Source organism: Pantherophis guttatus, chromosome 2, assembly GCF_059756535.1.
Source record: "Pantherophis guttatus breed Tessera chromosome 2, ASM5975653v1, whole genome shotgun sequence".
NCBI lineage: Eukaryota > Metazoa > Chordata > Lepidosauria > Squamata > Colubridae > Pantherophis > Pantherophis guttatus.
The window spans coordinates 258,836,889-258,956,014 of record NC_142064.1 but is presented as its reverse complement, the minus strand read 5'-3'; the positions used below and the strand labels follow the sequence as shown (position 1 = coordinate 258,956,014).

The window sequence follows — 119,126 nt, the reverse complement described above, 5'->3', positions numbered from 1 at the left end:
CATTTCAGTTCAATGGTTATCCAATCCCTTCTTGAAAACTCCCAGTGTTGGAGCATTCACAACTTCTGGAGGCAAGTTGTTCCACTGATGAATTGTTTTCACTGTCAGGAAATTTCTCCTTAGTTCTAGGTTGCATCTCTCCTTGCCACCTTGAATGATGACGATATCCTCTCCAGCAGCATCCAGGAAACAAGAGTTGAATCTGTTCTCTGATTCTGAATGTGCCACCAGGCAGTGCACACATGCAAACTGTAAATTCTCAGCACCATCGCAAGGATTTCCACCCCTTCCCTAACCTCTGCTGGGGAGAGGTAATCCATCTGCAGCTGTTACCCAGCTTGTGGATACTAACACATGCTCTTTGGTTAAAGGGCTGGGCAGCACAGCTGTGCTTTGCTTGTTTTTTGGGGCCTTTGAGTCAATCTTGACTCTTGGTGACTTGCCTGGATAAGTCCCTGCGGTTTTCTTGGCATGATTTTGGTAGCAGTTTATTCTTGATTGGCCCAAGGTCGCCCAGCTGGCCGAAGGTTGGACTAGAACTCAGTCCAGTTTCTAGCTACAACACCAAATTGTAACAGCTCTGCCTGGTTTTGGCTTGGCGCCTCACAGGCATCCTGCCATCAAAAGAAGAAGCGGGAAGGATCAAAGGAGGAAGAAAAGGGAAAGGATGAAAGGGCAATAAAGCTTTGTGTGTATGTGATAGGGAATTGGGAGGGGCTGGGGAATGACAGGAGTGAAGGACCAGCATCCCACATCCTGTTTATACCAGCATCCCATAGTGTTCTGCCCCAGCTACGGACCCCAAAGAACGCAGCACGCACAAAGTCTGTACAAACCTTAGTTTACTAAATTAAATCGGTCTTTTTCAAACAAAGGCTGTTTATTAACTTTCTTAACAGCCTACAAGAATCCAAAGAATAAATAATCGTAATCTTAATATGGTTGGCAGAAAGCCCAGAAGCAATTGGCAGAGAACTAAGATCAAGACGCGAAGGAGAGTGAACGAAGTTGTTCCCTGCAAATTGCCTCAGTCGTCGTCCTTCCTGAAATAGGCTAAGGGAGTGGCCAATTAGCCCCAAGCCTTACTCTCGAGGAGACCTCCTCCTGAGGAGCCACTCCTGCCTTTTGGCAGCTCTGCGCGCCCGTGCATCGAGAAGAGGCCTCTCCTCGTCTTCCTCTTCACTTATGGGAGCTTCTGAAGGCCCTGGCTGAATCCCTGCTTCTGGCACCACATCTTCTCCAGCCTCCTCACTGTCCGACTCAAGTGCCAGCTGCACAAGTGCTAGCGCAGCACCATACCAGCCTCCTCGCTGTTGGAATCAGCTACTAGCTGCACAGGCCGCTGACGGGCCACAACACATAGCCAGGCACCGTGAGAAATATGCAGATTACCCACAAACATTTTAAGAGTTCTCAAAACATTTTGGCAATCTCCAGTTGGCTGGAAATGGGACTGGTCACGGGGAGAGGGCGGGCAAAATCTATACCTTATTTTTGTTTCTAGTGAGCGCGGGAGGTTTCAGAGCTGGCTTGACTTTACTGCAACCAACATCCTTAGTAAAAGAATCCTTTGCTTGAACCAAATGGAGTTGAAGGCTTCTCTTTCTTAAGGGATAGGATTGGGGCAGGTCTGACAAATTGTCTCTCTTGTAAACTCCTACCAGGAGTTTAATAGTGGTCCCATTCAGGAAGAACCAGGGGTGAAATGCTATCGGTTCGGACTGCTTCGGCCAAACTGGTAGTGGCAGTGGCGGGTGGTTCGGAGAACCGGTAGTGGCAGCAGCATGAGGCTCCGCCCACCCGCTCAGACGTTGTTACTTCCTGGTTTTAACCAGGAAGTAACCTGTTTTTTACCCTCTGTGCATGCACAGAAAGCTTTGCGCATGCGCAGAGGGTCCAAAATTGCACGTGACGTGCGTGTGGGCGGAGCACGCACTTCCGAACCGGTAGGGAAGGTAAGTAGATTTCACCCCTGGGAAGAACCCTGCAAAGTGAAACTTCTATGTTTCTACCAGTATAGACTTGAGATGGCTTCATTGTGGAGAGCGTACTGATACTAATCATTATAAATATGCCGAGTGAGTAAGGAACTGTCACCAAGCTGTGTTACATCAACTGTGGTGGGAGCTTTGCTAGCCCTGTGGCAGGGTGGGGTCTTCTGGGATTTGCGTGATTCAAAGCAGATGCTTGAGACAGCTGCCTCTTCTCTAAAGGAGAAATATAAAAACATTTTTTTTTATTCACCTGGGCACTTTGGATGGATGGCCAAGGGTTGTTTTCCCACAAATAGGGATGAAGAAGAAGGAGGAGGAGGAGGAGGGGAAGGAGGAGGAGGAGGAAGATGATGAAGAAGAGGAGGAGGAAGGAAGAGGAAGGAGGAGGAAGAAGAAAAGGAGGAAGAAGGAAGAAGAAGAAAGGAAGAGGAGGAGGAAGGAGGAGGAGGAGGAGAAGGATGAAGAGGAAGAGGAGGAAGAAGGAAGAAGAAGAGGAAGAAGGAGGAGGAAGAAGAAGAAGGAAGAGAAGGAGGAGGAAGGAGGAAAAGGAGGATGAAGAAGAGGAAGAAGAGGAAGGAGGAGGAAGAAGAAGAAAAAGAAGAGGAAGAAAGGAGGAAAAGAAGGAGGAGGAAGGAGGAAAAGGAGGAGGAAGAAGAGGAAGGAAGAGGAAGAAGAAGAAGAAGAAGAAAAAGAAGAGGAAGAAAGGAGGAAAAGAAGGAGGAGGAAGAACTAACCTTGATTTAATTTGAAATTTAATTAAATCAAAATTACAGTAAAGCAATTAAATATTACCCACGTATTTAATAATATTTCTGCACACTTTTAGAACCTAAAAAAAAAGTTGGTGTCAGATTTTGGAGGAACAGGTTGGACTGTCCCTTCTGAAACAGCCTAGGTTCCTCCACAATTGCTTGAGTTCCACCCATTAAACATTCGCACGCAAGGCATCTTGATGCTTGGTATCAAAACTCTGATCTTTCTAGCCAATCGATCGGTGCAGATCAATGATGGGTTTCAAATTTTTTAAATATCGGTTCTGTGGGCGTGGCTTGGTGGGCATGGCTTGGTGGGCATGGCAGGGGAAGGATACTGTAAAATCTCCATTCCCACCCCACTCCAGGGGAAGGATACTGTAAAATCTCCATTTCCTCCCGATCAGATGGGACTTGGGAGGCAGAGAATAGATGGGGGTGGAGCCAGTCAGAATTTTTTACTACCGGTTCTCTGAACTACTCAAAATTTCCGCTACCGGTTCTCCAGAACTGGTCAGAACCTGCTGAAACCCACCTCTGGTGCAGATCGATTTATACTACTATCAGATCTGTCAGTACCAACATGCCTATGCTGACATTTGTTTTATCAGGGCTCTGTGGGGGATAGAAGTAGCTTACGTGGTCAGAGTATGTATTCCCATTTAGGTCCTTGGTACTATCTTCTTAGAATTAATAGTATCAAGAACCTAAAAACAAAACCAACCAACCATATTTCAGGATCTACTCATGATTTGGCAGGTCTGCCAGGGGACACAGAAAGAAAGGGACAGAGACATTTCTGCTTGAGAAGACATGCCATTTCCTGACATCCTCAAATCTTGCTCCATTCTGGCAGAGTGCAGAAGGGAGGGATGAGCAAAGAACCTTGGGGGTAGATGACAAGAGTATATATATTCCCTTCAAGGTCACTTAAGGTGTGAAGGTCATTCCAGCTGTCCAGTTAAAGTAAGCAGGCACCTCCAGGTCAGGAGCACTGATTTAAGAAGATGCCGGAGGCAGATGATCATCTGAGCGACAACGACAAAAGTATAATCTCATACGGCACGGGAGGAGGAATGATCAACCGCTCCAGTTATCTACCAAGAAAACCAGATGGATAGACAAGGTGAAGCGATTATTGATGTAGTGCTGGATGATAGTGCTGAAGAAAATCGGAGGATCTCAGAATACCGATGGTGCTCACGACGGATTCAGCCTTCTGGACATCTAGTTGCTGATGCTACTCCATGCAGTAGCCGGAATTCCGAAGTTGCAAAGACAGAATTGCAGTGAAATTGTGGAAGGAAGCATGAAAAAAAAAAAAAAAGTTGATGAAACTTAATATTATATGGAGAAAGCAGTACTAACTCTGATTAGTTTCAGAGTTCTAATTCTATAATTTCAAAGGAGTTTAAGAATAAACCTGTCCGTCCATCCATCCATCTCTCTACAGTATCTACTCTTTCTATCATCGCTCTCTCCTATCTATCTATCTATCTATCTATCTATCTATCTATCCATCCATCCATCCATCCATCCATCCATCTCTCTATCATCTATCTATCTATCTATCTATCTATCTATCTATCTATCTATCTATCTATCTCCTACCTACCCATCTTCTATCTATCTATCTATCTATCTATCTATCTATCTATCTATCTATCTATCCATCCAGCCATCTCTCTATCATCTATCTATCTATCTATCTATCTATCTATCTATCTATCTATCTATCATCTATCTATCTATCTATCTATCTATCTATCTATCTATCTATCTATCTATCTATCTATCATCTATCTATCTCCTACCTACCCATCTTCTATCTATCTATCTATCATCCACCTACCTACCTACTATCTATCTATCTACCTACCTATCATCCATCTATCTATCTATCTATCTATCTATCTATCTATCTATCTATCTATCTATCTATCTATTATCTCCTACCAACCCATCTTCTATCTATCTACCTATCTATCTCTATCATCTCTCTCTCTCTCCATCCATCCATCCATCCATCCTTCCATCCATATATCATCTCTCTCTCTCTCATCTCTCCCTCCCTCCTTCCCTCCCCATTATTGATGAGAAGGTGTTTTGGGAAACAAAAAGACCCCAAAAGGGAAGAAGAAGACTAAAACATCTCCCCACCAACCATCAACACCAGATGTGCATAGATTAACCCCAAGATTTACATCAAATCAACAATCAAAAAGTAAACAATGCCCCAATTAAGAAACTGCTAAACAAACTAACAATAAACAGCCCAACCAAAGAACCTCCAAGACGAATCCCATCAACACTGACAGGACAATATACTAGAATATAAATGTAGAGCAATCCCCACTCCTTACTAGCACTGATGATGTTACCTAGTTTCAGTGGTGGGTTCCTCCCGGTTCGGTCCGGTTCGGCCGAGCCGGTAGCGGTGATGATATGACATCACCGAACCGATTCTCCCCCCCAGCCCTCCCACCCCCCCACATTATTCTTACCTTTTATTTGGTCCCACCCCCAATCTATTGCTGCCTCCTGAGTCCCAGCTGATGACTAGAGGGAAAAAAACTGTTTAAACTCTTGCCGCGGGGCTTCAAAGGGCCGTCCTACAGCTGATCAGTGTTAAAAGCAAACAAATGAGTCGGGTCGTAAGTGTGAGGACTGGTCATAAGTGCGAGGACCTTCCAGAAACGACTCTGACCAGCTAGCCACGCCCACCTAGTCACATGACCTCCAAGACACACCCACAAAATAAGCCACGCCCACAGAACCAGTAGTAAAAAAAATTAGAACCCACCCCTGCCTAGTTTGGGTAGTATTTCTTACATCTGTAAGAAAACAACCAAGCTCAGAGAGCACCAAGGACCCCTCATCCCCCCTCCCTCCCTCCCTCCTGACTTTGGGCGGTTTATAGCATTAAAATATAAAATCATCCATAGACTGGGCAAAATAAGATATAGTTCCCAAATTCCTGAGAGCTAAACCGCCATGCCTGAAATATCCTTTAATCAAAGTTTGGTGTCCTTTTCTCTGAGGTTGATAGGAAAACGCAGCATGAAGGAGATAAAAAGCGTTTCAAAATGCCGAAGAAACTTGACACTGTATATAGGCCAGGTGCAGAGCTTTTACTCAAATCTTAATTTCTCACCCTAATCTGAAACCATGCAGTTAATGTAACAGAGATCACATTTCAGTACAGATGGTTGAAATACCAAGTTATAAATATCCCCAGTATTGACCATATGCTAGTTAATATATTAAGCACTCAGTAATGTACTGCAGATGCAAATGTATCAAAAGAGAATAAGAAAATGAATATCAAGCAGACTGTGATCATCTGAACTAATAAACCCAGTGTGAATACCGCTGTGAGCAATTATGCCAGTGTGGTAAGCCCTCCCCTCCTAGAGAATGAAATATTTTGGGGAATATTAAGAGGCAGAATATTATATTTCCCCAAAGGAGAAATGGAGAAATATGTTCTTAGAGGCAGAAAACAGCCCCCAGTCTTTCTTAATAGCCTCCAGCAGATGCCTGAAGTCTTTAGAGATGCATATTTTGTGCCCATTAAGAAAGACTGGGCACAAACAGAACATCTATTCACAAACAGAACACCTTCAGCTCCAGGTGATGGGATTAAGAAGGACAGGACATGACCTTTTAGGACATAATAGGATTAACCCACTAGCAAGGAACAAGCAACCCACCCACTAATAGGAATAGCAAAAGATACAAAAGCTCCTTCATTGCACAATCCCAAGAACAGTTCAAACTTCAAAGTCACTGAAACCTATAAAGATCCATCCACTCCTTCAACTAAATTGTCAGCTGTCCCAGAACTACATGCTGTGTGTTGGTTCTGCTCATCAGTAAACAGAGTCCTTCTTTCCAATCAGCCTTCATTTTATTTCCAATGCCTTTCTCCCCGGCTTGGAACCAGACCAGATTTTTTTTCCAACACCAGACTCCAATTGAAGCTGGAGAGCAGCAGTCATGGAGGAACAGATCACAATTTGTTAAACAAAGATCTGGATCATGTGACAAGGTGACAAGTCAGCTGATTGTCTGAGGGAGCTCCAGTGACTAAAGCAGGTGAAGCGCGGAAAGGGTAAGAGAAGGCAGCAGCTGTTCTGGACACCTCACGTCGCGTTTTCAGCCTCCAAACGTGTTGCGTTGAAGGGCTCTCAAACGGAGCATTTGGAGGCTGAAAATGCGATGCGTGGAGCCCAAAAACACAAGCCATTGTCGGTGGCAATCTCTGCAGCCAGGAAGTGGATGCACGGAGGCCGAAGGGTGGGGGCTGGTGGGTGGGTGGGGTTACATTTGGAGTATAAGATGCACCCAAATTTTCAGTCTCTTTTAGGAGGGAAAAAAGTGTGTTTTATATTCCGAAAAATACGGTACCTGCACTTTGGAGGGTGCCAGGTGAAGGCTACTTTAAAGAACACCACTTAAGAGCCTTGGTAGTACAGTGGTCTAAGGCACCCTGTTATTAAGCTAGTTATTAAGACCAGCTGCCTGCAATTACTGCAGGTTCAAATCTCGCCAAGGCTCAAGGTTGACTCAGCCTTCCATCCTTTCTAAGGTAGGTAAATTGAGGACCCAGTTGTGGGGGCAATAAACTGACTTTGTATAAATATACAAAAGAATGAAGGCTATTGCTTAGCGCATTGTAAGCCGCCCTGAGTCTCCGGAGAAGGGCGACATATAAATCAAATTAAAAAAAAAAAAATTCAGGGGTCCCCAACCCAGGGGTGAAATCCGGCAGGTTCTGACAGGTTCTGGAAAATCAATAGCGGAAATTTTGAGTAGTTTGGAGAACCCTCAAATACCACCTCTTGCTGGCCCCAGAGTGGAGTGGGAATGGGGATTTTGCAGTATCCTTCCCCTGCTATACCCACCAAGCCACGCCCACCAAGCTATACCCACAGTACCGGCAATAAAAAAATTTGGATTTCACCATTGCCCCCAACCCCTGGTCCATGGACTGGCATCAGTCTGCAGCATGCCAGAAACCAGTCTGTGCAAACAAGAGAAGCCTAATTCACGGGATGCAGGCAGCATGCAAAACCATGCCCTCTCTGGTCTGTGGAAAAAAAACTCTCACCACGGAACCGGTCCCTGGTGCCCAAAAGGTTGCAGGCCGCTGACTTATTTGATTCCAAACAAGGCAGCTTCAAAAATTCAAGTAGGTCAGAACTCACAAGGCTGGTGTGGGAGGCTGTGTGTTGTGATCTACGGTGAAATTGTTCACGTTGCCATTCTCATCACTGATCAGGATTTCTGCTAAAGGAGAACAGCAGCTGGACCTAGAGAGGAGATAAACATAGAAGATGCTAAGCAGGAGATGGTAAATTAACACTCTTTAAGAGCTTTCTGAAAGGCTGGTAGAGTCAGAGGGCAATGACATTCCAAAGATCAGGTGTGCAACCCAAAAAGATACATTTTCTGGGTCCTCCTAGATATGTTTATTGATGGGAACCAGAATGTGTTCCTCCTGTCAGACCTGATGAAGCACATAGAAACAAGTGGAGAAACATGGTCCTTCAGCTATATTGGCCCCATCATACCATGAAGGTAGTAGGTGATAACCAGCACCTTGAATTCCACCCAGAAGCATAAGGAAGCCAGTGAAACATGCATAAAAAAATGTGTAACACAAACATAACGTGATGTGTCCATAACTGCTCATGTCACCAGAATCTGGATCAATTGCAGCTTCCAGATAGTCTTCAAGGGAAGTCCCATGTAATCAGTGGTGGGCTGCCGCCGGTTCAGACCAGTTCTAGAGAACCGGTAGTTCTGACCATCAGCTGGCCCCACTGATCTGCCCCTGCCCTATCCTGTCCTATATTTCCTTCTTTCTAGCTCAGCTGATCCGCGCAGCACAGCTGATTTCTGCACCTCTGCTGTTCTACTGACCGGGCTGCTTTAGAAGGTAAGCAGCTGTAAGATCCGGCCTCTCCTCCTCGTTCAAGAAAGTAAAGACTCTTGAAACTCTTGGCATTTCAAAAGGAACCTTTTATTGAACCGGAGTGATAGCAAGATGAAAGAAAAGCAGACTCTGAATTTCCTCAGGCAATACAGTTAGGATAAAGGAATTAGAAACTCCTCCCTTCACTCCAAAGTGGATTCAGCCAATCCAATATTGTTAGATATAAAGACTTACTAACAGATGAGGGAGAATTGAAAGGGAAACAGGAACTAGAAGGACAGGGGATTGAGACAGACTGGTATATGTATATGCAGATTCAAACAAGATATGAGAAGGATGCTAAATTATATGATTTTTATATGGAAAAAACTGAGTTGGATAGGATACTCATGAGAACAGATGATAATTTAATAAAAAAATTATAATTTTTTGCTTAGTATTGAATTAGAGGAGGAGCAAGTAAAAGAAACAATGATAGCTTGGGGAAGAAACTTTGGTTATTCAATTGATTTGGAAAAATGGCAACAACTATGGGAAAGGAATTATAAATTAATTCCTTTCCTGCACATAAGGAAAATCAAAATAAAATGTTTTATAGATGGCATATGCCACCTGAGAAATTAGCAAAAATGTTTAAAGAAAAATCAGCTAAATGTTGGAAGTGTCATCAACTACCAGGATCATATTATCATATGTGGTGGACATGTCTGGAAGCTAAAAACTATTGGAGTAAATTTAAGACTTGGTTGGAGGAAATGATACATCAACATATTGAATTTAAACCAGAGTTGTTCCTACTGGGTATCCTACCTGAAAAAATTTGCAAGGAAAAAGTTTATCTGATAATACATGTAATAACAGCTGCAAGGATTGTCTATGCACAAAATTGGAAAGAGGAGAAAATACCTTTGGAAGACGAAGTAATAAAAAAAACCTCTTAGATTGTGCAGAAATGAATAGATTAACTTTGATGATTAAAGATAGAGAAGACTCTGAATATTTTAAAATATGGAATGATTTTTATTATTGGTTGGAGAAGAGATATAAATGATTATGTAAAAATATGTGATGAGTTGAATATTATGTTAGTGATGAATTGATATTGTGGACTGGATAAGGATCAAGATAGAAGTAATGACAACTATACAGGAAAACAAAGAACTTTGGAAGACAACACCGAGATGTCACAGGGAAAAGAAAACTGATGTATTAAATGTTTGTTTGTCTAAAAAATAAAAAACTTAAAAAAAAAACACAAAGTGGATTTAGCCAATCCGCAGGTGTGGAGATGTTATTGTAACGGCCTTTTCTCACAGCATGTGAGAAAAAGGGAATTTTCTCACTTGCTGTATTTTGAGTGCGGTGCACTCACATGTTAGGTTGATGTGCACTCATATATATATATGCATATTCTTTCTAGCCAGGTTTTACCTACGTAAGCTAAGATGTTCTATAGCCCTGGTTCTGTGAAATCTCATTCACAAGTTTCTGGGCTTTTTTTCTGCTGACAAACAGCAACTCTGTGCTGCTTTTTCTTGCCTCCCCATTCTAGTGGCTCAGGTGGATGTGATCGGCAAGAGATGGTCCCTCAGATAACATGGTCCCAAGCCATGAAGGGCTTTAAAAGTGACAACCAGCACTTTGAATTTCACCTAGAAGCAAATCGGCAACCAATGCAGCTCCTGCAGTAGAGATGGCAGATATGCACACCGAGGTCTGTACAAAATCATGCAGGCCGCTGCATTTTGGACCAACTGGAGCTTCCGGATGCTTTTCAAGGGCAGCCCCATGTAGAGCAATCGCTCCAGGATTTCCAAAGGTCCAGCTCATTAGGAATTCTGCAAGCTTATCTCCAACACATCCTTAATGACCCAACAATCTGGGTCTTCATTTTATCCACCTTGGAAGGATGGAAAGCTGAGTCAACCTTGAGCCTGGTGAGATTCGAACTGCCAAATCGCAGGCAGCTGGCAGGCAGCAGAAGTAGCTTGCGATACTGCATTCTAACCACTGTGTCACCACACTGCGGGTCTCGTCCCCTAAGGAGTTAGATCTTTTGGGACCCAGAAGAAGGGCCTTCTCTATGGTGGCTCCCTCTCTCTCTGGAACATCATACTTCCAGAAATTAGACTGGGCCCCACTTTGGCAATCTTTCAGAAGGCCCTGAAGATGTGGTTTTGCCAGCAGGCCTGGGGAAGCCAAAGTGTGAGGGAGCCCCTAAAATGGCTTATTTAATCATGTGCTGAGGCAGGAGGTGGGTGGGTGGTGGGTTACTGTTTTTTATCTTTTTTAATCTTTTTTATTTTTATCTCTGCCCCCCCCCCCCCCATTTTGTGATTTTTACTGTTTGTAAGCCGCCTAGTCAGTCCTAGAAGAGATCAGCCCTGACTGCTCTTTAGAAGGCCAGATCCTGAAGATGAAACTCAAATACTTTGGCCACCTAATGAGAAGGAAGGACTCACTGGAGAAGAGTCTAATGCTGGGAACGATTGAGGGCAAAAGAAGAAAGGGACGACAGAGAATAAAGTGGCTGGATGGAGTCACTGAAGCAGTCGACGTGAGCTTAAATGGACTCTGGGGGATGGTAGAGGACAGGAAGGCCTGGAGGAACGTTGTCCATAGGGTCGCGATGGGTCAGACACAACTTCGCAACTTACAACAACAACAAAGCCGCCTAGAGTCGCTGTGAGCGAGTAGGCAGCTATATAAATGTTCTAAATAAATAAATAAAAATTGCTCAGGTACATCTGAGAGCAGCAGGTTGACAACTCTACGTTCTGTAATACAGAAAACAGTTCAGAAAACAGAGGTACGTACTTGAAATCACAGATAAGCTTCTTATTGCTACCCTCCTTTTCTGAGTGACAAGATAAAGCGCTGGGATCTGGGCTGATCTGGACATTAACAGCAGCCTCAGCACCCTCAGCAGAAAATGTCATGTTCCAGGTGTGTTGAGAGCAGTCGGGTCTTTGCTGGCTGTCAGCTCCACAAGGCATATAGAATTGGAGAAGGTGATAGACTGGTGGGTTTTCTTCAGTTTCCTGGAGGAAGAGCACATATCTATTAATCCTCCTTGTGACTAGAGATTTAGATACAGATTAACAGAGTTGGAAGGGATCTTGTAGGTCATCTAGTCCAACCCCCTACCTAAGCAGACCCTACACCATTTTTGACAAATGGCAGTCCAATCTATTCTGGAAAGCTTCCAGTGATGAAGCACCCGCAACTTATGGAGGCAAGCGGTTCCACTGGTTGATTGTTCTCACTGTCAAAAAAATTATCCTTATTTCCAGGTTGAATCTCTCCTTGTTCAGTTTCCATCCATTATTCCTTGTCTGGCCTTTAGGTGCTTTGGAAAATAGCTTGATCCCTTCCTCTCTGTGGCAGCCCCTCAAGTATTGGAGACTGCTATCATGTCTCCCCTGGTCCTTCTCTTCTCTTCACTAGACTAGCCAAGCCCAGTTCCTGTAACCGTTCATCATTATGTTTTAGTCTCCATGCCTTTAATCAATTTAATAGTTGCTCTGCTTTGCACTTCTAGCAAAGTCTCAACATCTTTGAGCCTTCAGGCCCCTAATCATCCTGGGTGCTCTTCTCTGCACTCTCAACATCTTTTTTATAGTGTGGTGACCAGGGGTGAAATGCTGCTGCCTCTATCCGGCTCACGGAAGCCGGTAGCGCCGGCGGTGGGTAGTTCGGAGAGCTGGTAGCGCCAGCGGCTGGAGGCTCCACCCCAGTGGTGGGTTGCCCCCAGTTTGGACCGGTTCGCAAGCACCGGTAGTAAAACCAGCGGGAGGCTCTGCCCACTGACCCGGACGTCATCATAGGTGATCTGCGCATGCGCAGAAAAGTGCGTGCATGCATGAGCGCAATGCAAATCGGTAGTAAAGGTAAGTAGAATCCACCCCTGCTCCACCCCCCCAAACAGGGACATCATCACGTCCCGGTTTTGACCATCTGCACATGCGCAGATGATGGCCTGTGCGTGAAGTGAGCCAGTAGGAGAGGTAAGTACATTTTACCCCTGGTGGTGACCAAAAGTGCAGTACTCTAGGCATGGTCTAACTAAGGCTTTGTAGAGTGGTTAAAATGGTATTTGTGCTTGATTGAACAGTAATCCCATATGTAGCTGATCTCAATAAGCAAAACAGAGATAGATGTGAAGGCAACCAGGTATCTGAGGACTGTGGGTAGACTGGGAAGTTGAAACCCCATCTTGGGAAAGGGTAAGAAGAAAGGCTAGTTAACTTCTGCATGGTTGCCAAGAAAAATTCAATGGAAATGTCCATATTGTCCCTACCAGCCGAGCAAAATTCATGTGACTTTAATCATCTATAAACTTTACCAGCCTCTTTGCTGCCTTCCACTTGATACAGAATCCTAGGCTGTGAGACCTTCGAAAGCCTCAAAGATGTACTGTGACTCAGTGGTGAAATCCAGATTTTTTTACTTCCGCTTCTGTGGGCGTGGCTTGGTGGGTGTGATGTGGCTTGGTTGGCATGGTAGGGGAAGGATACTGCAAAATCTCCATTTCTACCCCACTCCAGGGGAAGGATATTGCAAAATCTCCATTCTCTCCCCACTCCAGGGGGAAGGATACTGCAAAATCCCCATTCCCTCCCCACTCCAGGGGAAGGATATTGCAAAATCTCCATTCCCACCCCACTCCTGGGGGAAGGATACTGCAAAATCCCCATTCCCTCCCCACTCTAGGGGAAGGATATTGCAAAATCTCAATTCCCATTCCACTCTGGGACCAACCAGAGGTGGTATTTGCCGGTTCTCCAAACGGCTCAAAATTTCCGCTACCAGTGCTCCAGAACCTGTCAGAACCTGATTTAAATTTAGCTAATTTAAAACAAAGTGGCTCCATTTTAATCTGTGCTTGTATTTTTCTTGTTTTTTGGAGGAGCAACAGTTGTTTCTCCTAAGGCAGGGGTGTCAAACTGACGGCCCGTAGGTCGGATGCATCACATGGCGCAAGCCACGGCCAGCCCAGCTCCGCGAAGTGGAAAAACATCACGATACGTCAAGTAACGGCAACGTGACACCGTGAGTTTGACACCCGCGTGTCCTAAAATATTGGTCTGGATCGTGACAAGGCAGAGAACCAAAACTGGAGCGGGCAAAATCTAGGGGGAAAAAAACCAAGAATACAGCTCATCTGTCTGGAACCCACACTGTGTATCGGACATTAATACAACTGAGAGAGTCCAGAGTCCAGATTTCACGAGAAGAGTACTCCACTCCTCTGCTCGCAACAGAATACCTTATGCCACCAGGCTTATAATTTTGGGCTTAGACAACTTAGAACTTCACCATCTTCGGTCCGACCTAAGCGTAGTATATAAAATTATCTGCTACAATGTCCTACCTGTCAATGAGTACTGCAGCTTCAACCATAACAATACACGAGCACACAATAGGTACAAACTTAAGGTAAACTGCTCTAAACTTGATTGCAGAAAATACGACTTCAGCAACAGAGTGGTCAATGCCTAGAATGCACTACCTGACTCTGTGGTTTCTTCCCCAAACCCCCAAAACTTTAACATTAGACTTGTCTACTGTTGTCCTTACGCCATTCCTAAGAGGTCTGCAAGGGGCGTGCATAAGAGCACCAGCGTGCCTACTGTCCCTGTCCTAATGTCCCCATTTATTCGTATCCATTTCATGTATTCATAATTATGTTTATACTTATATCTGTTATCTTATACATGCTTGACAAAATAAATAAATAATAAATAGATTATGATGCTCTCCTTGGCTGAGGAATTCTGGGAATTGAAGTTCACGTATCTTGAAGTTGCTAAGGAGAAAAACTGCAATATAGGACACACACAAAGACATTTTCAGAAGTTTGAGAGTAAACCTTGAGAGTAAAGGAGACTCACCAAGGCTGTTTTGGGAATGACAGAGATGAGCAGAGTCATGTAGTTTTGCGATGAACTGGTTTTCGCTGTAAATGTTGCAAGACTGAAAGAAAGATTAGTGGTGATTGTTAATAATGCAGGCATATCTTTGGAAGGTGTCAGAATATATTCATGAACTGGAATAGGGCATAGCAACAGGTCAGCCAATGAGGGTTGTTTGGTAACTGAAACATAGTATTTGTTGTATAAGAGACAGTTTGGAGCCTGGGCGTGGCTTAACTGTTCTGTATATAAGCTTGAGGGCACTAGCTTCTCCTCTCCTCCATTTTGCCTCCTCCATTTTGTGCTGTGTTTGTACTTGCTATTTCTCTTCTCTACAACGTGGAAAAACCTACAAGGGTATTGTATGCCTTATGTGTTGTTATGTATATAAAAACGTTTTGAATCCTGCTTAATAGTCTGCGTGTGTGTGCTGCAACAAACTCTGACAGAAGGGTGATATGAAAAGCCCCCCAACCTTTAGACCAGGGGTCCATGACCCCCAGGCCGTGGCCCAGTACTGGGCTGTGACCTTATTTGGAACTGGGTCACACAAGCTGTGGGCAAGTGCATGGATGCAGCTCCATTTGTGTGAGCGGTGGGCACTTGTGCACGCACATGAAACTCCAGCACAAATGGAGCTTCACGCGTGCATGCGAGTGCCCACTGCTCACGCAAATTGAGCTGTGTGTGCGAGCGTGCATACCTGCCGCTCGCACAGGTCCATTTCCTCTCTCCGGAATGGTTGGGGAACACTGCTTTAGACAACCCAGCACTTACATTGCTATTCTGGGCTGGCTCTGACCCAATTTCAAATTTATAATAATTAAAAGGAGTCAAGAAAGTTACAAAACATGGCTTTCAGACTGTCTCTCTCCAAGATTAAGTACTGGAACTGCAATACCGGCTTCAAGATTCCCTCTAAGGAATCTTTCCTTTTAATCCAAGTCAATAAATAAGATAGTGTTAGATAAATAATAATAGATAAATGTTGGAATAAATGGAAGGTTGCCTAAAGAGGGCATGAATGATTGAGGCAGGAAGTGGTTTTCTAACAACTGGGTTTATATATTGCACGAAACCAATGGTGAAATCCAACCGGATCTATCCGGCTCGTGCAATCCGGTAGGGTCAGTGGTGGGAGGCTCTGCCCACCCACCCGGACGTCATCACGTCCCGTGTGCTGACCCTCTGCGCATGCGCAGAAGATGTGCACACACTCACATTTGCAATCCGGTAGCGAAGGTAAGTGCATTTTACCCCTGCACTAAACCATAATGTAATTGGGTTTTGGCTTAATGTGCTGTCCAAACCCAGCCATTATGGTTTAGAAACTGGATTCAGTAGAAGGAGGGGAAAGCTACTAACCACAATTGAGCCCAACATTTCTGTTGCTAAATGAGAACTGTTAAGTGAATTTTGCCCCATTTTAGGACCTTTCTTGCCACAGCTGTTAAATGCAGTTCTTAAGTTAGCAACACGTTATCAAACCTGCCGCAATTTAGACATTTAGGAAAGAAAGACCCTTGACTCCATTTGATTGAAGTGATAGGTTCTTTTACTAAAGTTAAGTGGTTGCAGAATAGTGGCCAAAATAGTGGAAACCTTTTGGGAAAAGTGTATTTTTAAGGTTTGATGGCTAATAACACCACTTTTTTTTAGAGTTTCAAGATAATCATATCCACTGCTGGATATGATTAGCGACCCAGCAATAAAACCCAGTTAACAGAAGCAATCCTTCAATCTTGGTTTCACAATATAACAGCTGCAGAACTAAAAGACTTGGTTCACTCCATGGGAAGACGTTGTTAGGCTGTAATTCATGCTAAAGGTTACCTAACTAAGTATTAACTAACATGGTGATAATTTTTGTATATCTCATTTTTTCTATGGTGAAAATTTTTGTATATCTCATTTTTTCTATGTGTTTCACTTTTCTTCTTTATACTGTAACTGCTATTCTAATAGCAAATCCTTCATAAAATTCTTGATTATCCTTAATTATCCTTCCCTAATTATCCTTCCATTGATATATAATTTTATGGCACTACTCCAAAAAAAAGGTGGTGTTATTAGCTAGTTTTAGAAAATACACTTTTTCCAAAAGGCTTCCACAATTTTGGCCACTACTGTAAAGCTAGATCTGAACATTCCCATGTAAAGGTTACACTTTCCCCCTCTTTCCCTGGACCTCCCCCCACCCGCCCTTGACCAGTATCCAATAGGATGCCTTGTGGATGTTTTGGGAATGACTCAGAACTTGGCGCCTCTCCCTGCAGTTTTATATTTGGTTCCCAGGCTAGGTGTCCTTGGAAGCTGGTTTATTCCAGTTTGGCACTTCTGATTCTCGTCAACGTGTCATCATCCCTTCCGCTGTTTGTCTTCTCATTCCCAGGCCACGTATTACTGCCCCAAATTCCTCCCCTCACTCCCTTGCAATTTATGGCAGGATGCCAGCAAAGTGAAGAAGCTGAAGATGGCAGACCTGACACACGATTTCTAAAAAGTTGGTATTGCTATCCTACCTTGAGGCAAAGTTGGAGCTCTTGGCAGGGGCCACAAACGTTGCCGTGAGAACGGTGCTCTCTCCTGTCCTCAGGAAACCTTGTACAGGTCTAAAGCTCTGTATGAAGCCCAGGTCATCTCGGACATTAAAGGTGAACGTTGCAGCTGATCCATCATTCACCACCTGTACAGAGAACTCTAGGCTCCCACCAGGCAACAACGTACCTTGGAAATATAATAGGACAGGTGAGTCAAACTCAAGGCCAGTTGGGCTGGATACAGCCTGTGGGGTGCTTACCGGTAGATCTGGCCCGCGGGGCCAGCCTCAGGGGTTCTGTGGGCGTGGCTTGGTGGGTGTGGCAGGGGAAGGATATCCTGACCTTCGCACCTTCCGCCGCGAATTAAAAACATGGCTGTTCACATCGCCCAGCCTGGACTGAGGGTTTTTTTGATTATTTTAATGGGTTTTAATATATGTTTAAATTATATACTTATGCATTTATGTATTTTATGTATGCATATTTATGTATTTTATGTTTTACTGGGTTTGTTTTTATTTGTTGTGAGCTGCCCTGAGTCCTACGGAGATAGGGCGGCATACAAATTATATTAAATGAATAAATAAATAAACATTGCAAAATCTCCATTCCCACCCCACTCTGGGGCCAGCCTGAGGTGGTATTTGCCGGTTCTCTGAACTACTCAAAATTTCCACTATCAGTTCTCCAGAACCTGTTAGAACCTGCTGGATTTCACCCCTGACCGGCCTGGAATTAGCAAAGGACCAGCCCGCGGTGCCTCTGCTAGCGAAAATGGGGCAGGGGGGAGGCGCTTCAAAATTTGCTGTTTGCTGGGAAGGTGTGTAGCTAAAAGTCAGTCTACATTTAGTCTACATCTGATTTTGGGGATATTTCTTCATAAACAAACAAAACTGCATTTTCTGTGCAGTTCACACCCCTAGCTCGCTGGATTAGGCCCACATTTTGTAATTTGTTTTTGTTTTTGTTTGTTTTTTATTGGATTTATATACCGCCCTACTCCCGAAGGACTCAGGGCGGTGAACAACCACAGAATAAAACAATAAATACAAAAATTTAAAATAGAATAAAAACGAATTAAATAATTTGGCTGAGACAAATTTAAAATACCCAATAATTTAAAAACAAATTAAAATTTACATTTAAAAGGGGAAAAGATTTAGGCCAGGCCAGCTTGATGAAATAAGAAAGTCTTGAGCACGCGACGGAAGGTGTGCAGATCCGGGATCCTCCATATCTCCAGGGGGAGCTCGTTCCAGATCGTAGGTGCCCCCACAGAGAAGGCTCTCCCCCTAGGGGCTGCCAGTCGACATTGTTTGGCCGACGGCACCCGGAGGAGCCCCTCTCTATGGGAGCGTACTGGCCAGTGGGAGGTTATTGGTGGTAGCAGGCGGTCCTGTAGATAACCAGGTCCTAAGCCAAATAACCTCTGTGCCCCATTTTGGCTGACAGAGTGATGCAGGAGGCTGAGTGATGTCACACCCCTGGCCACGCCCCCTCCCTCAGCCCTTCGAGGTCAAGCACAACCCTGATGCGGCCCTCAATGAAATTGAGTTTGACACCCCGCAATAGGGCACATTGAAAATGGGGATAACTTGCAATTAAAGGTAATTTTGAGTTGTCATATATTGGTGGTTCTCAACATTTGGTGCAGATGACTCCATTGAACTTCTTGTGGTGGCACGGTGGTTAGAATGCAGTATTGCATGCTAACTCTGTCCAGTGCCAAGAGTTCGATCCTGACCGGCTCACGGTTGACTCAGCCTTCCATCCTTCCGAGGTTGGTAAAATGAGGACCCAGATTGTTGGGGGCAATATGCTTGACTTTGTAAACCCCTTAGAGTGGGTTCTAAAGCACTGTGAAGCGGTATATAAGTTTACTTGCTATTGTCAGTGCTAACCCGTTATAGGTGCTATTCCTCATAGAGGAGGAATAACCTTAGACCCAAATGACTCCTATGGGGCTGAGGGATCATCAGTCACAAAATAACCATTTATTGGCCGGCATTTATCAAATGCCAAATTTATTTATTAGAAGGCAACTTTTTCCAATTTCTTCATCCTTTCAGGATTTTCTCCATTCTCCTGTCCCTTACAGGTAGTCCTTGACATATGACCACAATGGAGTCCCAAATTTCTGTTTTTAAGCGAGACATTTGTTAAGTCAGTTTTGCCCCATTTTACGAACTTTTCATGCCACAGTTGTTAAGTGAATTCCTACAGTTGATACTAACATGGTTGTTAAATGAATCTGGCTTCCCTATTGACTGTGCTTGTCGGAAGGTCGCAGAAGGGGATCACGTGACCTTGGGACACAGCAACCATCATAGATATGAACCAGTTGTCATGCGTCTGAATTTTGATCACATGATCATGGGATGCTGTCAATGTCGTAACTGTGAAAAACGGCCACAAGACACTTTTTTCAGTGCCATTGTAACTTTGAACGGTCACTAAATGAACTGTTGTAAGCCGAGGACTACCTGTAGTCCTCACTTTACGACCTGTGGCTTAGTGACCGTTTGAAGTTACAATGGACCGCCACCGAAGGACTTTTGACTTGATTTCAAATATTAAGATGGCCGCTTCCCCCAGACAGTTACATGATTGCATTATGGATACTTGGTAACCGGCTCACATTTATGGCCATTTGCAGCATCCTGCAGGCACCTGACAGTGTTTTGGGGCAGTTTCAGTGGTGGGATTCAACCGGTTCGCACCACTTCGGCAGAACTGTTTGTTAAATTGCTGGCTGGCCCCACCCCTCCCCTTCCCGCCCCTTCCAGAAGTCACCCCGCGGCTTGTTTTTGCTCCCAGGAGGCTGCAGGGAGGCCTACTAGGCCCAAAACGGGGCACAGGGGGCTGGCGTCCCCCGTGACTTCCTTTTTGCTCCCAGGCGGGTGCAGGAGGCCGAGTGCTGCTTGTCACATCCCCTGGCCATGCCCCACCAGAGCCACACCCACCCAGCCGGTCATTAGGGCAGAGAAACGGTTGTTAAATGATTTGAATCCCACCACTGGGCAGTTTCCAGCATTTCTGGTTTCCAGCAAAAAAAAAAAAAAAAAAAGCCCATTGGAGAAAATGGGTTTGTTCAAAGCTGGCAACGATTGCCAGCTTTGCTTAAAGACCGCCACAAAAAAGGTTGTAAAATGAGGCATAATCACATGGTGATTATGACAGGTTCAATGACAGTCATAAGTTGAGGGCTACCGTGGTTTCGTTTTTCTGAGAAGACAGTCACATTCACTGGGCATCCATAATTTTTATTTTCTAAGGCTGACTTGCAGGTTTCCATGGCGCTGAAATACCGTTGGAAACAAAGCAGATATTAGAGGCTGGGAGCAGGTTTTACAGCATGCCGACTTCTCTTTTCATTCTGTTTCAGTAACTGCTAAGAAAGGAAACGGAAAAAGGAAAGCCAGCTATTTGGTTCCTGAATAGCCAACAGATGTGCTGGTCCTGGGGTTTGCAGGCATTGTATTTATATCAACAGGTTTGCCCGCTTTGAATAGTAAAATGGAGAATGCTCCTGTTTGTTTGTTTTTTTTTGTAAAGACTCCTCCCATTTTTTTTTTCTGGGATGAGAATTAATGGGAACCTTCAGGGAAGCTGGATGGGGAATTTTGGGAGTTGAAGTCCACATGTCTTGAACAGGGGTGAAATCCAGCAGGTTCTGACAGGTTCTGGAGAACCGGTAGCGGAAATTTTGAGAAGTTTGGAGAACCGGCAAATACCACCTCTGGCTGGCCCCAGAGTGGGGTGGGAATGGAGATTTTGCAATATCCTTCCCTCTGGAGTGGGGTGGGAATGGAGATTTTGCACTATCCTTCCTCTGCCATGCCCACCAAGCCACGCCCACCAAGCCACACCAAGCCATGCCCACAGAACCGGTAGTAAAAAAAAATGTATTTCACCACTGGTCTTGAATTTGCCAAGTTTGAAAAATGTCATTGTACACCCTTGGTTGGTTTCAACATTCTTGCCCCAAAGGTGCTTTTTCCAAAAGCGATTGGACTTCGTTTTGCTTGAAGATGTTTCGCTTCTCATCCAAGAAGCTTCTTCGGCTCTGACTGAAGTCAGAACTGATAAACCTCCAAGTAGCTTCAATGACTCTCAGAGAGAGCGCTAACAACCAGATGACTGCAAGGAATATAAATCCGCCCATTCTCCACCATTCAGTCAGAACTGAAGAAGCTTCTTGGATGAGAAGCAAAATGTCTTCAAACAAAACAAAGAAAGTCCATTTGGCTTTTGGAAGAAGCACCTTTGGGACAACCATGACCTGGATGACTGAGAATCTCCATAGATTTACTTCTTAGGTTCTGAAGTGCACCTAAGGTTCTAAGGTTCTGAAGTGAACCTTACGTCTGTGGGTTCTGAAGTAAAGGTAGGTAGATGTAGCACCAATTGAAGAGCATCTATGTAGTTTTGTGGGTTGAACTGTGGAGTCCTTGAGGCTTTCTCTGCCTGGTTGTTTGCTTGCAGATGTTTTGTTGCCTTACTAGGTAAGATCTAATTACTTAGTTGGTAGCATCTGTTATCTAATCGGGGAACAAAATGTCTGCAAACAAACAACCAAGGACTCCATAGGTAGATGTACTTCCACTAGATCTGTCTATGGAGATTCTCCATCAGCCAGGTCATAATTGTCCCAAAGGTGGTTTTTCCAAAAGTCAACTGGACTTTCTTGGGGGGGGGGGTTCTTAACATCTTGCTTCTCATCCAAGACGTTTCTTCAGTTCTGAAGTGAAGAAGAGCTGAAGAAGCGAAATGTTAGACATAAAACCAAGGAAGTCCAATTGCCTTTTGAAAAAAACACCTTTGGGTTCACTAGATCTGGCTTGCAAAAATTCAAATGATCAATAAGTGGCAGCAAATATATATAAAGCCAGATTTGCAAGTCATATATATATATATATATATATATATATATATATATATATATATATATATATATATATATATATATATAGAGAGAGAGAGAGAGAGAGAGAGAGAGAGAGAGAGAGAGAGAGAGAGAGAGAGAGAGAGAGAGAGAGAGAGAGAGAGAGAGAGAGAGGGGTGGGGGTGGGGGGGAGTAAAGGTAAAGGTTCCCCTCGCACATAAGTGCTAGTCGTTCCCGACTCTTTGAAATCTCAATTTCAAAGCCGAAGAGCCAGCGCTGTCCGAAGACGTCTCCATGGTCATGTGGCCGGCATGACTAAATGCCAAAGGCGCACGGAGAGCTGTTATCTTCCCACCAAAGGTGGTCCCTATTTTTCTATTTCCATTTTTAATGTGCTTTCAAACTGCTAGGTTGGCAGAAGCTGGGACAAGTAACAGGAGCTCACCCTGTTACGCAGCACCAGGGATTCGAACTGCTGAACTGCCGACCTTTCGATCGACAAGCTCAGTGTCTTAGCCACTGAGCCACCAGGTCCCTATCATATATCATATATATTCTGTGCCATCTGGTGGACATTTGCTTTTGGCTCACAGCTCTGGTAGTCGACTTAGCTCAGGGGTGTCAAACTCAAGGCCCACAGGCCAGATTTGGTCCACTGGGCTGCCCTGGAAACAGTGAAGGACCGGCCCGGAGTGCCTTTGCCAGTGAAAATGGAGCTTGGGAGGGCTGCGTGCGTTTTCGCTGGCAGAGGGTTGCAGGAGGCCGTCGCAGCCAAAAACGGAGCTCGGGAGTCTGTTTTCGCAGGCAGAGCGCTCGGGCGATCACAGGCTCGCCCGACATGAGTGACGACAAGCTGGGCATGCCCCCTGGCCACGCCCCACCCCCCAGAGATCAAACACAACCCTGATGCGGCCTTCAATGAAATCGAGTTTGACTCCCCTGACTTAGGTGGATCAAAATGGCGAAGGAAATTTTCGTACTGTTGCCAGGGACTTACTTTCTTGGTCTGCCAAGGGTAGAATCCTTATTGACGCCACATGGATAGGATTGATGTTCAGACGTGAGAAGGGCAGGTTGCCGGGAGACAGGCCTTCTACTTTTAGCATCGGAGACTGGAAAGTTAAAAAAAAGGGGGAATTAATGGATTTTACATTGTCTGTCTCTTGCATCTTGAACAGAGAAGAGATTATTCCAATCGTTTCTGCTGTTCCGGGTAAGATAACTGTACTCAGATGCCGAGAAGCTTCTTTTTAAAATAAAGATAAACGAAGTCCTTAAAGGCTTAAGAAATTATAGCTATAGTTATTTTTGCTGTTCGTAATACCGTAGCTGGCTATAGAAGGAAACCTTGACTTAGCTTTTTTCCGCTCTCCTTTCCCCCCCCATTTTATCTTAATCCTTTGTATGAATAGTTTTAATTGGAGCAATCTGAATTTTGTTTTTAATGCTGCTGTTTTACATTATGACTGCATTTCTTTGGTTGATTATTTATTTAATATATTTAACATCCTTGCCCAGGGGAATTTTTGTGTAGGGGGACTATACCCTGTGTTCTGCCCCAGCTATGGACCCCAAAGAACGCAGCACACACAAACTCTATATAAAGCTTATTTACTCAAAATAACTTAGTCTTTATCATTCAAAGGCTGTTAATGAACTCTTAACAGCCTACCAGAATTCTAAGTTAAGGTAATCACAGTCTTACTAGAGTTGGCAGAAATCCCAGAAGCAGTTTTGCAGACACGAAAGAGAGTGAACTAAAGTTGTTCTCTACAGCTTGTTGCAAGCGGCGTTCTTTCTTAAATAGGCTAAGGGAGTGGCCAATTAGCCTCAAGCCTTATTCTCGAGGAGACCTCCTCCTGAGGAGCCACTCCTGCCTTTTGGCAGCTCTGCGCGCTTGTGCATTGAGAAGAGGCTCCTCCTCTTCACTTAAAGGAGCTCCTCCTCTTCACTTAAAGGAGCTTCTGGAGGTTCTGAAGGCCCTGGCTGAATCCCCGCCTCTGGCACCACATCTTCTCCAGCCTCCTCACTGTCCGACTCGAGCGCCAGCTGCATTGGCTGCTGGTGCAGCACCACACCAGTCTCCTCGTCGTCGGAATCGGCTACAATCTGCACAGGCCGCTGACGGGCCACAACAACCTGGGTCCCCCAGTTCCTAGTTGAGCTCCTTCACCACTGCCCCATACTAGCTTATATTCCCATAATAGAGAAGGCATTTATTATTAAATTTATATGCCACCCATCTCGCCAAAATGGCTTACAACCCAGTAAAAACAAGATAACATTAAAACATTAAAATAGTAATCGTTAAGACTGATACGGGTACTAAAAGATAATATGATGATCAGGAATGGCCTCTTATTTATTTTAAAAGTAATTTGGTCCTTCTTGATCCTTTTGGTCCGATTTGATATTTATAAACTTTGTAACTTTGTACAGGGACAGGTAGTCCTCAATGTATGACTGCTATTGAGCGCACAATTTCTGTTGCAAAGCAAGACAGTTGTTAAATGAGTCCCCCCCCCTTTTCAACCATTCTTGCCACAGTTGTTAAGTGTTTCACTGCAGCTGTTAAGTTAGTAGCATGATTGTGAAGTGAATCTGGCTCCCCCATTGACTTTGCTTGTCAGAAGGTCGCAAAAGGGGAATCACATGACCAGGGACACCGCCACTGTCGTAAGTACAAGTCAGTTACGAAGCATCTGAATTTTGATCATGTGACCATGGGGATGTTGCAACGGTTGTTAAGTATGAAAAACGGTCATAAGTCACTGTTTTCAGTTCTGTTGTAACTTTGAATGGGCACAAACCGAATCAAGAACTAACTGTATAGCTTTTTCACGACAAACAACTTTTCACAACTTCTGGAGGCAAGTTGTTCCACTGATTAATTGTTCTACTGTCAGGAAATTTCTCCTTAGTTCTAAGTCGCTTCTCTCCTTGATTAGTTTCCACCCATTGCTTCTTGTCCTGCCCTCAGGTGCTTTGGAGAATAGTTTGACTCTCTCTTCTTTGTGGCAACCTCTGAGATATTGGAACACTGCTATCATGTCTCCCCTAGTCCTTCTCTTCATTAAACTAGCCATGCCCAGTTCCTGCAACTGTTCTTCATATGTTTTAGCCTCCAGTCCCCTAATCATCTTTGTTGCTCTTCTCTGCACTCTTTCTAGAGTTTTGCTGGTTTACCTTTATTGTTAATTATTTACAATTGTTTGTTATTTATGTTAGATAGGTGGATTGAAGAGACTGGAGACAGGCTTCAGACAACAGCTCTTTATTCAACCACTATTTACAATCCAGCAGCCAGCCACTCTAACAGCCAGCCCTTTTATAGGGAGCTGTCAGGGAAACCAGCCAATCATATTCAAGCATTCTTCCCGCCCAAACAGCGGACCAGAGGGAGAACTATCCTGTCAATATCTAACAATTTAGCTTTATTGTACTTTCAATAGAAAGCTGGTAAAGGCCAGTAGAAATTAGGATATAAATAAATATTGGTGCCCCCTTCCTTTGGACGTTGAGAGTCTAGAAAGAGTGCAGAGAAGTCCAACCCCCTATATAGGGTTTCCTGCCTAAGCAGGGGGTTGGATTAGAAGACCTCTAAGGTCCCTTCCAACTCTGTTATTCTATTCTATTCTACTGAAAGAAGAGCAATAAAGATGATTAGGGCACTGGAGGCTAAAACATACGATGAATAGTTGCAGGAATTGGGTATGTATAGCAGTGGTGGGTTCCTCCTGGTTCGGTCCGGTTCTCCCAAGCCGGTAGCAGTGACGATATGACGTCACCAAACCGGTTCTGTCCCCCCGCCCCCCCGCATTATTCTTACCTTTTATTTGGCCCCACCCCCAATCTATTGCTGCCTCCTGAGTTCCAGCTGATGGCTAGAGGGAAAAAAACTGTTTAAACTCTTGCTTGGGGGGGGGGAGCTTCAAAGGGCTGCCCTACAGCTGATCAGTGTTAAAAGAAAACAAATGAGTAGACAAGTGCCTGCAAAAATACATGAGTAGATCAGTGCCTGCAAAAATAAATGGGTAGACCAATGCCTGCAAAAATACATAAGTAGATCAGTGCCTGCAAAAATAAATGGGTAGATCAGTGCCTGCAAAAATACATGAGTAGATCAGTGCCTGCAAAAATAAATGGGTAGACCAGTGCCTGCAAAAATACATGAGTAGATCAGTGCCTGCAAAAATACATGAGTAGATCAGTGCCTGCAAAAATAAATGGGTAGATCAGTGCCTGCAAAAATACATGGGTAGATCAGTGCCTGCAAAAATACATGAGTAGATCAGTGCCTGCAAAAATAAATGGGTAGATCAGTGCCTGCAAAAATAAATGGGTAGATCAGTGCCTGCAAAAATACATGAGTAGATCAGTGCCTGCAAAAATACATGAGTAGATCAGTGCCTGCAAAAATAAATGGGTAGATCAGTGCCTGCAAAAATAAATGGGTAGATCAGTGCCTGCAAAAATAAATGGGTAGATCAGTGCCTGCTAAAATACATGAGTAGATCAGTGCCTGCAAAAAATAAATGGGTAGATCGGTACAGCATTGCAAGCCTGGTAGACCAGTACCTCTGCTAAATCCTAAACAATTGTCACATGACCATCAAGCCATGCCCACAAAATAAGCCACGCCCACAGAACCGATAGTAAAAAATTTTAGAACCCACCCCTGACGTATAGTTTAATGAACAGAAAGACTGGGTTTGGCATGGTAGCAGTCTTCTGATATCTCAGGGGCAACCTATTCTCCAAAGCACCTGAAGGAAGGACAAAGAAGCAAGGGAGGGAAACTAATCAAAGAGAGAAGCAACCTAGAATCAAAGAGAAATTTCCTGAAGTTAGAACAATTAATCAGTGGAACAACATGCCTCCAGAAGTTGTGAATGCTCCAACACTAGAAGTTTTTAAGAAGAGATTGGGCAGCCATTTGTCTGAAATGGTATAGGGCAGGTGTGTCAAACTGAAGGCCCGGGGCCCGGATGTGGCCCGGTGTGTGTGTGTGTGTGCTTAGATCTGGCCCACAGGGCCACCCTGGAAACAATAAAGGACTGACCCGCGGTGCCTCTGCCAGAGAAAACAGAGCTTGGGAGGGCCGCCCGCAGGTCCTCCCGAGCTCCGTTTTTGCTGGCAGGAGGCCGTCGCAGCTGAAAACAGAGCTCAGGAGCCCATTTTCTCTGGCAGAGTGTTCGGGCCACCACAGGCACCCCGACACTATTGACGTCAAACTGGCCACGCTCACCCTGGCCATGCTCACTCCGCCACTCCCCCCCCCCGAGGTCAAACACAACCCAGATGCGGCCCTTAATGAAATTGAGTTTGACACCCCTGGTATAGGGCTTCCTGCCTGAGCAGTGGGTTGGACTAGAAGACCTCCAAGGTCCCTTCCAACTCTGTTACATTCTGTTATTCTGGAATGGCCTTGAGGTCCAGGCCAAAAGGCCTTCCTGCTCTATGGCTGTGAAGAGTGGTTGAGTGACTGAGCAATTAGATCTTCAAAACTAGGATTCCTTTGACTTGATAAAACTAGACAGTGAACGCTGAGCTCCCTTTACGGTTCAGTGGCTATGTTTGGCATTTGTGGAGCAAGCTGTGGCTGTCCAGAATGGTTCCCACTGAGAAGATTTGCAGATTTGATTTGAACTGAATTGAATATCTTATTTGGCCGAGTGTGCTTAGACACACAAAGAATGTGTCTCCGATACATTCAGAAGCATTCAGTGTATATGCAAAGCAACAGAGAGAATAATAATAATAATAATAATACTCATAAAAGGGGAAAATAAAGAATAAGAACGATAAGCAACAATACTACAGCCCAGTGGTGAAATCCAAATTTCTTTACTACTGGTTCTGAGGGCATGGCTTGATGGGCATGGTGTGGCTTGGTGGGCGTGGCAGGGGAAGGATACTGCAAAATCTCCATGCCCACCCCACTCCAGGGGAAGGATACTGCAAAATCCCCCTCCCCTCCCCACTCCTAGGGGAAGGATATTGCAAAATCTCCATTCCCACCCCACTCCAGGAGAAGGACACTGCAAAATCCCCATTCCTACCCCACTCTGGGGCCAGCCAGAGGTGGTGTTTGCTGGTTCTCCAAACTACTCAAAATTTCCGCTACCGGTTCTCCAGAATCTGTCAGAACCTGCTGGATTTCACCACTGCTACGGCCACTCTACAGGTAGTCCTCAATTTACAACAGTTCATTTAGTGACCATCTGAAGTTACAACGGCACTGAAAAAAAGTAACTTAATGACCGTTTTTCATACTTACAACCATTGTAGCATGCCGTTGGTCACATAATCCAAATGCCGATGCTTGACAAGTGACTCACACTCACACGTGATGGCTGCAGTGTCCCGGGGTCCCATGATCACTTTTTGCAATGTTCTGACAAGCAAAGTCTGCTTCACTTAACAACCATGTTACTAACTTAACAATGGTGGCAAGAAAAGTCATAAAACAAGGCAAGACTCACTGAACAATTCTCTCATTTGCAATAGAAATTTTGGGCTCAATTGTGGTCATAAATTGAGGACTACCTGTATATGGATTAATATAACCCAGATATTAGACAGAACATTCTCCTCATGGTTTACCATGGAAGCACTAACCGGTCATGCAACATGGAGTCAAATCAGAAGATGAAGAAATAACCGTGGTTCATACCAATGAATCCAGATGAATCGGAGCAAAGGCCAAGATATTGCCAAGGGCATCAGATGTTTGGTTTAAAACGATGGAGTGAATAGGACCTCCTAGTCCATCAGAAATGACCAGACGCTGCATCTGGGTACCTCTGGCTGCTCCCAGCATCTTTATGGAGATGGTATAGTTTGATCCTGAGAAAAATGCAGAAAGTTAGCAGAGGGTCTATGGAGATTCTCAGTCATCATAGTTGTCCCAAAGGTGTTTTTTTTCAAGAGACAACTGGATTTTCTTGTTTTTCTTTGAAGATGTTTCTCTTCTCATCCAAGAAGCTTCTTCAGCTTTGACTGGATGGTGGGGAATGGAAGGATTTATATTCCTTGCAGATTTATATTCCTTGCAATAACGACCAGCTGTCTGCAAGGAGTATAAATCCTTCCATTCCCCATCATCCAGTCAAAGCTGAAGAAGCTTCTTGGATGAGAAGAGAAACGTCTTCAAAGAAAAACAAGAAAATCCAGTTGTCTCTTGAAAAAAAACACCTTTGGGACCAAAGTTAGCAGAGAATCCTGTCTCTTCCTCAATACTCTCTTCTTCTGAAATGTCCCAAAGGTGCTTTTTTTTTTCAAGAGGTATCTGGACTTTCTCTTTTCTTTGAAGACGTTTCGCTTCTCATCCAAGAAGCTTCTTCAGCTCTGGCTGGACGGTGGGGAATGGAAGGATTTATATTCCTTGCAGACAGCTGGTCATCTTCATCCTTTTAGAGGGTCGTTGAAGCACTTGGAGGTTTATCTGTGTCCTCAGGGTCACCTGAGTAGTGCAAATGGTTCCTGTAGTCTGCAATTTTTTTCCTCCTCTGGAAATCCATTCCTACTCCCACACCATGAGCCGTGGTGGCGCAGTGGTTAGAGTGCAGTACTGCAGGCTACTTCTGCTGATCACCAGCTGCCAGCAGTTTGGCAGATCGAATCTCACCAGGGTCAAGGTTGACTCGGCCTTCCATCCTTCCGAGGTGGGTAAAATGAGGACCCAGATTGTTGGGGGCAATAGGCTGACTCTGTAAACCGCTTAGAGAGGGCTGTAAAAGCATTGTAAAGCGGTATATAAGTCTAAGTGTTATTGCTATTCGAAGGGTGTTCATCCCAAATTGTACAGCTAAAGGTCTATATTATAGAGATTCTCAGTCATCCAGGTCATCCAGACGTTTCGCTTCTCATCCTTCCATCCCCCACCATCCAGTCAGAGCTGAAGAAGCTTCTTGGATGAGAAGTGAAACATCTTCAAAAGAAAAGTCCAGTTGCCTCCTGAAAAAAAAAGCATCTTTAGGACAACCATGACCTGGATGACTGAGAATCTCTATAGACTTTTTCTTCTGAAGTGGATTTCGCTTAGCACCTAAAATGTTTGCCTGACTTTTTTTTTTTAGCATGGATGTTGGTAATGGAGGATTTAAGCTCAGAGTTACAACAGGACGCTCTAGAATAGTGGTCACCAACTGGTGGTCCATGGACCACTGATGGTCCGCGAGAAAATTTTGGTGGTCCGCAGAAAAGTTATTTGCACTTTTAATATTGCACTAAATCAGAGCTCCTCAAACTACGGCCCCTGGGACAGATATGTGCAATGAATGTTTGTGTTCCTGCAGAGAGTCTCCCCCTTCGGGGTCTTTTTCTGCGGGGTGGGGGGGCAGAAATTCCAACTTGGGGTCTGCTTCAGCCTCCTGGTATGGGGCTTTGGGCGAAGGCTGGAGGGAAGTGCCGCTGGTGGCAAAGAGCCGGAAGGCCTTGTTCCAGTGGGACTGCCTCATAGCCTGGAACTGGCTGATCATCTCAGCCCGCTGAGCCTCCAGGTGCCGATACCTGGCCTTGCGCTCCTGTAGATCTTCCCTCTGCTTGGAAAGCCTATGCTCGTAGTCCTGAGTGAGGTGCTTCTTCTGAGCCTCCTTCTCAGTCAGATCCAATTTGAACTGAGCCAGCTGTTTTCCCAACTCTTTCTCATGGTGGCTGCTTAGCTCCAACAACTGCTTCCTGTTGGTGCCCTAAGGAGCCCGGGCGGGCAGGAGAGGAGTGGCTGGGAGGGGAGGGGCGAGTAGAGGCTGGCGAAGCGCCCCTCCATGTGAGTGATGTTGAGTTGACCACACCCACCCAGTCACATGACCACCTAGCCACGCCCACCCAGCTGGTCATTAGGCAGATCATATTAGTGGTCCGCAGGATTTAAAATTATGAATTTACTGGTCCCTGAGATCCGAAAGGGACCAGTAAGTCTAGAAGACTTACCTTTCATAGGCTGTCCTTGAATTGGAAGCATGTAGTCGTTCTGCTTCTGCATTATCCGGTAAGTAAAGTCAAGCAAACTCTTGCCTCTAATCTCCACCTCATAAGAGCCCCTTGGAGTCATAGATACAGTCCACCGGCCTGCCTGAGGGAGAGGAGATACCTTCACGACCTTTTGATTCCTTGTGTCAATCATCATACGAGGTTTTCTGAATGGGTCACCTAGCGTGGAACATCACAAAAAGGAATGAATTGCATTACAGGTGGTCCTCGACTTCCGACCACAATTGAGCCCACATTTTCTGTTGCTAAATGAGACATCTATTGAGTGAGCCGCCGTTGTTAAGCGAATCCCTGCAGTTGGTCAATTAGTCACACGGTTGTTAAGTGAAACTGGTTTCCCCGTTGATTTTGCTTGTCAAGAAGGTCGTAAAAAGGGGATTGCATGATCCCTGGACACTGCGACCATCATAAATTCGAGTCAGTTGTCAAGCGTCTGAATTTTGATTATGTGACCATTGATTATTCCTTAATTAGTGATTAAATTTTAATTAATTAATTTAATTAATCATTAAAATGATTGTGTGACCATTGATTATTAATTAATTAGTGATTAAAATTTAATTAATTAATTTAATTAATCATTAAAATGATTATGTGATCATTGATTATTCAACCCTACATGTGAAAAACGGTCATAAAGTCAGTTTTTTCAGTGACGTTGTAACTTTGAATGGTCACTAAATGAACTCTTTTATGTTGAAGACTGCCAGCAGAGGCTAAAATGGCTGACAATATGGCTTCCTCCAATTCCGGACATCCACGATCGTGCAATTGCCCCCACCCTTTTTTTTACATGTATCCCATGTCAGACAAGGGAAAGTGTTTGCTTGCTCATAGTAGCAGCCTTTTTTTGACCTTCTGTATACTCAATAACCGATTAACAGAGTTGGAAGGGACCTTGTAGGTCATCTAGTCCAACCCACCATCCAAACAGGAGACCCTACACCACGGGTGTCAAACTCAATTTCATTGAGGGTTGCCTCAGGGTTGTGTTTGACCTCGGGGGGCCAGGCTGGCCTTGGCCAGCTTGATGTCACTCGTGTTGGGAGCGCCTGTGGTGGGCCGAGCGCTCTGCCAGAGAAAACGGGCTCCCGAGCTCCATTTATTTATTTATTTATTTATTGGTTCGATTTATATACCACCCTTCTCTGGAGATTCAGGGTGCTTACAATGCGTTAAGCAATAGCCTTCATACTTTTGTATATACCTGCTTAGTAGGGCTTTTGGGCCCCCCTAAGCAGTGTTCTTTTTTTTATACAAAGTCAGCTTATTGCCCCCACAATCCGGGTCCTCATTTTACCTACCTCGGAAGGATGGAAGGCTGAGTCAACCTTGAGCCTGGTGAGATTTGAACTTGCAGTAATTGCAGGCAGCTGGTGCTACTTAACAGCACTTTAGTCTGCTGCGCCACCAAGGCTCTTTTTCGGATGTGACGGCCTCCTACAACCCTCCGCCAGTGAAAATGGAGCTCGGGAGGGCTGCGGGTAGCCCTCCCGAACTCCGCTTTCACTTGCAGAGGTACTATGGGCTGGTCCTTCAATGTTTCCAGGTTGGCCGCGTGGGCCAGATCTAAGCATCCTGCAGGTTAAATCCGGGCCCCTGACCTTGAGTTTGACACCTCTGTCATACACCATTTCTGACAGATGGCAGTCCGTTTTCTTCTTGAAAGCTTCCAGTGATGAAGCTCCCACAACTTCTGAAGGCAAAGCTGTTCCATTGGTTGATTGCTCTCACTGTCTATTTATTTTTATTTCTAGGTTGAATCTCTCCTTGATCAGTTTCCATCCATTTTTACTCAGTTCAATTACCTGAAGGTTGCCAGATATTAAAGTTGAATCTCTCATGCCTTAAAGTCTTGACTGAGATGGATATTTCGGAGAGAGTTTCATCCACGGGGAAGGAGAACTGAGATCCATCCACACGATTATGGGCTATTTTAACAGGAGCGGCATTCATGGACAGCTCCAGTACTCCAAGGGCCTTAGAAAGTTGGCTTTTCTTCGTGTTCAGGTAGTAGCCACCAGAAAAGGATGCTAATTCTTCATAGACATTATCATAAGCTCTCCGAGCAGCTCTAACATTCCTCTTAACAGCTTCTGCAAAAAAATGAAATACACATTTCTTCTTTTAAGTGGCTCCTCCGGAGTTTACCAAAGAAACGAAAATTGTTTTAGAAAAGTGCATTCTATAATTTTTATTACTATTTTCATAAAATTCCCTATTTAGGTATATTAGATTTCTTTGAACCTATTCTGCCTCAATATTTTGCAACTCTTTTCTTTTAGCTGATAGTTCTAGCATAATCCTATTCTCTCTACTTTCTATATATTTACTCTCTAATTCCCTGATTTCCTCCTCCAACCGTTTTATATGTTTCTCTTTTTGTTTTTTTTATATTATAAGAATATTTTATCCCCAAACCTCTCACCACTGCTTTCATTGCATCCAGTGATGAAATCCAATTTTTTTTACTACAGGTTCTGTGGGTGTGGCTTGGTAGGCGTGCTGTGGCTTGGAGGGCGTGGCAGGGAAAGGATACTGCAAAATCCCCATTCCTTCCCCACTCCTGGGAGAAGGATATTGCAAAATCTCCATTCCCACCCCACTCTGGGGCCAGCCAGAGGTGGTATTTGCCGGTTCTCCGAACTACTCAAAATTTCCTGACAGAACTTGCTGGATTTCACTCCTGATTGCATCTCATATTATACCTATATTACTACCTCCCTCTTCATTTATCGTCCATATTTCTTTTAATTCCCTTTCCATTTTTTCTAAAATCTCTTTATTTTAAAAGATCCATTTGATCCATCCTCAAATGCATTCTCCATCTATTTGCTGTAGTTTTCAGTGGTGGGTTGCTACTGGTTCGGTCCGGATCCTGCGAACCGGTAGTAATGGTGGCAGAAGGCTCTGCTCACCCGCCCGGAAGCTTCTGCGCATCTGCGATCACGCGCGCACACGCTCCCGTTGCGAACTGGTAGCGAAGGTAAGTGGAACCCACCCCTGGTAGTTTTCTTCAATAATTAGAGATGCCATTGGTAGCAAGGCCTTTCTTCAGGATGTTTCATCAGTTCACCAGGGTGTCAGCCCTGGAGGCCATCTTTTTCTTCAGGGCTGCCACATTTAGTACTGTGGGAAACTGGGAGGGGGGATTGCATGGAGTCACAGGGGTATCTAGCGATAATAACATTCCTTTCTCAGAGAGTCAAGGACATTCGGCCTGCACCTGGAGTGGTGTGACTGAGAGGCACCTCCAGTTGGGACAGTGCATTGGTTGAACCAGTGGTAGAATTCAATTTTTTTTGCTACCGGTTCTGTGGGTGTGGCTTGGTGGGCGTCGCAGGGGAGGGATACTGCAAAATCTCCATTCCCACCCCACTCTAGAGGAAGGATACTGCAAAATCTCCATTCCCATCTCACTCCAGGGGAAGGATACTGCCAAAATCTCCATTCCCACCCCACTCCAGGAGAAGGATATTGCAAAATCTCCATCCCCACCCTACTCTGGGCCTAGCCAGAGGTGGTATTTGCCAGTTCTCCAAACTAATCAAAATTTCCGCTACGGGTTCTCCAGAACCTGTCAGAACCTGCTGAATAGCAGCCCTGGATTGGACCATGTGATGGACATGTGGATGCAGGGGAAGGGTCTTGGACTTTCTTTTGGGTGGGGAAAACCTGGAAGCTTTCAGATTCGGGTTTTCCCAGATGTGCCAATATGATATTTCTAATAAAATGGAATTTTGAGGAACCGCTGGTCTTGGAGTCCTCTTTCGTGTGTGTGTGTGTGTGTGTGTGTGTGTGTGTGTGTGTGTTTCTTACTTGGAACCCTGACACAGGGATTCTGCCTTACCATCTCGTACAAAAAATTTCTTTGTGGCTTCAGTGGCCATTTCTGCAGCTTCCTTGTGCAAATAGGAATGAGAGGAGAGCAGGGGGTCAGTTGCCTCTTTATGGCTGCTCCCAGGAGAGGACGGGTCTTTGGTGGCAACATTTTTCCCGCCATGTCCACATTTGCCTGCATGGGAAAAAAAAAACATGATAAAAATGCACATTAAAAAAAGGGCAGTGCTTTTCATTGTGTAGTTGTAGCGGCTGTTTTTTTTTTTTTTTTTTAATTACTTAAAACATTTATATAGCTGCCCATCTTACAACTAGCTCTGGGTGGCTCCCAGTCAAAAATTAAAAGTCATTTAGAATTACTTTGAAGAACAATAGAGCTCAACCAGTTAAGACATAAAACATGAAAAAGAACAAAAACCTGGCAACAACGCATGATAACGTGCCATTCTCTAATATTTCGCCCAACACCTGAGGGAAAAGTCAGGTCTTTAAAGCCTTAAAGAAGGTGAAAATGGTGAAGATCTACTAAACTTCAAGGGGCAAAGTGTTAGGATAAGGGACTAGGAGTGTGTCCATCCTATTTGACCTTGTAGGATGAATCAATATTCTTAGGGAAAGGATGTCCTGCAGCTAATCTAGCCCTGTGCCTTTAAAGGTTATGATTTCCACCTTGAATTGTACCTGCAGAGAAACAGGAAGCTAGTGTAGTTCACACAACAGAGGTGTTATCTGGACTGAGCTTTAGTGGTTTGTACGCCTTCCTCAGTAGCAATTCTTAATTATACATCAACATTCTGGGCCACGCTGACTATGGGATCCAGTGGTGGGATTCAAAATTTTCTACTACCGGTTCTGTGGGCGTGGCTTGGTAGATGTGGCTTGGTGGGCATGGCAGGGGAAAGTACCATAAAATCTCCATTCCCACCCCACTCCAGGGGAAGGTTACTGCAAAATCAGTAGTGGGTTGCCCCCGATTCGGACCGGTGCTCAAGAACCGGTAGTAAAACTGGCAGGAGGCCCCGCCCACCACCCCGGATGTTGTCATCAGTGATCTGCATGATCCCGTTGAGAACTGGTAGTAAAGGTAAGTAGAACCCACCCCTGTGCAAAATCCCCATTTCCTCCTGATCAGCTGGGGATCGGGAGGCACAGAATAGATGGGGGCGGGGCCAGTCAGCATTTTTACTACTGGTTCTCCGAACTACTCAAAATTTCTGCTACTGGTTCTCCAGAACTGGTCAGAACCTTCTGAAACCCACCTCTGGTCGTGTCCCAATGTCTGAAGATGTTTAAAGTCTAACTAAAGGGAAAGAAATAGGCTCCGAGTAAAATTGAGTTTTTGTTTCTATATCAAAGTTCTTGTTTGGTCTGGTCTCAAAGGGTTCGCACTTCTTCTTGTAGGAAGTAAAATCCATCTGGTTCAGTTCCAAGCTGGGAGAAAGTCGTTGGAAATAAAATGGAGGCTGATTGGAAAGGAAGTTTATTGAGGAAGCAGAATCACCAACGACATGTGGTTCTGGGGCAGCTGACCAATTGGTTGAATGGGTGGATGGATCTTTCTAGGTTTCTGTGATGCTGCTGGGCGTTGTGCAATGTCTGAAGTGCCCCTAGGGGCACTTGTAGTGCAATGTAGTGAGCGCTGTGTCTTTACCTATTCTAATGGTGGTGGGTTAATCCTGTTGTGTCCTAAAAGGTCATGTCCCCTTCTTAGAATTTGGGTGGAGGAGAATGTAAATTTTAATCCCATTGCTGGAGGTGAAGGTCTTTTGTTTGTGACTAGTCTGGCCCAGGATTTCTTAATGGGCACAAAATAGGCTATTAAGAAGACTGGGGGCTGCTTTCTGCCTCTAAGAACATGTTTCTCCATTTCTCCTTTGGGGAAATATAATATTCTACCTCTTAATATTACCCAAAATACTTCATTCTCTAGGAGGGGGCTTCCCACACACTGAAACAGCAGATCCAATCCTATGCACCCACTTTTTACTGGCACATTGCTGCATTATGGATCAATTAAAAGTACCAGGTGGTCTTCAAAGGCAGCCCCATGCAAATTGCAGTTATTCCCACAGTTGTCCAAGGCACGAGTGACAGTGAGCAAGGCCTCCCAGTCCAGGAAAGGGGCACAATTGACACACCAAGTGAATCTATGCAAAGACTCCCTCTAGCCAGTGCTGCCACCTACTTCTTGAACAGACCTGACTCCAGAAGATCCCCAAACTGAGCACCAACTCAGTCTGGGGAAGTCCTTCTCCACCCAGAGTCCAAAAAAAGGAATCATCTGGGCCTGGGGAGGGGGCAAAATTCCAAGCCACTCCATCTTGCCAGGATCGAATCCGTTAGAAATTCTGTTTATATATAGCAAACAAAAAGTACAGTCACCATGTGCTTTACTGTTCAACTGTTTAATTGTAACAGGAATCAGGAAACTCTCCTTAGAACAAAAGATCATAGAGTATATACACCATAGAGCCAAGCTTCTAAACACTGCCATCTGCTGGCTCAATACTACTGTAGTTGTTGCATAGAAATACATTCCAACAGAATTCAAGCTGATTCTTCCCCATCCAGACCTTATAACCTCCAGGCACTTGGCCATTAAATCACCACATCTCTTCTCTTGACTCTGAACGTCTTGTGAACACTCCTGCTTTTTAAAAAAGTGAAAATGCCATTTTGCCACCTGAACTGGTATTTGGTTGTTGAATTTGGAGCCTCATCAGCTGTTTCCCTAGCTAGAGTCTATTTCTTGAATTAATATGAAGTGAGTAATAGGTCATGTTTTGGGAATAACTGGTTGTTGTTTTTTTAATTTAGCTGCCTTCTCCAAAATCATTACAGATACAAATATCCTCAAGTTAGGACAGCTGCAGAAAAAATGATTTATGGCTTTTCCTTGCACTTATGACCATATAGCATCACTCCTGCAGTCACATAGTTGCAATTACAACTGGTTGCAGCATCCTGTAATCCATTAAATTAAATTCTACAAATTACTTACTTTTCTTATAAATTCTGGACACTTTGATGAGAGCTTAAACTTTTCAAACAGTACAACTATTCTAATTATTTGGATTCTTTTAATTTGGAAACCTATCTCACTTTTCTCTGATAGAGCAACCTTTCTATATAAGAGATATTTCAGTGCTGTAAGCTGGTAGACCAGATCAGGAAATCAATAAAGAGAAAGGCTAAAACTATTTTCTATTGAAATTGACTATAATAACAGTATTTTACAAGTCTAATTGATCACTCTCCTTTCTTATATCCTGTGACTCAGGTATTTATCTAGGTCTCTGCTGAATATTATCTATCTATTGTGGACTTTAGATATTTTCCCCCTCATCTCTTTGATAATGGAGTTTGTGTGTCTTCCCTCAAAACCATCTTTTTTACTCTCTACATCTCTGTTAAAGTTGTCATGAATATAGAAAAAACAAAGAAATAGATCCCTGACATATTTGCTCTTACCATATTTTTTCTTTAATTTTTTAAAAAGTTTCATTTCTTTGTTTGATTGTTGTGAGCTATCAGGAGTTGTTGAGAATCAGGTAGCATGTAAATTAATACATTCTTATTTAATTTTTTTAAAATTCTTAGCCTGGCTGAGATCCCCAGATCAATAGAAAGCATTCAAACATCAGATCATCCTCGTGTTGGTTACAAATAGAAAGGACTACTCTATGATCTCTTGCCAAAATGTACATCAAATGTGTACATCAAATCTCAAAAACCAATGAAAAATTACTGATTTCTTTTTCTAGAAGTGCTGCTCCAGAGAATGTTTGTGAGCAGATGATTGACGTGGAGGAAAAGGGAACAAAAAATGATAGATTAAGTGAATGGTCATAAAGCCCCTATTGTTCCTGGCCAGATATTACAGACAAAAGAACTTCAAATATTGCAGCTGAAATAGCTGTTGCTAAGAGACATTTAAATCCTGGCAACCCAGAAGCTATAGAAAAATCTTAAATCCCTGACCAATAAGTTCAAACCTCATGCTTTCCCTTAACACAAAAGCGTATCGTGAAATCTCAACTCTGAAGCTTCTTCAGCTTCCTCTAAACTAGAGTTTCATAACCTTGGCAATTTTAAGATTTGTGTCTGGGGAATTCTGGGAGTTGAATTCCACCTCTCTTCAATTTAAGAAACATTTAATCTATATTCTGTCACAAGTATAATATATCCAACTCCAGTGGTGAAATGTAAAATTTGTTACTACTGGTTCTGTGGGCGTGGCTTGGTGGGGGGCGGTAATGTGACTGGATGGGTGTGGCCAATTTTTAAAAAAACTTTTAAAAGCATTTTTTGTACAACCTCTTAGAGGGTGTAGAAAAAATGCTTTTAATAGGCTCTGACGATCCCAGCTGAGCCGCGCGATCATCAGAAGCCTTTTTTTTTTTACTTTTAAAAGCATTTGTAGAAAAATGCTTTTAAAAGTTAAAAAAAAGCCTCTGATGATCGCGCGGCTCAGCTGGGCATGGGAGAGGGGTGCAAGGGATTTCTACTACTGGTTCTCCAAACCACCCACCGCCATTGCTACCGGATTGGGTGATCCGGTGTGAACTGGGAGCATTTCACTCCTGTCCAACTCCCCCATCCATCTGTTCCCCGATGTCACTTGATCACAGCTATGGTGGCTAGTGAGAAATGTGGAAAGGAAAGTGCTGAAACTTGAATTCAAATGCATGCTAGCTGTGACATATCTAAACAACTTACCTGAGCTTTTGTTGCTTTCTTGCAGACATTTCATTATCCAGATTAGATTGGGTAATGTGGACTAGTGGATTAGCACTGATGATATTACCTAGTTTGGGTAATGAAGCGTCTGCAAGAAAAAAACCAAGCTCAGAGAGACGATGATTTGCATTGTCAGTCAGTCATAATTGTGGTGACCAATTGGTAATGAAAACATGGTGACATCACCTGAATGTCTACAAAATACTAAATACAATATACCCGTGATGCCTTGTACAGGCTGAATACCTTTCGATTTTGCTTATTTTCTGGAGGAAATATATATATAATAAGAACAATGCCTCTGAAATTTAGTAGTTAAAAATTAGGAAGGGGAAATTTGTACCCCAGAAAAATTGGTTTTAAGTATATGTGACTTGTCTGGCCTGTTGAAATATGACAACTAAGCTATGTCTTATTTGTGTTTTCTAGAATACCTATCTGCTCAGATGCATGGGGGAGATGCAGTGGTGGGATCCTACCAGTTTAACAACTGGTTTGGTGATTGTACGCTTTGCGCGCGCCCACACCAGATGCGCGCTACGCCCATGTGCACAATTGAACAAAAAATCACCCGTGTTAGTGCTAGGGAATTGAGGTGTGCCAAACCGCTCTGCTGCACTAATCAACTGCGAAGATATAGGTAAGTAAAGCTTAGCGGTGGACAGGTGGGCCCAGCTGATTGTTGGAGCGGACTGGTTCACTCCCAGCTGATTGTCAGAGCTGCCGGTTCACCTGAACTGGTCCGAACCGGTAGAATCCCACCCCTGGAGAGATGCTGTTGGTCTGGCCCGGAACTAGAGAGAGAGAAGAGACAAAGTCGTGAGAGAAACGAGGAGAGATAATAAGAACTACAAAGGTTGTTTTAAAAGGGAGTAAGAAGAGAGAAAAGGTGGAGAATACATTTGATATGAGTGTGTGGAGCAGTTGGTTCTCCATTGGAGAAGAAAAATATATGGTGGTTTCTCTGAAGGAAGTTAAAGGGGAATAGTCACTAGGAGAGAGACTGAAGAAGAATACTGAACCTGTTAATATCTATTGTAGAATCGAATCGAATTGAATTGAATTTTAGTTATTTTATTATTTATTAATTTTATTTCTATACTGCCCTTCTCCTGAAGGACTCAGGGCGGTGTACAGCCTAATTAAAAACACAAAGACAGACAATATTTAAAAATAATTAAAATTATTAAATAATAGGCCCAATTTATAAAACCCCAAATTTAAAATCCCATTTAAAACCAATTAAAATCTTTATATTGATAGCCCAGCCTGGCGGAACAATATGGTTTTGAGGGCACAGCGAAATACACGGAGATCAGAGATTCTACAAATTTCTGGGGGGAGTTCATTCCAAAGGGCAGGGGCTCCCCCAGAGAAGGCCCTCCCCCTGGGTGTCGCCAGCCGACATAATTTGGCCGATGGCACCCTGAGGAGGCCCTCTCTGTGGGAGCGGACTGGCCGGTGGGAGGCTACTGGTGGCAGAAGACGGTCTCGAAGGTACCCAGGTCCAATGCCATGGAGCGCTTTAAAGGTGGTAACCAACACCTTGAATCGCATTGAATAGAATAGAATAGAATAGAATAGAATAGAATAGAATAGAATAGAATAGAATAGAATAGAATAGAATAGAATAGAATAGAATAGAATTTTTTATTGGCCAAATGTGATTGGACACACATGGAATTTGTCTTGGTGTATATGCTCTCGGTGGACATAAAAGAAAAGATACATTCATCAAGAATCATAAGGTACAACACTTAATGATATCTATTGTAAATAGTTTTGCTGTACACAGCAAAGAAAGTCCATAAAAGCCTCCACTATCTTGGTTTCTCTGTGTTGGTTACCATCTTGTAATTCTAATTACACGGCCCCAGTCCTAAAGAGAACCCAATCATACCATGGCAGATGGAAATAATGGACCTTCTGATGTCATACCAAGCTTCCTGATTTTTTTTTTTTCAGGATTTCACCATAAGGGAAACGGTGGAGGATCTATTTGAGCCTGGAGGTGAAAGCAGGACACATCCTATGAAGACCTTCCCACCCTCCTATGGGTTACCTTCAAAACAGGTTTGAAATGGTTCTGTTGCATTCTCCTCTTTAAGCGCTCCACCTTTCTTGAGATGTTTTCCAGGCAAAAGGTTTTTCTCCATGACAGCCTGCCTCATCTTCTTTCCTGGGATGTCGGCATCGGTGAAATCAGTTGATGCAATGCCCTCTGATTCACGGTTGGGATAAAACCCGTTCACAAGTCCCACGCAGAGAAGCAAAGGAAGCTCTCTGGCCCAGAGCATAGTTTGTGGCTCGACTTGGGTAGACAGGACAAAAACTTTAAAAAAAGAGAGAGTTTTCCCTCAGGTCTGCCTCACAACCTCTGCCTGCCTGCCTTGGCTGTGGGAGTTTTAATAGCTGAAGTTACACGGGAGGGGGGGAGGATAACGAACAGCTGCCAATTGTTCATCTTTTTTTTTTTCCATATTGAATCTGCCTCTCTAATGAAGTCAGCATCCTACCTTCCAGCTGCAAAGAGGAACATCGCAAATAGAGCTTCTGACCAGTTGCCAGATTGGTGTTTGCTGAAGCGCCATGGGTTGAAGAGGTGGGGGGGTGGGGGTGGAGGGAAAAGTATGTGAGTCCTGTTTGTTTAGATCAGTGTTTCACAACCTTGGCAACTTTAAGGATGTACGTACTTCAACTTTGACATTAAAAACCTTTCACGGTGGATTTGCTTTTGAAAACATTGTGTCTCGGAGATCTTGTCATTTCTAAGGGTTTCCAGCACAAGAGCACAATGCACCCTTCTGATAACAGAATAGTAGAATAACAGAGTTAGAAGGGACCTTGGAGGTCTTCTAGTCCAACCCCCTGTCCGAGCAGGAAACCTTATACCATTTGTCCAAACTCTTCTTAAAAACCTCCACTGTTGGAGCACCCACAATTTCTGGAGGCAAGCCCTTCCACTGCAGTGGTGGGTTGCTACCGGTTTGCCCCAGTGGTGAAATCCAAATTTTTTTACTACCGGTTCTATGGCTTGGTGGGCGTGGTGTGGCTTGGTGGGCGTGGCTTGGTGGGCGTGGCAGAGGAAGGATACTGCAAAATCTCCATTCCCTCCCCATTCCTGGGGGAAGGATATTGCCAAATCTCCATTCCCACACCACTCTGGGGCCAGCCAGGGGTGGTATTTGCTGGTTCTGCGAACTACTCAAAATTTCCGCTACCGGTTCCCCAGAACCTGTCAGAACCTGCTGTATTTCACCCCTGGTGTGCCCCAGTTTGGGGACAATTGGTGGCAAAGGTAAGTGAAACCCACCACTGTTCCACTGGTGAATTGTTCTAACTTTTGGGAAATTTCTCCTTAATTCTAGATTGGTTCTCCCCTTGATTAGTTTCCATCCATTGCTTCTTGCCCTGCCTTCAGATGCCTTGGAGAAGAGGTTGACCTCTTTTGATTCACCCTTTGTGGAGTGTAGAAATCTAGATGGTCATAAGAATGTCACTGGCTCTACAAGTGATGCTGTTGAGGATCTGGAGCCAGGACCTGGAGTCTGTGAGAGTCTGGATGGGAGGCAGCAAGTTACAACTCACCCTGGCAAGATGAAGTAACTCTGGGTCTTTGAGTCCCCTGGTTCTGGTGATTTTCCCCCCCCATCTTTATCTCTTTATGGGATAACATCCCCCAGACCGAGCTGGTGTGCAATTGTGATGACCTGGGACAAGGCACAGAGGCAACACAGCCAGCTGATTGTTCAAACTCCCCTTTATTGCTCCAACTTTCCCCAAAACTAGGGGTGAAATCTATTTACCTTCCCTACTGGTTCGGAAGTGCGCGTGCTTTTTCATGTGCAATTTTTGACCCTCTGCGCATGCGCAAAGCCTTCTGCGCATGCGCAGAGGGCCAAAAACCGGTTACTTCCTGGTTCAAAGCAGGAAGTAACGATGTCTGGGTGGGTAGGCGGAGCCTCACGCTGCTACCGCTACTGATTCACCAAACCACACGCTGCTGCCGCTACCGGTTCGCACAAGCCGGACAGAACCGGTAGGATTTCACCACTGCCCAAAACGCTCCCACGTTTATGGCAAGTCCCAGAGCAAAGCGCTCACTCACACAGCAGCAACTACTGCCAGTAGTCCAGCAAAACACTGTTAGCACAATGGCTTCAAAGCAAGAAGTCCAGTGAGGCAAAGGAACAAAAGATTTTCTGAAGAGAATAAAATAAATAAATAAATAGAGACTCTCAGCAGACACAGGTGCTTCTGAAGTTAGTTTTATTTGGATCCACCAGAGAGATGGGGCAAGGCTACTACCGTTTGGCGATTATCATCTCAGTATAAGGGACATTCAGGGACCAGAAATAAGATCCATTTTGCGTCAGGACATTCCTTCAGGGTAGGTCATCTCTATGGAGTGAAAGTGAACAAAGGAATCGGTGTGAGAAATGTAAGCTTTCTTCTTTTTTTAAAAAAATTGATTTATATGCCGCCTTTCTCCGGAGACTCAGGGCGGCTTACAATGCGTTAAGCAATAGCCTTCATACTTTTGTATGTTTATACAAAGTCAGCTTATTGCCCCCACAAACTGGGTCCTCAATTTACCTACCTTTGAAAGGATGGAAGGCTGAGTCAACCTTGAGCCTGGTGAGATTTGAACTTACAGTAATTGCAGACAGCTGGTGTTAATCACAATGCTATCAGTCTGCTGAGCCACCACACCCCTTGTATTTTTCATCATCTCACTTCCCCAAATCTTATCCATAAGTCTATCAGGAAAATTAGCAGCCCTGGCTTTCTGGCTAATAACTTTTATTGTTTTTTTAAAAAATACAGCATTTATCAACGTTGGCAACTTGAAGACGTGGCCGGCTGGGGAATTCTGGGAGTTGAAGCCCACATGTCTTGAAATTGCTACGGTTGAGAAATGTAAGGCTGAAATTCAGCAGGTGCCGTTTGAATTCTAGTGCCGAGAAGGGCCAATGGGAGAAGATGCACCTGCTGAATTTACATTGGCCACAAGCTGTTCAAGAGAAAATCTATTGCTTTGTGGGTCTTAATCCTTTTTCTTTGACCTTGGTAATTCTCTGCTTGGTGGGCTGGTGTGTCAAGAAACAAAAACTACAATGTGGTTGCAGGTGGCCTTTAAAATGGTGTTGTATTCTCCTTAGGAGAGCTCACAAAGTCTATTCCAGTAGATCTACACTTTTCTGCATGTGATATTGCAAAGTGCATAGAAAATGGGCGGTGCTTGTGTTGTGATGTTGTCACACTGCTTGTGCTATTTTCTCATTATTTTTTTTTATTTTTTTTATTTTATTTTGATTTATATGCTGCCTTTCTCCGAAGACTCAGGGCGGCTTACAATGCGCTAAGCAATAGCCTTCATACTTTTGTATATTTATACAAAGTCAGCTTATTGCCCCCACAATCTGGGTCCTCATTTTACCTACCTTAGAAAGGATGGAAGGCTGAGTCGACCTTGAGCCTGGTGGGATTTGAACTTGCAGTAATTGCAGGCAGTGCTTTACTAACAGTGCTTTAGTCTGCTGCGCTACCAGAGCTCCTTATCCCCCTGGATCCATCTTAACTCTCTTTGGTATAAGCAGGAGGGAAGGAGACATAGAGGGAAAATGCCACCAGCTTTCAAGATTCCTTACTTGCCATGCCCTATATTAGTTTTTTTCCAACCACAGCAACTTTAAGATGAAATCAGAGAATTCTGGGAATTGAAGTCCCCACATCTTAAAGTTGCTGAGGTTGAAAAACACTGCAGTGTATCAATAAAGTGGGCTCTAGGATGTCTGATGCAATCTATTCCTTCACCCGGTCTACCTCAAGGGGCTGATAGATACGTCTTCCAGATTCATATTATTTTTTTTAAAAAAAAATTAATTGCTGTTTTGTTATATACACACAGTGTTCCAAATAGTTCTGACTGGATTCAGTACTTTTGGCTATTAGGTCCTTCCTAAAATCTGGGCCCCCTGATTCCCACAGAGCTGAAATTTGGCAAATTTTATAAAAGCATTTCAGGGCATCAAAATGACCATAAAGCATTTTATGACACAATACAAAATGTCCTTAAAGATTTCCCATGGTCAACTGCTGAGGTTTGACTGTACTATACAAGAGGGGTCCCCACCCCCTGGACCGGAGGCTGGCACCAGTCCTTGGACGGTTAAGAATTGGACTGTGCAAGCGAGCGAAACTTCATCCGTGCATGTGTGAAATCTAGGTAGTGTGTGAAACCACATACACACCACATCATCAGTCCGTGGAAAAATTGTTTTCCACAGAATTGGTCCCTTGTGAGCCGAGCCGAGGTGGCACAGTGGTTAGAGTGCAGTACTGCAGCAGTGGTGGGTTGCCCCCGGTTCGGACCGGTTCGCAAGAACCGGTAGTAAAACCGGTGGGAGGCTCCGCCCACCAACCCAGACGTCGTCAGGAAGCTTCTGCATGCGCGGTCCCGTTGCGAACCGGTAGTAAAGGTAAGTAGAACCCACCCCTGTACTGCATGCTACTTCAGCTGATTGTTAGCTGCAGTTCGGCAGTTCAAATCTCAACGGCTCAAGGTTGACTCAACCTTCCATCCTTCCGAGGTGGGTAAAATGAGGACCCAGATTGTTGGAGGCAATATGCTGACTCTGTAAACTGCTTAGAGAGGGCTGTAAAAGCACTGTGAAGCGGTATATAAGTCTAAGTGCGAAGTGCTATTGTGCCCAAAAGGTTGGGGGCCCACTGTTATACAGTTCAAAACTGGCTGTTTTCAAGACATATACATCCCTAATTTTTAAAGAACATCCGTAGCGAAAGCAGCAGTGCATTCGAAGCTCTGCTGTCAAGCACCAGGAAAATCAGAAAATCCAGCCAGTTCAAATGAGTGTAAAGGTTTATTGCTCGCTACAAGAATCTGAACTACTAACGGTCAAAGCAGATTGGTGGCGATACGAGTCAAAGGAATTCAAGGTGGGCTGGAATTAGATCTCTTGTGGTCGCGAAAGGATTCATGACTGATGACACTTTTGACCCCTCCCTCAGCCTGGTCATCTCCTACGTCTGCCATTGTCTACCATTGTTGATGGCATTGAAGAAGAATCTGGTAAGAAAACATCTCTTATTTATGACCCAGGCTCATGGGTCGTCTAGTTTTGACTATAGAGAAAGATAATGAGTGGGTTGGCAGCTTCAGTTGCTTAACTCACTAGCTTGCAGGAGGCTTAGAGTTTCTGTAGTCCATCGTGAAACTGCTCGTGTTCCCATCCTCATCACTGATTAAAACTTCTGCAAAAGGATTGCAGCAGGTTGACCTACGGAGGAGAGCAAAAATAACAAGGCGGATAAATAACGGGAGAGGGTGAAGGAGGAAGAGTTTGAATAGCTACAAACTATAGCTGGGGGGGACTTTAAACAAGGACGCTAGAACGAAAGAGTTCTATCAGCAGTGAAAGATTTAGAGGACATGGTCAGTTCACCAAGGCAACTCCGCGGTTAACATGTTTCATCAAGGTGTAGTACAGGTTGTCCTTGACTTACAACCATTCATTTAGTGAGTGTTCAAACTTACAACAAAACTATAACTGCAATCGATCAATCCTTGCATTTATGACATTGTAGCATCCCTACAATGATCAATATTCAGAGTCATGGTATGTGGCATGTAGTTACGATGGCTGCAGTGTCCCAGGGCGATGTGATTTCCAATCTTCCCAGCCAAGCTCCCAAAAGCAAAGTCAATGGATGACTGTAATCTGGATGACCGTGTGACTCATTTAACAACAGCAGTGATTCACTTAACAACTGTGGCAAAAAGGTCATATATTTGAGTGCGACTCACTTAAAAACCAACATGCTTTGCTGTAGAAATTTTGAACTCAATTGTGGTTGTAAGTTAAGAATGACCTGTACTTTTATATTTTTAGAATAGAATAGAATGATCTGGAAAGGACCTTGGAGGTCTTCTAGTCCAGCTTCCAGCTCAAGTAGAATAAGCTATACCATTTCAGATAAGTGACTGTCTAGTCCAGTCATGGCTAACCTTTTTACCGTCGCGTGCCAAAAGTGGGGGAGCGCGGAGGGGTCATGTGCACACGTGCCCACACCCATAATTCCATGCGCCCCACCCCTGCACATGCGCATGTGACACCCCTCCCCCCGTGCTCCCCCCGCCTCCGGCATGTGATGGGCTGGTGCTTTTTTTACTCTCCCCAGGCTCCAGAGCCTTTCTTGGAGCCTGGGGAGGACAAAAACGGCCTTCTCCACCCCCCTGGAGGCCGGAAATGGCCCATTTCCCGACTTCCAGTGGGACTGGAAGTCTCATTTTTCTCCCTCCCCAGGCTCCAGAGGCTTTCTAGGAGCCTGGGGAGGGTGAAAACGGCCTTCCCCAACCCCCCTGGAGGCCCTCCGGAGGCCGGAAACAGCCCTAAATTGGCAGGGCTAAAATTGGGGTTTGAACAGGATCCCTCAAAAGCAACATGTCAGGGCATGACAAAAAATGAAATTTTGTTCAGATTACATTTAAATATAGTCAATACATTTTTTGGGTACTAATATATTTAATATTTTTTTCCTTTACGTTCAGAATTTCAGTTTGGTAATTGGGAATTTAGAACGTCCATTTTTCTCAAAAATGGAATTGGATATTATTATTTGGAATTATAGATACATTCTAAAAATGAGAAGATGGAGCATTTTTTTCTAAATAGTGTAGATTTAATAGGTTTAAGGGCCAAATTAATTTCATATATTGTCATTTTTTCATTTTTCTTATTTTTTCTCCCATTATGTTCAGTTTGCTTTAATCCTTGTAATGCATGTAGGATTTCTATTATATAACCACTGATATTTTTGTTATTAATAAAAAAATTAAGTAATTGCATGCTTTGATTTTTTTTTTTTTGCGTTGCACAGAAAATTAAAATAAATTTGTCATAAATTTAAAAACCTGGAGTTTTAAAACAAGAAAAAATAAAATTAAAACATACTTAATATATGCTCTGTCCTAAATACTACCTAATTTTAAACCTGAAATGAGCTAATATTAATAACTGCACATTCTGTCTGCTTTAGCACCAATTTTTTTTGCTACTTCTTACCTAATAAAGATCTGGCTAAAAATCTGTGTGTTTTGTAATTTTGGGGTTTCAAACTAATAAAAGCATCACTCTAATTTTGAATTATTTTCCCCTGGGGAAAAGATATTTCATAGCTGGGGATTAAATGAATAAAAACAACCATCTTTTTGCATCTTTGTTTTCTATTTTTGCCGGAAATTTTGTGAACTCCAGAGGGCACTCTTAGCCTATCTCAGAATAATTAGAAGCCTGCTGATTTTCACAAATACCCAGGAAGAAGCACACAACCAGCGTGCTAACTGTTATAAACGATTAATTATTTGGCTAGTTCTTTACGTATAATAAGAAGCTCAGCCAATAATAAAGACTCTTGGTAGTGTTGAGAGCTATTGTGTGCTCAAAAGTGGATCTTGCACATTCGTAAGGCAGGCAAGGGACGAAACGAGCTTTGTGGGGGGTCACGTTGTAAAAGTCCAGGGCAGAGAAGGAGAAAGCTGAGATTTATTTGCACTTACATTTACAGGTAGTCCTCGACCTACGTCCACAACTGAGACCAAAATTTCAGTTGTTAAGCGAAGTGATTGTTAAATGAGTCATGCCCAATTTTACAATCTTTTCCCACCATGGCTTTTAAGCGAATCATTTCAGTGAATTTGCTTAAGTGAATTCAGATTAAGTGAATCTGAATTTCCTATTGATTTTGTTTGTCGGATGCCTGCTGGGAAGGTTGTAAATGGTTATCACATCACCCCAGGACCTTACAACCATTGTAAAGATATGCTGGGTACCAAGCAATCAATTTCTGATCACGTGATCATGGGGTTGCTTCATCGGTTTGAAGTGTGAGGAAGTTACATTTTTCAGTGCTGTTGCAACTTTGAATAGTCACTAAATGATTGGCTATAAATCGAGGATTAGCTGTATTTATATCTTACCTTTATTAATATTACTTTTATAAATAACTCAAGGCAAAGATACCTAATACTCCTTTCTCCTCCCCTTTTCCCCATAACAACAACCGTATGAGCTGGGTTGGACTGAGAGGGAAGGACTAGCTCAAAGTCATTCAGCTGGCTTTCATGCCTAAGGTGGAGCTAGAACTCACAGTCTCCTTGTCTCTAACTTGGTGCCTTAATGTTAGAAATTCTGTTTATATATAGCACCACAGAGCAAACAAAGAGTACAGTCACCATGTGCTTTACTGCTCAATTGTTTAACTGTAACTGGAAACAGGAAGCTCTAATTAAAACAGAAGAGCATAGAGTATATACCATAGATCCAAACTTGTAAACAGTGCCATCTACTGGCTGAATACTATTGTAGTTGTTGCATAGAAATACATTCCAAAAATGAATTCCAACACTTAGCTACTGATGGCTAACCTTTTTGCTGTCGCATGCCAAAAGCGGGGGTGGGGTGGGGTGTGGGGTGTATGTCACGCGTGCACGTACCCGCATCCATAATTCAATGCGCCCCACCCCCGTGCATGCGTGCAAATCCCCTGCTCCCCCCGCTTTTGGCACGCTATGGCACGATGAGCCCGGTAGGCCCGTTTCTCACCCTCCCCAGGCTCCAGAGGATTTCTAGGAGCCTGGGGAGGGTGAAAATGGCCTTCCCCACCCCTGGAGGCCCTCCGGAGGCTGGAAACAGCCTGTTTCCCAACTTCTGGTGGGCCTGGAAGGCCCAAAAATCAGCTGGCTGGTGCACGCATGCGCGTTGGAGCTGAGCTAGGGCAACGCTTGCGTGCCCACAGATATGGCTCCGTGTGCCACTTGTGGCATGCCATAGTTCGCCATCACGGTTCTAAACCAACTTGGCTCTCAGTTGTTCTCCTTCAGCTCCAGATTAAAGGAACTTTCACAGAAAACAAAAGGAAGGTCAAGTAAAATTGAATTGGAAATATTTAAGTTTCTGTTACGTAGACAAGCATAGGTTTAAAACTGCAGGAAACTTGGTTTTTGTTTTCAGGGTGGGATGCCATCATTTTAATTTTCTCTGCATTATTTTAATTCATTGGCATCCTTCAGTCTCAAAAGACTATGGTACCGTGTTCTGGAACAGCATCTAGTGTGACTAAAAAGGCCAATTTGAGAGTGGCAATCCCTTCCACACTGAGGGCAGATACATTCTGTCCCCTGCCCAGCCCCCAGATTTCGCTGGTTCCGGGACTGCCTCTTTGCCTCAGCCTGCTGAACGAGTGTCTCTTCGAATTGGAGAAGGCCATGCTGCGTCTTTAGCCTCCAAGCTGAACGATTGGAGGTCAAGGTTTCCCAGTTGTTAATGTCCATTCCCAGGGGCTTTAGGTCCTTTAAATTAGTCACTGCTAAAAACTAACGGGAGTGGTGTGATGTCCTAGAGGTGAAGACTTTATATTTCTGGAGGTTCAGCAATTTGCACTGGCATAACTCAGTTTAGGGCTCTTGCATGTAAAAGTTGGACAAGACTGGGCAATTGTCAATGCAAATGGGAAAAAGGTTTTATGATTGATTTTTTTTTTCAGAACAATGGATGTATACCTACCTATATTCACATATTACATTCTTCACATCACCTCCTTTTGGAGTGCAAGTGAGACCAGAAGGATTTGTATTGATTGTGACGGTGACGGCACTTTGGTCATCCACGGCTGTGAATGACATTTGCCAAGTATGACCACGACAGACTGGTTCACTCTGGAAGTTGCCTCTACAAGGCATGTAAAATTCTCTGAGTTTGTACACAGGTGGGATCTCATCGGTCTCCTGTTGAAGAGCAAATGTGTCGGTTAGTAATAAAGCTAATGAGCCATAATACATGAGTACATGAATTTAAAATGCAAATGCAAGTACACATAAAGGTAAAGGTTCCTCTCGCACATATGTGCTAGTCGTTCCCGACTCTAGGGGGTGGTGCTTATCTCCGTTTCAAAGTCGAAGAGCCAGCACTGTCTGAAGACGTCTTCATGGTCATGTGGCCGGCATGACTAAAGGGCAAAGGCGCACGGAACGCTGTTACCTTCCCACCAAAGGTGGTCCCTATTTTTCTACTTGCATTTTTTACATGCTTTCGAACTGCTAGGTTGGCAGAAGCTGGGACAAGTAATGGGAGCTCACCCCATTACGCGGCACTAGGGATTCGAACAGCTGAACTGCCGACCTTTCGATCGACAAGCTCAGCTTATTTTAGCCACTGAGCCACCGCGTCCCTGTTAGGACACATAGATCACCCTTTTCCCAATATAGCAGCCAATATAGATACATAGCTGTCATGTGTGAAAGATCAGGTCCCCAGTGAAGGTCTAATTTTTTTTTTTTAATTTGATTTATATGCCGCCCTTCTCCGAAGACTCAGGGCGGCTTACAATGTGCTCAGCAATAGCCTTCATCCTTTTGTATATTTTATACAAAGTCAGCTTATTGCCCCCACAAACTGGGTCCTCATTTCACCTACCTTAGAAAGGATGGAAGGCTGAGTCAACCTTGAGCCTTGGCGAGATTCGAACCCTGCAGTAATTGCAGGCAGCTGGTCTTAATAAGCTTAATAACAGGGTGCCTTAAACCCCTGTACTACCAAGGCTCTTAATTAAACTGATTTATTGCTAAAATGCCTAAATACACAGGAAACTTCTCAACTAATGGTTCACTTGGTTGGAGTTAAATAAGAGTCAACTGAATTCAGTGGGGAATTGGATTTAGTCCGCTTGTGGCTATGTAGGGATTCTAGGCTGATCCTTCATTTTACTCCACCCCCAGGTTCTGCCATTCCTTCTCCTATACTAGGACTGCAATTCCCAGAATTCTCAGCCAACTTCCTGAGAATCCTGGAAACTGGATTGGTTGGAATGGCACTGAGTTTTCAGTATCTTACATCCTGCTAGCCAGAAGGGATGGTTGTCAGGCCTGGAAGCCATCTTTTGCATTTTTCCCTTCAGGCCTGCCATGTTTGCTACTGTGGGAAACTGGGAGGGGGGATTGTATGGAGAATGGGTGATATATAGTCATAATAACATTCTTTTCTCAGAGAGTCAAGGACATCTTGCCCTGCACCTGGAGGGTTGGAATTGGGAGGACCCTCCAGTTGGGACGGTGTTTTGATTGGGCCATGTGATGGACTTGTGGATGCTGGGCAGGGTCTTCGATTTTCTGTTGGGTGGGGAAAACCTGGAAGCTTTCAGATTTGGGTTTTCCTAGATGTGCCAATATGACATCTTTAATAAAATGGAACTTTGAGGAACTTCAAGCCTCAGAGTCTTCTTTCATTGGGGGTGTTACTTGGAACCCTGACAATGGTGAGTGCAGACATAAAATGCAGAGTTAAATGATTTAAACTAAGTTTGGTCTTGGCCTATCACTCTTCCTACATGATTCTCATTTCCTCATAACAATTTGTTATTTAGAATCATCTAACCATGATACCAAAGGAACAGCCCTCTTTGAGGTAGATGGGCGGTTTAGAAGTGAAATATAAATAAATAAAACAGTAATAACAGCTGGCTGGGTGATGCTCTAAAGCCGTGTTTCTCAACCATGGCAACTTGAAGATGTATGAACTTCAATTCTCAGAGTACCCCAACCAACATGGCTGGCTGGAGAATTCTGGGAGTTGAAGTCCACAAGTCTTCAAAGTGCCAAGGTTGAGAAACACTGGAGATACTATAACTAGCAATGGAGAAATGACTAACATTAGGATACCTCCTTCTACATTTGCACCCTGATGTATACGTGTAGATGGAACACTTGCTTTTTGACTCTCCCCTGTGAAAGATATACATATAGGTAGTCCTTAATTTACAACCATTCCTTTAGTGACTGTTCGAAGTTATAATGGTGCTGAAAAATGACATACAACCGTTTTTCACACTTACGACCATGGCAGCATCCTCATGGTCACATGAGCAAAAATTTGGATGTTTGCCAACTGGCATGTATTTATGATAGTTGCAGTGTCCCGGGGTTATATGATCACCTCTTCTGACCTTCTGACCATCAATGGGGAAGCCAGATTCACTTAACAACCAAATCAACTGCAGTGATTCACTTAAGGAGCCTTGGTAGTACAGTGGTCTAAAGCACCCTGTTATTAAGAACAGCTGCCTGCAATTACTGCAGGTTCGAATCTCGCCAGGCTCAAGGTTAACTCAGCCTTCCATTCTTTCTAAGGTAGGTAAATTGAGGACCCAGTTGTGGGGGCAATAAGCTGACTTTGTATAAATATACAAAAAGGATGAAGGCTATTGCTTAGCACATTGTAAGCCACCCTGAGTCTCCGGAGAAGGGTGGCATATAAATCAAATTAAAAAAAAAAAAGAACTGTAGCAAGGTTATTAAACAGGGCAAAACTCACTTAATAACTGTCTCGCTTAGCAACAGAAATTTTGGGCTCAATTGTGGTTGTAAGTGAAGGACTAGCTGTATAAAAGAGAGGCTTTTATGATTGGCTGTTTGTGGCAACTAATGTTTCATTCCCATTCCTGTGACTCTCTCTATACGCATGTCATGCCCCTGTCAGAGTCTGACCCTGAGATGGAAGATGAACAGCTGACAGAGAGCAGAGAGTTGCTCCGTTGGCTGTGGAGGAAACTGGGGAAGGGCAAACTCAGGCTGGATAGAGCAGGGGAGAGGTAGAATAAGGGAGAGGGAATTCAGATGAAGACCAAGGTCTACCCCCTCCTCATCCTAAGGTGCGCAGGGAAGAATGCAGAAGAGAGCAATGTGGATTGTGTGGTTTACGAGGAAGGAAAGGGCTCCGATTCCCTTCACAAGGCACACCTGGGGATGGAGTTTAAAGGAGAGGCAGTTGGGAGGGATGTTTGTCAGGAACAAACGCTGAATTAATCTGGTGTTGAGAGTTGTGGCCTGCATTCCTGGCATCTTCTCCTGACTGTTTGAATTACTGCCGTGCTACTGTGTGCCTATCTTGTCTTGCTGGAATTATTCTTCCCGTCTGGGACTCATTATCTTGCCCTGCTGGAGTGATTGAGTGCAGTCATTCTGTTTTACAGTGTTTGTGGGAGAACTTTTCACCAATAAAGGGATTCATACCGGTTCTCTGGCTGTGTTACCTTTGTGCCACGCCCTGGGTCATCACAATGCAGTTGTGTTACCTGGATCCCTGGATTAGATATAGATTCTCCTTAGATCATTCTCAATTTGACTTTTATCTCTCTGGACTTGTTTGAAAAAAGGAAGCTCTCGTGCCTCTTTTCTATATAAAATGCTTTGAATTTATGCCATTTTGGTGGGAAAATGACAACCGCTGGCTGTTTTTGTATAATGAATAACATAAAATATAAAGTATTATATTTTATATTAAAATATAAATACTGTATAAAGTACGGGGAAGTCTCCATGGTGGGATAGTTTCTGCTACTCTCCAATGCTGCTAAATGCAAGCATTAAACCTAGCAGAAGAAACAATATTTGTTTATCCTAGGCTGCAGAAATCAGTTTGTGAGTCCTTAGTAATATAGGAAGTCCTCGACTTACGACCACAATTGAGCCCAAAATGTCTGCTGCTAAGTGAAACGTTTGTTAAGTGAGCTTTGCCCCATTTTACGACTTTCCTTGCTACATTTTTTTTTTTTTTTAATTTGATTTATATGCCGCCCTTCTCTGGAGACTCAGGGCAGCTTACAATGCGCTAAGCAATAGCCTTCATCCTTTTGTATATTTATACAAAGTCAGCTTATTGCCCCCACAACTGGGTCCTCAATTTACCTACCTTAGAAAGGATGGAAGGCTGAGTCAACCTTGAGCCTTGGCGGGATTCGAACCTGCAGTAATTGCAGGCAGCTGGTCTTAATAACCAGCTTAATAACAGGGTGCCTTAGACCACTGTACTACCAAGGCTCTTTGTTAAGCGAATCACTGCAGTTGTTTAGTTAGTAACACAATTGTTAAATGAATTTGGTTTCCCCATTGACTTTGCTCGTCAGAAGGTCGCAAAAGGGGATGACATGACTCCAGGACACTGCAACTGTCATAAATATGAATCAGTTGCCAAGTAGCACATTTTTGATCACGTAAGAATGGGGATGAAGAACAGAAGTGTTCCCAGAGGATTAATTTCAGGCTTACCAAAGCTGTTTCAGGAATGACACTGATGGGAAGTTTCAGGTAGTTCTGGGCAGAACCGCTGCTTGCAGTGAATGTCACAACGCTGAAAAAAACATTTGTGAATTCATTAACAACAAACCGTATGTTTTCTCCCTTCTGTAATCCTGCTCCACTCTGCTGCATTATTACACAAAGAAGAGGGAGTCAACCTGTTCTCCAAAGCACCTGAAGGCAGGACAAAAAGCAATGGATGGAAACTAATCAAGGGGAGAAGCAACCCAGAAATAAGGAGAAATTTCCTGACAGTTCAAACAATTAACCAGTGGAACAACTTGCCTCCAGAAGTTGTGAATGCTCCAACACTGGACGTTTTTAAGAAGAGATTGGACAATCATTTGTCTGAAATGGTATAGGCCAGGGTTTCCTGCCTGAGCAGGGGGTTGGACTACAAGACCTCCAAGGTCCCTTCCAACTCTGTTATTCTGTTATTCCTGGTGACTACCTGAACAGGTCCTTGGAGTTTTCTTGGCGATATTTTTCAGAAATGATTTACTTTGCCTTCTTCTTCCTGGGGTTGAGAGAGAGGGATGGGCTCAAAGTCCCCCAGTTAGTTCTGTGCCTAGGGCAAAACTATAATTCAGGTTTCCCCTAGTCCAGGGGTGAAATGCTCCCGGTTCGGAACGGATCGCCCGATCCGGTAGCGATGGAGGCGGGTGGTTCGGAGAACCGGTAGCAAAAATCCCTGCCCCCCCATGCCCAGCTGAGCCGCACAATCATCAGAGGCATTTTTTTCTTTTAAATGGCTCTGACGATCCAAGCTCTGACGATCCCAGCTGAGTTGCCTGATCGGCAATCAGGCAACTCAGCTGGGATCGTCAGAACCATTTAAAAACTTTTTTTCTTTTAAATGCCTCTGACAATTCAAGCTCTGACGATCCCAGCTGAGTTGCCTGATTGACAGAGGCTTTTAAAAAAAAAACAACCTCGCCAAAGAGGTTGTAGAAAAAATGGTTTTAAAGGTAAAAAAAAAAAAAAATTGGCCATGCCCACCCAGTCACATTACCCCCCCCAACCAAGCCACGCCCACAGAACCGGTAGTAACAAATTTTAGATTTCACCACTGCCCTCGTCCAAATGCCTTTAAGCACGACACTGTTATTTAGCTAGATAAGGCATATCTACATTCCCTCTTTATCCAGAAAACATTCCTGCTAGGCATTTTTCATTCATCAAAGGGAACACAAATCTCCAGGATTCTGGATATTCTCTGGAATCTCCATCTTTGAGGATTCTGGATATCTACCACGGCTGTGTTAACCTACCTGGAGGCAAAGCTCTCATTGGCAACGGGTGCAATAAAGGTTGCCGTCAGGGTAATATTTTCTCCTGTGTTCAGGAAACTTCCTTTTGGTTCATAGCTGCTCATGAAACTCCGATCATCCCAAACTTTAAAAGCAAATGTTCTGGCTGCTCCATGGTTGACTACCAGCACAGAGACTTTCAAGGTCCCACCAGGTGCCATGGTGCCTGGGGGTGGGGGTGGGGGAGAAATGGCAATATGCTCACAATATAGGTAAAATATTGTCATAGTACAAGCATAGTACAGTCCTCGACTTACGATTGCAAGTGGCTAAGCAAGATAGTTCTTACGTTTGGAGTTTTGCCCCGTTTTACGACCTTCCTTGCTCCCTGTTGTTAAGTGAATCGCCACAGTTGTTAAATTAGTAATACGGTGGTTAAGCGAATCCGCCTTCCCCATTGACTTTGCTTGTCAGAAAGTCACAAAGGAAAATCACATGACCCCAGGACACTGCAAATGTCATAAAGGTGAGTCAGTTGCCAAATGTCTGAATTTTGATCTGTGACCATGAGGATGCAGCAACCGTTGTAAGAGTGAAAAATGGTCATGTCACTTTTTAGAGTGCCGTTGTAACTTTGAACAGTCACTAAATGAACTGTTGTAAGTCGGGGGCTACCTGTACCTGAAATACCAATTATCTGTGAGATACCATAGGAAAAAACTGTCCCACATAAATCTTCCTTTAATTTCACATATTTCAAAACTGCTGTAAATCAAGGATTACCTGTACATAGGACAGTTGTTTATGAGTCGCTCTTGACAGCAAGATGAGGGGCATATAAATTTAATAAATACAAATAATCCAGCCCGAACATTTGGCTGACTGTGCAACAAACCATAATAATAATGGTTACAGCATCTTGAGGTCACATGATCACCATTTGTGACCTTCCAAGCCAACTTCTAACAAGTAAAGTCAATGGCGGAAACCAGATACTCATATAATATAATATAATATAATATAATATAATATAATATAATATAATATAATATAATATAATATAATATAATATAATATAATATAATATAATATAATATAATATAATATAATATAATATAATATAATATAATATAATATAATATAATATTATATTATATTATATTATATTATATTATATTATATTATATTATCATATATCATATCATATCATATCATATATCATCATATCATATATCATATCATATCTCATATCTATTTCATATACAATACAATATAAATATATCATATCATATCTCATATCTCATATCTCATATCTCATATACAATACAATATAAATATATCATATCATATCTCATATCTCATTTCATTTCATCTCATCTCATCTATTATATACAATGCAATATAATATATCATATCAAATCATATCATATCATATATATCATATACAATACAATATATATGTTGTGGCTCCGTTATCTGAGCCTGTGTCATCGGCAGGAGAGGCCTCCCAGAGTGAAGGAGAGGAGTTGGCAAGGCCTCCCTCTCCAGGACCCTCCTCTCTGGCAATGCCTTCAGTGTCCGCTGAAGGGCAAGAGATAGGGCCGGGGCCAAGCATGTCCACGCAGCCACAGGTGGACAGTGATGAGAGAAATGAGTCTTGGCTGGATCCTCGGCAGCGTCGCAGAGATAAGCGCGCGCAACAGAAGAAAAGGCGTGTCAGAGATTAGGCTGAGTCACTGGACCACACTCCACAGGGTATAAAAGGGGGTGAGGTGGCCATTCAGACTCTGTGACGGACAAAACTAACTACTATCAAGTCACATTGCATCTTTGGAAACCACATTATCGGCCTTGGATTTATTTTACGAACTGGAAAATTCTTAACTGTGTGTATTTTGTTTGTGAGTAAAGTTCTTGGCAAGCAGCTACTGGGTTGCTGCCAAGCTTCTTATCGGAAGAATTGGTTGTCTGCCAGTTTATTTAATCCCCGGCTGTCTGTTTGTGTGCGTGTGTGAGACGGGGACAGAACAATATATATATCATATCACATCTCATATATCATCTCATCTCATCTATCATATACAATACAATATAAATAATATATCATATTATATCATGGTAGTACTCAGTGGAACTACCTTGGATATTCTGCAACATCTCTCATGAGTACAGAGAGGGACTATCTGTCTTCCCTTTCTATTATTGGACCAAGACATAATAGGGCATTAAAATGTTTGATAGCCCAGTCAAAAGCCAGCCAAATACAGGTAGCAAGAAATCCTGGATGAGGGATGCTTGAGATACAGATATTTTGAGATGCAGGTAATCTGCATGCCACCAAACAGCCAGCTAGCACGTTTTCGTGGAATTCTTGATTTAAATCTAGAAAGCAGAAGCTGTTCTGATGATAAATGTGGAGGTAGGAATAAGCTTGAAGAAGCAAGCAACAATTTTGGCGACATTTTAGGAAACAGAAAGAGAACAGGATGCAAAATTAGTTAAAGAAACTTTGTAGGGGACTGTGAGGGGTGAAATGCTAACGGTTCGCTCTGGTTTAGGCAAATCGGTAGTGATAAAAACTACTGGTTTGAGTGAACCGGTAGTAAAAACAAAAAACAAAAAACGGTTCAGTCGAACTGGTAGTTAGCTACCAGTTCAGTCGATATGATCCGACGATCAGCTGTGCCGCGTGGTTTAGTTTTGCTAGAAAGCAGGAAATCCTGCTTTCTAGCGAAGCTAAACCGTGCGGCACAGCTGATCCCTCCCAGCTTTCCTACTTACCTTCCTAAGCCTTCTTGTGGTGTGTACTGTGCATGCGTGCGTGCAGCACACACCAAAAGGAGGCTTGGGAAGGTAAGTAGAACAGCTGGTGGGGATCAGCTGTGCCGCACGGTTTAGCTTTGCTAGAAAGCAAAGGAAATCCTGCTTTCTAGCAAAACTAAACCCCGCGGCAAAGCTGATCGTCGGATTGTAGCTTTTTTTAACTACTGGTCGAACCAGTAGCTTTTTAAACGCGCAGTGTGCGTTTGGTGTGCACTGCACATGCGCTTGCAGCATGCATTTGGCAAGTTGAGCACATGCGCGGCCAGCAAACCGGTAGCAAACTGGTTTCAGATTTCACCACTGGGGACTGGGTGTGTTTGGGGAATGTGGGTTAACGTAGCCACCTATTCATCCATTCTGGAAAAGCATTGAAAATGCATGCGTTGAGAGGAAATACACGTGAAAATTCATAAGTAAACTTTTTTTTTCCTTTTTCTTTTTGACAAGACCTGGACTAAATAAAGAAAAAAAAAATGCTAGAAACTGAACCAAAAGCAAAACTGCTAATCTGGTGTTATTGCTGATATATTCCATCCTGCTAGGAACTTACTGTTCTGCTCAGGCAGAGGCAGAATCTGCACGAATTCGGTGGTGAGGGAATCCCCGCTGATTCTTACGAAAGGAAAATTGCCTGGAGAAAGGCCCTCCACTTTCAGTAAGGTTCTCTGGAAGGAAAAAATGGAGAAATTACTATTAAAAAATCTTCCACATTGTTCCTGTGCCTATTGATGAATTAATTGAGACATATTACAGGTAATCTTTGATTTACCACAGTTCATGTAGTCACCATTCAAAGTTACAATGGCACTGAAAAAAAGCAACATTTTTCACAGTTACAACTTTTGTAACATCCCCATGATGATCACATGATCAAAATTCAATTGCATGGCAACTGATTCATACTTATGACCGTTATGTGTCTCAAGTTCATGCGATCCCCTTTTGCGGCCTTTTGACAAGCAAAGTCAAAGGGGAAGCCAGATTCACTTAACAACCGTGGCAAGAAAGGTCGCAAAATGGGGCAAAACTCGCTTAACAAATGTTTCATTTAACGATGGAAATTTTGGGCTCCATTGTGGTCATAAGTCAAAAACTACCTGACTTGCAAACAATTGGAACCTCCTCTCAAAAATTCAGTAGATCTGTAGTAAGACACCTGCTTTCAGGTTTAAACTCACCTCATCGATCCCAATTTATTGGCTGCGGGTGGAGGGTCTGTGAGGAAGGGAGTGTGTGAAAAAAGTCGAACTGGTAGCCATAACCACATGATCAAAGCATTGGTGGCGCAGTGGTTAGAAATAATGCAGCACTGCAGACTAATTCTGCCGACTGCCATCAGTTCGATACTGACTGGCTCAAGTTTGACTCTGCCTTCCATCCTTCCGAGGTTGGTAAAATGAGGATCCAGATTGTTGGGGGCAATAGGCTGACTCTGTAAACCGGTTAGAGAGGCCTACGAAGCACCGTGAAGCGGTATATAAGTTGAAGTGCTATTGCTGTGACCTTTTTTTTTTTAACATGTGAGGCATTTAAATGGAGGGGTGTGGCTTTAATGGTGACACCCCCCCCATCTTACTTTTTTGCCTCACTATGACATGCCATGAGCGTTGAGTTCTGTGAAAGTTCAGTATGGAGCATCCTGTTGTGGCCTGCCAGCTGCCAGCAGAGCTGGCGGCAGACTCGGACGATGAGGAGATTGGGGAGGAACTTGGGCCAGTTCTGGAGCCTGGGGAAGGCTCTGATGGATGCTCAGCATCGGACACAGAGATAGAGGCAGGGCCGTTCTGGCATTTCCCAGCTAGAGAGGCAGCTGCCTTTGGAGTCAGAGGTGAGTGAGGAAGAGGAACAGCTGGGGCCTGTTCCAGATGCACGTATGCGCAGAGCAGATAGGATAGGTGAACAACAGAGGACAATGAGCTGTCTTGGGAAGCAAACAAATGTGGATACTGCAGGGGTGAAATCTACTTACCTTCCCAATCAGTTTGGAAGTGCACGCGCTTGGACCCTCCGCACATGTGCAAACCCTTCTGCACATGCACAGAGGGTAAAACACAGGTTACTTTCTGGTTAAAACCAGGAAGTAACGACGACCGGGCGGGTGGGCGGAGCCTCGCACCGCCATCGCTACTGGTTCTCCGAACCACCGGCCGCCATCGCTACCGGTTCATCCGAACCGGTCTGAACCAGGAGCATTTCACCCCTGGGACGCTGACTGGCCCCTCCCTGGCTGGCGAATAAATAGGAGGAAAGGGGAGTGGTTTGGTTGTCGCAGAGAACCGTTCGCATTTCTAGAAAGTTTGCTCCTTGTGTGTTTCATGGGACAAAGACTGCCTTGCCAGAACTGAGGTTTGCAGTTAATTCCCAATGTGTAATTAAAGAGGGTTTTTTGTCTTTGCAAGGAATCTGTTTCTTGCTTCTGCGAAACAAACAGAACAGACCTGGCTTTCTAAACAGACCCGGCTTTTGGTGTTTCAGAACAGACTCGGCTTTTGGTGTTTCTAAAATGGAGGATTTCTAACTGACTACTGATCACCCTTTGGGTATGTTAAGGTGCATCTCTCCCATCATTTTTGAATAGTAGCCAAGGGATTTATTTTTTATTTTATTTTATTTCGAATTTATATACCGCACCTTCTCCCAAGGGACTCAGGTAGATAAAAACATACAATACAAACATTAAAAACAATTAAAAGAATATATATTAATTTGGCCCCAGTTTAAAATGACAAACCAATTAAAAATTAAAAATTTAAAAATATGTTAAGCCAGCCCGGCTTGATGAAAAAAGAAAGTTTTAAGGGCACGGCGGAAGGCACGGCGGAAGGCACCAAGGTCTTGGATTCTCCTTATCTCAGGGGGCAGCTGGTTCCATAGGGTAGGTGCCCCCACAGAGAAGGATAGTCAAAGGCAGTGGCTAAATTGTTGGACTGGAGTTGGGCATCCTCAGCTTCAAGTCCCTACTCAATCAAGATGGTCACTAGCTTATATATTAATGTGTAAAAGCAAAAAGTTGAGGTTGGAGTGTGTTTATCGTGTACTGTGCAAAAGAAGAGCTGGAAGTTAATGCCTCCTTTTCCTTCTTTTTTCTCTTTCCTCTTGTATCTTGCATCCCCTTTTCCCTGCTGCCTTTCCTTCCCCTAATTTCCTATTTTTTTTCCTTCTCTTCTTTGTATTTTATATAATTAAAAAATAAAAATATTTGGGGGTGTGGGGGGAAGAGGGTCACTAGCTGACTTGGGACTAAGTAAAAAAGGAGTTGCGTTTTACCAGGTAATTGGTAGGAAAGGATACGTACTGGGCCATGCAAGGAAACAGGTCCAAATGCAAAGGGGTTGCCTAAAGCATCAAAGGACTGGTTCAAAGGTATAGATTCTAGAGGGGTTCCGTCTTCAGAAAGAGGCACCAGGCGCTGGATTTGCATGCCGGCAGCATCTCCCATCATCTTCATGGAGACTGTGTAGTTCAACCCTGAAGGAGATGCAGAAGAGTCAAGATACAATACAACTTCCTTCCTTCCTTCCTTCCTTCCTTCCTTCCTTCCTTCCTTCCTTCCTTCCTTCCTTCCTTCCTTCCTTCCTTCTCCTCCACCTCCTCTCCTCCTTCTCTTTGCCCCTTCCCTCCCTCCCTCCTTCCTTCCTCCTCATCCTCCTCTTTGCCCCTTCCTTCCTTCCTTCCTTTTCCTCTTTGCCCCTTCCTTCCTTCCTTCCTTCTCCTCCACCTCCTCTCCTCCTCTTTGCCCCTTCCCTCCCTCCTTCCTTCCTCCTCCTCCTCTTTGCCCCTTCCTTTCTTCCTTCCTTTTCCTTTTTGCCCCTTCCTTCCTTCCCTTCTTCCTCCCTCCCTCCCTCCCTTCCTCCCTCCCTCCCTCCCTGCCATACATCTCCAAATCTACTAAGGCCCTTTAATTTCCTTCTCATTTATGTAGTTAATCCTCGATTTACGACCACAACTGAGCCCAAAATTTATGTTGTTAAGGGAGACATTTGTTAAGTGAGTTTTGCCCCATTTTACCACTTTTCTTCCCACAGCTGTTAAGTAAATCACTGCAGTTGTTAAGGTAATAACACGGTTGTTAAGTGAATCTGGCGTCCCCGTTGAGACTTTGCTTGTTAGAAAGTCGCAAAAGGGGATCACATGACCCCGGGACACTGGGATCGTCATAAATACGAGTCAGTTGCCAATCATCTGAATTTCGGTCATGTGGCCATGGAGATGCTGCAGTGGTCGTAAGAGTGAAAAAGGGTCATAAGTCACTTTTTTCAGTGCCGTTGTAACTTTGAATGGTCACTAAGCGAACCGTTGTAAGTCGAGGACTCCCTGTATTTTTACAAGCGAAAAGGTACCTTGCACTGGTCGTCCTTGGACCGGAAGCACATAGTCATCCTCCTTCTGCAGAATCTGGTAATGAAAGTCAAGCAAACTTTTGCCTTCAACCAGTATCATATAAGAGTTTATGGGAGCCAAATTCACGGTCCAGGATCCTGGCTCGGGGATAGGCGATATCTTCACGACCTTCTGCTTCTCTGTGTTGATCAACATGCTCAGGGATCCCAACTGAGAACCTGCCATGAGGTGACACATAAACAGACCCAAGAGCAGATGTAAACAAAGTGAGAATTTGAAGAAAGTTCCCCCCTCCCATTAACCGTCTGCAGCCAATCCCGTTATTCTGTCCTGAATGCCTAATTCTAATTGCTAGTGATTTATAACAGGGGTCCCCAACCCCTGTTCCACGGCCCAATTCAGAACCGGGGTGTGGAAATGCTGGGCGAGTGCGTGTGTGCAGCTCCACTTGAATAAGCAGCCGGCGAATTCACACGTCTGAAGGCTCATTTGCACAAGCGTGTGCTCCCGCCACTCATGCAGGAGAACCATCTCCTCTCCCTGCTTCCCACCAGCCCGCAAAGCTGGAATAGTTGGGGGCAGCAGATTTATAAGGTTTTCAAAGCATTATCCAGCTTTCAGTGAAGTGATACAAAGTCTGTCCTCATTTCCTGATGATTGGATGCCTCTAGAAGAGTTTTGTCCTGTTCGTGTTGGAGGCACTGTTCAAGGCACTTCTGGGTTGAAAGGAGTAGAGTAGAGTAGAGTAGGGCAGGGTAGGGTAGGGTAGGGTAGGGTAGGGTAGGGTAGAGTAGAGTAGAGTAGAGTAGAGTAGAATAGAATAGAATAGAGTAACAGAGTTGGAAGGGACCTTGTAGGTCATCTAGTCCAACCTCTGGCTCAAGCAGGAGACCCTATACGCTCCCACAGAGAGGGTCTCCTCAGGGTGCCATCGGCCAAGTTATGTCGGCTGGCGACACCCAGGGGGAGGGCCTTCTCTATGGGAGCCCCAGCCCTGTGGAATGAACTGCCCCCGGAAATACGTAAGATCTCCGACCTCCGGGTATTTCGCTGTGCACTGAAGACCCTGTTGTTCCGCCAGGCCGGGCTATCAACATAATAATTTTAAATTGGGGTATTTTAAATTTCTGGGGTTTTAAATTGAGCCGAATTTATTTAATAATTTTAAATTTTTAATTGATGTCTGTCTTGTGTTTTTAAACAGGCTGTACACCGCCCTGAGTCCTTCGGGAGAAGGGCGGTATAGAAATAAAATTATACTTATACTATACCATTTTTAACAGATGGCTGTTCAGTCTCTTCAGTCTCTCTACTTATGAAGGTAACTGTTCCATTGATTGATTGTTCTCACTGTCAGAAAATTTCTCCTTATTTCTAGTTGAACTTGAATCTCTCCTTGATTATTTCCATCCATTATTCCTTGTCTGGCCTTCAGGCGCTTTGGAAAATAGGTTGAACCTCCTCTTCTCTGTGACAGCCCCTCAAATATTAGAATACCCCTGGTCCTTCTCTTCACTAGACTAGCCGTGCCCAGTTCTTGCACTGGTTCTTCATATGTTTTAGCCTCCAGTCCCCTAATCATCCTGGTTGCTCTTCTCTGTACTCTTTCTAGAGTCTCAACATCTTTTTAATATCGTGGTCACCAAAACTGGATGCAGTACTTTAGATGTATTCTTTCTAAGGGTTTATAGAGTGGTATTAGTACCTCATGTGATCTTGATTGAATCCCTCTATTAATGTAATTTATGATTGCATTGGCTTTTTTGGCTGCCGCCACACACTGCTGGCTCATATTTAATTGGTTGTTCAGTAAGACTCCAAGATCTCTCTTGTAGTTACTGCTATTAGGCCTGGTTTCCCTCAATCTATATGTGTATTTTTGGTTTTTCTGGCCTAAGTATAAGACTTTACTTTTTCTCTACATTGAATTTCATTTCGTTTTGTTTGATCAGCCGGTGCCATCCTTGTTGCTTGGGGAATGGCCATAGAGGCTCCTTTCATGTTCCCGCAAAGAGCTGGAGCGAGTGACGGGAGCTCACCCCAACACACAGCAGCACTCAGGTCTCGAACACAAGCTTGCTAACTTCCAACCAGCGGTGAAATCCGGCCAGATCTATCCGGCTCACACAAACCGGTAGGGCCGTTTTTGACCCTCTGCGCATGTGCAGAAGAGGTGTGTACGCTCACATTTCTGAACCGGTAGCAAAGGTAAGTGCATTTCACCACTGCTTCCAACCCAGCGTTCCAACCATGTGAGCCACCGTTTTCTGTCTAGAAGAATATTTCTCAACCGTAGCAACTTGAAGATGTGTGGCCTTCAACTCATGCTGGCTGGAGGTTTCTAGGGGTTAAGTCCAAACCCGTTCACATCGCCACCATTGAGAAACAGTGCTCTAGAACAGGGGTCCCCAACCTTTCAGACCTCAGGGACCACTAAATTCATAATTTTAAATCCCACGGATCACTAATATGATCTGCCTAATGACCGGCTGGGTGGGTGTGGCTAGGTGGTCATGTGACTGAGTGGGCGTCACCAACTTGATGTCACTCACGTTGAGGGGAACCTTACCTCTACTCGCCCCTCCCCTGCCAGCCCCCTCCTCGCCTCCCCACCCGGGCTCCTTAGGGCCCCAACAGGAAGCAGTTGTTGGAGCTAAGCGGCCACCACGAGAAAGAGTTGGCAAAACAGCTGGCTGAGTTCAAATGGGATCTGGCCGAGAAGGAGGCTCAGCAGAAGCACCCAGGACTAGGAGCATAGGCTTTCCAAGCAGAGGGAAGATCTGCAGGAGTGCAAGGCCAGGTACTGGCGCCTGGAGGCTCAGCGGGCTAAGATGGTCAACCGGTTCCAGGCCTGGAACAAGGCCCTCCGGCTCTTCGCCACCAACGGTGCTTCCCTTCCCTCCAGCCTTCGCCCAAAGCCCTGCATCAGGAGGCTGAAGCAGACCCCAAGTTAGAATTTCTGCCCCCCTCCAACCCGCACAAAAAATCCCTGAAGGGGGAGACTTTCTGCAGTAACACAAGCATTCATTGCATGTATCCAGTCCAGGGGCCATAGTTTGAGGACCCCTGATTTAGTGCAATATAAAAAAATGCAAATGATTTTCCTGTGGACCACCAAAATTTTCTTGTGGACCACCAGTGGTCCACGGACCACCAGTTGGTAACCGCTGCTCTAGAAGATGCTATCGGTAGCTCCTGAGGAAATGCCGCGTGTGACACTGCCCCTTACCTGAAGGTTGGAACACAGTCATGCTGAAGGAAGTTGATGCTTTGACAGAGATGGTCAATTCTTTGAGCGTTTCATCTACAGGGATGGAGAATTGTGAAGTATACATTTGGCCATCAATCAATTTAACAGGAGCAGCATTCAAGGACTTCTCCATTATGCCCAGGACCTGTGAAAGCTGATGTTTTGTAGTGAGCACATAGAATCCGCCAGAATAAACTGCCAGTTCTTCATAGCTGTTCGCAAATGTTTTAGGCCTAACCTCAGGAGCACCTGTGGAGGAGAATTAATAGAATGACAAGAGTTAGAAGGCACCTCAGAGGTCTTCTAGTCCAACCCCCTCCGCAAGCAGGAGACAAATGGTTGTCCAATCTCTTATTGAAAATCTCCGGTTTTAAAGCCGTTCCACTGATTAATTGTTCTAACTGTCAGGAAATTTCTCTATAGGTCTAGGCTAGGGGTGGGTTCTAATTTTTTTTACTACCGGTTCTGTGGGTGTGGCTTATTTTGTGGGCGTGGCTTGGTGATGGGGGTAATGTGACTGGGTGGGCGTGGCCAACTTTTTTTATTTTTACTTTTAAAAGCATTTTTTCTACAACCTTAAGAGGTTGTAGGAAAAAATGCTTTTAGAAGCCTCTGACGATCAGCTGGGATCGTCAGAGGCTTTTAAAGGCATTTTTTTTCCTACAACCTCTTCAGCTGAAAAATGCTTTTAAAAGCCTCTGACGATTCGAGCTGAGCCGCACGATCATCAGAGGCTTTTTTTTTTTTTTACTTTTAAAAGCATTTTTTCGTAATCAAAGTATCTCCCCTGTCAGGTAAGTAAGTCTCCACTTCCTCACCCACTCCACGATGACATCACCGCCGGAAGAATTTTTTTTGACCGAAGAGGTTGTAGAAAAAATGCTTTTAAAAGTAAAAAAAAAAAGCCTCTGATGAGGTGGGCGGGGTAAGCGAGCAGCAACCGGGCCGGGGACCAGTTCGGGGGCGTGACCCGCCAATGTTATTACCAGTTCTCCAAACTACTACAAATTTTTACTACCAATTCTTGCGAACCGGTGCGAACTGGGAGCAACCCACCACTGGCCTAGGCTGCATCTCTCCTTGATTAGTTTCCATCCATTACTTCCTGTTCTGCCTTCGGTGCTTTGGAGTGTAGGAAGCCCCCCCCGATTAAAATATTCTTTATTCTTAATATTAAAAAGAGGCAGAATATTATATTTCCCCAAAGGAGAAATTGAGAAAAATCTTAACAAAGGCAGAAAGCAGCCTCAGTCTTTCTTAATAGCCTCAAGCAGAAGCCTCAAGTCTCTAGAGATGGATATTTTGTACCTCCTTAAGAAAGATTGGGTCAATCTATTCATAAACAAAATGCCTTCAGCTACAGCTGATGGGATTAAGAATTTACACCCCCCCACCCAGGTTCTAAGGACAGGACTGGGCCTTTAGGACATAATAGGATTAACCCACCATGATTAGAATAGCAAAAGACACCAGGCTCATTACATTGTACAACCCCCTGGAGCATCTCAAACAGAAACCCCCAGAACCCTATAAAGATCCATCCACTCACTCAGCCATTTTGTCAGCCACCCCAGAAACATTTGCAGCTGTCAGTGAAGTTTCTGGAACTCGAATAAACCTTCTTTCCTTGCAGTTAGCCTACTTTTTATTTCCAGCGCATTTCTCCTGGCTTGGAATTGGATTGGATTTTTCTTCCCACAGGAGATAAATTGACTCCCTCTTCTTTGTGGCAACCCCTCAAATACTGGAAGATTGCTATCATGTCACCCCTCATCCTACTTTTTTATTAAATTACAGAAATTCCCTTTGAAAGTAGCCTCAGAAGTACAATTGGATAGATAGATAGATAGATAGATAGATAGATAGATAGGTAGGTAGGTAGGTAGGTAGGTAGGTAGGTAGGTAGGTAGGCAGGCAGGCAGGCAGGCAGGCAGGCAGGCAGACAGACAGACAGAATTTGTCTTTGGTACATATGCTCTCAGTGTACATAAAAAGAAAAGATACATTCGTCAAGAATCATAAGGTACAAACAATGATAGTCATAGGGTACACATAAGCAATCAAATCATACTAGGAAGCAATCAATATTGTGGGTGCTTTTTGAGGGGTTTTGGCTTAAGGGGCTTTTATATATTTATATATTTATTTTATTTTTTAGCAAAAGCTTCTCAACCTTTTTACTGTAAATATTTACTAACCCGTGGATGAAAAGCAGGCTCCTTTTTAAGAAACCTTTTGTTTGTTTGTTTTTTTTGGCTCTCCTGGAGGCAGAGAAAACAACTTTTTAAAGCTGGCATCTGATCCATGATGTTGGAATGCCACTGGCCCCCAAAACAATCGCTCTCACACCCCCTGCACCCCCTTCTTCAGAAGCTGTTTCCCTTAGCCGCAAACTGCTGGAGATTTCATCATCATCCCCGCAAGAGTGTTATACGATCCAGCGGCTACATTTGCTTTCAGTTAAATCCAAAAGTAAATCCAAAACTGCCTGCCTGCTTGGAAACTGATCAGCAACATAAGCCAGCTCGGTGTCATGTTTAAATCAAGCCCAGAAAACTTGGCTGCCGTGCCTGATTTTCAAGTTGAGACAGTGCAGAAACTCCGTTCCTTTGTCTGTTATTTCAAGAATGTCGAAAGCTCTGCCATGTGATTCCCTCAGACGATGCAACCGCTCGGAGGGAAACACGGACAGGGCTTCATATAAGCTGTGCTTTTAAGACATCTCTGAAGCAAATAGAAACTAGACACTAACAGGGCCGGCTCAAGATATCCTTCTTGCCCGAAGCAAAAAATCAAGATGAGCCTCCTTGACAGATTTCACAGGCAGAAGCTGATTGGGCTGGTACACAAGAAGTGATGCTAACGCATCTCTTCCAAGGCCAGGAGGTGAGATGGCAAGAGTTTAAGAGCAGGCCTTGTGATAGACACAACTCTTCCTTTCCCTCTTGGCAACCTCTTGCCCTGCCTCTTGGGCTCTGCTGCCCCAGACCGCAGCCCTGTTGCCCTTATGTCAGAGCAGCCCTTGAATGGAACACATTGTCTGCTGGTGTAGGTGATGGGATCGTTTTGTTTCTTCTCTGTTGGTCTACTTGGCCATATTTGAATGGCACAGGAAGGGAAATTGTTCCTGCAGTGTTTTTCCTCCTCAAACAGCTTATGTGTTTAGAAAAATATTACCTCTCCTCCTTCCTTCCTTCCTTCCTTCCTTCCTTCCTTCCTTCCTTCCTTCCTTCCTTCCTTCCTTCCTTCCTCTCTTTTTCCTCCTTGACCCTTCCTTCCTTCCTTCCTTCCTTCCTTCCTTCCTTCCTTCCTTCCTTCCTTCCTTCCTTCCTTCCTTCTTTCCTCCCTCCCTCCCTCCCTCCCTCCCTCCCTTCCTTCCTTCCTTCCTTCCCCTCCTCCTCCTCCTCTTTGCCTATCTAACATACTGTATTTTTTGGAGTATAAGACGCACCTTTCCCGCCCGCCCCCCCAAAAGAGGGTGAAAATCTGGGTGCGTCTTATACTCCGAATGTAGCCCTGCCCAGCTTCTCAAACCGAGGTTTCAGAGGCTGAAAAAAGCATCAGAAACGAAGCTTCAGAAAAGAAGCCCCCAAACAGAGCTTCAGTGGCTTTTTTTCTAAAGCTGTTTTGGAGGCTTTCAGAGGCAGGAAAAAAAGTTTTTTCTGAAACAGAGTTTCAGAAGTTTCAGAGGCAGAAAAAAAAGCAAAAAAAAAGCAAGGCGCAGAGCTCACAACCAAGGAACCTCTTGCTAAAATTCACCTGTGAGGACAGCTGATTGGGGGAATTCCGGGAGGCCGATCCACCTGCCAATCAGCTTTTTTCTTATTTTCCTCCCCAAAAACTAAGGTGCGTCTTATACTCCGAAAAATATGGTACTTTTCACTGAGGAAGCTGGTTTAAAAAAAAAAAGGATGCGGGCTTGTAACATTTATGGGATTATTTACAAGACTTAATACCAGGTAATTTTCTATTCTTTCTGCCTGAGAGAACATCAGAATATTTTCTTTATGGAGATTGACTTACTTCTGCGTTTCCTGCTGGCACAATAGCCTGTGAGGATAGGATTCACTATAGATTTAGTAGAATCAATCAGAATTTCCACTTCTCCCTTCAGATGCTCATCTTTTGCTCCCGCATCAGTGAAGACAAAGATCTTGGATCTGGAGGGACACAAAGGATTTTAGAAAGTTTGTGCTAGGGGGAAAAGTAGCATGAGTGTAGGATTGTCAAGAAGGTACTTTTCTCACAGTTGTTCCCCTATAGAACTGTAGGAGGTTACCACCCACCCCTCTCCTAGGAAAATAAGATATTTTAGGAAATATTAAAAGAGCAGAATATTTTCCCTAAAAGGGAGGCAGAAGCTCAGCCCCCCCCCCACACCTTTGTCAATGGGCCATTAAGGCATGGGCCACTCTATTCTACATAACAAAGATCTACCTCCTTCAAGCAGAGCCATAATAGGAATTGCCCAAAACCCCTTCATTACATCATCACCCAGCAAGGCTCAACCAAGCTTGGGACTCAAGACACAACCTACAGAATTACCTCTGCATGGCCCCATGGGAGTCTGACAACCAATCAGAATACAAGCTCAAATTCAAAGCATAACGGAGAGTTTAAATCTCTTTCTCTCTCTCTCAACCATGTGCTTTTTGCCCAGGACCTCAAACCACGTGGTCCTGTCCACTATTAAAAACCATCTTCCAATCAGCCACCAGTGTCTGATGTTTCCATGTTTCCAGTGTCTTTCTCCCCACTTGGAACTGAACCCAGATGGACATTTCTTCCAACAGAACTGTGGGTTTTTAACTTTCAGAATTTTCTAAACCAGTGACTGCTAGGTATTTTGGAAATGGAAATCCTTCTATCCGAAGAGCATCCAGATTGAGGAACAATGGGTGAAACTGATGGAAAAAGGGAGATGAATATGCTTTGGCTGAAATGCTTTTATAAACAAAGGATATCTAGGAAAGGCATTGAAAGAATTCATCCGGAAGCCCTGGAGAGGCCTTAGATAGGTGAACTATAGACAGTCCTTGACTTACAACCGTTTAGCAACCATTGGAAGTTATGACAGACCGTCAAAAAGTACTTAGGACCCAGATTTGACGTTCTGAGGGTCAGGCCCTCACATGATCGTATTTTGGGTGCTCGGCAACTGGCTCACATTTATAGTTGTTTGTAGTACCCCACTGTTACATAACACAATTTATACTTTTTTTTGGGAAATCAGCATTTACTTGGTTTTTGGCCAATCCCACTGTAGGAAGTTAGCACCCACCCCTTTCCTAGAAGAATGAAATATTTTAGGAAATATTAAAAAGGCAGAATATTATGTTTCCCTGGATGAGAAATGGAGAAGCATGTTTTAAAGACGAAGTAGCTCCCATCTTCCTGCCCCCACCCTTTGTCAATGAGCTAGAGGCAGAAACTCAGTCTTTGTCAATGGGCCATCATCTGCAACACAATAGGACCCATCTAGCAACAGAAACTCACCACATGGCACCTGGGAAGATTACATCAGCCAGCAAAGCTAGCTAAGCCCCCACCCCCCTGGGAGTCTGATCAGGAAACTCTTTCGTGGCCCCAGGAAGTTCAAAGCCAGAGAGGGTATAAAACCCGGGGACTCGCTGCATCTCGCCCCTTTTCTGTTCAGGAACTCGAACCATGTGATCCTGTCCACCATTAAACCATCTTTCCAAACAGTCTCCATGTTTCCAGTGTCTTTTTCCCCACTTGGAGCTGAACCCAGAAGGATATTTCTTCCAACACCGCCTATTGCAGACAATGGTTTTGGTTAACAACTGTGGCGTTCACTCAGTGACTGCATCTTTGCTTAACGACCATGATGATCTGCTTCATGACCTGCACAACTTACAACTGTAATAAGGCTCAATTAAGTTTGACGCTCAAAAGACTATAGGCAATATCTCAGAATCTGGCAACTTTTGAGATTCGAAGGCTGCAAAGATGAAAAAGGATAACTGCAAAGTTTAACTGCAAAGATGAAAAAGGATAATATGGACATAGGGATGTTTTGATTCGTCATCTTCTACACTATTATCCATTCACTCTGATGTTGGCTTAATGATGCCGGTCACAGACTTTGTATTGTGAGATCATGGCACATGCATCCTGTGGAAGTAATTGAACCCAAAGCAGTTAAGTGAGTTTTGCTCCATTTTTATGGCCTTTTTTGTCATAGTTGTTAAGCAAATCACATGGTCGTTAAGCGAATCCGGCTTCCTCATTGACTGTGTCAGATGTAAATGCCTTATTCTCTAATGTGTAAATAATATATGAACGGGGTATCAGGGGTTAACTTATTCTTCACTTCTTAATGTATTCATAATTCACCACTCCCACTTATAGCTCCACCCATTGTATATATAAGGAGCAACCTACACCCTTTTCCTTGCTTCTATCTGTGAATATTCAGTGAATATAGAATGCCTATTGTAAATAAAAGGAAATATATTTAAACCTTTAACTCTTACTAATATTATTGAGTCTGATCCTGAAAATATTGCAACAAGCTGGTAGCAGAGGATGGTTAATTGACTCAATAAAAACTTAAAAATGTCTAAGAAAGATAGGCCCAACACCAGGGCCTACAGCAAAGAAATGGAAACAGAACAAGAAATAATCAACGAATCCACAAACGCAATTTCGAGAGAATCCGAAGAATACACCACTGAAGACGAAGAAATAATAGATGAAAATGATGACCAGGAGGAAATCGAAATAGAGAATAACGAACTCAGGTCAGAGATATTAAAACTATTAAAGAGCCAGAAGAATGATGAAAGCCTCATCGCGAAACTCCAAGATATGCTGAAGAACAGCGGAGCAGCGAGAGAGAAAAACATCACTAATGAAAAGTCTAAAGACCCAAAAATAGTGAGTGATATGACTGCAGAGAAAGTCATTACGAAGAAGAAAAACGGTGATCCCGCGCGAAATTTTGAATGGCAGCCATCTTGGTTTCAACAGGCCTCCAGGGTGAGCGAAGCAGAGCCAATCAAAATGCTCAATTCAAAATTTCTGGCGTGAAAAACGTTATCAAACAACGAAAATGAAAAAGAAGATTCAAACTTCTCAAAAGAATCAGAATCAGAAAGTGAAGATGATTCAACAAACTCCCAAATAAAATCAGCAATGAAAACGCTTTTTGCTGCATTTGGGCCAAAACTAAAAATTAACAAACAGCTACCGAAGAAGCGAGCGAGCAAGCCGATGCCTCAAGACCTGCCCGCTCCCATCCTGACTACGAGAACGCCGACGCCCGAACCCAGAGAGTCCTGCCGGTACCGCCCTACGCCACAGACCGAAGCAAGCACCAATGCCCTCAGGGGAAGAGGAAGAGCAGCCGCCGTCGTCAGGACTCCCAAAATCGAACCAGAGACCGATTCATCTGAAGAGGAGCAGAACGAGCGAGCCGCAATGGGGAGAACCTTCCACGACGACTCCAAAGAAGAAATGGACAACGCGCATGCGCAAAACTACGCAGACGGTCCGGGAAGACATGAACTGGCGAGGAGACCATGCAGACTCGTTGCGAGCATCCCCATGCCGTTTTGCAATTTTCTACACTTGCGAGACCACGGACTACCTCAGGTTGTAAGTAATGGACACAATAATGTCGGAAATTTACCCAGTGACTTCCCAAAGCTAAGGGTTGATGGCGTTAATTTGCAAGAATGGTATCAACAACTCCAGGTTGTCTTTATGAAGGAAAACTTACTATTTTTTATCACTAGTCCCCCAAAAAGACCTTGGACTCTAAAAATAGATTGTTTACACCATAGAGCATTTTTCTTAATAATATCTAGTGTGTCTCCTGCAATATATCATAGCATTAAGCCAAATCTGACTGTTTCAGAAATCATTCAATGCATGTTTAATTTGTTTCACAGTGACAGTGTAGCTACCACCACAAGGATGTCTAAAGATTTCTTTTCATCTAGGGTAAAACCAGGGGTTTCCATAAGTGAGCATTTAATATCTTTAAACAAAATAAGAGCTGAGCTGCATTTGAGGGGGGAGGTGATTTCAGACCAAACAATGAAAAGTGTTATTATCAACTCACTTGATTCATCATGGGACAATTTTATGTCACATTTAGACACTATCAATCTAGGATATTTATCCATAGAAAGTCTATCCAATAAATTGATAGCAGAAGACAATTCAAGAAGGAATCGTTCTAGCAATCACACAGAACACAAACCATATAGGAAAGTAGCTTTCCAAGAAAAATATAATGAAACATTCAAATGCCACAATTGTGGATCCAGGGAACACAATAGAAGAGACTGTCCCAAAATTTCAAAAGAAAGGCATAGGTCAGAATATAGAAACAAATACAATTATAGACAGTCTTCCATAGATAGACATAGATATAGGAGCCCACCAAATTACAAAGAGAATAGAGGGGGCAGAGATAATTCAAAGGATAGAAAATCTGGCTCACTGAACGGGCTAAATAAACAAGACAACACTAACATACAGCAAAATGAGAACAATAATTGGCTTATTGATTCTGGAGCAACTAATCACACCACTAATAACAAAAATATATTGTCTTCATTTGCAGAAGATAAATTTGTAATAAAGGTAGCTAACCAAGAAAAGGTTCAAGTATTAGGTAGAGGGAATGTAACCTTGCCTGGTCTAGGAAAAATAGAGGGGGTATTGCTAATACCTGAAATACCTCATAACATACTAAGTGCTATAAAACTAAGTAGAGATTCTGACATTAACATTGTTTTTTCAAAAGGAAAAGCGATTTTGGAGAAGAATAAAATAAATATAGGCACAGTGATAATTAAAGGAGGCCTACCTTATCTGATAACAAAGGAAAAATGGTTGCATAACATTGACTCAAATATGGAAGATTGTATTGAAGTAGATGATGAAAATATTAGCAATAGTGACAATGATGAGTGTAAAACATCTCATGATCACAAAGATGCACACAATGAAAAAAAACCAAAAATAGGTAAGCCAATTCATGATGAGTGTGCTCACATCTTACATAGGAAGTTAGGACATGCCAGTTTTCCTGTAGTACAAAAAATGACTGAACACGCAGAAGGTGTTAAAATAAAAAATTGTGAAAACTATTTGGAATGCTCAGTATGTAAATCTACAAAACTAAAAACTAGCCCCAGGCCAAGAAAATCTACTAGATCAACTAACAAAATTTTTGATTTAGTACACATGGACTTAGTTGGTCCATTAACTCCATCAATCACTTATAGAAAACGTTACTTCCTGACAATAGTGGACGATTATAGCCGCTATGGGTTTGTTTATACATTAAAACACAAAGATGAAACATTTCAAAAATTTAAAGAATTTTACAAACGCATAGAAACACAACACAACATCAAAATAAAATAAATTATGACAGATAGGGGATGCGAATTCATGTCTAAAGAATTCTCCCAATGGTTAAAAGACAAAGGAATGTTACATTACACATCTAGTCCATTTTCTGCGTTCCAGAACGGGATTGTAGAGAGGAAGAATTCCACATTACAAACCATGATTAGATGCACATTGGAAGATGCTGGCTTAAGCAAACAATTCTGGTCAGAAGCCTTACATTATTCAAATTACACACAAAATAGAACATGGTCCAGCATTGTAAATAAGACACCATATGAAGTGATGTATAATAGAAAACCAAAATTAGCACACATGCATATATTTGGAGTCACTGCAGACGTACACATACCTAAACAATTAAGAAGAAAGGGAGAAAACGTATCCAGAAGACTCAGATTTATGGGATATGAAACCGGTACTAAAGGGTACAGATTCATTGATAACAATAACAAATTTATAGTCTCCAGAACAGCTGTGTTCCATGAACAGGCCAACTGGTCTAAATTACATCTTAATGAAATATTTCCAAATAAATATAAAGGTACAAAATCTCATGAAGAAGGGATCATAGAAAAGCAAAATATCAACAAAAATAAGAACAAAACCAAAATTTGGACAAATAGCCAACACAAAATTAAGACAGACACATTAACAAAAAAGGAAGCAAGATATTTGCATGATAATGATAGTAAACCTGAAAAAACCATTAGAAACACCAGAAATCAAATGCCAAATAAATACAAGGATTATATAATGCATATGGATGGTGAGCCAACAACACCCAATACATATGAGGAAGTGTTAAAACTCCCTCGTGAAGAAAAAGAAAAATGGGAATTAGCGATGAAAAAAGAGATGGAAAGTTTACAAGGATTAAATGTATTTACACCTGCAATTGCACCTAAGGATAAAACAATTATTGGTACCAGGTGGATATATAAAATTAAGAACTTAGAGGGAGGCAATACCCTATACAAAGCTAGACTAGTTGCACAAGGTTATGCACAGAAATATCCGGAGGACTATACTGACACGTATTCCCCCACAGTAAGAACAGAGAGTGTCAAAACAGCTCTAGTGGTAGCATCAGCACTCAACCTTGATGTATTTCAATATGACATACAGACTGCGTATCTACACGCTAAACTAGATAAGGAAATATATGTAAGAGCATCTCACAGTCAATACACAAACAAAAATGAAATTTGGTTGTTAAACAAGAGTTTATACGGGTTAAAACAATCTGGTAAACGATGGTATGATTGTTTAGTGGAAGTACTTAAAACCATGGACTTCAACGCTACTACTGCCGATAACTGCTTTTTTGTCAAAAAGGATGATGATTACATTGAATTTGTATTGATTTATGTGGATGACATTTTATACATAGGAAAACATAAAGAGAGAAGAGAAACTTTTGTAACTAAACTAAATGAACATTTCTCGTTAAAATCTCTAGGTAAAGTAAACAAATATCTTGGTGTCCAAATTAATAAGACTAGAAGGGGATTCAAACTTACTCAGAGAGATAAGATTGTAGAACTTTTAAATAAATGCAATTTAAACAATGCCAAACCTTGTGATACTCCTATGCAAACTGATTTTCTAAGAAATACTGATGAATCTTCCCCCGAATTCAAGGATAACACATTTTATAGGTCAATCATAGGTTCACTTCTTTATATATCTAATTGGACTAGACCAGATATCGCCTTACCACTCAATTTACTATCCAGACATGTCAGCAAACCAACAATGTATCACTGGGAAGCTGTTAAAAGAATTTTAAGATATCTGAAAAGTACACTAGACTTTTGCTTAATATTAGAACCTAAAGACAATAAAGAACCAAAGCTTACATGTTACGCGGATGCGGACTGGGCTGGAGACACCTCATGTAGAAAAAGTACATCTGGTTATATATTTCTCTTAAATGACTGTCCAGTTTACTGGTACACTGGTAAACAAGAACTAGTGGCCACTTCAACGACAGAAGCGGAATATGTTTGTTTATCCAAAGCTGCAAATAACCTTGTATGGTTTAATGATTTAATTTCAGATGTTTGGAAAAAACCTGCTTTGCCTTTTGTTATGCATGAAGACAATAAAGCAGCCATTGAAATATCTAGATCTGATGCCATTGGACAAAGGTCCAGACATATAGATATAAAATTTAAACATGTGAGACAATTATCTCAGGATGGATTTATTAAAGCAGTGCATTGTGATACTTCAGAACAATTAGCTGACATATTGACAAAGCCTTTACCTTCTAAGCAACACAAATATTTAACTTCTAAATTGTATGTATTGTATTGTCCTGAATCTGAATGTAATTGGTGTTGTATAACGAATCGGCATTTAGAGGGGGATTTGTCAGATGTAAATGCCTTATTCTCTAATGTGTAAATAATATATGAACGGGGTATCAGGGGTTAACTTATTCTTCACTTCTTAATGTATTCATAATTCACCACTCCCACTTATAGCTCCACCCATTGTATATATAAGGAGCAACCTACACCCTTTTCCTTGCTTCTATCTGTGAATATTCAGTGAATATAGAATGCCTATTATAAATAAAAGGAAATATATTTAAACCTTTAACTCTTACTAATATTATTGAGTCTGATCCTGAAAATATTGCAACAGACTGTTTGTTGGAGGCTGGCTGGGAAGGTTACAAATGGTGATCATGTGACTCCAGGACAGTGCTCATACATACATGCTAGTTGGCAAGCGGATGAATTTTAATCATGTGACCATGGGGATGCTGCAATGGTCGTAAGTGTGAAACTGGTCATAAGTCACTCTTTCCGGTGTTGTTGAAATTTTGAACTGCCACTAAACAGATGGTTGTAAGCAGAGGTGGGTTTCAGCAATGTTCTGACCAGTTCTGGAGAATCGGTAGTGGAAATTTTGAGTAGTTCGGAGAACCGGTAGTAAAAATTCTGACTGGCCCCGCCCCCATCTATTCTCTGCCTTCCAAGTCCCAACTGATCAGGAGGAAATGGGGATTTTGCAGTATCCTTTCCCTGGAGTGGGAAGGGAATGGAGATTTTACAATATCTTTCCCCTGCCACGCCCACCAAGCCAAGCCAAGCCACGCCATGTCACACCCACCAAGCCACACCTACAGAACCGGTAGTAAAAAATTTGGAACCCACCACTGGTTGTAAGTCGAGGACTACCTGTATGGAATCTGTGAGGTGGTTGTATTGTTTGTAAGCTACTGGTTGGTCTTCTTCCCTATTTTATGGCTTTTAATAGTTTAAACTTGTTTTTAATGTTCTTATTGTTGTTTTTGGCTATTTAATAATATGGATTCTCTTGATTTGTGATTTCTTTTATCTCTGTGAGCCACCCAGAGTCACATATGTGAGATTGTTGGCTGCATAAACAGAGTAAACCAATAAATAAAAATAAGATTTATCCCTTGCTTCTTCTGACACCCCCTGCAGATGCTTGTGCCTACATTAGCAATAGCAATAGCACTTAGACTTATATACCGCTTCACAGTGCTTTTACAGCCCTCTCTTAAGTGGTTTACAGAGTCAGCCTATTGCCCCCAAACAATCTGGGTCCTCATTTCACCAACGTCAGAAGGATGGAAGGCTCAGTCAACTTTGAGCCGGTCAGAATCGAACTGCTGGCAGCTGGTAGTTGGCAAAAGTAGGCTGCAGTATTGTATTTCAACCACTGCATGTGCCACCACGGCTCATTCCCGGATTATACTGTATACTTGATACTTTAGAAATTAAAAAAAAGGGAAATAGACTCCTGCCTTAAAGTTCCATCTGTTTAAACGTAAGCATAGAAAATTAAAAGAACAACAACAACAACAACAAAAGAATACCATATCGGAAATCAATCAATAAGTAAGTAAGTAAGTAAGTAAGTAAGTAAGTAAAGAAAGAAAGAAAGAAAGAAAGAAAGAAAGAAAGGAAGGAAGGAAGGAAGGAAGGAAGGAAGGAAGGAAGGAAGGAAGGAAGGAAGACAATATAGAATTATGATTTCCACCCATCTTTATATCAAGCAATATTCTTTCCCCTTCTTCTTCGACCCTTTTAATACCCATCCAAGACCGAGTGGCTGTGGTTTCCGACGTCCCGATATAGTCAGTTGGTGCCATCACTGACTATTGGGGGCGAGTCGTTGGCCCCCATGGGTCCGCAACTTGGGTGTCCTCCTGGACACACGGCTGTTTTTAGAAGAGCATTTGACGGCTGTGGCCGGGAGGACTGTTTATCAGGTTCGCCTGATCTGCCAGTTGCGTCCCTTTCTAGATCGGGACTCGTTACGTACGGTCACTCATGCCCTCGTCACTTCCCGCCTGGACTACTGTAATGCTCTCTACATGGGGCTCCCCTTGAGGAACACCCGGAGACTCCAGCTGGTCCAGAATGCGGCCGTGCGGGTGGTTATGGGAGCAACATGGCGCTCCCATGTGACTCCCCTCCTGCACGAGCTGCACTGGCTCCCAGTGGTCTTCCGGGTGCGCCTCAAGGTTTTAGTTACCACCTTTAGAGCGCTCCATGGCTTAGGACCGAGGTACCTACGAGACCGCCTTCTGCCACCAGTAGCCTCTCACCGACCAGTACGCTCCCATAGAGAGGGTCTTCTCAGGGTGCCATTGGTCAAACAATGTCGATTGGCGGCCCCCAGGGGGAGAGCCTTCTCTGTGGGGTCACCTGCCATCTGGAACAAGCTCCCCCCGGAGATACGGAGGATCCCGGATTTGCGCACTTTCCGCCGTGCCCTCAAAACATTCTTATTCCAGCAGGCTGGTCTGGCCTAACCTCCCTTTTAATTGCTTTTAAATTTGTTTTATAAATTGGGGTGTTTTAAATTTGTTGGGCCAAAGTATTTAATGTATTTTTAAATGGTTTTTAACCTTTGTACTATGTGTATTTTACCTTTTGGCTGTTCACCGTCCTGAGTCCTTCGGGAGTAGGGCGGTATATAAATTTAATTATAAATAAAATAAATAAATAAATAAATACTCAGATTCTATACATTCTCAATTTAGCCTTTTCTTCTTTCAACACAAAGACCATACAAGTCTCCCAGTCTTTGTTTAAGTCCTTTTTCCTGAGCCCCATCTATCTAACGTTGGACCCTTGAGGCTAGGATGGGAAATGTTGGCTAGACAAAAGAAAAGTACCTCATCAGCCCATTATAGACTTCAGAATGAGGGAAAGCTGACCATTCAGAAGGTGGTTTTTTTTTGCGTGGGATCTGACAAATTTGAGTGGGATAAAGTCACTGATGGTTTCAGGCCATAAAGACTGCCTTGCTCCTTCCTCGAGTCAGAAAGATTAAGCGTTCAAATGCTAAACCGCAAGCTAGAACGTTAAGGCCTGTTCTACTCCGTTAACCTCCTGTGAGAAACAATTTCCTTCTCTCATTAAATCTGCGAAGACATTCCATTTATAAAGCGGCAGAAGAGGAAACAAGGAGACAAATGATTTCAGGAAAGAGTTGTTTAAGGGTGGTGACAGTTGGTTCATAGACCGAGAAGCTCTTGAGAGACCGCATTGTAAATTGCCTGGGCCCTCCCGATGATTATTCACACCCTAGAGTTGCAGAGCCTGGGTTACTGCAATGCACTCTTATTACCTGCCTTTCAAAACAACTTGGAAGCTGCAGCTGGTGCAGAAAAGTAAACACATGTGATTATTGTGCTGCTGCGTGAACTGCACTGGATGCCAGTTAGTTCCCAGGTAGACGTCAAGGTGTGGTTCTTAACTATAGAGCTGCGGTGGGATTCAAATTTGTTTACTACTGGTTCTGTGGGTGTGACTTGGTGGGCGAGGGCATGGCTTGGTGGGCGTGGCTTGATGGGCGTAGAGTGGCTTGGTGGGCGTGGCTTGGTGGGCGTTGTCACTGCGTTATGTGTTTGTTAGCCAAGTGTCCATTCTGAGCTTTATGGTAGCCTGCCAGAGAACTTTATCATGTATCTATAGCAACAGAGATAAGATTAGTCTTGTGAAACTTTGAGCTACTGTCTAAATTCTTTTCTTTTCTAACTTCCTGATTTATACTTCCTTTCTTCGTCTGTGTGATAAGCTGCCGGTAAAGATGTAGTTAGCCAGTTTTTCTATTTTTATAATAAAATCCTTATTAGAAAATATATATTTCGGTTTTTCTTTCTTTAAAGTATACAGCATGGAAAACAAGATCCATCCGTCTCTAATTAAGTGCAATTATCCCAGGAGGAAAACAAGGCTGATTTACGCTTCGACAGGTATGGCAGGGGAAGGATACTGTAAAATCTCCATTCCCCCCCCACTCCAGGGGAAGGTTACTGCAAAATCCCCATTTCCTCCCGATCAGCTGGGACTTGGGAGGCAGAGAATAGATGGGGGCGGGGCCAGTCAGAGGTGATATTTGCCGGTTCTCCGAACTACTCAAAACATCCGTTACCGGTTCTCCAGAACTGGTCAGAACCTGCTGAATACGACCTCTGCTATAGAGCCCTTCATGGGTGTTATGTAAACCTGGCTTCCCCATAGAGTTTGCTTGTCAGAAGGTTGCAAAAGTGAATCGCATGACCCCAGGATACTGCAACCATCATAAATATGAGACAGTTGCCGAGCATCTGATTTTAATATAGGTAATTGTGGGGAAGGTGCAAAAGTTGTAACTGTGAAAAACGATCCTAAGTAAATTTTTTGGGTTGCCGTTGTCCCTCTGAACAATCAGTAAAGCAAAAGCCATAACTGCATAAATGCCCACTTTTGAAACCTTGCGGATGTCAGCTGCATTTACTCTAGTGCTGACAGCGGATGCATGAGACGGATGTTACCGGTGGTCCTCTACTTACGACCACGATTGAGCCCAACATTTCTGTTGTTCAGCGAGACCTTTTGTTTCTCACTTTGTTAAGTGAGTTTTGCCCCATTTTGTGACCTTTCTTGCCACAGTTGTTAAATGAATCACTGCAGTCGATAAGTTAGTAACCAGGTTGTTAAGTGAATCTGGCTTCCCCGTTGACTTTGCTCGTCAGAAGGTCGCAAAAGGGGATCACATGACCTTGGAGCACAGCAACAGTTGTAAGTATGAACCAATTGCCAAGCATCTGAGTTTTGATCATGTGACTGTGAGGAGTCTGCAAAAGTTCGTAACTGTGAAAAATAGTCCTAAATCACTTTTTTCGGTGCCATTGTAACTTTGAATGGTCACTAAATGCACTGTTGTAAGTTGAGGACTACCTATAATTATGTCCCTCATTTAATTCATAAGTATGCACAGGAGCAATGTGGAAGATTTTTAATAGTAATTTCTCCATTTTTTTCCTTCCAGAGAATCTTACTGAAAGTGGAGGGCCTTTCTCCAGGCAACTCCCCCTTCCTACGAATCAGTGAGGAATTCCCTCACACCGAATTGGTGCAGATTCTGCCTCTGTCAGACCAGATCAATAAATCCTTAGCAGGGTGGAATATACACTGTATATTACAGGGGTATCCAACTTTGGCAGCTTTAAGCCTGGTGCACTTCAACTCCCAGCAAAGCTGGCTGCGGAATTCTGGGAGTTATTTATTATTATTATTATTATTATTATTATTATTATTATTATTATTATTATTATTATTATTATTATTATTATTATTATTATTATTATTATTATTATTATTATTATTATTAATTAAATTTGTATACCGCCCTACTCCCAAAGGACTCAGGGCGGTGAACAGCCAAAAGATAAAATACATATAATACAAATGTTAAAAAACCATTAAAATACAATTAAATAATTCGGCCCAGAAAACAAAATGTAAAACACCCCAAATTTATAAGACAAATTTAAAATTTAAAAAATTTAAAAACAGTTTAAAAAAGAGGTTAAGCCAGGCCGGCCTGCTTGAATAGGAATGTTTTGAGGGCACGGCGGAAAGCGTGCAGGTCTGTAATCCTCTGTATCTCTGGGGGGGGGGGAGCTCCGGGGGGGGAGCTCGTTCCAGATGGCAGGTGCTCCCACAACACCTGCCATCTTTAAGCCTGGAGGAGTTGAAGTTCTCCAGGCTTAAAGTTGCCAAGGTTGGAGACCCCTGGCTTAGACAGTATCTTAGGGCAATTTCAAAACATGTAAAATGTATTAGGCTATGGCAGGAGTGAAATGCTACTGGTTCAGGCTGGTTCACCCGAACCGGGAGTAAAAAACCCTACTGGTTTGCCGAACCGGTAGTAAAAAGTGTAAAAAAAAAAAGTTCCGATGATCAGCTGAGTGACACACGATTATCGGAATTTTAAAAAAAAAACTTTTTAAGCATTTTTTTACTACCTATTGGCCAGAACCAATAGTAAAAAAATGCTTTTAAAAGGTTAAAAAAAAGGTTCCGATGATCACGCAGCACAGCTGTGATCGTCGGAGCCTTTTTTTTTTTTTTTACCTTTTAAAAGCATTTTTTTACTACCGGCTCGGGTGAATAAGTAGTAAAAAAATGCTTTAAGAAAGTAAAAAAAAAAAAAGGCTCCGACGATCACAGCTGTGCCACATGATTGTGGGAACCTTTTTTTTTTTTTAAACTTTTTTAAAGCATTTTTTACTACCTATTCGCCCGAGCCGGTAGTAAAAAATGCTTTTAAAAGGTTTTTAAAAAGGTTCCCACGCGCACCACAGCTGATCACCCCTGCGCGCAGTGCATGTTTGGTGCATGCGCGGCTAACGAACTGGTAGTAAACCGGTTCAGATTTCACCACTGGCCTATGGGCTTATCCGCAGGTCCCTCTATAACTGCAGTACGATCATGCTTCAATACCTGTTTTTAAATCCCATGTCTTCAAAACATTGCTTTTCTCTCATTCCCGGCCCAGAGCTGAGGCAGCATAAAATTATCTTTAACTCTTCCAGTTTTGAAACTAATGCTTTCCTTCTTCTCTTGACACATTAGGTTTGACATGATGGAGGACACTTCACTGGTGATGTCATTGATGATGCAATCAGTATCTGGGATATGTTCTGCTCTAGGGGTGGGTTTCAGCAGGTTCTGACCAGTTCTGGAGAACTGGTAGCAGAAATTTTGAGTAGTTCGGAGAACCGGTAGTAAAAATTCTGACTGGCCCCGTCCCCATCTATTCTCTGCCTCCTAAGTCCCAGCTGATCGGGAGGAAATGGGGATTTTGCAGTAACCTTCCCCTGGATTGGGGAAGGAATGGAGATTTTACAGTATCCTTCCCCTGCCACGCCCACCAAGCTATGCCATGCCCACCAAGCCACGCCCACAGTACCGGTAGTAAAAATTTTTGAAACCCACCACTGTTCTGCTCTGACATGCCACTTTTATGTTAGATTAGGTCACAAGCTGGCTGGGGAATTCTCGTGGTTGAAGTCCGCCAGGCTTAAAGTTGCCAAGGTTGGAGACCCCTGGTATATTATACAGGATTACCTGTGATTCGAGGACTATCTGTACAGTATTGAGAGATATGGGCAGAAAGAGAATAGGCCCCTCAACCCGGACGCTTCTCACCTTGGCATGCTCTGTTGCAAAGCCAGTTTCAAGCCAGACATGGACATTTCTGGGCAGTCGCCACCCCCTGTAGCAGTCAGGCGAGAGATTGCGGATTCCAATTCGTCCACACTTTGGGTCTTAATGACGGGTCCAACATCTGCAAAGATAGATCTAGGTGGGAACTAAACCGTGATAGTATGAAGAAGGCCAGCCAGGGGCCACAGTTTCAGACGGCATCTCTGTTGTTGTTTTTTATTATGTTAATTCTGTTTTTTTGCCTTTCCTGAGGCTCTGAGGAGATTTTTCCCAATACCTTCCTTTTAAGTAATTAAGGATGACCACCATTACCTGTTTCTGAAATAATAAGACTAGCACCTGATTTCCACATGTCCCAATTCAGATTGTTTAGTTTATTCAGCAGTAGACAGTCTAACTGCTGAGAGTTTACCACAATATCAGTTCAGATCAGGGGTGAAATCCAGCAGGTTCTGGAGAACCGGTAGCGGAAATTTTGAGCAGTTTGGAGAAGCGGCAAATACCACCTCTGGCTGGCTCCAGAGTGGGGTGGGAATGGAGATTTTGCAATATCTTTTCCCCAGGAGTGGGGAGGGAATGGGGATTTTGCAGTATCCCTCCCCTGCCACGCCCACCAAGCCACGCCCACCAAGCCACACCATGCCCACCAAGCCACGCCCACAGAACCGATAGTAAAAAAAAATGGATTTCACCACTGGTTCAGATGTATAATTCATTTAAGAGAAGCCTCATTAAAAGTTTGATTAGAACAGGGGTATCAAACTCGATTTCATTGATGGACACATCAGGGTTGTGTTTGACCTCAGGGGGCTAGGATGGGCGTGGCCAGGGTGGGCGTGGCTAGCTCGACATCACTCATGTTGGGGAGGCCTGCGGCAGCCCGTGCGCTCTGCCAGTGAAAACGGCCTGAGCTCCGTTTTTGGCTGCGATCGCCTCCTGCAACCCTCTGCCAGCAAAAACGGAAGAGCTCCGTTTTCACTGGCAGCATGGGCCAGTCCTTTGCGCTTTCCAGGGTGGCCCTCTGGGCCAGATCTAAGCACTCCATGAATCCGGAATCCGGCCCGGGGGGGCCTTGAGTTTGACACCCCTGATTTAGAAGTTTCCTCCTTTGACTTCTGGGTCTATAACTGCTTTCTGCACAGGGAGGGCAAGTATCACTGAATCCATCGAATCATAGGGTTGGCGGGGATCTCAGAGGTCAACCAGTCTGACCCCCTTGCTTGGAGCAGCTTAAGCATTGTAGACAGATGGCTCTGCAGTCTCAGTTTGAAGACTTTTTTGTGTTCAGGTGGATTTTCTACACAGCAATAGCAACATTACAAAAGGGCATTTCTACCAAATAGGAACTAGTGTTTACAGCATACCCTCAGAAAGAAGCTAAGTGATTAAAGGACATTTCAAAATAACTGTCAGAACAGGATGCAATTACAGGAGCACGGATCAGGAGGAAAATTCAGCTCCTTTAGCTGTTCCTCAGAAAATGAGGTTTCCAGTCCTTCCACCATCTTGGTATCACATCATTTTCAGATTGTGAACTAGACCCAGTATTCCAAAACACAGGTAGTCCTTGATTTATGACCACAATTTTATCCCAAATTTTCATTTCTAAGCAAGATAGTTGATAAGTGAGTTTTACCCCCATTTTACGACCTTTCTTGCCACAGTCATGAAGTGAATCACTGCAGTTGTTTAGTGAATCACTGCAGTTGTTGAGTGAATCTGGCTTCCCCATTGACTTTGCTTGTCGGAAGGTCGCAAAAGGTGATTACATGGCCCTGCAAACGTCATAAATACATGGCAGTTGCCAAGCATCCAAATTTTGATCACATGACCATGGGAATGCTGCAATGGTTGTAAAAGTGCGAAAATCGCTCTTAAGTCACTGTTTTTCAGTGCCATTGTAACTTCAAATGGTCACTAACTGAATGGTTGTAAATCAAGGACTACCTGTAGCTTGAAGTTAGTTTCATTCATTTTTACTATTTATATATACAGTATCTCTCTCTCTCTCTCTCTCTCTCTCTCTCTCTCTCTCTCTCTCTCTCTCTCTCTCTCTCTCTCTCTCTCTCTCTCTCTCTCTCTCTCTCAATTTGATTTATATGCCGCCCTTCTCCGGAGACTCAGGGTGGCTTACAATGCGTTAAGCAATAGCCTTCATACTTTTGTATATATTTATACAAAGTCAGTTTATTGCCCCCACAATCTGGGTCCTCATTTTACCTACCTTTGAAAGGATGGAAGGCTGAGTCAACCTTGAGCCTGGTGAGATTTGAACTTGCAGTAATTGCAGGCAGCTGATGTTAATAACAGTGCCTTAGTCTGCTGCGCCACCAGGGCTCTCTATCTCTAATCTCTATCTCTATCTCTATCTCTATCTCTAATCTCTAATCTCTAATCTCTAATCTCTATCTCTATCTCTATCTCTATCTCTATCTCTATCTCTAATCTCTATATCTATCTATCTATCATCTATCTATCTATCTATCTATCTATCTATCTATGATTTTATTGATTTTTCAAAATATAAAATACAAAGAAAAATAAAAGTAGTAGTGGAAAACTACTATTTTATATTTTAAAAACCAATAAATGATTCATTTTTACTATTGATTTATAAACCACATGACCTTAATAATTGAAGATGTGCTGTACTCTTTCTCTTTCAGTTGCAAATGCAAACGTTCTCAAAAAGACCAACTATTAACTTCCCCATTTAAGGGAAGAATTCAAGTTTTTAATCCTCCTGCTGATTATTCCTCTCATTTCCCTCCTTCCTCTGCACTAAGTGGCAACAAATAATGAGATACCAGGAGAGTTTTGTGAGATCTTGGTTCACTTTCCACTGAAGGATAATCTGTCACTTTAATACTGGTCAGCCCAGCAGAGATGTAATTGCTCCTGTTCTTATTTAAAAAGAAAAAGAAAAGAAGAAGCTGCATTCCTTATTGTTAAATCACATAATCCCTTCTAGTTGGCCATAACATTGCTTGGATTCTCTGGGGGAAAAAACTGAGCAAAAGGGCAATTCCAGCCTAGAAGAGATAATAAATCAGAAGGAATCACAGTCTTCTACGCCTCCTTACCGGGGTCATTAAAGGGCACAAGAATGTAATTAAAAGGTTTATCCGGAGAGCCAGAATACGATCGGAGGAGTTCGATGCATTTGATTTTGACTTGATTGATGTCGTCTGACATGCTGCCGGTCGTGTCCACCGCAAAGGTGAGGGAATAACCATCCAGGTTGAAAAACTTCTTAAAAGTATCGTCTCCCACTTTACTTAAGAGGCCGAAACCTGAACAAATAAAAGAACGGAACAGAATAACAGAGTTGGAAGGGACCTTGGAGTTGGACCTTCTAGTCTGGAGTTCCCCAACCTTTTTTGGCTTTGCTGACTGGCTGGGGTCAGGGGTGAAATGCTACCGGTTCACTCCGGTTCAGACAAACCGGTAGTGATAAAAACTACCAGTTTGGACGAATCAGTAGTAAAAAAAAGCTACCAGTTCGGGTGAATTGGTAGTTAAAAAAAACTACGATCCAACGATCAGCTGTGCCGCATGGTTTAGCTTTGCTAGAAAGCAGGATTTCCTGCTTTTTAGCTAAGCTAAACTGCACGGCACAGCTGATCTCCCCCCTCGCTGCATATGCAGTACAGACCAAAAGGAGACATGGGAAGGTAAGTAGAACAGCATGTTTGGTGCGCATACATGCACACACGCAGCACGATTTTGATCTGCATGTGCGAGAGCAGCGTACACTTGGCTCGCAGCGTGCATGCGCGGCCAGCAAACCAGTAGCAAACCGGTTCAGATTTCACCACTGGCTGGGGGGTGGGGGCAGGGGAAGAGTGGTGGGCGAGCACGCGTGGGGATATGTACGTGTGGTCGCCAGCCACTTCTGCCGCCTGATTCTGAATGGCTCAAGGCCCGGAGGTAGGCTGTTGGGGACCCTTGCTGTAATCCAACCCCCTACTCAAACAAGAGAGCCCAAAATTTCAGTTGCTAAGTGAGGCATTTGTTAAGTGAGTTTTGTCCCATTTTACGACTTTTCTTGCCACAGTTGTCAAGTGAATTACTGCAGGTGAGTCAAACGGTTGCTAAGTGAATCTGGCTTCCCCGTTGACTTTGTTTGTCTCAAAGAGATCACATGACCCCGGAACCCATCATAAATATGAGTCAGTTGTCAAGCATCTGAGTTTTGATCATATGACCATGGGGATGCTGCGATGGACAGAAGTGTGTAGGTCACTTTTTTCAGTGCCATTGTAACTTTGAATGGTCACTAAATGAACTATTGTAAGTCAAGGACTACCTGTACTAAAATTCTCAGTCGATTGAGTCTGACACCTGTAAATGGCACCAGGTTGAGGAATAACCAGGTTATCCTAAGAGGTATGCCTAGCCTTTTTATGCTGGACAGAACAGGGTTAGGAGACATTTTCTAGCACATCACAGCTGGGATGGGGTGATTTACAAATGTGATAAATAACTAAATAAAAATAAATAAACCTAGGACACAGCCTTACCATCTCCAACAAAAAAGCTCTTAGTGGCTTCGATGGCTAATTCTGCTGCTTTCTGATGCAGGCGATAGTGTGGCGAAAAGTCCCGGTTAGACGTCTCCTTGTTGATGCCACCAGTGGGAGAGGAATTTTGAGTCCCATCAAATTTCCCACCATGCCCACATTTGCCTATAATACAGAAAAAAGAAGGAAAAGGCACTTGGCTTATTACCTTGGTTTATCAAAGGCAAATATATAGTCTGTGATAATGCTTACATTGGAGCGTGTTAGCTGCATTGGAGGTTAGCAATTCAATGTTCAAAACCTGAGAGCTGCTACGTATTGGGGTGAGCTCCTGTCATTTGCTCCAGCTCCTTGCAAGAATATGATACGAGCTCCCAAGGGTATCCCCCAAGCCATGGTGATGTCACCAGCTAATCCTTTCAACCTGGGAGCTCCTTAAACAGTGTCTCCTACACAGTGGTGGGTTGCTACCGGTTTACCCCGGATCGGGTGAAAAAGTAGCAGTGGTGGCAGGAGACTCCGCCTACCCACCCGGATTTCTCTGTGCACTCGCGCGCCCACGAGCAACACGGTAGTGACTGAATTTGAAACCCACCGCTGCTCCTACATGAATGGGATGGGACTCCTACATTTTACTGTCATGTATGGACAGTATGTTACCAGATACACCTTATCGACTTGAAGATGTATGGACTTCAACTCCCAGAATTCTCCAACCAGCATGCTGGGTGGAGAATTCTGGAGTTGAAGTCCACACATTTTCAAGTTGGTGAGATTGAGAAACAGTGAGATAGACCTTTAGGTTAGCACTGTGATGGCAAACCTATGGCATGCGTACCACAGAGCCCTCTCTACAGGTATGCCAGCCGTTGCCCCAGCCCAGCTCACCATGTATGCATGCATGCCTCCCGCCAGCCAGCTGGTCTTCGGGTCTATCCCGAGCATACATGGGGAGGTGGGGCCTTCCCTGATCTCTGCAGTTTCCCCCCTGGGGGGAACCTGTGGAGATCGGGGAAGTCAAAATGGGGCATGGGGGACAGGTGTGTGTGGGGGGTGCATGCGCGTGAGGAACTCGCATTGCATTTTTGGAATTGGGGCATGCACACGTGTATTAGCGCGTGCAAGCTTTGGGCACTTGGCACCAAAAAGGTTAACCATCACTGGGTTAAGATATTGCTAAGACTGTTGTTAAAAGCTTAGTTCAAAATAATTTGAAAGGACTTCATTGCCAATTTATATTGTAGGTATTAGGGCCAGCTAAGCATATAGAAATTATTAGTTCCCTTCTGTTTCTTTGGAACACAGAAGAAGAACTGATGAAAATATTTAGCAAGCATAGATGATTTTTACCTGTTGGCTTCTTTCTACAGGACTCTGGTACTTTATATCCACTTGTAAGCATGTCTTGCACCAGGATATTGTTTTCACACTCGTACAGGTTGCTGTTAAACGAAAAATTTGGTATGTGGGATTTGTGAACTTAAATTTGACCTTAATCAGAAATCTATCCTGAACTGCATTTAATAAATTGCATTTCGTGCTGAAAATAACAGCAACCATTAATTTTAGATGTGCAGTATGGGTGGTTGTAGGCAACATAACTGAACTGTTCTGTGCCAATCACTAGAGCTGTGCAAATCTTTCAGACGAGATGTGTCAGAGAAGGGTGCGCAGGTAGTCCTTACTTAACCATGGGGGCTGGCGACTCTGTCACTAAGCAATGTGATTGTAAAGAGCGATGTCACATGACTCTGCTAATTTATGATGGTAATTGTGGCCATCCACAACTTATCATTCTTAGAAGAATCTTATGCAGTTGCAACAGCCCGCAGATATGCGATCGTCATTTGTGACTTCCCACAGGCTTCCCCATTGTCTCTGCTTATTGGAAGCTGGCAGGGGAGGTTGCAAATGTGTCGGCGGGATGCTGTGACATCATTATTGTGAGCCAGTTGCCAGGCACCCAAATTATGTTCCTTTCTTTTTTTAAAAAAAAAAAACTACAACCACCTTGCATGTGAAAATGAGAATTTTGGAGAGAAAAATAAGTGAAGCCTCGTTCCCTAAATGTAATGGTTTCCCACAGTAACAAAAAAAATTAATAGGAAAACCCATTCAGATAAGCCATACAGGTAGTCCTTGACTTCCAGCCATTCATTTAGTGACTGTTTAAAGTTATAACGGTGCTGATAAGAGTGACCGATGATCGTTTTTCATATTTATGAATGATGCAGCATTCCCATGGTGACGTGATCAAAATTTGGATGTGATGTAAATGTGAAAAACGGTCATCACTTGTATCAGTGAGGTTGTAACTTTGAATGGTCACTAAACAAATGTTGCAAGTCAAGGACTATCCATAGTTTCTTGTTTAGCAACAGGCTTGTTTAGCCAGCTGCAGTTAGGAAAGTGAAGAAAAGCTAACTTTGCGACTAGTTCTTGCATTTATGCAGGTCTGCAAAGCAAATTAAAGCTGAAGTAAGATCATAGGTGTGGTCTCTCTTTTGGTTAGCAACTGCTTTGTTTAACAATTAAGTTGCCAGCCCTAACTGTGGTTGCTAAGCGTGAACTACTTGTACTTGATTTATTTACTTGATTTATTTACAGATGAAGATCAACTTTACAATCCATTGTGATAAAATAAGCCTTTAAACTCATTGATAGCCTCACACTGCAATGAACAAGGACACAGGTTCAATTTTGCAGCTACTAAGATTGTTGGATGAGCACGCACAAAAACAGCCAGGGAAGTGATGGAAGCCTGGGAAACAGGCCCCTCGTCAGTCAACAGGAGTGCTGATTTACCACCAGTCTATCAAGTACTTAGAAGGAGAGGGCTGGGCAGCACGAACAAATGACAGCTAATGACCTAAAAGCCAGCCATCAACACAACCCAATCAACATCCGTCGGTGAAACGTCTGAGGTGGCTCGGGAGTTCATGGCTTCCATGACGGCCATGGACCTGACCCAGTTAGTTCATGGCCCTACTCACAGGGGAGGTCACACTCTGGATCTGATTTTTGTCTCTGGCCAGTGGTTGAGTGGTCTTGTTATAGGGGATATAGACATGGAACCCTTGTCATGGTCTGACCACTCACTCCTTCGCCTAGATCTTCGAACCGCGACCCCTCGCCGCAGGGAGGCGGATCCAATTAGATGGATCCGCCCCAGGCGCCTGATGGATCCTGATAGGTTCCAGACGGAGCTTGGGCCATTTCCTGAGGATCTAGCACATGACTCGGCCGAGGACCTGGTAGCCGCCTGGGATCGGGTGGCTGGTGGGGCCTTGGACCGAGTTGTGCCTTTGCGGCCTCTGACCCGATGCCGATCCCGTGCGGCTCCTTGGTTTACTGAGGAGCTGAGGGAAATGAAGCGCCGGAAAAGACGCCTGGAGAGCGGTTGGAGGGCCAGTCTCGCTGAATCTGATCGAACACTGGTAAGGTCGCATATTAAGGCCTACCTAGTGGCGATAGAGACGGCAAAGTCTAACTACTTTTCCGCCTCTATTGCGTCATCAGGGAATCGTCCGGCCGCCCTGTTTAGGGTGACCCGCGCCCTGCTCCATCCGGGAGTGCGGGAGGATCCCTTAGAAGGCAGGGCGGAGGATTTCGGACAATACCTGTATGACAAAATCGCCCAGATCCGGGGGGATTTGGACTCTGACTGGGTAGATCAGGGCAGGGTGACGAGGAATAGTCTTGAGAATGTTATCTGGGAGGAGTTTGATGCTGTGACTCCTGATGATGTGGACAGGATTTTGGGGAGACTTAGTGCGGCCACATGTTTACTGGACCCGTGTCCCTCCTGGTTGGTACTGGCTTCCCGGGAGGTTACACGAGGCTGGCTCCAGGGTGTTATCAACGCTTCGTTGAGTGAGGGTTACTTCCCCACCGCCTTGAAAGAGGCGGTGGTGAGGCCTCTCCTCAAGAAGCCGTCCCTGGATCCGGCAATATTGGCCAACTATCGTCCTGTCTCCAACCTTCGCTTTATGGCGAAGGTTGTTGAGAGTGTGGTCGCACGACAGTTTCCGCAATTCCTGGAGGAAACATCTTATCTAGATCCGTTCCAGTCGGGTTTCAGGTCTGGGCACAGCACAGAAACGGCATTGGTCGCGTTGGTTGATGATCTCTGGAGGGCTCGGGACAGGGGTTGTTCCTCTGTTCTGGTCCTGTTAGACCTCTCAGCGGCTTTTGATACCATCGACCATGGTATCATGCTGCACCGGCTGGAAGAGTTGGGGGTGGGAGGCACCGTGTTGCGGTGGTTCTCCTCCTTTCTCTCCGACCGGTCGCAGTTTGTGTTGGCAGGGGGGCAGAGGTCGACCTCGAGGCCTCTCATTTGTGGAGTGCCGCAGGGATCGGTCCTCTCGCCCCTTCTGTTCAACATTTATGTGAAGCCGCTGGGTGAGATCATCCGTGGCTTTGGGGTGAGATACCACCAGTACGCTGATGACACCCAGCTGTACATCTCCACCCCAGGCCACCCCAACGATGCCCTTGAAGTGATGTCCCAGTGCCTGGAGGCTGTACGGGTCTGGATGGGGAGGAACAGGCTCAAGCTCAACCCTTCCAAGACTGAGTGGCTGTGGCTCCCGGCATCCCGATATAGTCAGTTGACTCCATCACTGACTATTGGGGGCGAGTCATTGGCCCCCACAGAGAGGGCTCGCAATCTGGGAGTCCTTCTGGATATGCAGCTGTCCTTGGAGGAACATCTGACGGCTGTAACCAGGGGGACCTTTTGTCAGGTTCGCCTGATTCGCCAGTTGCGGCCCTTTCTTGATCGGGATTCCCTGTGCACAGTCACTCACGCCCTCGTCACCTCTCGCCTTGACTATTGCAACGCTCTCTACATGGGGCTCCCCTTGAGGAGCACCCGGAGGCTCCAGCTGGTCCAGAACGCAGCAGCGCGGGTAGTGACGGGAGCAGCATGGCGCTCCCATGTAACACCGCTCCTGCGCGAGCTGCACTGGCTCCCAGTTGTCTTCCGGGTGCGCTTCAAGGTGTTGGTTATCATCTTTAAAGCGCTCCATGGCATAGGGCCTAGCTATCTTCGAGACCGCCTGCTGCTACCAACGACCTCCCATCGACCCGTGCGCTCCCACAGAGAGGGCCTCCTCGGGGTGCCATCAGCCAGACAATGTAGGCTGGTGACCCCCAGGGGGAGAGCCTTCTCTGTGGGGGCACCTACCCTCTGGAATCAGCTCCCCCCAGAGATAAGGAGAATCCAAGACCTCAGTGCCTTCCGTCGCGCCCTTAAAACCCATTTATTTAAACAAGCCGGGCTGGCTTAAGATGAAATTTTTAACTGTTTTTAAATGTTTTAAACGTTTTTAATTGGTAAATGAGTTTTAATTGGGCCAAATTTATATATCTTTTAATTGTTTTTAATATTTGTTCTGCATGTTTTTTAATCTGGCTGTACACCGCCCTGAGTCCTCAGGGAGAAGGGCGGTATAGAAATCCAATATAAAATAAAAAATAAAATAAAACATCTAAAAAGCCACTTACAACAGGCACTATAAATACCACACACAGAACACCACACACTCTGCTAGAGAGACGTTCCTTGAAGATGGGCTCCAGCACGAGTGTGAAAGTTCAGAATAGAATACAAAACCTCTGGTCCCAGTGACTGACCCAGATTGGATTCTGCAACATTATTCTGGGACACATACATTTGCCTTCGTTTGTGAAAGTAAGCCTTTGTTTTTTTAGATGAATTCATTTGTGGATTTACCTTCCTATTCTTGTACAGTCAGCACATGTCTTCTTAGAATCTGGTGCAGTAGGAATGACAGGACTACTTGGATTTACTGAGGGAAACATAAAAAGAAGAAAGATTCTCTTTAGAATGATGTAGCTGAACTTTTCTAAAATCTGAAATTGCTCAATCCCACTTTCAGAATTTTAATGGTATTGTGAAGGTTCTCACCAAACAGTGCTGATTGGATGGCTGGCCATAAAACACACAAATATTAGAAGGCAAACTGGGGAAGCTGACATTAATTGGGCCAAGAACAAGGCAGAAGGAAGGTTGGAGCCTCTGAAGCCAGGTCACAAAATACAAGGAGGTCTTTATTTCACAAAACTACTGATGATGCTCAAAAGTGCATGCACACACACATCCTTTCAAGTGCAGGACTCAGCTGGAGAAACTGCTATTTTTAGATTTTGCCAGGTTTGCAAGACAGATCAGACTATGAGATTAATGCTAAAGGTAAAGGTTCCCCTCGCACATATGTGCTAGTTGTTCCTGACTCTAGGGGGCAGTGCTCATCTCCGTTTCAAAGCTGAAGAGACAGCGCTGTCTGAAGACGTCTCCGTGGTCATGTGGCCGGCATGACTCAACACCAAAGGCGCACGGAACGCTGTTACCTTCCCACCAAAGGTGGTCCCTATTTTTCTACTTGCATTTTTTACGTGCTTTCGAACTGCTAGGTTGGCAAAAGCTGGGACAAGTAACAGGTGCTTACCCCGTTACGCGACACTAGGGATTCGAACCGCTGAACTGCCGACCTTTCGACCGACAAGCTCAGTGTCTTAGCCACTGAGCCACTGCGGTTATTTTTAATTAATTAATTAATTAATAATTTTTAATTAATTAATTAATTTAATTTAATTAATTAAGATTAATACTATAAAGATCAATACTACTTTTCCTGTAAAGCTATGATAACTGAATTTTGAAAGTCTGAATGTGCTTTCCTTTCCCTCCCTTTATTACCTTGTCCGAGATGTTTACCCATATTACATTCTTGGTCTAGGCTCAAGTCCCTCTTATCTGACTATTGCCTTGGTAGCGGCTTGTTCCTTTTGTCCTTCAAGGTCATTCCCTCTGCCCTGTACAAATCTATATCCCCACTATTGTACAACCTGAGGAGAAATCCATCACTCCCTACTATTTTCCCCAGCACAGCAACTCACCTCACAGAGTTGCTCTGCTGGGGAAAATAGTAGGGAGTGATGGATTTCTCCTCAGGTTGTACCTTAGGTCCTAAGGGAGGATGAAAACTCATGGACTCCTGCTTTCCAGTCTAGCACTTTAACCACTATACCAAAGTAGGTTTCTAATTTCAATTGGCCCCTGAGGTATTCTTTGAAATAAAATTGATGCAGGAGTCCAGTGACCCCCTGGTTTAATGCACACAAGCGCACACACACACACACACACACACAAAACATCTGATTGGAACTCTCCTTCCAAATGAGCTCAACTCCCATTGGCTTTGTAGAGTTATTACTGCATTTGTTTTGGCAACACAAGAAATAGTCTTTTTCCAAGACCTGCTTTGTTTTCCTAAGCAAGTGTATGTGTGTGGGTGTGTGTTTGTTTCTGTGGGTGTGTGGGTGTAAACATGCATAGGTACAAACATGCAAGAAGGTGTGTGAATGTGTGTGAAAAATGGTCATAAGTCAAGCTCGGTGACCAGGAAAGTTCATCTGGCATTAACATAGGTATGTATGAAGACATCAACACCCAGAAACTTTTCATTGGATACTTCAACCAGAAGTTGACCTAATAAAAAAAATTGAAACATGGACTAAATATTTCAATAATAAATAAATTAAAATAGAACCAGAGCTTTCTGCAATTTGGTGGGAGGGGAATTGATACGTATGTATGGTATTTTTTCCAATAGCAATAGGAAAAGCATTTAGACTTATATACCGCTTCACCGTGCTTTACAGCACTCTCTGGGTGGTTTACAATGTCAGCATATGGTCCCCCAGCAATCTGGATCCTCGTTTTACCGACCTCGGAAGGATGGAAGGCTGAGTCAACCTTGAGCCCATCAATTGAACTCCAGGCAGTGGGCAGAATCAACCTACAATACTGTACCGCACTCTTAACTGCTACGCCACCTGGTGTCTTCCATGTCCCTGAGACCATCCTTTGCCCTTCATAGCTGGCTGTGAAAATCTGAACTGGTCTCCAAGACATCAGCAAAATGGCAGATTGGGAACCCAGAACATATTCATTGGACCAAAGTTAGAAAACGCTCTGCGGTATTTACAAACCATTATGAATTTTTGAAACCCATGTTCTTTTCACAAAGCTCAATGTGAAATCTGACATCTTTTGTAGCCTTCTATACAGTCATAATGACAAAGGGACAACTTTGTCATTATGACTGTATAGAAAAGTAGAGAAAACTCTACCGCAAATAGGGCAGTACTGGGGTTATTTGCAGTGTGTGTGTGTGTGTGTGTGTGTGTGTGTGTTTGTGTGTGTGTATTTATAAAAACGTATCAAAATGACAGTCATTACCGCCTTATTGTTCCCACCATCTTGACTTTTTCAGTCCCCTCCCTTTATGGTCGGCTCTAGGCAGCATCCAGTTCTTTGCTTTCATATTCGTTGTGACTTACACAAGTATTCGTAAGAGCCGTTCTTTTGCATTTCGACCCAGTTGGTGTTGCTGTAGAATTTCTGAACCACGTGAAGGGCTCTTCCAGCACTGAGGCGAGCTGTTCCCAAACCAGAGGAGTTCACCTCCCCTTTCAGACTGGAAAGCATGGAGTCGGCCTGAATTCGAATTTGGTTAATACCTGGGAAAAGATAGCATGAAAATTCTGAAGAGCTGAATGTGAACTTAGTCAACTAGTCCTACAAACTCTCCAGAACAAATATTGGTTACAACAGATCCCCCCCAGAAGGCCATCTTGCTTCTGGACCTCTCGGTCGGTTGGTCTGTCTGTCTGTCTGTCTATCTATCTATCTATCTATCTATCTATCTATCTATCTATCTATCTATCTATCTATCTTATATCTATCTACCTACATCTATACATCTACATCTATATCTATGTATCTATCTACATCTATACATCTACATCTATATCTATGTATCTATATCTGTAGCTATAGCTATCTAATTTATACCTACATCTATCTAATCTATATAGTTCTATCTCTCTCTATCTCTATCTACTATCTATTTTATATCTATCTACATATCTATCTATCTATCTATCTATCTATCTATCTATCTATCTATCTATCTATCATCTATCTATCTATCACCACCATCATCTAATCTATCTATCGATCTATCTATCTATCATCTATCTATCTATCTATCATCTATCTATCTACATCTATATCTATGTATCTATAACTGTAGCTATAGTTATCTAATCTATACCTAGATCTATCTAATCGATATAGTTCTATCTCTATCTCTATCTATCTCTATCATCTATTTTATATCTATCTACATCTATCTAATCTATATAGCTCTATCTCTATCTATATTTTATATCTATCTACATCTACATCTATCTATCTCTATCTATCTATCTATCTATCTACATCTATAGCTATATATATATATATTTCACAGAACCTAGGGCTGTAGAACAACTAAGTTTACGTAGGTAAAACCTGGCTAGAAAGAATATGCATATATATATATATATATATATATAGCTATAGCTATCTAATCTATACCTACTATCTAATCTATACAGCTCTATAACTCTATCTCTATCATCTATCTATTTTATATCTATCTACATCTATATCTATCTATCTATCTGTCTATCTGTTTATCTATCTATCTATCTATCTATCTATCTATCTATCTATCTATCTATCTATCTATCATCTATCAAAACTATAATAGAACAGAGAAAACAAAAAAAGAGAAATAAAAGAAAAAGAAAAAAGGTAGACAAAACTAGAAAATGAGAGAAAGATGGCTACTGATATTCTTCTCAACAGCTACATGCCCAATTACAGGTAGTCCTCCACTTACAACAGTTCCTTTAGTGACCGTTCAAAGTTACAATGACCATTTTTTCACGCTTACGACCCTTGCAGCATCCCCATGGTCAGATTATCAAAATTCAGACTCTTAGCAACTGTCTCATATTTATGACGGTTACAGTATCCTAAGGTCATGTGATCACCTTTTGCAACCTTCTGACAAGCAAAGTCAATTGGGAAGCCCGGTTCACTTAACAACCGTGTTACTAACTTAACAACTGCAGTGTTTCACTTAACAGCTGTGACAAGAAAGGTTGTAAAACGGGGAAAATTCACTTAACAAATGCCTCGTTTAGCAACAGAAATTTTAGGCTCAGTTGTGGTCATAAGTCAAGGACTACCCGTGTACTTTAACCATTCTCTCTAAGGTTACATCAGGAAACTGCTATCTCCTGAAACACAATTTTTACTGCAGGATTTTTTTTTCCTCATATGCAATCAAAATCGGCGGTGAAATGCTCCCGGTTCAGACCGGATCGCCTGATCCGGTAGCGATGGAGGCGGGTGGTTCGGAGAACCGATAGCAAAAATCCCTCCCCCCCCCGCCCAGCTGAGCCGCACAATCATCAGAGGCTTTTTTAAAAAACTTTTAAGAGCATTTTTTCTACAACCACTTCGGCCAAAAAATGCTTTTAAAAGTAAAAAAAAAAGCCTCTGATGATCGCGCGGCTCAGCTGGGATCATCAAAGGCTTTTAAAAGAAAAAAACCCTTTTTTTTCTTTTAAATGCCTCTGACGAACCAAGCTGAGTTGCCTGATCGACAGAGGCTTTTTAAAAAAAAACAACCTCGCCGAAGAGGTTGTAGAAAAAATGGTTTTAAAAGTAAAAAAATGAAAATGGCCACGCCCACCCAGTCACATTACCACCACCCCCATCAAGCCATGCCCAGAGAACCGGTAGTAACAAATTTCAGATTTCACCGCTGATCAAAATCTACTTCCTTGTAATTTCAACCCTCTCTTTCTTTGTCCTATATTTTGGAAGGATAGTGAGCAATTCTATCCTACTTTCTAGATTACAGCCCTTCAATACTTGGGGACAAGAGTTCATATATCTCTTTGTACTCCCTTCTCCAGAATGAGACAACTCGCTGTGGACTAACTCACCATGGCCAACTTGCTGAGGCACAATTCAACAGTTCAATATAATTATTTAAAATCATGAAAAAAATATTTTAATTTTTGTCATTCATTTTGTCCCTCCTTTTGCATTCTTTCTTTAATGATTCTATTCTACCACTTGTCTGATATTAGTGTAACTCTTGTCTTGAAGTGAGTTGTCCCGCAGCGAGTTGGCTGCGGTGAGTTGGCTTCAGGAAGTTGGCCATGGCAAGTTGTCCTAGACTCTTCTTCTCCAGGGTAAATTCACCCATGGCTTCCAACCACAATCCTTGTTAGCTTGATTGCTGTCCTTTGGATATGTTCAGTTTGTCAGCCTATTTCCTAAAATTCTTGAGTGTTTATATAAGTGCTATTAGGCCAGGTGATACTAATTTAAACTTTGAGTCATGTCCCTTTCCATGGAATATCTTGAACACCAGAAGTGTTAGGATCAGAGGTGGGTTTCAGCAGGTTCTGATCAGTTCTGGAGAACCAGTAGCAGAAATTTTGAGTAGTTCAAAGAGCCGATAAATACCACCTCTGACTGGCCCCGCCCCAATCTGCCTCCCGAGTCCCAGCTGATCGGGAAGAAATGTGGATTTTGCAATATCCTTCCCCTGGAATGGGGTGGGAATGGAGATTTTACAATATCCTTCCCCTGCCATGCCCACCAAGCCATGCCCACCAAGCCACACCCACAGAACCAGTAGTAAAAAAATTTGAAACCCACCACTGGTTAGGATGGATTAAATTTAGGCCTGATTCAGCCATCTTTCCATTTTATGCTTCATGGGAGGACCAGCTCTGCAAATATGCCCTTGGCTGGTATTGATCAAAGAACGTTTTCTGTGTGCCAGTCCAGAAGGATGGTACCAGTTAGGCATTGATCAAACTCAGGATACCGGTAGAATCAAGGAAGCCTAAGGAATCAATGCTGGTTTTTTGCTTGGGTGTGACTTCAAAATACGTTTCCAACTGGCTTTTGAAACCTTTTCGATACCTTCGACTTTAATCACTGATACCTATACTCAGTGGTGAAATCTAAAATTTGTTACTACTGGTTCTGTGGGCGTGGCTTGGTGGGGGGGGTAATGTGACTCGGTGGGTGTGGCCAATTTTTTTTTTTACTTTTAAAACCATTTTTTCTACAACCTCTTCGGTGAAGAGGTTGCAAAAAAATGCTTTCAAAAGACTCTGACAATCCCAGCTGAGTTGCCTGATCGGCAGAGGCTTTTTTTCTTTTAAATGCCTCTGACGATCAGGCAACTCAGCTTGGATCATCAGAGGCATTTAAAAGAAAAAAAGGGTTTCTTTCTTTTAAAAGCCTTTGATGATCCCAGCTGAGCCGTGCGATCATCTGAGGCTTTTTTTTTTTACTTTTAAAAGCATTTTTTCGGCCGAAGAGGTTGTAGAAAAAATGCTTTTAAAAGTAAAAAAAAAAAAAAGCCTCTGATGATTGTGCGGCTCAGCTGGGCATTGTGGGGGGAGGGATTTTTGCTACCGGTTCTCCGAACCACCTGCCTCCATTGCTACCGGATCGGGTGATCCGGTCCGAACCGGGATCATTTCACCCCTGCCTCACAGGGTTGTTGTTGTTGTTGTGGGGAAAAAATGTGGAGTAAGGAGTATTAAGTATGTTCCCTGGCTTGTTTATAAAAAAAGGCAAGATAAAAATAAAAAAAAAATACGTACTCTTGTTCATGAAATCAAAAGTCTCTGCTATATGTAAACAAACTTACCCTCTGCAAATATTGACTTTTATTATTTGTCCAAAGCTCTTTCTTTGAACAGAACCTGGAGGTCAGTGACAGATGTACACAATAGGAAAGCCACTCCATCCTTTATATAACAGACAAGCATTAAACCACAAACGTGCTGACAGCAGGAAAGGGAGTGTTGGACAAATAACGTCAACTTTATCCACTGTGGCTAAATTAAAGCCGAGCAATTTTCAGTTTTGAACAAAGGCACCAACTCTAGCCCTTTAAACAGAATTCAAATTTAACCAATAGTGAGGCATGTTGGGAACTTTAGTTCAGCAATATCTGAAATTTCACAGGTTCCCCACCATTGCTGCAGAGATTGTAGTGAATTCATCGGCGGGATAAATGATTTCTGGTGAATGAATAATGGAATTGGCCAAAACTATACTTACTAATGAACCAAACATGGTCAACCGTAACTCAACTGGAAACATGGCATAATTATCACATTTTATATTTTGTTTTCCTTTAATCCACTGGTTGCAATCTCTCTCTATCCCAAGTCCATAACCTGGACTTGGGTGCACATCTTTTTGGCTGGAGATTTTTTACTGGATTGGGCTAGAATGACTGCCTCTGTTAGACTCTTGACCTGTTTCCAGTCAAAGCTGAGTTTCTTCTAGTTCCTAATTCCACCCTCCCTACCACTGAACATACCCCTCCTTCTAAGCAGCAACAACCATAAATCCCATCTTACTTTTGCCGATCTGTTCACAGTAGAAGTAGTAGTCGTTGTTGCCTCTAGACGATTCCACAAGATTATTTCCAGTGATAATTTCCTGGAGGGCTTTTATGAATCGGCTGGGAGAGACATCAGCTGTGTAAAAAAAAAAAAACTGGATCAGTTAAAATTATTGTCCTCAGTAGTAGTAGTAGTAACAATAGTAGTATTCTTCTTGATCTTTCAATCTATCTGGCATATACAATATGCATTCTTTGAAAATCTGTCATTGTCTGTCTGTCTGTCCCTCCCTCCCTCTTTCTTTCTTTCTTTCTTTCTTTCTTTCTTTCTTTCTTTCTTTCTTTCTTTCTTTCTTTCTTTCTTTCTTTCTTCCTTTCTTTCCCTCTCTCTCTCTCTCTTTCTTTCCATCTGCCCATCTGTCCCTCCCTTTCTTTTTTATCTATCTATCTATCTATCTATCCATTCATCCATCCCTACCTACCTATCTACCTACCTACCCATCCTTCCCTCCCTCCCTTTCTTTCTTTCTTTTTTCCATCCATCTCTTTCTTTCCGTCCATCTGTCCATCTGTCCCTCTCTCTTTCTTTTTTATCTATCTATCCATCCATCCATCCATCTATCCATCCACCCATCCCTATCTATCTATCCATCCATCCATCCTTCTTTCCCTCCCTCCCTCCCTCTTTCTTTCTTTCTTTCTTTCTTTCTTTCTTTCTTTCTTTCTTTCTTTCTTTCTTCTTTCTTTCTTTCTTTCTTTCTTTCTTTCTTTCTTTCTTTCTTTCTTCTTTCTTTCTTTCTTTCTTTCTTTCCATCCATCTCTCTCTCTCTCTATCCTTCCCTCCATCCCTCCTTCCCTCCCTCCCTCATCTCTCTCTCTCTCTCGTTGGCCCCCAAATTTCCTTTGCTGAGCAAGGCAGTTGTTAAGTGAGTTTTGCTCCATTTTACAACCTTTCTTACCACAGTTGTTAAGTGAATCATGTGGTTGTTAACTGAATCTGGTTCCCCCCCCCCCACTGACTTCGCTTGTTGGAAGCTTGGGAAGGTTACAAATGGTGATCGCGAGACAGTGCAACTTTCAGAAATATATGCTAGTTGCATATCACTAGTCTTGATCACATGACTGCGAGGATGCTGCAATAGTCATAAGTGTGAAAACTGGTCATAAATCACTTTTTTTTTGGTGCTGAGGGACATGATGACTGTCTCCCAGTATTTGGGGGGCTGTCAGAGAGAAGAGGGAATTGTCTTGTTCTCCAAAGCACCAGAGATAACGGGGGGAAACTTATTAAAGAGAGATCTATCTTAGAAGTAAGGAGCAATTTTCTGACAGTGAGAACAATTAACCAAGGGAACAGCTCGCCTCTTAAAATTGTGGGTGCTCCATCACTAGAGGTTTTCAAAAATAGACTGGACAAACATTTGACTGGGATGTATGAGGTCTTCTACCTTGAGCAGAAGAGTGAAGTGGAAGACCTCCAAGTTACCTTCTAGCCTATGATTCTAAAGGCTCCAAGACAAGGGAATTTGCTTAAATTGAATGTGTGTGTGTGTGTGTGTATGAGAGAGAGAGAGAGACAGAGACAGAGAGAGACAGAGAGAGAGAGAAGAGAGAGACAGAGACAGAGACAGAGAGAGAGAGAAGAGAGAGAGAGAGAGAAAAGAGATGTGGCTTCTTGGTGCATTTTGGAGAAGTGTCAAGAGAAATGCTAAAAGGGCTTGGGATTAAATTCCCAATGAAATTGGGTCGTCAGGGTAAGGAGACATGAAGAACTTTCAACTGCAGGTTTCTAAAAATCTTATTAACATAAATGTCTAGAGGCAGCTCTTTAACTCATTAGTCCAGAGGGAGCAAAAGAGAAAGGATCCCAATGAGGGTCTTATCTATTAAGCTCAGGAATAACAGAATAACAGAAAGGGACTTTGGAGGTCTTCTAGTCCAACCCCCTGCTCAGGCAGGAAAACTGAGGATGCGAAAATCTGAGTGGAGGGCCTGGGAAAGATGTCAGAATAACAGAATAACACTTAGTTTGTTCTCACTGTCAGGAAGTTTCTCCTTAGTTTTAGGTTGCTTCTTTCTTTGTTCAGTTTCCATCCATTGCTTCTTGTTTTGCTTTCTGTTGCTTTGGAAAATATATTTGGTTGACTCAGCCTTCCATCCTTCCGAGGTGGGTAAAATGAGGACCCAGATTGTTGGGGGCAATATGTTGTTCATGTTGTCTTTGTTGTAAGCCGCCCAGAGTCCTCGGAGAGTGGGCGGCATAGAAATACGAATAATGAATGAATGAATGAGTAAATAAATATTGCTGCCCCCTCCTTGTTTGTGGCATCCCCTCAAAAGCCTGTTTTGTGACCTGCCTATCACACTCTTGGGCAAAGCATGTGAGCCATTTCCTCCTTTCAGTGGTCCATGGAAGTACATCTATAGTATGTAGATGCAGATAATAAAGTCGAAAAAGGGTGAACAATTTTTTTTACAGAATTATAGATATGTTGAGGCCTTTGAGGCGAGTGGCTGGGAGGCGAGGCAAGGCTGGTGCAAGTGGCACACAACAGCTGTGCAAAGGGTCTCTTAGCCAAAACTGCCACCTGCTCTTTCAGCAGGAGTTGTGAGTCCAATCCAAAGCCTCAGAGGGCCCCTTATACCAAGCGGCAAACGGGGCTTTGGAGGAACCATACAGAGACCAGGAGAATCAGTGGTGGGTTACTCCCAGTTTGGTCCGATTCTTGCGAACCGGTAATAAAAGCGGCAGAAGCCTCCACCCACCTGCCCGGATGTCATAATTGATGATGTGCGCAGGTGCAGAAGCTTATGTTCATGTGCAGAAGTGTGTGTGCGCGCCCGTTGTGAACCGGTAGTAAAGGTAAGTAGAACCCACCCCTGAGGAGAATCTATTAAGGTTCATTAGTTGCTGGGGGGGGGGCAGATCAAACTAATAGGTGGTGGTGCTAGAGAATCCCTTGATAATCAGGGTGTTAGCTAACCATGATAAGAGGGTCACCAAAAGCTCCCCCAATATTAGATCTCAGAGCCAGCGCTCTGACAGGAACATCAGATCTAGTGTTTGGCCATTTTTCCATGTCTGGCTCTGAGATAGCCTCATGGCTGTCGTGGTGGTGATGAACTCCCAAGCCACCTCAGGCCCCATTCCTCGAGAAAGACAATCGAATTCCCTAAAGACCATAAATCTGGGGAAATCCATTGTCAACCCAGCAATGGAGTCGGTGAGTTCACGCAGGAAAGCTGGACTGGATGACTGACAAGGTCCCTTCCAACTCTGTTATTCTGTAATATTTGCCACACCTCCACCTCTGCCCCAGGATCTTGGCTGATGCCACATCTGCAACCCAATTGGGCATAGCTCTAAAAGGGCTACCCTCCTTCTAGATCTAGCCAGGGCTAAGGCTCAAAGAGATAACATTAAAATATTTCTCCTCCGTTTCCGCTCCAGATGGCTGGGAAATATGGGACTTGGAGCCCAACTCATCCAATTCAAGTCAACTCAATACAGACAATGTTTGATTGTATGGAAGAAAGGGCTGAAAAGAGTTGAGAAGAGCTATCTAGACTCTATACAGATTGATCAATATACCCCAATGTTCCCTCAGATGATGACTCTTTCATGGTCGGGAGGTGAGATGAAGCACAGCTAATCACAATTTAGCTTTCTGGAAAGAGTGGTGTTGGAGAAAGGTCAGATTTGGGAAGAACAATGCAATTTAGTTGTCAGTATGACAAGGGGAACCAGTGTCTTAGAATTGAGGGCCAGGACACTGGGCTTTGGACCAAGATGAATCCTTTTGTTTTGGGCCCCAGAGCCAGCTCACCTTTGTAATAGGCCTTGAAGAGCCCGGTTGCATTCAATGGCTTCATGTTTTCTAGCTCTCCAGGAGCCAGGGCAGATCTTCCAGGAAGGGGGTTCCTCTCCATGTACCAGGCTACTGCCCTCAGCGCCCCCAATTCCGTGATGTCAGCATCTGTGAAGTCATTTGGGTTCCCTCTCGATTCAGGGTTGGGGCGGAATCCGCTCACAATCCCCGCGCAGAGGAGCAAGGAGAGCAGCATGCTTGGCCAGATGATGGAGGAGGAAAGGAGTGTCGCCTTGTCTCTCAGCTTCCTTTACTCCAGAACATGCCCTTCACTCTGCCGGTTAAATAGCTTGAGCGGCACTGGGGAAATCCCCCACCTCTTCGGCCTGTTTCCTCCTTCAGGTAGCTAAAGAATCCAGGAAAAGAAATTCACCCAGCCCTTCGTCACACTACACGGGGCCCAGATAAAGGGACATTAGCAATTGCGTCCGTCATCAAGGCTGTCTCTGAAATGGATAGTTTTCTTCTAACGAAACTGCTGTGCCTCTAAAGCAGTTTTTTTCACACTTGGCAATTTTTAAGCCAGGTGGACTTCAGCTTCCAGGATTCCCAGCTTGCAATCAAGACTGTCCTGTTCCTCACAAAATTGGAGGGCCGTAGGTTAGCCTAGGGGCCAAAGAACAAGCTAGTTGAGGAGCTCAGGTGGCATGGAGAGATGGTGAGGACGTGCATGGACTTTTCAGTCCCTAAGCTCTGCTGTACACAAAGACAAACTGCATCCCGTCCGTTGTCTGATGGTGCCAAGCTGGAAGTGACCCACCAAATTCAGCCTAGAACTTGCAACTCGGCGGGATGCTGAATGCAGCAATATGTGCACTTATATCATTATGTATTTTTTTTTTAATTAAGTGGGCCTTCTTCTGAATCCTCCTTCTCCTTCTTCCTCTCCTTCTTGTCTTTTAGAGAAATGATTATAAGAGAGAAGGAGAGCTCTTTCCTTGTTGGAACCACCACTTATGGAATTCCCTCCCTGAAAGATTCCAGTGGAGCCTGCATTAGTACTATTTCAAATGGTAGGCGAAAATCCTTTTATTTTCTCATTTTAATCCTATTTTAATTCATACGGCTCTAGATTTGCTGACCATCTCGCAGCTGTCTAGTTTGCATAGTGTATTTTTATTCCTCCTTTTTATTTTTCATATACAAGTCAAGGCAGCGAACATACCTACTAATCCTTCCTCCTCCTATTTTCCCCTCCAAACAACATGCCTGCGAGGTGGCTTGGACTGAGGGAGAGGAACTGGTCCAAAGTTGCCCAGCTGGTTTTTCATGTAATCTTGTATTTTATTTTATTACTTCATTTCATTTCATTTCATTTCATTTCTTATTATTTTATTTTATTTTATTTTTAAATTTAATATTTTATTTTATGTTTTATTTTATTTTAATTTAATATTTTATTTTATTTTACTTTACTTTACTTTACTTTACTTTACTTTACTTTACTTTACTTTACTTTACTTTACTTTACTTTACTTTATTTTATTTTATTTTATTTTATTTTATTTTATTTTATTTTATTTTTTAATTCGAACTGAATAGAATGATGGATAGACAGACAGACATAAGTTTTATTGTAAACTAATCACAGAGTTTAGGGCTATTTATGGATGATTTGGTTTTTGAAAACTATTGGAAGACCTTAAAACAGTGGGTCTCAACCATCCTAATGCCGCGACCCTTTAATACAGTTCCTCATGTTGTGGTGACCCCCAACCATAAAATTATTCCATTGACCATTGAAAATATGTGTTTTCGGATGGTCTTAGGCGACCCCTGTGAAAGGGTCGTTCGACCCCCAAAGGGGTCCCGACCCACAGGTTGAGAACCACTGCCTTAAAAGACCAGGTTATGGACAGAGTGTGATGGAGAAAATCTATCTCTGTGGTCGCTAAGATTCAATGACGACTTGATGGCACATAATCAATTTAAAATGAAATGAAATAAAAATAAAATAACAGGAAGAGGGGCCATTGATGAGGGAATCTTGAGGGTTGAACTGAATGAGACAGAAATTAGAGGACAATCCAGAAGTACAGAAATGTTGACACTTGGCCCAGGATGGCTTCAGTGCTGGCACTCAACTGTAAATTTAATGCTGGGATCTCCAGTTTGGCTTCTGTAGGTGTCAAGGCACTTATGAAATGCTTCTCATCTCTCAACTTTTGATTATTGTTTTGTTTAAAAGAATTGGCTTAATTTTAAACAAAACAAAAAAGGAAGCCACAAGCAAAACACTAATTTCCCAAAGCATCTTAATTACCAATGATGCCTCGGGTCATATACTGGCTCCATAAATATTATTTGTTCACTTGTTTATTTATTTAAAGGCAGAGAAGAGCCATGGCCCAGGGCTGTAAATATATCCATTTGTTCTGAAAGAAAGAAAGAAAAGAGGAAGCGGGGGGGGGGGAACCAGAAAAAAGACAAAGAAAGGTTGAGATTATATATTATTGAGGCAAGGTTGTTTGCAATGTGTGGTAAAAAAAAATCAAGATGGCAGCCATGATTATGTAATCAAAGGTCTTCCTTGTATGCAGAAAACAAGAGAGCGTCAATCCCAGCCTCGTGGCTTTTATGATTGACACTTTCTCTTGTTTTGGCTGCGAGGCATACAAAATCATGAGAACATGGCATATAAAAGGGTTACTAGCACATGCTCAGAAGTTATAAACTAGTGTAAGGGGGAATTGACCTCAATCTACTTTTCGTCTAATGCAGAAGTCTTCAAACTTGGCAGCTTTAAGACTTGTGGACTTCAACTCCCAGAATTCTCTACCCAACATAGCTGGCTAGAGAATTCTGGGAGTTGAAGTCCACAAGTCTTAAAGCTGCCAAGTTTGAAGACCTCTGGTCTAATGCAACCAATTTCTTTGTTATATTTCCTTGCTTGCTACCAATCATGTCAAAACCTGAGAAGATGCTTTAGAACAGAGGTGGGGAACGATGGCCCCTTTATAACTACTGCAATGCTCTCTACATGGGGCTCCCCTTGGGGTGCACCCGGAGGCTCCAGTTGGTCCAGAATGCGGCCACATGGGGGATTATGGGAGCGACAGGGCGCTGCCATGTGACACCTCTCCTGCCTGAGCTGCACTGGCTTCCTGCGGTCTTCCGGGTGCGCTTCAAGGTGTTGGTGACCACCTTTAAAGTGCTCCATGGCTTAGGGCCGGGGTATTTACGAGACCACCTTCTGCCGCCAATAGCCTCCCACCGGCCAGTTCGCTCGCACAGAGAGGGCCTCCTCAGGGTGCCGTCGGCCAGACAATGTCAGCTGGCGATCCCCAGGGGGAGAGCCTTCTCTGTGGCGGCACCTGCCCTCTGGAACGACCTACCCCCAGAGATACGCACGATACCAGATCTCCGGACTTTTCGTCAGGCCCTGAAAACACATCCATTTCATCTAGCCGGGCTGGCTTGATCCCATCCTTGCGGTTTTAATTTGTAATTGGTTTTAACTGGGTTGTTTTAAATTGATGGCCAAAATTATTTAATGTCTTTTAAACTGCTTTTAAATTTTATATGTTATGTTTTACCATGGCTGTTCACCGCCCTGAGTCCTGTTGGAGAAGGGCGGTATACAAATTAAGTAAAATAAAAATAAATAAACTTGTGGACTTCAACTCCCAGAATTCCCGAGCCAGCATGATTGGCTCAAGAATTCTGGGAGTTGAAGTCCACAAATCATAAAAAGGCCATCGTTCCCCACTCCTTCTTCAGAGGACAGGATCCTCAAACTCAATAATCAAAGTTCTCTGAGATTCAGGGCAAACTTTAGTTAGATTAGTTTTTATCCAGCTCCTTGCAACCAGTCAGGTGCAAAATCAATTGAAGGAATGGAAAATAACCTGCAAGAGTGACTTATGAACAGCTTTCACACCTCAGCCTTGGTTTATTTTACTAAGCCGCTCTAAAATAAGAAAGTAAACCACCTTACTTGCTATATCTCCCTTCTCCTTTCCTACTTCTAAATCTGTTTACTTTTTCGTTCTGTTGGCCAAGTCTTTCTTAATTAGAGCCAGAGCCAGAATTGTAATTGCTGGTTTGAATATATGTCATCCAGTGTCACTTTGTGTGAGATGGGTGGCCATATAAATTTGGCAAATAAATAAAGGATAAAATTGCATTTTTTAAAAGTCTGTAATTATCATCTCTCGTTCAGCCTTCTGTCTTCAGATGACTTGTAGTGATCCCAATTAAATAAGTTCAATTTTTGCTAAGGGTGTGGTGGACTTTAAACTGCAGCCCTTTTTGTTAATTCCCTGAACTTGATTAATAAAAAATAGTTCGAATAATGACAGTGAGGATGGAAAACCTCTGATCTTTCCAATGTACAATTTTCCCTTTTGATGCTAGCCAGGGACTGTTAGCTTTAGTTTTCTTGAAATTTCTCAAGCACCAGGGAAAATCAGTACCCTAGGCAGGGAAGTTAAAAAAGATCATGGAGAAAGGCAATGGCAATTTATTAAATATTTACTTCATTTATTCAATTTATGTAGCTGCTCATCTCACATATGTGACTGTGGGTAGGTCAGAATTAAATAAAGCAATAAACACATGCAAATAAACAGCCAAAACAAATAAAATCATTAAAAGCCAATTAAAAAAATGAAAACCATTAAACATAAAACAATTTCCTTTTGCATTGTTCTCAAGTTTAGGGATGTATATTGTACTGAAACTGTTCTGAAGTTTTTCAAACTGTGTTCTGCAGAATCCTAGAATTCTCTTAAACTTGATGGAGTTCACATTCTGCAGTCTGAAAAAATTTGAAAACTCTGCCCTAAAATCAACCAGAACTGAACTCAGTTCAGAAGAGATGTTGTATTCAGATGAGAATCATGATAGATTAGCCAGGTAGAGAGCAGTGTAAATACATTTGCTAAGTGTAAAGTAAATTAAAGCTGGTGCAAATCTGTGTAATCTCAAAACTTCTGATGGAAATCGGATTGGGAGTTTATTTATTTATTATATGCCATCAAATCATTCAAGTTTAGTGATCACATTGATAAATTTTCTTCATGATAATCTGTCCCTAACCTTGTCTTTCATGTTTTCCAATGGACCATCCATCACCACTGTAACTGAATCCATTCACCTGGCTGTTAGGTAGACTTTTTCATTCCACTTTTGCCAGCAATAGGAACTTCTCTAGAGAGCTGGGTCTTTGTATTGTATGTCTAAGATAGGAAATTTGAGCCTGGTCATGTGTGCCTTGAGTGAGAATTCTGTGCTGATTTTATTTATTTAGTTTGTCAAACATGTACGAGAAAACAGGTATAAGTATAAACATAGACATGAACACAGGAAATGAGCACAAATAAATGGGGACGGTATGTCAGGGACGGTAGGCACGCTGGTGTGCTTATGCATGCCCCTTTACAGATCTCTTAGGAATGGGGTGAGGTCCATGGTAGACAGTTTAAGTTAACGTTTTGGGGGTTTGAGGATGTAACAACAGAGTCAGGTAGTGCATTCCAGGCATTGACCACTCTGTTGCTGAAGTTGTATTTTCTGCAATCGAGTTTGGAGTGGTTTACCTTGAGTTTGTATCTATTGTTTGCCCCTGTATTATTGAGGTTGAAGCTGAAGAAGTCATTGAAAGGTAGGACGTTGTAGCAGACAATTTTGTGTACTTCACTTAGGTCAGACCGTAAGTGGCATAGTTTTAGGTTGTCCAAGCCCAAAATTTCAAGCCTAGTGGCATAAGGTATTCTGTTGTGAGCAGAGGAGTGGAGTACTCTTCTCGTGAAATACCTCTGGACCAGCTCAATTGTATTAATGTCCGATATACAGTATGGATTCCAGGCAGACGAGCTGTATTTGAGAATTGGTCTGGCAAAGATTTTTTATGCCCTAGTTTAAGATTTTTAAGATTTTTAAAGATTTTTTATGCCCTAGTTTGTTTGATGGTTTATCCGTTTGTTTTCTTGGTTGTCTGTGGCAGCCTCAGAAGTCTTCTCTAAAATCAAAGTTCAAAAGTGTCAATTCTCTTCAAAATCCAAATTTTGCTTCTGTGGTATATCACAGGGAATACCGTGCTTTTTAGGATTCTGATATTTGTAGGTATAGATTCATCATGGCATTTGAATATATCTTCCAAGGTTTTCATGGCTGTTTAGTCGATAGCATATTTCTAGATTGCTTGTCCCTTTTGTGTTGAAAGATAGGGAAAACTTAGCCTAAAACTCTCCTATTTTCATCAAGAAAAATGGGAAGGATTAAGAAGTGAGTCTAATTTTTATATATCTGCCAAGTGATATTCTTTCAGCCGCTGATCAAGCATAGATAAGTCCTTCCTTCCTCCCTCCCTCCCTCCCTCCCTCCCTCCCTTCCTTCCTTCCTTCCTTGGTGGGCGTGGCATGGCTTGGTGGGCATGGCAGGGGAAGGTTACTGTAAAATCTCCATTCCCACCCCACTTCAGAGGAAAGTTACTGCAAAATCCTATTTCCTCCCGATCAGCTGGGACTTGGGAGGCAGAGAATAGATGGGGGCGGGACCAGTCAGAGATGGTATTTATCGGTTCTCCGAACTACTCAAAATTTCCACTACTGGTTCTCCAGAAATGGTCAGAACTGGTCAGAATGGTCAGAAATGGTCAGAACCTGCTGAAACCCACTTCTGCATGGCAGTGACTCTATATCATGCTATCCTTAAAGGTGATTCTAGTCCAATCCCAAGCCCAGGCAGGAAACCCTACACCACTTCAGACAAATAGTTATCCAACATCTTCTTAAAAATTTCCAGTGTTGGAGCATTCACAACTTCTGCATTTTTCTACTCACATTTATCCACTTATTTATCTACTCACATTTGCATGTTTTTGAACTGCTAGGTGGGCAGCAGATGCTTTCCTTAAACAGAGTTTATTCCCTAGGTTATAAATGTCTGGTTAGATGTGACATATTAAACTAAAATATAGGCAAAACACATTATCGCTTAGCACATTGTATGAATTGAAACCGATTTTCCCCCTCAGAATTTTTGTTAAAGAATTTACAGAGTTGTTCAGCAGTTCAGCCAATGACCTTTCATGAAAAGGAAGTTGGTGAGGTTAATGCCTTCAAGTTTAATACTGCAAATTTTTGGGATCTGGATGAGCCAATGAAGATTTGTAAGCAAATAAGGCAAGTTTTCACACTCCAAGACAAAGTTCCTTTATTCTTCCACTGATATCCTTTGGTATGGAAACAATATTGGTTTGATTTCACATAATTTAACAACCTTGGAGATCCTAGTGTAAGTGAATTTGCTTCTTGTTTGGTGGTATTAATTTAGGTAGCCTTAATTTGAACCTGGGCTCAGACTGATAACTGATTTTTGTCTGGTAATGAGGAATGAGGAAGTGTTACTCAAATTCCGAGAAACACACAGTTCACCAAACTCATATTCTGAGATATAATCTTTTCAAGCTGCAAGGAGCACTGGAATAATAAAACAAAATATGATGTCTACTGGGCCACTCTCTTGAGACCCACTTGACTCCCTGTGTACCTGATTTTTTTTTTAAGTTACTGTAGCACCAGTGTCTAGCACTGTTAGTGTCTAGTGTTTTTCAAACTTGGCAACTTCAAATAATTTAAAGAATTGAAGCAAAATTTCTGGAATTTGTAGAAGTTGAGGCCCACATATTTTAAAGTTGCCAGGATTGACAATCATTGGTCTAGCATCATATTTATTTTCAGGAAAGTCTTGGACCCTCATATGTCTCCCTAGGATGAGAAGAAATCTCCTGGAGAGTGAGCCTGCCATCTGATAAATGGGTATTTTGTGACTGGCCAAGCATGATATAGCCACTGATGTAGTCTTTTGATTAGGCAAGCCTTCAGGTGCCACCATTTTGTGAATGTGCCCATGTAGAGAGCCATAGAAATGACCTTGGAGAAAATATGTGGAATAGAATAGAATAGAATAACAGAGTTGGAAGGGACCTTGGAGGTCTTCTAGTCCAATCCCCTGCTTAGGCAGGAAACCTTACACCACTTCAGACAAATGGTTTTCCAACATCTTCTTAAAAATTTCCAGTGTTGGAGCATTCACAAGTTCTGGAGGCAAGTTGTTCCACTTATTAATTGTTCTAACTGTCAGGAAATTTCTCCTTAGTTCTAAGTTGCTTCTCTCCTTGATTAGTTTCCACCCATTGCTTCTTGTCCTGCCCTCAGGTGCTTTGGAGAATAGCTTAACTCTCTTTTCTTTGTGGCAGCCCCTGAGATATTGGAACACTGATATCATGTCTCCCCTAGTCCTCCTTTTCATCAAACTAGACATATTCAGTTCCTGAAACCGTTCTTCATATATTTCAGCCTCAAGTCCCCTAATCATCTTTGTTGCTCTTCTCTGCCCTCTTTCTAGACTCTTGACATCTTTTATACATCGTGGCATCCAAAACTGGATGCAGTATTCCAAGTGTGGCCTTAGCAAGGCATTATAAAGTGGTAGTAACACTTCATGTGGTCTTGATTCTATCCCTCTGTTTATGCAGCCTAGAACTGTGTTGGCTTTTTTGGCCAGGACCAAAGTCTGTGCTAAACTCAGGAAACAGAAAATTCTGGAAAGGAGCTCAAGCGGAATCCACACTAATTGATTGGGAAAGAAGAGGGCGGGGAGAGAGAACACAGTCAGGGACTCATGATTCTGTTACTAGACCACTAAAATAGCATTCCACTCAAACTGGTGGAGTCTGTTTTCTGACCTGGCCTACCTTGAAGATTGACATCAGTCTTGACAACTTATGTTTCCCATCCTTCCTTCTCATACCCATGAATTAGGATGAATCCACTCTGAGTCTCTCTCCTGTACTTTGTCTGTTTCCCAGACTTAACTCATGTTTTTGTACTTGCAGCCATTTCTGCACATTTTCTCCAAAGTCTATGGAGATTCTCAGTCATCCAGGTCATGGTTGTCCCAAAGGTGCTTTTTCAAAAGGTGACTGGACTTTCTTGCCTTGAAGATATTACCATTCTCATCCAAGAAGCTTCTTCAGTTCTGACTGAATGGTGGAGAATGGAAGGATTTGGAGGGCCCAAATAAATTTTCACGTGGCCTCAATGACTCTCAGAGAGAGTGCTAATGACCAGATGACTGCAAGAAATATAAATCCTTCCATTTTCCACCATTCTGTCAGAACTGAAGAAGCTTCTTGGATGAGAAGCAAAACGTCTTCAAGGAAAAGCAAGAAAATCCAGTCATCTTTTGAAAAAGCACCTTTGGGTTTGTCCAAAGCCATTTTTGTGGCTCTTGACCAGTGGGTATGGTTTGGTGGGCGTGGCTGGGGAAGGATACTGCAAAATCTCTATTCCCTCCCCATTCCTGGGGGAAGGATATTGCAAAATCTCCATTCCCACCCCACTCTGGGGCCAGCCAGAGGTGGTATTTGCCGGTTCTCTGAACTACTCAAAATTTCCGCTACCAGTTCTCCAGAACCTGTCAGAACCTGCTGGATTTCACCCCTGCTCTTGACAGTCCATCACATGCTCTGAAGATTCCAAATAGACTCTGAATGTTGATAATGACAATGATTTAAAAGTTGCCTATCTCTGGTTTCAAGTCCCCTTGGACTAAAGGAGTAGTAAATCATTTCCTAATGTAACGAAGGAACCTGCATAGATACCTTCACTAGGAGGATAGCCAACTTCAGCAAATATCTAATGACGTCAAGATGATCCTACATGTGTAGCAGGGATGGGTTCTAAATTTTTTTACTACCAGTTCTGTGGGCGTGGCTTATTTTGTGGGCATGGCTTGATGGTCATGTGACAATTATTTAGGATTTAGCAGAGGTACTGGTCTACTAGGCTTTTAACTGCTTGCAGAGCTGTACCAATCTACTCATGTATTTTTGCAGGCACTGGTCTACCCATTTATTTTTGCAGGCACTGATCTACTCATGTATTTTTGCAGGCACTAGTCTACCCATTTATTTTTGCAGGCACCGGTCTACTCATGTATTTTTGCAGGCACCGGTCTATTCATTTGTTTTCTTTTAACACTGATCAGCTGTAGGGAGGCCCTTTGAAGCCCTGAGGCAAGAGTTTAAACAGTTTTTTTCCCTCTAGCCATCAGCTGGGACTCAGGAGGCAGCAATAGATTGGGGGTGGGGCCAAATAAAAGGTAAGAATAACGCGGGGGTGGGTGGGGTGGGGGTGGTGGGCTGGGTGGGCGGGGGGAGAGAACCGGTTCGGTGACATCATATCATCACCGCTATCGACTCTGCGGAACCGGGCGGAACCAGGAGAAACCCACCACTGATGCATAGTGATGTCGTAATACTGTTCCCATCCTTACATACAATACTTATATCCTGGTATCCTAATGGACAGCCATAAGCATGAGGCTGAGGTCAGGTCAAGGACTATTATATTTTGCAGAAAGTCATCTGTTCCTTGTGGAGGATAGTGATCAAGAAAGTTCCACTATTTACTCTTCCCTTTGTATATGTCCATATTCTTTTTTCTAAGCACACAAAAAGATGGATTGATATGTTATCTTTGGGATTAAGCTGTTTGCGTGTTGATTTTTTATGCATGTTGACTCTAAACGTTGTTCAAGGCTGTGGACATAGTTCATGGATAACTTGAATAAGATTTGTCATCATTTCAGATTAAGTGTGCTTCTTAGTTCAAAAGCTGCATTGTGACAACTCTTGCCTTTGGGTGACAAGGTTCTTTAGAAAAAAGGGAAGTTGCCCTACCACTAATCTTTTAACTATGTTTTATAATAACTCAAGTCTGTCTTCTCCCGGTAGCATAGACATTAAGTGTTTTCCTGGCAACTCTTCAGAACTGATTTGCCATCAACTTCTTCCGGGTATTTCTCAATGTGTCAGTTTAACCTGAGCGCCAGGATTTTCCTTCGAAGTACTAGTCAGACCCAACTGTCTTTTTTTTTTTTTTTTAAAGATCCCCCAATATAATAGTATATGGAAACAATTTTGGAAGACGAGCTACAGACTAGTAACCACCATGCAAAAGATCAGTCCACAGAAGCAGAAAGGACTCTCTCTAGTTTTTGTTTTTTGCAAAAAGTTTTTTTTATTTTTCCAATACACAAATTACATCTTTTCGGAACAGAGCCCTGATCCGGTCATCAATTTATACATTCCCCCCCCCATCTTTAACAAAAT

At 43.2% G+C, this 119,126-nt stretch overlaps 2 protein-coding genes across 3 annotated transcripts; both read right to left on the bottom strand.

Moving 5' to 3' along the window:
- Positions 1-2,775: 2,775 nt before the first annotated feature.
- On the bottom strand, positions 2,776-42,006 carry LOC117667901 (uncharacterized). Its single transcript, XM_034421526.3, has 11 exons — positions 41,664-42,006; positions 34,872-35,036; positions 32,830-33,117; positions 30,962-31,180; positions 28,704-28,876; positions 23,025-23,139; positions 17,125-17,329; positions 14,582-14,663; positions 11,505-11,728; positions 7,957-8,061; positions 2,776-3,986 (listed from the first exon to the last, which is right to left on the bottom strand). The coding sequence occupies exons 1-11, from the start codon at positions 41,896-41,898 to the stop codon at positions 3,974-3,976; spliced, it is 1,824 nt and encodes a 607-aa protein (XP_034277417.2). The 5' UTR covers positions 41,899-42,006; the 3' UTR covers positions 2,776-3,973.
- Positions 42,007-43,853: 1,847 nt separating this feature from the next.
- Positions 43,854-108,361, bottom strand: LOC117667866 (von Willebrand factor A domain-containing protein 7-like). Of its 2 annotated transcripts, none has more exons than XM_087883888.1 (18): positions 107,963-108,361; positions 104,152-104,271; positions 99,193-99,372; positions 96,560-96,635; positions 92,170-92,261; positions 90,820-90,984; positions 89,380-89,589; positions 86,279-86,417; positions 71,439-71,575; positions 67,395-67,664; positions 64,165-64,383; positions 63,120-63,292; positions 60,375-60,489; positions 57,023-57,227; positions 55,722-55,803; positions 51,187-51,407; positions 46,798-46,902; positions 43,854-44,002 (listed from the first exon to the last, which is right to left on the bottom strand). In XM_087883888.1, coding segments are annotated over exons 1-18 (2,748 nt in total). In that variant the 5' UTR covers positions 108,201-108,361; the 3' UTR covers positions 43,854-44,001. The 2 variants fall into 2 exon arrangements, with proteins under 2 accessions (XP_087740014.1, XP_087740015.1); XM_087883889.1 differs by having other exon boundaries at positions 46,794-46,902; positions 107,963-108,276.
- Between the last annotated feature and the right edge of the window lie 10,765 nt (positions 108,362-119,126).

Excerpts from the sequence above, each read along its gene's own strand:
- LOC117667866 (XM_087883888.1), bottom strand. The coding sequence starts at position 108,200 with ATGCTGCTCTCCTTGCTCCTCTGCGCGGGGATTGTGAGCGGATTCCGC. Across the intron at positions 99,373-104,151 it reads CTGTGAACAGATCGGCAAAA|GTATTAACCAAATTCGAATT; the intron begins GTAAGATGGGAT and ends ATCTTTTCCCAG. Across the intron at positions 55,804-57,022 it reads AATGAGAGCTTTGCCTCCAG|CGTTGTGACATTCACTGCAA; the intron begins GTAGGTTAACAC and ends TGTTTTTTTCAG.
- LOC117667901 (XM_034421526.3), bottom strand. The coding sequence starts at position 41,898 with ATGCTCTGGGCCAGAGAGCTTCCTTTGCTTCTCTGCGTGGGACTTGTG. Across the intron at positions 31,181-32,829 it reads TAATATCTGGCAACCTTCAG|GTGACCCATTCAGAAAACCT; the intron begins GTAATTGAACTG and ends GTTCCACGCTAG. Across the intron at positions 23,140-28,703 it reads CGATTCATCTGGATTCATTG|TCTCCGATGCTAAAAGTAGA; the intron begins GTATGAACCACG and ends TTAACTTTCCAG.